Source organism: Carassius auratus, chromosome 27 (assembly GCF_003368295.1).
Source record: "Carassius auratus strain Wakin chromosome 27, ASM336829v1, whole genome shotgun sequence".
NCBI classification, from domain to species: domain Eukaryota; kingdom Metazoa; phylum Chordata; class Actinopteri; order Cypriniformes; family Cyprinidae; genus Carassius; species Carassius auratus.
Genome location: NC_039269.1, coordinates 30,143,717 through 30,273,275, shown reverse-complemented (window position 1 = coordinate 30,273,275; position 129,559 = coordinate 30,143,717). Strand labels below are relative to the sequence as shown.

At 40.8% G+C, this 129,559-nt stretch overlaps 7 protein-coding genes across 7 annotated transcripts; 4 read left to right on the top strand and 3 right to left on the bottom strand.

Moving 5' to 3' along the window:
• The first annotated feature begins 4,216 nt into the window (after window positions 1-4,216).
• Window positions 4,217-6,800, top strand: LOC113046186 (gastrula zinc finger protein XlCGF67.1-like). The gene is made up of 2 exons (XM_026207124.1): window positions 4,217-4,576; window positions 5,989-6,800. Exons 1-2 carry the CDS (start codon window positions 4,495-4,497, stop codon window positions 6,684-6,686), a joined length of 780 nt encoding a protein of 259 aa, XP_026062909.1. The 5' UTR covers window positions 4,217-4,494; the 3' UTR covers window positions 6,687-6,800.
• A 19,610-nt stretch (window positions 6,801-26,410) lies between these two features.
• Window positions 26,411-28,952, top strand: LOC113046185 (gastrula zinc finger protein XlCGF67.1-like). Its single transcript, XM_026207122.1, has 2 exons — window positions 26,411-26,641; window positions 28,049-28,952. Exons 1-2 carry the CDS (start codon window positions 26,560-26,562, stop codon window positions 28,744-28,746), a joined length of 780 nt encoding a protein of 259 aa, XP_026062907.1. The 5' UTR covers window positions 26,411-26,559; the 3' UTR covers window positions 28,747-28,952.
• A 30,964-nt stretch (window positions 28,953-59,916) lies between these two features.
• LOC113046485 (uncharacterized) lies at window positions 59,917-76,836 on the bottom strand. The gene is made up of 8 exons (XM_026207327.1): window positions 76,741-76,836; window positions 75,505-75,786; window positions 75,254-75,440; window positions 71,409-71,503; window positions 71,233-71,341; window positions 70,262-70,449; window positions 68,978-69,137; window positions 59,917-60,131 (listed from the first exon to the last, which is right to left on the bottom strand). Exons 1-8 carry the CDS (start codon window positions 76,834-76,836, stop codon window positions 59,917-59,919), a joined length of 1,332 nt encoding a protein of 443 aa, XP_026063112.1.
• A 2,221-nt stretch (window positions 76,837-79,057) lies between these two features.
• LOC113046164 (tripartite motif-containing protein 16-like) lies at window positions 79,058-82,236 on the top strand. Its single transcript, XM_026207083.1, has 6 exons — window positions 79,058-79,723; window positions 80,243-80,338; window positions 80,418-80,651; window positions 81,043-81,202; window positions 81,343-81,390; window positions 81,601-82,236. Exons 1-6 carry the CDS (start codon window positions 79,151-79,153, stop codon window positions 82,152-82,154), a joined length of 1,665 nt encoding a protein of 554 aa, XP_026062868.1. The 5' UTR covers window positions 79,058-79,150; the 3' UTR covers window positions 82,155-82,236.
• A 7,914-nt stretch (window positions 82,237-90,150) lies between these two features.
• Window positions 90,151-92,735, top strand: cldn1 (claudin 1). Its single transcript, XM_026207128.1, has 4 exons — window positions 90,151-90,462; window positions 91,522-91,686; window positions 92,271-92,355; window positions 92,442-92,735. The coding sequence occupies exons 1-4, from the start codon at window positions 90,240-90,242 to the stop codon at window positions 92,596-92,598; spliced, it is 630 nt and encodes a 209-aa protein (XP_026062913.1). The 5' UTR covers window positions 90,151-90,239; the 3' UTR covers window positions 92,599-92,735.
• Window positions 92,736-99,060: 6,325 nt separating this feature from the next.
• On the bottom strand, window positions 99,061-113,847 carry LOC113046193 (angiopoietin-related protein 1-like). Its single transcript, XM_026207133.1, has 5 exons — window positions 113,768-113,847; window positions 109,599-110,419; window positions 108,446-108,639; window positions 99,613-99,883; window positions 99,061-99,458 (listed from the first exon to the last, which is right to left on the bottom strand). Exons 2-5 carry the CDS (start codon window positions 110,386-110,388, stop codon window positions 99,271-99,273), a joined length of 1,443 nt encoding a protein of 480 aa, XP_026062918.1. The 5' UTR covers window positions 110,389-110,419; window positions 113,768-113,847; the 3' UTR covers window positions 99,061-99,270.
• A 6,046-nt stretch (window positions 113,848-119,893) lies between these two features.
• Window positions 119,894-122,842, bottom strand: LOC113046179 (insulin-like growth factor-binding protein 1). Its single transcript, XM_026207115.1, has 4 exons — window positions 121,654-122,842; window positions 121,142-121,284; window positions 120,286-120,414; window positions 119,894-120,214 (listed from the first exon to the last, which is right to left on the bottom strand). Exons 1-4 carry the CDS (start codon window positions 122,336-122,338, stop codon window positions 120,095-120,097), a joined length of 1,077 nt encoding a protein of 358 aa, XP_026062900.1. The 5' UTR covers window positions 122,339-122,842; the 3' UTR covers window positions 119,894-120,094.
• Window positions 122,843-129,559: the final 6,717 nt, after the last annotated feature.

Genomic DNA, 129,559 nt, shown 5'->3' with positions numbered 1-129,559 from the left:
GAACAAGTTACTGTTTTTGCTTGTTGTAATCAGTCAGATGTAGTGATGAAGAGGGGGAGGAGTCTGTGTGTATGGTGTCGGGGGGGTGGGGGGAACGGGGTCAGAGGGCAGAGTTCAGCAAGGAGACAGCTGTAGGGAAAAAGCTTTTGTCCAGAGGCTGGTGGTTCCCAGGAACTTGAAGCTGGAGACACGTTCAAAAACCATCCCGTTAATGTGGATGGGGTCATGCGTGCTTCCTTTCTTCTTCCTGAAGTCCACAATGAGCTCCTTGGTCTTACTGGTGTTAAGGAGCAGGTTATTGTCAGCGCACCATGTGGCCAGGTGCTGTATCTCTTCCCTGTAGGCAGTCTCATCGTTGTCTGTGATGAGGCCAATCACCGTGGTGTCATCTGCAAACTTAATGATGGAGTTGGATCCATGCACAGGCTTGCAGTCGTGGGTGTAAAGGGAGTAGAGGAATGGGCTCAGCACACAGCCCTGTGGTACGCCAGTGTTAAGTGTGATGGTGGTGGAGTGGGTGTGACCTGACTGAACATGCTGAGGCCTGTTGGTCAGAAAGTCCATAATCCAGTTGCAGAGGGAGGTGTTTAATGTCCAGGTCTCCAAGTTTTGTGGTCAGCTTGGAGGGAATGACGGTGTTAAATGCTGAACTGAAGTCAACAAACAACATCCTAACATACGTGTTGTTATGGTCCAGGTGTGTGAGTGCAGAGTGCATCCTCTGTGCTCCTATCTCTGCGGTAGGCAAATTGGTGTGGGTCCAGTGTGGGTGGGAGGCAGTCTTTGAGGTGTGCTAGGACCAGTCGCTCGAAACACTTCATATTGATGGGTGTGAGTGCTACGGGGCGATTGTCATTCAGGCACATTGGGGAGGAGTGTTTCGGTACAGGCACAAAGGATGTGGACTTAAAACATGTTGGTTTGGTGAGGGTCAGGTTGAAGATTTCTGTGAAGACCCCTGCAAGATGCTCTGCACATGCCCTAAGCACACATCCAGGAATGCCTGCTCTTTAACAACATTTGAATGCCTGTCTTGACTTGTTGTTTTTCACTACATTATGTCTATTGCATGCCTGCCAGAGTCTTTTTCTTTAAATGTATGGCAATGTGAAAAACACTTCCATTGACCAGGCCGTTTATAAAGCCATGCATGGTTTCACATTTGAATGTTTTAAAGCACATTGTTTTTGACCAGTTTCAATGTCCCCCACAGAAACAGAGTTGTGAAGCCCATCATCGAGAGCAGAGGATAAACATGTTCAGTGTGTTGTAGAAGAACAGGTGTCCAAACAGATGTCCAGTTGGGTGGGGTGTGGAATTTGTATAAGGGTCATGAGTCACATTATGACAGCTAGTACACACTAAACTCTCTGATGGCAGGTTTGAGCATGCATTAAAATGAACGATCGAGTCTAGGAAGGCTTAGCATATATTGTATTATTCTCAAACATAATTGTTTTCTAAATATATATATTAACAGTATTTTACAAAGACTTATGTTAGAGTACGTATCATAAATCAGAGACATTGGGTTTGATCTCTCAGGATTAGTCATTAGTTTTACATGCCATATCTTCAAACTCTTTCACTGAACCAGAAAACAACAAACCAGCTGATCAAATCAGTAATTTATCCATGTAAAATTATTTAGCTATGGTACTATACAGTATTTAGGCAACTTTTCAGAACACAGTTACTGTTATTACACATTACAGTAATGACTGCCAAAAGAGGGACAAGAGAGAAAACCCTCAGTCTTCAATAATACAGACAGTCGTGATATAAGAAAAACAAGATCAGCTGGCATAATCAGTCAATGCTGTCCAATACATTTGAACTAACTCAGTTTCACCTGGTTTCCGCTGCATGTGTTTCATTTCCTTCATCAGAACTGAATTAATTTCACAATTAACAGATTAATGTTGATTCTAATGTATGTGATTTTTGAAAATGTTAAATAAAATCCACTATGCATGTTGTTTTATGTATTATAGAGCATATGTTCTGTTGTGTGCTGAAGTGAAGTGAGTGTGAACAAACCTAACAACACAACGACTGCTTCATTCACTGCTTCTGGTTTTTTGACCCGATGAAAACCTTGGGCCAAAGTGGGCCAGCTGGGGCTAGAGGCGGATGAACAAAGGTGGAGTTTCTCCACGTCTGGAGAGCATCTGTGCCATGAATCATTACAGAAAGCTATATACAGCTTTAACACCAGTCTAAAGACTTTTTACAACTTTTGAAATAACTTGATCCGATGTGGATTATAATCACTAAACAAGGCAGAAATATTTTAAGCGATGTAAAAGATATGCAGGCTAAACATGTTACCATAGTAAACACGGTAAAATATGATCGCTTGAAGAAATCAGACGTCAGCTTCTTATTCTCTCAATCGTGTATTTATTTAGTAACTTATATTATCTGTCTCGTATAAGCCTCGTCTCGAGAGTTTATCTCACGTTCCCTATCATAAAAAAATATAATAATGTTTTTTGTTCGGGAGCTTTTATAAAAATAGAGATATTATCATTCATTCTAAATGTGACGGCTACTGTGGCTAATAAACAGAAACAGACTCGACTGAATAAGCAGGATATTTTCATAAGCGTTAAAAATAAATAAATAAGTATATTTATGTGTGAGTCATTTTGAGTCCTGATAAATTAAATCAATATGATCAATGTATCACTTATTCTATAGTTAAAACATCGATGCTTTTGAATTTGAATATTTAACAAAGCATGCAAACAAACAGCCGCTTTTATCATGTTCTTGTGTGATCGCGCATGTTACAGTGATTTATTTCTTATTAGTTTTCTGATAACTTCTCTTTGTTGCTGAAATGATGAGGTTGTGTGACGTTGTTCCTGAGAGGCATGTAAAGGGTGTGTTTTAGTGACGCGCAGAGCTTCAGGCCCTGACTGTGGAAACCCTTCGCCCCGCCCAACCCGTTTTAAGCCCTGACTCGCACTGACCCGACAGTGGAAATGCGGCTATTGACTCCCTCTGCCAATGCATTGATGAAATTAATAGTTGGATGTGCCAGAACTTTCTTCAGTTAAACAAGGAAAAAACTGAAGTCATTGCATTTGGAAACAAAGATGAAGTGTTCAAGGTGAATGCATACCTTGACTCTAGGGGTCAAACAACTGAACATCAAGTCAGGAATCTTGGTGTGATTCTGGAGACAGACCTTAGTTTCAGTAGTCATGTCAGTACCTAAATCAGCATACTATCATTTAAAAAACATTGCAAGAATTAGATGTTTTGTTTCCAGTCAAGACTTGGAGAAACTAGTACATGCCTTTATCACCAGCAGGGTGGACTATTGTAATGGGCTCCTCGCACCGTTCTTCCCAAAAAGACCATTAGACAGCTGCAGCTCATCCAGAACGCTGCTGCCAGGATTCTGACTAGAACCAGAAAATCTGAGCATATCACACCAGTCCTCAGGTCCTTACACTGGCTTCCAGTTACATTTAGGATTGATTTTAAAGTACTTTTACTCGTATATAAGTCACTAAATGACCTAGGACCGAAATATATTTCAGATATGTTCACTGAATATAAACCTAACAGAGCACTCAGATCATTAGGATCGAGTCAGTTAGAAATACCAAGGGTTCACACAAAACAAGGGGAGTCCGCCTTTAGTTACTATGCTGCCCGCAGTTGGAATCAGCTTCCAGAAGAGATCAGATGTGCTAAAACACTAGTCACATTTAAATCTAGACTTAAAACTCATCTGTTTAGCTGTGCATTTATTGAATGAGCACTGTGCAATGTCCAAACTGATTGCACTATATTTTCACTGTTTCTTTTCATGTAAAATCATTTTCTAACTGTTTTTAAATTCATTTTAATTAAGTACATTTTTAAATAATTTTAAAATCGTTTTATTTTTGTTATTATTTTACTTTCTTTTATGTAAAGCGATTTTAATTACCATTGTGTACGAAATGTGCTATATATATAAACTTGCCTTGCCTTTGTTAAAATGACTTTGTTTACATTTAATATTTGCACATATTGTTCCTCCCTTATTCTACATATCTGTCACAAATCTAATGTCCTCAGACAGAGCGTCTGCTTCACAGAAGAGAAGAACCGCAGGACGCCTGTGCTCCAGAACTCAGACGAGATGATTCCCTGTGGTCTGTCTGATCATACTGTGATGAGGATCTCTCTTCTGTAGTATAATGCAGGAGTTCATGTAGAAGTGCAATGTTTTGTGTTATAGTTTAGACTCAGTTTGTTAAATGGCTCCTTCTTGAGTGTAGTTTCACTCAGATTCACCACATTTTCTCTTGTTTAGATTGTTTAGCGTTGTTATTTCTTCAGAAGACGTTATCTCTTAATAAATGAATCACTAGGAGCTGCAGACGGAGATCTCCAGGAAGCCACTCCTCCAGCTGTAAATGCAGAAAGCCCTGAGTGTGATCCCTCAGTCGAGAGGAAGCAGAGCAGCTGAAGAGTCTCACTGTTGTGAGGATGGAGTCTGTTGAACAGGAGCGAGAAGACCCGGATCCAGAAACACGCGCACACACAGACGAAGAGAGCGGCGAACAGAAAGGTTTGAGTCAATGATTCTTCAGCAGTTCACCAGATCATCTGGGAGTTATTGATTGCTTTCATGGATCATAAGAGTCAGATCGCCGAAACACGCAGTACAACACAGCAGCGCATGAATACGCGATCTCTAAACATGTGCATAACTTTCTTTCGCGGTTATTATGTGACAGAATATGATGAAGGTCAGTGGCGAATGCAGTGACTGTGAGGAACACTGAATCTGTGTGTGTTTGTGAGAGAGGAAAGATCATCTGTCTGCTGTAGCGAGGCACAGTGTGTGTTTTCAGCTTTAGTTACTTTCTCAAACATTTACAACCAACAGCACCAGATACCAAATCTAAACCCAGTTGTATTAAGGATGTTTTATTTATAAAAAAATAAAATAAATAAATAAAAACTTTTATTGTATACATTCATTTAAAAAAAATGAACGGAATAAAGATGAGGTGCAGCGGGCTAAAGGCGTGATGTGATGTTCCTCTGAACCACTAGGCGGCGCGCACACGTGGAGCACTTCATCAACATCCGGTTTTAAGACGCTCGACTGCTGAGATGATTCTGCGCTTTTAAAATGATTGATGATTGATGAGATGATTATGCTTTTAAAAATGTTGTAGCAGATTGAAGTAGCAAATTTGAATCACTAAAATTAATGCATAATATTTTGAGACAAATGTCTTCTTAAAGATTTTCTGTTTTGTTTAAGATAATTAAAGCAACATTTTTTTTTTTAAAATAATGAAAGAATATGTAAGTATGATATTTGTGGTAAAAGCGCCCCTACTTTTGTGGCTAAAGAAACAGTAATTAGCATGATAATTAATAGATGGCGGACTTTTCCATTTGTTGACATGGCATGGTTAGGTTCAGAAGGTAAATATCATATATAATCCATATTAGAGATAATCACCATATTTAGCATGAAAACAGCATATTTAAAAACATGATATTATTCATATCATATAATAATAAAGGCATTTGTTGTTACTACTGTAAATATATATTCAATTATTATTGGATCTCCTTCAATGCTTTCAGAATCTTTACTTATTAAAATGAATGATGTTAATTAATGATTAATGTTTCTGTATTTTAAAATGTATTTTTATATTAACATAAATGACAGTATATTCACCGAACAAAAATAAATATATATTTTTCAGAATAAGCAGAAAAATATAAAAAAAACTTTGCTAAAGTGATTGTTTTTGAACAAGTATTAGCTTCGACAGCATCATTTACTCACGTCCTTCCAAATCTGAAAGACTTTCTTCTGAGTTACATGAACACGAGACATTATGACGAATTTTGATAACCAAATAGTTATTTCCCATTGACACAGTAAAAATGAGAATGTTAACATTTAAAGAGTCAAAACTGATATTTTTAACCACTTAATTTCTTTCTTTTCAGACCTGATGGAAGAGGAAAGTGAAGAAGAACTGAATAAAAACTCTTCTAGAAAGAAAGTGTCACAGAAAAGAGAGTCGTGCAGCTGTGGTCAGTGTGGAAAGAGTTTCACGTGTAAGAGAAGCCTGATGGAGCACATGAGAATCCACACCGGAGAGACGCCTTTCTCCTGCTCTCACTGCGGAAAACTGTTTAAATACAAAGGAAGCCTCACGGATCACGTCCGAATCCACACCGGAGAGAAGCCGTACACGTGCCCTCACTGTGGAAGGAGATTCACTCACAGAACAAGTCTGTCAGGACACATTAAGCTCCACACCGGAGAGAAACCTTTCACGTGCCAGCAGTGTGGGAAGGGGTTTCTAAAAAAAACACTGTACAATTATCACCTCCAAACCCACTCTGATGTGAAGCCCCACATCTGTCCTCAGTGTGGGAAGGGTTTTAATCTGGCAGCACACCTGAAATCACACGAGATGGTTCACATGGAAGTGAAGCCGTATTACTGCCCTCCATGCGGGAGGAGTTACTATAAAATGTCCGAACTTAGAAGACATCTAAAGTCCTTCAAACATAATAGATTCCTGCCCCTAGCGAGACTGATGCGCCAGAGCGGCTCCTCAGATCATGGCTTGCCCTCAGGACTGAACATGTCCTTCACTAAAACACCTGCAGTCAAGATCTTACCATTTCAGTTGTAGATCGATGTATGACATAATTCAAACATGTCTGTGACTGTAAAAGGATGCTTGTCTTTAACATTCAGGAGGAACTCGTTTAATTGAATAAAACTACTTGTGTATGGTACCATTGAAGAACAAGGTCAGGCTCTTATTTCTTCATATCCTTAACAATTCAATGAATCAGAAATGTTTGAAAGAAGTATTGAGAACTGAGAATTTCTTCCCTCCTAATAACAGTAAGAGTTTAAATGAGTGCTGTGGTGTTTCAGTCAGCTCTGTACAATGTTTTCTGATCAATCTCACTTGATGAAGATGATGAACTGAGAGGAACTTCACTCTTCATTAATGACTGATGTGGGTTTGGGGAAATCATGCTAGCTGTTAAATTATTTTTCAGGTTCTTGGGTAGGGAAGTAATGATACAAAATGATAAAAAAGAAGGGTTAGGTTTTTTTTTTTTAATACAGCAGTGGAAAAAGACAAAAATAAAATATACTAAAATATTACTCTACAACACTGAATCACAATCTCTTTAATAATATACATACAAGTCCAGTGGATAAATCCCTGCTACACACATGCATCCATACTGAACACTAATAGTGTAAATATGTGATTAATGAACTGAAAACACAGATTTTCCTTGTTTTTTTGTTGTTGTTGTTTTTTTTTTTACAAGAGAACTTTCGAAGTGATTTACCACTTATGCATAACAAAAAAACAAAAAACAAATGCATCTCTGTTTTGTCTGTGTAGTCTTTAAGATTAGGCCTATGTCGTGCATAACAGTTTTAATATATTCTATTCAATATCATTGTTAACTGTTTTTATTTATAACACCTGCTGCTCTGCTTCTGTGAACATTAATAGAGACATCAGCCTTAAACTGGTTTTTGTCATTTACATCAGTCATATTTGTATAAAATCTGCTATATATTTTTGTGTCAGTACAGTAATGGCACATTTGAGCAGCATTAGTAAGCTGTGTAAATAGTCTATAAAGAAATGCCAAATCACATGTTTTGTAAACCAGAGACCTTGTTCGTGTAATAATTAATTAATAATGTTTCATTAAGATTTGCAAGAACTTTGTGATACTAGGCTTTATATTAGTTGTTATTGCAAGTGATTTTAAAAGTAGGATGGCTCACTTTTTATAAGACGGCTAAAATTTTTACTTTAATGCGTAGTTTATTCTTACTTTTGGTAACCTAATTGTCAAATAGTTGAGTTTTGGTTCCTTGCTGCTCAATCACTTTAACTGATAACTACTTACAGATGTAAAATCAAATGGTGCTCCCAAGACAAGATGTAATGGAAAAATACTAAAAATAAGAATATTCTCCCTGTAAATGGCACAAAAAACCTTCCTTGTTCCTTATTTAACAACTCAATAAATCGCACCAATAATTGTTTGGGAAAATAAATAAACAGACTACATACATTAAAAAAACAAATCAAGATATTAGAGAGAATGTAGTGTGGCTTGTATCCAAAAATTTGATTGATGAGGGTCATAAAAGCCATCTGTTCTGGACACCTGTTTGGACCCCCCCCCCCCCCCCCCCTTCCTGTACAGCCCAGTGACCTCAATATGAACCTGAGAAGGAATTTCGGTGGGAGGGAAAATAGTTTTTTATGTCTGTGGGTACTATGTGCTTTTTAAACATTAAAATGTGAAAACATGAAAATGGTATAAGGGAATTATTTATTAAGGTTTTAAATACACAATGCCGATGGTATAAAATACTTATTGCAAATATTTCTTGTTGCTATGGGTAGCCTGTATCGTCTGCCTGAAGGAAGTTTTTCAAATTCATGTTGAAGAAGGTGTGTGGAGTCCTGAACTATTTGTGAGTTTTTTCTCCTCTGGTTTGTATACAGTTCCACCAGCTGCCTCTGGTTCTACTGACTGTATTAATACTCTTTGTGATCTTACTTTTGCTTGTAGCCCCCAGATTCTCTTACCAGCAGGTGATGTTATAGGAAATAACCCTTTCCAGCAAAATGGAGGAAACCATCCTCAGGAACTATTTAGTTTCCTCAAAAGATACAATCTTTGGCTTGCCTTCTTATAGATACAGTCTGTGTGCTCAATAAAATTTAACTACAATCTAGGACAATCCCTATATATTTAAAACTACTTACAATCTCAACTCGTTGGGCTTATGTTACGAAAGCTTATGTTAGCTGCAAGGTGAAAAAAGAAGCAATCCCAGACAGCAATATAGTGTTGGCCCAGATCCATGCACAACCTATGTGAATTATACATGGATAAATTTGTGCCAGAGTGGGGTGAGGGCTGTGATGAAGATTCTGAACGTACAATTTGTAATGTTGGTGATTTCCGTTCTGATGTCAAATGCCATTGCATTGTGTGTGCTACAAATAAATCACTTGAAAAGGAGCTCTGATTTCTCTGTTTTAATGACCTACACACAGATCTTTCATCCAACTGGTATTACATCAAACAAATTGCTTTAAATGTTGGCATCCTAACTACACAGTTGTGCTTCTAGTATAACTTTTTTATGTCTCTATTTAAGTACAGATGTGTGATAACGTTAGTAAGTTTTGTCTGTTAGTGTTTTTTCAAATAAACGTATACGTTGTCAGATATTTCTGATATTTGTATGGGAGCATATTTGCATTTGACCAAACCCAAAAAAGGTGCCCATCAGAGAGCCATTTAAGTAATGTGCCCATCTTAACAATATAATTGTCCACATCAATATCTGCCTGATAGTGTAAGTGATTCTATTTGAATAGCACCTTTTTTTTGTGAAGCAGGTAATTAACGGTTTGAAAATCTCAGACACAATGTTACCGACTCCCCTGCGTCCTCCTACCGCTCGGCCAGGCCTACGATTTCGCCATTCCAGCTTTGGGCCCACGGCAAAAGTATACACCTGGCCAAACTGGCCGCCAAACACAGCCCCGCCACCAGCTCCTTCCAGCTCTGGGCCCGCGGCTCAAGAAAGTGGCCTCAATCCCGCCCCGAGTCGCTTTCACCACTCTCCTACAAGCGAAATCCCCTTACTCCCTCTTCACGGCTACACCAATGCTCGCCCCATCAAACGCTGTCGCCTCTGAACCTCCCCAAGTGACTCACAACATCCGAGCGCAGATACTAGCAGGTGCGGATGTCGATCTTTCGTCTTCTTTCACTCCTGACCACTCCCAATTCAAACCGCCAAATAAACTGCGGGGATTTCTCAGTCACTTTAAAAAATCCAAATCCCCTTTCATCTCGACTACTTTCTTTTTCCGAATTCACCATCACATTTGACCGTTTCAACTGAGATAATCTGTTCAGCCTTCCCCCACAGGTGATGCGAACTTAATGACTATTTGTCAATTATAGCTGAGCTTGCGTTGTCCTATGGAGGGGGCCACTTTTATACTTACCACAAACTTTTTTCCGCTAAATGTGCAGTTTGAGTCGCTCAGTGGAACCAGTGCCCTTACTGGGGAGCACTTGACCCAGACCTGTATTCTTAGGCTGCAAGGGTATTTCCTGCGCAGTTTGCAGGTCAGTGGCCCACTCCACCATAACCTGTCCACAAATAAATTCCAACACACAACAATGCCCTGATACTTCCGCGGCGGAATCCACCAGCTACATCCGAAGATCCGCGACTTCAGCAAACATGGGCACAGCCTCACCAGAAGAAGGAAACAACCAGCCATGCATCTCTTTCAACAACGGGAAATGCCGCAGACAGTGCTGCCACTACCTGCACTCCTGCAGATTCTGTGGTGGAGCTCACACTCGCATCGTTTGCCCCGTGTACAAAGCTGTGAATAAAAAAATCTTAAAATGACATATCAACTCCTTTGAATATTTATCGCATTACCATTGAACTAGCTCACCATCCAGACAAAACATTTACTAATTATCTCCTGTCTGGCCTCAGATATGGTTTCAACCCCGGCGTCGAAATGCGCACTTTCTGAAAACACGATCTTCTATAATCTCCAATCTGCCCAAGCAGAGCCCGACGTAGTAGATAACCTAATCAAAAAAGAAGTAAAGTCAGGCTTCATGATCGGGCCTTTCAATAACCCCCCCTTCAAAACGTTCAGAGTCAGCTCAATCGGAGTGGCTACTATAAAATTTTCAGGTAAGAAACGACTAATCGTGGATATGTCATCTCCACATAATTCCACAGTCAGCTTGATCCTTCTCGAAAAATTTTCCCTCAAGTAACAAGACATCGATCAGGCTGTCGAACTGATAAAAAATTGCGGGCCAAGGAGCCTGGCTTGCAAAAATAGAAATCACTTTTGCATTTAAAGTGATGCCTATTCATCCAGATTTCTGGCACCTGTTTGTGTCGCCTGTACAATCGCTCGGGAAATACTATTTCGACTTCCGTTTAACTTTCGGATGTAAAAGCAGCCCCAAAATTTTCGACATGCTATCCCAAGCTGTTTGCTGGATCTTGTCCAATAATTATGCAATCCCACACATTATCCACCTCTTAGACGATTTCCTGGTCATTTCACCTCCCAAGGCAATCCCAGCCACCCATATCCTTACAGTCCAAAAAACCATGAGTCCCGCAACATCCACAGAGTTCCTTGGCATCAACATAGACTCGGATAAATTTCAGCTCTCCCTGCCTAAGGAGAAGATCGATAGAATAATCCTTGTCTCCTCCACCCTTCTCAGCAGCCCAAGCTGTTCGAAATGCGAACTACTTTCTCTGCTCGGGCACCTAAATTTAGCAATGTGCATCATTCCACAAGGACACCCTTTCATCATGCATCTCCTAGCACTCGCATCGTCCGTTCACGTGCTTGAGGACCTCATCCCCTTATCCCACGCATGTCGCGATGAACTTAAATTATGGATCATGTTCCTTAAACAATGGAACGTGCTGTCACTTTTCTTTAATAATCTAGTTTTGTCTCCCATCTATATACAACTATTTACAGACACAGCTCCATCAATTGGTTTTGGAGGTATCTATCAAGGACGCTGGTTCGCATCCGCATGGCAACCCCAGATTCAGAACTCAATCCAGTCCTCAGCTCTTTTCGAGCTTTACCCCCTCGTAGTAGCAGCTTTCCTATGGGAGAATGAATGGGCATCTAAAAGCATCTTAGTACACACTGTGACGATGAAGCAGTCGTCCAGTGCATTAACAAAGGCCGTTCTCACTTCCCCACCCTAATAATCGCAAAGCACGTTCCAGGTTCAGAAAACCAAATCGCTGACTCTTTGTCTCATTTTCTGTTTCAGAAATTCAGGATGCTGGCTCCAGAGGCAGACCAATTCCCCACCCTGGTTCCTCATTATTCAGAATTAATATTCCCATTCCCAAAACCACTTCATGAAGCATCACTCAACTCCATTCTCCAGGCAGTCTCTCCCGGTGTTAAGGGTCTCCAAGTCGGTTCCATCAAAGTCTACCTGAGCAGAGTCCAGTTTTTTCACAAACTGATGTTCGGTGCTCCCTCACCTGAAATAAACAATTCACAAACCTCCCTCTTGTTCAAAGGGATCCAGTGATCCCAGCCCACCCATCCCGACACTAGACAACCAATAATGCTAGATACCCTCACAAGTGTATCTACACTAGAGGATGACACGGGAATGGATTTTCACTCCTGTCCCGTCCCACTCCCATAGAAATAAATCTTGTCCCGTCCCACTCCCAGACCAAAGTTTAAAAAATAATCCCATCCCATCCCGCTCCTGGTAAATTGACTCCCACTCCCATCCCGCTCCTGTTTAAACTGACTCCCGCTCCTGTACCGCTCCCATATTTTTTTTTCTTCAACTAGTGTTTAGTTCATACATAGAATTTGATTTAATCTGCTCTCCATCCTGTTTTGGACCAGCTGCTGAGCCCGTTTCTAGATTTTCTCCAGAAAATGGAATACAGCAAATAAAATAAAAACAGTACATAGTTCACTCCATGTCTACAATAGTTTAATAAACCCAAACAGCACATAAATCTGCATTTTACTCATTTATTGTTGAGTAAACAAAACATTTATAGTTTACATTTTTATTTTTTTTTAATTACATGTTAACGATTTTCATTAATTATGCTCTTGCATAATGAGTCCATCTTAGTTATATGTTGCTGTGTAGGAACAAAAGTGCATCTACATTTTCTGGATTGAGGGTAGAACGCCTCTCCTCTATCAGTCTTCCCGCAACACTGAAGCTACGCTCAGAAGGAGTACTTGTTGCGGGGATAGCTAGCAGCCTCTTGGCAACTGGTACGAGCCCACCTGACATCTCCCGCCAGAAGTCAAGAAGACACTGGAAACGTGTCAACTTAGTGTCACTCATGTATTGCAGCACCAACTGGCGACCATGTGACTCCATATCACCACTGTCCTCCTTCCTCTCCTCCTCTTCTACACAACTTGCAAAGAAGTTATGCACCTCCGTAGCTCCTTGCTCTGGGGGTGGATCTTCAGGAAAAAAGACAGATTCTTATAGAACATTGTCATTTACAATCTAGTTCTTTGTAGTCTAACATACTCAATTGTCTAACACACCTATATTAAACATTACCTATAAGGTAATCCTCACACCTGTCCTGTATGTGTGTGTCACTCTAAATAAATGAAAATAAATTTTGTCATTTGCTCTGCAAATGCTGTTGATGCTAGTGTTATTCACCCTCTTTCTCCACAAGGCCTCTCACTCTCTCCTCTGTCCCTGCCGTTTCTGTGAGTGCTGTCAGGGTGCTGATGACCTCCTCATACTCTTGACCGTTGAGAGTTTTCCTTAAGAAACTCCTCAGGCTAGGAGAGAGAGCTGTGGCTACCTTATGGTACAGGTGGACTTTGAATTTCATCTCCACTGCCTGGGCTAACTTCCCTTTCAGCTAGGGGAGGAGGAGCATGACGATACATGCAACATCATTGCACTGTGCTTACGTTTGCTACTTGAATGACCACCAACTAAATGAAAATCAGAAATGTATTGCATTACCTCCTTTACAATCACACTGTCTCCATCCTGGATCGACAAACCCCTCAGTAGAGTAGCCTTGGTCGGGAGGACAAGGTGAAGGGTAGGTGTCTGATCAGTGGAGAGATGCCTGGTAGCCTCATCGAAAGGTTTCAGGAGTTGGATGATGTCTTCAAGAAGTTCGCAGTCTATGTTGTTGAGGTAACGGAGCTCGTTTCGGCGAAGCAAAATGTCATGCAGCCTCCCAGATCTCAGAGCATCATTAACAGATTGGAGCATTGCTAGTCTGGTATTCCACCTCGTTTCCACAGATTGCTTCAGTGACTGGTCCAGTGCTTTTTGCAACCTAAAATATAAAGAGATTGCACAAGAAAAATGGATGTTATGGTGACATAAATTTCAATTCATTGGCCTCTCTTTTGGGAAAACAACATTTATTTAAAAAAAAAAGAGATTTATTTAAAATTGAGTAAAAAAAACAAAGACCTGTGCAGGTATAAGTTACAGTAGCTTCTTTTTATTTATTTCACTTTAATTTCTTTCAAATTATATAAGCAGCTTTACCAGGAAGACATAACATTGTATGCTATTTTACCCTGCTCTTTTGAAGTGTGTGACAAGGGTCTTTGTGTCCTTAAACAGCTTGATGATGTTGCTGTGCACTGGGTTGTCCTCGTCCAAGTGGTCAAATACATGTTTTAAGATTAAGTTGATATTATGGCCAGCACAGGAGAGTCGGACATAATCCTTGAATGCTGCAACCACATTTGAGCCATTATCCGTTACAAAAGCGGTGTCGTTGCTCAGGATGCCAAATTCCTGTGTGAAGTAAAAAGTAACACAAAAGCTTTGCAAAAAGAAGCCCAGATATAAGAGCATCAAAACAGATTGACTAACGGTCCTGCAACTGAACAGAGAACATTTCAATAAATGTTTATAACTATATTAGGACAAAACATACAGTGTTTACACACATGCTTAATGCATATCAGCACAGGAGGACACTAAGATATGAAAATATGAAAACTATTTTTAAAAGTTCGAAAATTTTATGAAACGTTTTCCTTAATCTATCAAAAAAGTAAAACTGCCTCCGACACAGAGAGCAGCAAATGCAGCTGCCTGCAACAAACTGATGTGCAGTACAGTAAGGGACAGTGACACACACATGGCTACTGTTATATGTATTGATATATTTCTCTTATTGTATAATTTTTCTTGTAAATATGTTTTTTGTTGTTGTAACTGTTGCACTCTGTTCTCATACTTTTCCCAATTTTATCATTAATTAGCAATATTAATTACATATGCCTTGTGGATAAAGATGATCTGATCTGAGAGACAGACAGACCTGAAGGATTCTTTCCACAGTCCTTCTGATGTGATCACTGGATTTAACACCTTCCATCTCTCTTGTGGCCAGAATCCGGTTTACCATCTTCCAGTCAAGGATGTAATGCACTGTAACAGTGATGTAGTGTGTGTTGGTCCTTTCCTCTGTCCAAAGGTCTGTGGTTACAGCATGGTCTCTAGTCTGCATGAAAGGAAGAATTATATTTTTAATGAGCCACAAAATATCTTACATGTAAAAAAGATTACCAGTTTAGAATATGGAGATATTATGGCGTTTAAAAATTGTAAGGAAAATCTGGTGTGACGTTATAGGGTTTAGAATCTATAGATCACAGACTACTGCGTGAGAGGTACAATTTATGTATAAAAATAGTGCAGAGTGACATACCTGACGGAGCTCCTCCATGACCAGCAGTTTTATTTTCTCATACTCCCCTTCTACGTGACGGGAAACTGTGCGTGCACATGGCAGTATGTCTTCCACCTGCACGTTACTTCCATATTTGGCTCCAATGTCGAGCAGCTCCTGTGCTACGTTGGTAAAGCCTTTCCCCTCTACCACAGCAAAGGGTCGGAGATCTTGGCTGCACATGCGAGCAATTTTGTCGGTCAGACGAGACTTGACACCTGACGGCAATTTTCGCTTGATGAACGAAGCGATGCTTGGCTGATTCTTTCCCGAATTTGCCTTGCAAGTGTGCCTCTTCAGACCGCTCGTCCCTGAATCACTTGTGTACTTGACTAAGACTAAGCATGTCTTACAAGCAGCGTACATCGTGCTATCACCGACACATTCTACTCTCATAAACTTAATTAATATTTCAGACTTTCCGACCAGTTCTGTGAACTTAATAGACATGTCATTACTTCTGACTTTGCGCTGTAAATCATTTTTTGCCACATCGACTTCTCCGCCGCTGTTAGCTCCCTCCATCACTGCTCTTTGAATTCCGGCGGGAAGGCGTGACAAAAGGAACTGATGGCTTCTGGGACGGCTGGGTCGTGTAGTTATTTTTTAATTGCGTTACATTGTAGGCGTATTAAAAGGAAACTAGAAAATGGTGCATTTACTTTTTTCTTTTTTTGTCGTCTTTGCTATTGGTTGATTCCCGCTCCCGTCTGCTCCCGTTAACCATTTATCCTGTACCGTCCAAATCCCGTGATTAATAGCAAAGATGACTCCCATCCTGCAGGAATCCCACGGGAATCCCGTGACCCGTGGGATTCCCGAAAACATGTCAGCCTCTAATCTACACCCTCCGCACAAATTATCAACCCCTCAGCACAGCTCACACAATAGGCGCCATGTTTATCCTAGCTTTTTTTCGGGATTCTTAGGTGCACGTAGCTCACAATCTCTTCAAAATTCAATCCAAAAATCATATCAGATCTAACCATACTCGACGACGAAACAATCACTTTTTTTAATCAAACAAAGACAGACCAAGCCATGAAAGGCCATTTCATTTACATTTTCAATCTTGCGCTCCCTCTAACCAGTGACGCAACTCCTCCAGGGCCAACTTGATAGCTAGTAACTCCCTATTCCCAATGTCATAGTTCAGTTTCCCGTGGGGGTTAAACAATGAGAAAAGAAGGTGCAGGGATGTATTTTCTCATCCTAAGTTGATCTTTGAGACAAAACTGCCCCAACCCCCACCTTCGACGCATCCACCTCCACAATGAACTGACGAGATGGGTCAGGGGTCGTTAAAATGTGGACCGAAACAAAACGACTCTTAAGGTTCTCAAACGCAGCTTGGGCCTGCGACGACCAACAGAATTGTTTCCTTGTGGAGGTGAGATCAGTCAGAGGAAGGGCGATCTGGCTAAAGTTACGAATGAACCGCCTGTAAAAATTGGCAAACCCCAGAAAGCGTTGGACAACTCTGCAACTATCTGGGGTGGGCCAATCAGCAACTGCCTTTACCTTGGCGAGATCCATTCGGATACCTTCAGGCGAAAGAATAAAACCCAGGAACGGAACCGACTGTGCGTGAATCTCACACTTCTCCAACTTAACGAATAAACGATTCTCTAACAGCCGCTGGAGCACTCGCCTGACGTGCTGGACATGATCGCACTCATTCTGGGAAAAAATCTGGATATCGTCGATATAAACAAAAACAAACTGATCGACCATGTCTCGGAGCACGTTGTTGACGAGTTCCTGAAAGACCGCCGGGGAGTTGGAAAGCCCAAACGGCATCACTAAATAATCAAAGTGCCCTGTATGGGTGTTAAAGGCGGTCTTCCATTCGTCCCCCTCCCTAATCCGAACCAAGTGATAAGCACTGCGAAGGTCCAACTTCGTAAAGATGGTTGCCCCCTGAAGGAGCTCGAAAGCTGATGACATCAATGGCAAATGATAATGATTCTTTACCGCGATGTCATTCAACGAAACATCCTTCTTCTCCACGAAGAAGAACCCTGCCCCGGCTGGAGAGGATGAGGGACGGATAATGCCTGCTACCAGAGAATCATATATATACCTCTCCATGGCCTCCCACTCCGGACACGACAGAGAGTAAAGGTGGAGAAGTGCCAGGAAGCAGGTCAATCGTACAGTCATACGGGCGGTGTGGAGGCAGTGATGAAGCTCGGGACCTACTGAAAACCGCTCTTAAATCCCCAGACGAGTTGCCAATCTAGAATCCAAGAAGTCGCCCTCCGCTCCAGAGTCAATCAATGCCGAAACCTGGAAAACAGCTCCCACAAACTGTACTGAAGCTTGGAACTCTGAACGGCCACCAGGTGGAAGTCGAGTTGTAGTGACGCTCACCATGCGCTCTCCCTTGCATGAAAAGCGTCGCCCTGCCACAGGGCACGCCGCTACCACGTGACCCGCCTCACCGCAGTACAGACAGAGCTGATTATCCAAGCGACGGCGTTGCTCTCCTATTGTCAGCCGTGCTCTCCCAATCTGCATAGGCTCCTTCTCCGGGAGGATGCGGCGTTGAGACATCGTGTCACATGCTGCTCCATACGGGACCCCGGTGACGTGTTCATGGGGAATCCCCTCTCTACGGTCCAGAGAACGGAGAGTAATCTGGTCGTCGACCCGAATGGCGAGATTGATAAGCCCATCCAAGCCACACCTTGCGCAGATCCCTCGAGAATGCCTCAAACGACGCACAACAGTCATGCTTGCTGTCCCACATAGCCATTCCCCACTCTCTCGCTTGAACAACTAGGAGAGTGATGACGAACACCACCCTGGATTGCTCCGTGGGGAAACAGGAAGGCTGGAGAGTAAAAGTCAGCGAGCACTGGGACAGAAATGACCGACATGAGTTGGGCTCACCCGAGTATGGAGCGGGTGGATTGAGTCGCGGTTCCACGTGGCGAGGAGCAGGTGGGACAGATGGGGCAGCCGGGGCAGCCGAAGGGCTGGCCTGCAGCTGGTCAAGCCGTTCAGCTAGCTGGTTGAGTTGGAGAGCGATCTCCGAGTAGGCGTGATGAGAAGCTGCGATTTTCTCCTGCTGTCGACCCAGAAGAGAGCCCTGCTGCTGAAGAGCTCGGCGCAGCTCCGTTTCCTCTGCTGAATCCATTTATGGTGAGTAAATTCTGTCAGGGTGCGTACTAGACAGAGGACTCAGATGCAGAGTAGAGAAAAGGAGAATCTTTATTCTCGCCACCAAACACAAAATAACATAAACAATAATAAAATGCTCTGGCGCACACAGAGATCTCCGAGCTGGCCGGCACACTGCGGAGCACTCGCGCTGCCGGATCTCCGAACTACAGATCCTTTGACGGAAAAACAGAAGGTGAGACTGATACTTAGAACCATGCAAAACATGGGCAAAGACAAAACAACCTACTCACGACAACAGAAAGAAAAGCAGAGACATTTGAGGCAGCGGGGGAACAAGCGACAGGTGGGGAAGAATCAGCTCGTGATCTGCACAACCCTGCCACGAACAGCGCTGATTGCCCAAACCACGAGCTACCGAACAGACAGGACAAAACACATTGCAGGGGAAGCTGAGACGGCACCCTGCACCGTGACAGCATGTACTGCAAAAAATCCCTTGATGGCAAATTAGCAGCTTTACGTTTGCAACATTCTGAAAAACAGAAAAGGAAATAAAAGTACATGAACAATAAACTCCACATCTAGGATGGTTTGAGCGATTCAGCAGGTACATGACACTTTTGCATTTAAAGTGCAAAATAAAAAAATAAAAAAAGAATAGAGCAAGCTGTGTTCGAGGTCTTTACACACACACACACACACACAATTATCTGCTCTCGACATTTGACAGGGAAATAACGCCATACAGGGATGGTGACCCAGCAAACCGTCCTTAATGTCGAACTAGGGCTGGGTGATATATCTAACGATATGACCATGCACATTTAGTCAGTAAATCTGGTTCTGTGATTAGCGCTAAATCGGCATCACCTACTTTCAAATGAAATGGCACTTAATATACATAGCCGTAGATCACTGACAATCTACGCAATATCGCGTTCATTATCGAAGGTGATTCATCTGGGATTGTCACAATGATACTGACAGATCGGCGAGGAATATTCTTTGATGAAAGCCACACTTTTTGACCTGCGACGTAGACGGGAGGTTTCGACCGGTGGCGATCGGCCTGAACCTTGGTGCGCGCCCCCACCTGGAGCAGGGTCAATTTGGCCCTGGTCCAGGTGAGCCGGCACCTCTGGATATATGTGTGGGCAGAGGAGACCGTGACTTCGGATTCCAATTCTGGAAAAAGTGGTTGCTGGGATCGGCGATAGGCCCATTGCTGAAACTGGTAACGAGTTATGTGCGTACTCAACCCATGAGAGCTGCTCGCTCCAAGAGGAGGGGTTTTGAGAAACCAAACATTGAACACTCCTTCTAGATCTTGGTTGGCCCTCTCCGTCTGATCATTACTCTGAGGATGAAATCCAGAAGAAAGACTAACAGTCACCCCCAGTAATTTACAAAATTCTCTACGAAATTAGAAACAAACTGAGGCCCCCTGTCAGAGACCATGTCCATCAGGTGGCCATGTAAGCGATAAACGTGATCTATGATAGCAACTGCTGTTTCTCTGGCAGAAGGTAATTTAGGCAGAGGAATGAAATGAGTTGCCTTCGAGAACCGGTCCACCACGGTCAAACCCACTGTGTTTCCCTTTGAGGGAGGGAGGGAGGCCTGAAACGAAATCTAGCGAAATGTGGGACAAGGGTCTCGAAGGAACTAAAAACGGCTGAAGGAGTCCAGCAGGGGGTCGATTGGAAGACTTCGAAACAGCACAGACAGAGCAAGCCAAAATAAAAAGACGAATGTCAAGAGCCATAGCTGGCCACCAAAACCTGGACGATAAGAAATAGAAAAATCTAAACAACCAAAAAAAAAAGAGCCCACCGAGCCTGCCTAGAGTTTAATCTTTTAGCGGACTTGATTTATTCAAGATTTTTGTGATCGGTCCAAACAATAAAAAGAACCCCTCAAACCTTACAACCAATGACGCCACTCTTCCAAAGCGAGCTGGACTGTCAACAGCTCTCTGACTAATGTCATAATTGTGCTTGGCCGGGGTCAAACGGTAAGAAAAATACGCGCAAAGATGCACCTTACAGTCCGTGAGGGAACGCTGGGATAGAACCGCGCCAACCCCCACCTCTGTCGCGTCAACCTCCACCACAAACTCCCTGGAAGGATCAGGGGCAATGAGGATGGGAGCTGAAACGAAGCAGCTTTTCAGTTTGGTAAATGCAGCTTCCTCTGCTCTAGACCACCTGAAGGCAGTCTTGATGGAGGTTAAGGAAGTCAAAGGAGCGGCTAGCTGGCTGAAATTGTGAATAAACCGCCGGAAGAAATTGGCAAAGCTCAGAAACCTCTGCAGGGCCTTACGAGACTCTGGGATTGGCCAATTTATCACAGCCCGAATCTTGTCGGTATCCATGAGCACCCCCTCAGCCAAGACGATGTATCCCAAAAAAGGAACAGACAGTGCATGGAAAATGCATTTCTCTGCCTTGACAAAAAGCCCATTCTCTAACAGCCTCTGAAGCACTCGCCTGACGTATTGAAAATATCAGTATGTCATCCAGGTAGACATAAATGAACTGATCTACCATATCTCTCAACACATCGTTGATGAGTGCTTGGAATACCACAGGGGCGTAACAAAGGCCAAAAGGAAGAACAAGATATTGCCCCCTGGGGGTATTAAAAGTGGTCTTCCATTCATCCCCCTCTCTTATGTGAACCAAATGATAAGCGATACGGAGATCCAATTTCGTGAAAAAGGCGCCCCCTACAGACGCTTGAAAAACAACGACATCAACGGCAAAGTATAAGTATTCTTCACCGTGATGTCATTCAACCCTCGATAATCAATACAGGGACGAAGAGAGCCGTCTTTCTTTTTCACGAAGAAGAGGAAAAGGGGCGGATTATCTTGGCTGCAAGATAATCAGAAATATATTTCTCCATGACCTCACTCTCCGGATTGGAAAGCGAATACAATTTGCCTTTAGACGGAGACGTACCTGACAATAACTATAGCACAGTCAAAGGGACGATGCAGAGGTAGAGAAGCAGCCCAAGACTTACTGAACACTCTCTTCAGGCGAGATACTCACGACGTGACCAGAGGCTGCACAGTATAAGCACAAACCTCTCTCTCTGCGTCTCTGCTTCTCCTGCTGTGAAAGGCAAGACCTATCCATCTGTCTGGGTTCAGGATCTGGAAAAGAGAACTCACTCTCGCCAGTGACTGATGATAGGCTGCTCTGATGAGTGACGTCAGGCATTCTCCGTAATGTCTTCTGTTGGACACGCCTCCTTACTCTGGCATCCGTCCAAATAGAAAGCTCAGTGAGCTTATCCACCTCCGCGGGTAAATCAGAGGAATAAATTTCGTCCTTTATGGTGTCCGAATGTCCGTGAAGAAACAGGTCCAACTGCGCCTTAGAATTTCAGCTGCACTCTGTGGCTAAAGTGCGAAATTCTATAGAATAATCAGCTACGGTGCGATCCCCTTGTCGCAGCTCCGTGAGAAGTCTAGCTGCATCTCTGCCATAAGCAGCGCGATCAAATACCTTCTTCAGCTCCTGCGAAAACGCTTGGAATGAGGCGCAGCATGGAAGTCTCTGTTCCCACATGGTGGTTCCCAAGCAGAGTTATAATGAACGCTACCTTAGAGAAGCTCGCCGGCATAAAAGGCTGTTGGTGGTAGACGAGGCTCAGGAGATCAAATGCTTTGATCCACGCCGGCTGGTGGATTGGATGCAGGTGGTTGCTGAGAAGAAATGGTCTCTAGCTTGATGCACTGGAACTGAGTGGTAAGTTCCAACACCTGAGCGACCAGGGCTTGGACAGCACAACCCGTAGCCATCATCTGGTCCTCCTGGCACTCCATGCGAGAGTTCCTTCTGGTTAACAAGTCTTGTAATTCTGCTGACCTCGCTGGATCCATCTTGGTTGGTTCGTCCTGTTACAATGATCGAGTCACGAGATCCAAGTGCGAAATAAAAGTGGTTTATTGGTAGCTCTGACAGTCAGCAATGACAAATGTAGGAAGACGATGGCATAAACCCAGATGAATCACGTCCAGACCACTCAAGCAGCAGTAACTCAAACCCAGCGCAGGAATCCTAGGCGGGCGAGGAATAAGGTCCAGAGAATCCCAACTGGATGGACAGGAGCACAACTACACAAGAAAGACAGATGGAATCAACGAACCAACAACACGAACAGGATGCCAGCCAAACTTAAAGGCAGCGCAAATGAGATGCAGCTGGTGCTCATTACCGCAGCTGCTGCTGGTTAACAGACGCACACAATCAGACAGAGAAGCAAGATGAACGCACTGACCCATGAACCGTGAAAGGGATAATGAACAAGATATTGCGTGGCTTGTCAGTGATCTATGGCTCTGTCTATTAAGTGCCGCTTCATTTGAAAGCAGGTGATGGCGATTTAGCGGTAATCACGGAACCAGATTTACTGATTAGATGAGCATGATCATATCACCCAGCCCTATGTCAAACCATGGAAAGGACCTTCTCTGAGCACCACTTTGTCCATTGTGTGTTTTTATGTCTTTATACTGTGCCCGTAATTTCTTTAATTTCTCTCGAACTTGCATCGTAGTGCACTGGATGCTTAACTTTGCGAGTTCAGCAACAATGTATTTAATTATGTCTTAATTCCTGTAGATGCCGTCAAACTGGCGTTTTACATTGTCCACAGCCCAGATGCTAAGAAGAGCCCTGGTAACTTCCACAGACCATTACTGGCAATTCTCCATTTTAAGTTTAGTTGGAATTCTTTACTCTTACCTGACTACTCGCCTACTGGAGAAAACTCCGCCTTTCACTTTGACCACGCCTCTATCTCCAGTTGGCCTGCTTTCGCCCAAGGTATTCAGTGGGCCAAAAAACCCGGGCCATTGGCCTCAAGGAAGCCCAGACAAGGCATGATCAAGCTCCGGAAGTGACAGTGGAAACGCAACTGGCCCTGGCACACACTGGCACGCAAAAGCACGCCCGCTTTTAGCCGACAGTGGAAACGAGGCTAATTATAGTTGGCAGACATTAAGGTTGCTCTTCCATAGTACTGACAAGGTACCCTGTACAGAGACTCTTTGAGGACAGTCAGCTAAGAAGTCCTTGATCCATAACACAAGGTGCCCATTGGTATCCAGTTTTAATAGCCAATCTAATAAAATATCAATGCTGACAGTATTAAAAGCTGAACTAAAATCAGTAAATACAATTCTAGCAAAAGTGCCAGGATGCTGAATGTGCTCGCTAATCACATGCAGCTGAGTTAACGTAGCATCCTCAGTGCCTCTATGTGCCTCATATGCTTATATCTTTGCGTCCTCTGGTGTTAGAGATGTGTTAGGGCGGTTAGTGTCACGATCATTAGTTGGAGGACACTTCACTCAGGACCATTCCACCCATCAACCACCAGGTGTCACCATATCATCACTTGGACACTAGCACCTCTTACTAGGACTAGGACTTAACTAGATTTAAAATTGTTTTAACAACACTTAAATACATACCCTGACCATGTTTTACTATTTCTGGAAAAAAAAAAGAAAAAATTGTCATTGCATTGTTACATGTTTTTCTTGAAATGAGTTGTGTATTTAAAAACTTTAATAAAAACTTTCCTTATCCCATTTAATAATCATACTACGTTTCACATTTTAAAGTTTAAAGCACATAGTTTTTGGACAGTTTTCAGTGGCCCACACATTCCCAAATTTGTTCAGATCACTGGGGTGGATAAACAGATGGTCTCTTAGACGGGTGGGGGCTGTACAGGAACAGATGTCCAGCAGGGTGGAGGGAGGGTGGAAGTTTTATGACCGTCATCAATCAAAACAAGGTGCCCAGTACTCTCTATCTCACCTCCAAAACTCACTCAACAAAACACTTCATATATGTCTCAAAATAAGCTGATTTCACTATAATACTGCCAACAATTCTCATTCAGAAAACATTTATTTCATTTATTACACACTGATATATAAAAAAAAAAAATGACTATATACTTTGGAATTTGAATGAATTGTCATTAAGTTGTTCATTATAGGATAAGAATAACATCTCTTCATTTTACAGTATATTGAAGCACTAAGATTGAATGAGATACCAAAAATAAAAACCCTTTAACTAAAAAATTAACTAGCATATTTAGCATATTTACAGGAGTCTTTTGTGTGGAGTCTGATGACCATTTCCTCTGGGTTTATCCCACAGTCCAGAGGCATACAGGACAGGTGAACTGGAGACTGTAAGTGAGTTTGAACATGATTGAATGATCCGACAACCGATGCAACCGGATCTTGACTCGAGAATGATCGAGTCACTCGTTCGTTCATTATCTGGCTGGGCTCGGTGTTCATCTTCAGTTTCTCTTCACAGCAGTTCAGTCAATGTACTGTTTGAGTACATGCATTACTCAAGGATATTGGTTTGTTTGAACTCAGAGGGAGTGTCAGCCACATTAAAAAAGTTAACAGCTTAAGTCATTTGTGGATTAATGCGTATTAGAGATGCGAACCGTTTAAAACGATTCAGTTCGATTTTGGTGAACTGGTTCAAGAAGATCCAGTTACATTGAATGATTCGTTCGCGAACCGGATACCACAAACTGCTTTGATTTGAACTATCTCTCACAACAGACACGGAAGAGAAGACAATGCTGAATAAAGTCGTAGTTTTTGCTATTTTTGGACCAAAATGTATTTTCGATGCTTCAGAATATTCTAACTGACCCTCTGATGTCACATGGACTACTTTGATGATGTTTTTCTTACCTTTCTGGACATGGACAGTAGACCATACACACAGCTTCAATGGAGGGACTGAGAGCTCTCGGACTAAATCTAAAATATCTTAAACTGTGTTCTGAAGATGAACGGAGGTCTCACGGGTTTGGAAAGACATAAGGGTGACTTATCAATGACATAATTATGATTTTTCGATGAACTAACCCTTTAATGTTGATTCTAATGTATGTGATTTTTGAAAATGTTAAATAAAATCCACTATGCACGTTGTTTTATGTATTATAGAGCATATGTCCTGTTGTGTGCTGAAGTGAAGTGAGTGTGAACAGACTGGGAGTGAATCTGCTTCTGATATCTGATATCTGAGAGTCGTTAAACCTAACAACACAACGACTGCTTCATTCACTGCTTTACAACAAACCTCCAGCACTTCAACAAACTACACGTGTCAGAAACACACACCTGTCTGTTAAACACACACTCAGTCAAATATTTAGACAACAACTGAAGATTGATGTATTTTATGTAATTGGATATAATATTCCATGTGGAACTTTAAAGTGCTACATTTAATGTGATGTATAATTGTCTGTCATACATGAAACAGATTTCTGCCTGCAAAAAAATCATGGCAAACTTTATCATTAACTATCTGCAACTATTTGATGTAGATATTTTGATTATGAATAAAATGTATTTAAGCTATTCAAATTGAATAAAATAAGCATAAATCTGTTCATTGTGGAGTAAACAAACTGACTAAGAATGATGACATACATGCAGAGCAATAATACAGGCTACTTTATTTTAAACACATTTTGTTTTTGGTATAAACCTTTTGTTAAAATGACTTTACATTTAATATTTGCACATATTGTTCCTCCCTTATTCTACATATCTGTCACAAATCTAATGTCCTCAGACAGAGCGTCTGCTTCACAGAAGAGAAGAACCGCAGGACGCCTGTGCTCCAGAACTCAGACGAGATGATTCCCTGTGGTCTGTCTGATCATACTGTGATGAGGATCTCTCTTCTGTAGTATAATGCAGGAGTTCATGTAGAAGTGCAATGTTTTGTGTTATAGTTTAGACTCAGTTTGTTAAATGGCTCCTTCTTGAGTGTAGTTTCACTCAGATTCACCACATTTTCTCTTGTTTAGATTGTTTAGCGTTGTTATTTCTTCAGAAGACGTTATCTCTTAATAAATGAATCACTAGGAGCTGCAGACGGAGATCTCCAGGAAGCCACTCCTCCAGCTGTAAATGCAGAAAGCCCTGAGTGTGATCCCTCAGTCGAGAGGAAGCAGAGCAGCTGAAGAGTCTCACTGTTGTGAGGATGGAGTCTGTTGAACAGGAGCGAGAAGACCCGGATCCAGAAACACGCGCACACACAGACGAAGAGAGCGGCGAACAGAAAGGTTTGAGTCAATGATTCTTCAGCAGTTCACCAGATCATCTGGGAGTTATTGATTGCTTTCATGGATCATAAGAGTCAGATCGCCGAAACACGCAGTACAACACAGCAGCGCATGAATACGCGATCTCTAAACATGTGCATAACTTTCTTTCGCGGTTATTATGTGACAGAATATGATGAAGGTCAGTGGCGAATGCAGTGACTGTGAGGAACACTGAATCTGTGTGTGTTTGTGAGAGAGGAAAGATCATCTGTCTGCTGTAGCGAGGCACAGTGTGTGTTTTCAGCTTTAGTTACTTTCTCAAACATTTACAACAAACAGCACCAGATACCAAATCTAAACCCAGTTGTATTAAGGATGTTTTATTTATAAAAAAATAAAATAAATAAATAAAAACTTTTATTGTATACATTCATTTAAAAAAAAAAAAATGAACGGAATAAAGATGAGGTGCAGCGGGCTAAAGGCGTGATGTGATGTTCCTCTGAACCACTAGGCGGCGCGCACACGTGGAGCACTTCATCAACATCCGGTTTTAAGACGCTCGAGCGCTGAGATGATTCTGCGCTTTTAAAATGATTGATGATTGATGAGATGATTATGCTTTTAAAAATGTTGTAGCAGATTGAAGTAGAAAATTTGAATCACTAAAATTAATGCATAATATTTTGAGACAAATGTCTTCTTAAAGATTTTCTGTTTTGTTTAAGATAATTAAAGCAACATTTTTTTTTTTAAATAATGAAAGAATATGTAAGTATGATATTTGTGGTAAAAGCAACCCTACTTTTGTGCCTAAAGAAACAGTAATTAGCATGATAATTAATAGATGGCGGACTTTTCCATTTGTTGACATGGCATGGTTAGGTTCAGAAGGTAAATATCATATATAATCCATATTAGAGATAATCACCATATTTAGCATGAAAACAGCATATTTAAAAACATGATATTATTCATATCATATAATAATAAAGGCATTTGTTGTTACTACTGTAAATATATATTCAATTATTATTGGATCTCCTTCAATGCTTTCAGAATCTTTACTTATTAAAATGAATGATGTTAATTAATGATTAATGTTTCTGTATTTTAAAATGTATTTTTATATTAACATAAATGACAGTATATTCACCGAACAAAAATAAATATATATTTTTCAGAATAAGCAGAAAAATATGAAAAAAACGTGATTGTTTTTGAACAAGTATTAGCTTCGACAGCATCATTTACTCACGTCCTTCCAAATCTGAAAGACTTTCTTCTGAGTTACATGAACACGAGACATTATGACGAATTTTGATAACCAAATAGTTATTTCCCATTGACACAGTAAAAATGAGAATGTTAACATTTAAAGAGTCAAAACTGATATTTTTAACCACTTAATTTCTTTCTTTTCAGACCTGATGGAAGAGGAAAGTGAAGAAGAACTGAATAAAAACTCTTCTAGAAAGAAAGTGTCACAGAAAAGAGAGTCGTGCAGCTGCGGTCAGTGTGGAAAGAGTTTCACGTGTAAGAGAAGCCTGATGGAGCACATGAGAATCCACACCGGAGAGACGCCTTTCTCCTGCTCTCACTGCGGAAAACTGTTTAAATACAAAGGAAGCCTCACGGATCACGTCCGAATCCACACCGGAGAGAAGCCGTACACGTGCCCTCACTGTGGAAGGAGATTCACTCACAGAACAAGTCTGTCAGGACACATTAAGCTCCACACCGGAGAGAAACCTTTCACGTGCCAGCAGTGTGGGAAGGGGTTTCTAAAAAAAACACTGTACAATTATCACCTCCAAACCCACTCTGATGTGAAGCCCCACATCTGTCCTCAGTGTGGGAAGGGTTTTAATCTGGCAACACACCTGAAATCACACGAGATGGTTCACATGGAAGTGAAGCCGTATTACTGCCCTCCATGCGGGAGGAGTTACAATACAATGTCCGAACTTAGAAGACATCAAAAGTCCTTCATACATAATAGATTCCTGCCCCTAGAGAGACTGATGCGCCAGAGCGGCTCCTCAGATCATGGCTTGCCCTCAGGACTGAACATGTCCTTCACTAAAACACCTGCAGTCAAGATCTTACCCTTTCAGTTGTAGATCGATGTATGACAGAATTCAAACATGTCTGTGACTGTAAAAGGATGCTTGTCTTTAACATTCAGGAGTAACTCGTTTAAAGGTCCTGTGCTTTTTTGAAGCTTTGATTGTGTTTACAGTGTGCAATATAACATGTGTTCATGTTTCGTGTGTAAAAAACACAGTATTTTTCACACAATTCGCCTATCTGTATACCGCTGTTTTCACTGTCATAAAAATGGGCTGATGACTTCCTTATTCTATGAAGTCCCTCCTTCAGAAATACGTAACGAGTTCTGATTGGGCCAGTGGTTCCTGTGTTGTGATTCGACTGCAGCTGAGCGCACGCTGCCCTCCTGCAAACGTGATTGGGCTAGTTTTGGAGTAGTTTTGAGAAGCAAGTGGGCAGGATTTGTTTTGAAAACCTGGCAATCCTGATCTGAACACACGTGCTGGAGATGTACTTCTAATCACAGGAGCGTTTTTACTAACGAGATGCGCATGAAAATCACATTAGATTTTTTTGCACAGCCCTAACATCTAGTTAACAAAGCTAAACAGCGTTGCCCTTTGTGTAATAAGTTACAGAAACTGTTAAACGCACCAACTTAAATAATAAAATACACTTACCGGTTGTGGTCCATAAACAACGCCTTCTCCAGACAAAGAGGGAACTGCTCCATCTTTCAAGAATAATCTTTGTGCGAATCCGGCATTAAACTGATTGAGATTGAGGAAGCTGCCCTCAGCAAAATGTGCTGCACATAGTTTTACAAGTCGATTATAATTTTTGGGAACGGATTTAAACATAAATTGTAACCATTGATTTCTAAGTACAGCATCCCTGGGAAGGCCAAACAAAGGTGATCGGACTGCGAGATGGAAATAACAGCATTTCGACGACATGGCGACAAACGCACTCTACAAACTCAACTCTTCCTCCTTCTCTGTGCGAGCGCAACAAGACCACGCCCCCTGTTTGTGAATTCATGTGGGCGGAGGTTAGTCAAAAAACTGTTTTAGGGACCTCATTACTGCAGGAACTAGAGGGATGTAGTCCAAACGGGTCATTTTTTGTAGGCGAATTCTGTTAAATAAAATCTCTCGCTTGGCATTGAACTATGAGCTTTAGAATTTTACAGATATTATTTTATACTCTAACAAGTCAAGTCACCTTTATTTATATAGCGCTTTAAACTAAATACATTGCGTCAAAGCAACTGAACAACATTCATTAGGAAAATTCAATTCAATTCAAGTTTATCTGTATAGCGCTTTTTACAAAACAAATCGTTACAAAGCAACTTTACAGAAAATTATGTTTCTACAATATTTAGTTTTAGCTAGTAGTTTGTGCACATTTGACAGGATTTTAGAAAAAATAAAAATAATAATACAAGACGTAGTCAGCTAGACGATGAACTATCAATATTATTAATTAAGTTATTATATGATGCAGTCACACATTTAGCAATAATTGTTAGTTCTGTTTGTTGATTCAGGGTCAGCATCATCTGAGGTCCTCTGAGGGTCAGCATCATCTCTTCTCAGGTGTTCTGGATCCAGACTGGAGCTTGTGTAAATCCTAGTTACATCCCGTGGCGAAACATAGAAACAAAATAGAGACATCATTTGCATAGCTGCTGATCCAACAAAGTAAAATTAGTTTAACCCAAGCTAATGAATAAAAAATGCACCTTTGATCAGATGCAACTACACTCACAATTTAAAAGATACATTATTCGAATGCTTGGCGAAAGAGATGTGTTTTTAATCTAGATTTAAACAGAAAGAGTGTGTCTGAACCCCGAACATTATCAGGAAGGCTATTCCAGAGTTTGGGAGCCAAATGTGAGAAAGCTCTACCTCCTTTAGTGGACTTTGCTATCCTAGAAACTACCAAAAGTCCAGCGTTTTGTGACCTTAGGGTGCGTGATGGGTTGTAACGTGGTAGAAGGCTAGTTAGGTACACAGGAGCTAAACCATTTAGGGCCTTATAGGTAAGTAATGATAATTTGTAACTGATACGGAACTTAATAGGTAGCCAGTGCAGAGAGTGTAAAATTGGGGTAATATGATCATATTTTCTTGACCTGGTAAGGACTCTAGCTGCTGCATTTTGGACTACCTGTAGCTTGTTTATTGACGAGGCAGGACAACCACCTAGAAGTGCATTACAATAGTCCAGTCTAGAGGTCATGAATGCATGAACTAGCTTTTCTGCATCAGAAACAAATAACATGTTTCGTAGCTTGGCAATGTTTCTAAGATGGAAGAATGCAGTTTTTGTAACATTGGAAATATGATTTTCAAAAGACAAATTGCTGTCTAATATGACACCCAGATTTCTGACTGTAGAGGAAGTAACAGTACATCCGTCTAGTTGCAGATTGTAATCTACAAGATTCTGTATAGTGTTTTTTGGTCCAATAATTAGTATCTCTGTCTTATCTGAATTTAATTGGAGAAAATTATTTGTCATCCAATCTTTTACATTTTTAACACACTCTGTTAGCTTAGATAATTGGGAAGTTTCATCTGGTCTCGTTGAGATATATAGCTGAGTATCAAAATGGTAGCGATCGGACAGGTAGGATCTAAACCATCTTAGAGCCTGCCCTTGAATACCTGTATAGTTTTGTAATCGATCTATGAGTATGTCATGATCTATGGTGTCGAACGCAGCACTAAGATCAAGATCAAGAAAACAACAACATTACACACTAATTAAAGTTTAAAACATGGGATCAAGAAGAACGGGACCTTTAAATGAATAAAACTACTTGTGTATGGTACCATTGAAGAACAAGGTCTGGCTCTTATTTCTTCATATCCTTAACAATTCAATGAATCAGAAATGTTTGAAAGAAGTATTGAGAACTGAGAATTTCTTCCCTCCTAATAACAGTAAGAGTTTAAATGAGTGCTGTGGTGTTTCAGTCAGCTCTGTACAATGTTTTCTGATCAATCTCACTTGATGAAGATGATGAACTGAGAGGAACTTCACTCTTCATTAATGACTGATGTGGGTGTGGGGAAATCATGCTAGCTGTTAAATTATTTTTCAGGTTCTTGGGTAGGGAAGTAATGATACAAAATTACAAAAACACAAGAAGATAAAATAAACAAAAGGTGGTTCTTTATGTACCTTGGGTTTGAATTCATGGTTCAGTATTTCTTTTAAATACAGCAGTGGAAAAAGACAAAGACACAAAAATAAAATATACTAAAATATTACTCTACAACACTGAATCACAATCTCTTTAATACTAGACACACTATTGTTAATGATCACTAAGTCCAGTGGATAAATCCCAGCCAGCAATGACCTGTGGGGCCCAGATGAGGGTGATAAATCATGGGTGATAAATGTGGGCCCCATTATGGGCTTGCACCCGTGATCCACATTGGGGCAAGCCTTGGAAGCCCAGACATACTAAAAGTGGGACCTGTAAGGCTATTACATGGGTCTTAATTGGGCAATTCATTTCAGACCCATTTGGGCCCCACCTGCCCAAATGGGTCTAAAGTGGGTTTGCACCCAGAATCCAGCCGTGGATGCCCAGATGGGCTTTAAAATGGATCTATAAGGGTGTTTTGTGGGATCTTAACCGGGGCAATTCATGACAGATCCATTTGGGCCCCACCTGCTTAAAGGGCGTTTAAAATGGGCTTGCACCCGGGATCCACACGGGGGCCAGCCGTGGATGCCAAGATGGGTTTTAAGTGGGACCTGTAAGGGTCTTATGTGGGTCTGGGTAATTCATGTCAGACCCATTTGGGCCACACCTGCCTAAAGGCTTTTAAAGTGGGCTTGCACCAGGATTCAACTGTGAATGCCCCTATGGGCTTAAAGTGGGCTCTGTAAGGATCTTTATACCGATACTGATATTTACTGATATTGAATTTTAAAGCCAATATCTGCTGATAATATTGAGCATCCCTAGTTGTCTAAATATGTGTTTCTACCCCAAGGGACAGGCGTCTGGGACTGGGCTATTATTTGAAGTGCTACCTTTCTGAGAGTCCACTAATCAGCATAATTTTTGGGAAGTTACATTTTTCATTTTCTGTCTGACTAACAAAAATGACTGATGGATTGTTTTGGCAAAACATCTACATGTATGCAATGTTTGCTCTTTGGTGACTAGCATGACTTGAAATGTATTGAGTTACAATTACTCAATCTCAACATGCTTGATTAGCCTACATGTAGAGTTACTACAAGTTACTAAAAATTGTACAGTAAGTAATTACATAACTCAATAGGCCTACATAGTTACTTTGCACCTCTGCCATGCAGGACCCATGTGTTCCCAGTTCAAACCCAACTTAGCACATAAATATGCTATGCAGGACCCATATATGTGTTCCCAATTCAAACCCATGCCCACTTTGCCCATAAATATGCAAGGCAGGACCCATATTTGCATTCCCAGTTCAAACCCATGCCCACTTGGACCATAAATATGCCATTCAAGACCCATATATGTGTTCCCAGATCAAACCCATGACCACTTGGCCCATAAATATGCTATGCAGTACCCATATATGTGTTCTCAGTTCAAACCCATGCCCAATTGGCCCATGCCTGTCCCTTATGGGGCCCATGTAATCAGGTCATATGGACTTCCTATGTGGGACGCATACTACAAAACCTACACAAGACCCGCTGATTTCACCCAGCCGAAGCCCATGCCCACACTGTAACTATGGAACCTGTACTTAACCCATCTGGGCCCCACATGTCATTGCTGGCTGGGTAAGCTGTGTAAATAGTCTTTAAAGAAATGCCAAATCACATGTTTTGGCAAACCATGATCGTGTAATAATTTATTTTATTATGGTATGAAACGTCCAATTTTTCTTTCAATAATGTTTAATTAAGATTAGTTGTCATTGAAAGTGATTTTAAAAGTAGGATGGCTCATTTTTTATAAGACGGCTAAAAAATTTACATCAGAGGGTCAGTGAGAATTTTTTGAATCATCGAAAATACATTTTGGTCCAAAAATAGCAAAAACTACTCAAGAACGAGTCAGTCTATTGTTCGTTATCTGGCTCGGCTCGGTGTTCATCCTCAGTTCTCTCTTCACAGCAGTTCAGTCAGTGTACTGTTTGAGTAAATTAATTACTCCGGGATATTGGTTTGTTTTAACTCAGAGGGAGTGTCAGCCACATTAAAAAAAGTTAACAGCCTAAGTCATTTGTGGATTAATGCGTATTGGAGACGTGAACCGGTTTAAAACGATTCAGTTCGATTTGGTGAACTGGTTCAAAAAGATCCGGTTACATCGAATGATTTGTTCGCCAACCGGATATCACAAACTGATTTGTTTTGAACTCTCTCACAACAGACACGGAAGAGAAGACAATGACGAATAAAGTCGTAGTTTTAGCTATTTTTTTCCAGAAAGGTAAGAAAAACATCATCAAAGTACTCCATGTGACATCAGAGGGTCACACAGTTTCAATGGAGTGACTGAGAGCTCTCGGACTAAATCTAAAATATCTTAAACTGTGTTCCGAAGATAAACGGAGGTCTCACTGGTTTGTAACGACGTGAGGGTGAGTTATTAATTACATAATTTTGATTATTGGCTGAACTAACCCTTTAAGCTAACCTGTCTGAATTGTCTGACGTAACTGAGACAGTTCTGGACAGTCCCTGCATTCAGCTTTAAAGTCCACTAGCGACAACGCAGTCAGAAAGGGCTGATTTTCTGCGATTTCAGAAATTAAATCCTGTTCAATGGATACAGTGTGTGTCATCAGCTGTGTGTCATCAGCTGTCAATTAGTGATGACACGGATGCACAAATCCCATAAACATTTTGCTAGTGCTCTCAATAATGATAGAAAAAAAGATCGCTCTTACCATGTTCACAATGCATTCTTCTAACAAAACAGTCAGTGAAGATGAAGAAGAGGATGAAGTGTTCTCCCAGTGCCTATTTATTCTAAAGTCGCACCGGTCATGGGCTATCGCCGGCCAATGTGTTGTTTGTGTTTTTCAATGTATGCTTCAGACACGGGTGACAACCAGACTTTTCCCATAGCAACCCCTAGAGGATGCACTTTGAAGATCCCTTGAAAGGGAAGCCTGTTTATTCCGCTTTCAGATGATGTATATACCTCAATTTCCAAAAACTGACCCTTATGACTGTGTGATGTGATTGATCTGACTACAGGAGTGGTGGCTGGATGGTTTTCCAGTAACTTCAGACATGTCTCTACAGACCCACCTTGGGCCACACATGCCTAGGATCAACGCGTGTCATCCTGAGGAAAAGATCCAGCTCCTGCAGGCATGAGAAGCCAGAGAGAATCTGTGCTGAGATCCAGCCCTGTAAAGACAAGCCCTGGACCAGCTATCTGTAGCATTTAGATGCATTAGACAACAAAACCAAACAACATGTTCAGAGCAGACGTGTGTCCAAACCACTGAACTTTAGCCAACACATGTGAGAATTGGACAGTTATGAAGTTTTCTTACATTATTCAAATACATTTTAAAAGTATCACTAGTTTATCAGTGTTTTTCTTTTGAAAACTTTTACTTCTCTACATTCCAAAGCATTATGTCATACTTTTTACTGCACTATATTTTATGAATAAAAGTTGTTGGGTTTTATTTCTTTACTTTACCTTTAATCTTTAATCTACTTTACCTTTAATCTTAAGGGTCTTGTACAATCAGGCCAGGAACACACTGAACAAAGAGATCAGAGCGGCTAAAAAGACCTACGCAAAAAAGTTGGAAGACCAGTTTTCTTCCAACGACTCAACTTCAGTTTGGAGAGGACTGAGGGCCATCACAAACTACAAGACACCATCCCCTTGCACTGAGGCTAATCAACGGCTTGCTAACGACCTGAATGAGTTTTATTGTAGATTTGAAACCCCCAACACCCATTCTGACCATCTCCCTACACAACCATTAACACCTCCTGCAATCCCCCGTTCCACACCTCCTGCTCTTCAAATCTGTGAAGATGATGTGCGCCAGGTCTTCAAGAAGAACAAAAGAAGAAAAGCACCAGGCCCAGATGGCGTTACACCAGCCTGTCTGAAAATCTGTGCTGACCAGCTGGCCCCCACCTTTTCACAGATCTTCAACAGATCCCTGGAGTTGTGTGAAGTGCCTTCCTGCTTCAAACGCTCCACCATCATCCCCATCCCAAAGAAACCCAAGATAACAGGACTTAACGACTACAGGCCTGTGGCTCTAACATCTGTCGTCATGAAGTCGTTTGAAAAACTGGTTCTGGGTTATCTGAAGGACATCACTGGACCCTTACTGGACCCCCTGCAGTTTGCTTACCGAGCAAACAGGTCCGTGGATGATGCAATCAACATGGGATTGCACTTCATCCTGCAACATCTGGACAAAACAGGGACTTATGTGAGGATCCTGTTTGTGGACTTTAGTTCAGCTTTCAACACCATCATCCCAACAACCCTCCAGACCAAACTGACCCAGCTCTCTGTTCCTAGCTCTATCTGTCAGTGGATCACCAGCTTTCTGACAGATAGGCAACAGTTAGTGAGACTGGGGAAATTCATGTCAAACAGCTGCACCACCAACACTGGTGCCCCTCAGGGATGTGTTCTCTCCCCTCTGCTCTTCTCCCTGTACACCAATGACTGCACCTCTAAAGACCCCTCTGTCAAGCTCCTGAAGTTTGCAGATGACACTACAGTCATCGGCCTCATCCAGGACGGTGATGAGTCTGCTTACAGACAAGAGGTTGAGCAGCTGGCTGTCTGGTGCAGTCTTAACAACCTGGAGCTGAACACGCTCAAAACAGTGGAGATGATCGTGGACTTCAGGAGAAACCCACCTGCACTTTCCCCACTCACCATCATGAACAGCACTGTGACTGCAGTGGAGTCATTCAGATTCCTGGGAACCACCATTTCTCAGGACCTGAAGTGGGACAATCACATTGACTCCATTGTAAAAAAAGGCCCAACAAAGGTTGTACTTCCTTCGCCAGCTGAGGAAGTTTAACTTGCCACAGGAGCTGCTGAAACAGTTCTACTCAGCCGTCATTGAGTCTGTACTGTGTACTTCTATAACTGTCTGGTTTGGTTCAGCAACAAAATCAGACATCAGAAGACTACAGAGAACTGTTCGGACTGCTGAAAGGATTATTGGTGCTCCCCTACCCACCCTTCAAGAACTGTATACAGTATTGTTCAAAATAATAGCAGTACAATGTGACTAACCAGAATAATCAAGGTTTTTAGTATATTTTTTATTGCTACGTGGCAAACAAGTTACCAGTAGGTTCAGTAGATTGTCAGAAAACAAACAAGACCCAGCATTCATGATATGCACGCTCTTAAGGCTGTGCAATTGGGCAATTAGTTGAAAGGGGTGTGTTCAAAAAAATAGCAATGTCTACCTTTGACTGTACAAACTCAAAACTATTTTGTACAAACATTTTTTTTCTTCTGGGATTTAGCAATCCTGTGAATCACTAAACTAATATTTAGTTGTATGACCACAGTTTTTTAAAACTGCTTGACATCTGTGTGGCATGGAGTCAACCAACTTGTGGCACCTCTCAGCTGTTATTCCACTCCATGATTCTTTAACAACATTCCACAATTCATTCACATTTCTTGGTTTTGCTTCAGAAACAGCATTTTTGATATCACCCCACAAGTTCTCAATTGGATTAAGGTCTGGAGATTGGCCTGGCCACTCCATAACATTAATTTTGTTGGTTTGGAACCAAGACTTTGCCCGTTTACTAGTGTGTTTTGGGTCATTGTCTTGTTGAAACAACCATTTCAAGGCCATGTCCTCTTCAGCATAGGGCAACATGACCTCTTCAAGTATTTTAACATATGCAAACTGATCCATGATCCCTGGTATGCGATAAATAGGCCCAACACCATAGTAGGAGAAACATGCCCATATCATGATGCTTGCACCTCCATGCTTCACTGTCTTCACTGTGTACTGTGGCTTGAATTCAGAGTTTGGGGGTCGTCTCACAAACTGCCTGTGGCCCTTGGACCCAAAAAGAACAATTTTACTCTCATCAGTCCACAAAATGTTCCTCCATTTCTCTTTAGGCCAGTTGATGTGTTCTTTGGCAAATTGTAACCTCTTCTGCACATGCCTTTTTTTTAACAGAGGGACTTTGCGGGGGATTCTTGAAAATAGATTAGCTTCACACAGACGTCTTCTAACTGTCACAGTACTTACAGGTAACTCCAGACTGTCTTTGATCATCCTGGAGGTGATCATTGGCTGAGCCTTTGCCATTCTGGTTATTCTTCTATCCATTTTGATGGTTGTCTTCCGTTTTCTTCCACGTCTCTCTGGTTTTGCTCTCCATTTTAAGGCATTGGAGATCATTTTAGCTGAACAGCCTATCATTTTTTGCACCTCTTTATAGGTTTTCCCCTCTCTAATCAACTTTTTAATCAAAGTACGCTGTTCTTCTGAACAATGTCTTGAACGACCCATTTTCCTCAGCTTTCAAATGCATGTTCAACAAGTGTTGGCTTCATCCTTAAATAGGGGCCACCTGATTCACACCCGTTTCTTCACAAAATTGATGACCTCAGTGATTGAATGCCACACTGCTATTTTTTTGAACACACCCCTTTCAACTAATTCAACTAATTGCCCAATTGCACAGCCTTAAGAGCGTGCATATCATGAATGCTGGGTCTTGTTTGTTTTCTGACAATCTACTGAACCTACTGGTAACTTGTTTGCCACGTAGCAATAAAAAATATACTAAAAACCTTGATTATTCTGGTTAGTCACATTGTACTGCTATTATTTTGAACAATACTGTACATCCAGAGTGAGGAAAAGGGCTCATAAAATCACTCTGGATCCCTCACATCCAAGTCACCCCATTTTTGAACTTTTGCCATCTGGCCGGCGCCTCAGAGCCGCAAATACCAGAACTGTAAGGCACAAAAACAGTTTCTTCCCCCAGGCAATCTACCTCATGAACAGTTAAATGTTCCCCACTTATGCTTATGCAAACAAAAGTGCAATATCCTTATATTTATTTGTTACCCCTCCATCCTAGTACATCCCTGCATCTTATTCAATCCTATTCCATTATCATTTATAGCACAATTGTTTATACACTTATCTATTTGCCTACTTTTTATTTTGTGTGTGTGTGTTGATGTCTCTGTGTACTGGAAGCTTATGTCACTAAAACAAATTCCTTGTATGCGCAAACATACTTGGCAATAAAGCTCTTTCTGATTCTGATTCTGATTCTGAATACTTAAGAACATTAAAACTGTCCCACGTGAAAAAGTACACTTCCATAATATTCTTAAAGTGCTACATTTACACGCACCCATTTTGTTTTCCAATTTGTCACTTAATATACTAATCACATCTATTTAGTTTCCATTATTAGTAAACAGTTGAAACATCTTTATATACTGTGACGAGTCAGCTGCCTCCTCCCTGATTGTCACCGGCACCCCGTCCTAAATCGCCACCCTTCACCAGGCTCCCGACTGGAGTGGGTGTGAGAGGAGGGGCGCTGGACGAGTCAGGGCTGGCGGCGTGTGATGGGGCACACCTGAAGGAAATGGAGCCTCATCACCGCCGCTGTTTAAAAGCCCAACGCGCCTCTCCTCGGGAGACCGGTCTCTTCCCCGTGCATGCACACTGGTGTCCTCGTGGGTCCAGGAAGGGTGCGTTGAGGGACTCCCACGCCACAAGAGACGTGAGCTGCCGGACCCGCGATCCGGAAGAGAACCGCACCTGTTTACACGGCTGACGGGCCAGGATGCCGGGCCGTCCATCCCCTGCCAGCGCCGCGGCCAACGAGAGTGATGCGGCCGCTAGAGGAAGCCGCCGCCCCTCACGCCCCGGACCGAAGAGGGGAGCGCGTGCGGCCACCGGACTCCGCCCCTTACCTGGACCCTTCCTCGATTAACACTGCCCAACCCACACGAACCCTGCAGCACGACGAGGACACCAGATTTCCTGTTATTTTGGACACTTTCCCCCTTTGGCCACTTTTATCCCCTTGTTTTATTTGATTTTCTGTTAATAAAAGCCTCTCCGAGGCCTGACGCCACGCCCACTGTGTCTGTCTTGTGCTCCTCCCGTGACAATACACTAGTACATGCAAGTGTACTACAAGTGGTGACAAAATGCATTTTAAATACAGAGATAGTATGTTAAAAGCACATTTTAGTTTATATTCATAGTGTCCCAAAATAGCACAATAAGATGATCTTAAGTTTATCTTAAGAAGTACTAAAGAATCATTTTTGGTATATTACTGTAAGGACAAAATTATTGCGAGAAAATAGAGCACCTTAAGTACATTAAGGACTTAAGAGAAGCTAATGCTAAATTTGCAGATGTTTTTCCTGAAACTGGCCTCCTGCAGAGTTTCCCAAAAGAGTCATCAATGTCTCAAGATCTCAAAGCCTGCAATCACAAGTCACTGCTATCTTTATACAACTGTCTGTGTCTTGGGATTTTATGGCAATGCGCTTTGATACTCGATAAGATGTAACTAATAATCTCATCAAGCTTTGAAAGAGAAGCTATGAGCTGCCCCACAGCAGAAAAGTGAGAACTGCTCCTACAGAATGAAACATGCAGCTCATTCACACACAGTGCTGTCTAAATATATTAGTGCAATCACACACACAGATCTGAGGCACTAAATACAGCTGTCATCTGAATCCACAAAAGCACTGAATGCAGTATGAAGACTGATTCATGAACACACACAGACAGAGCTGAGCTTACCTTGTCTGGTGGAGAGTCGCAGCTCTCAACATAGTTTAGGTATAAATCTGCTGCGGACTGCAGGAAAGAAGCCGTCTGTGCTGAGGATTCAGATTTAGTCCAGGATCACTGCTGCTCGGAGCTCATTGCTTTCTCATTTGTCATTTCAGACTTTTCTAAACTCAACTCCAGATTTAGTGAAAAGAAAGTCGGCCGTAGCATTGGATCCTCCCCCTGCTCTCCTCTCCACCTCCACCTCCATTCTCTGGCTGTTCCCATGCAGCACAAACACACACACATACACTCAGTGTGGTATGGGAACAGCTCCAGTCAAGACTCCAAATCCCTGCAGAGAGTTCTGCACATAGCTGAACGCATCTCAGGGTCTGCTCTCCCCATATATGCTCCATATAATCGTGTATGTGATGATTAAAAATCTTGAATCGTGAAACCTGAGGGATGGGTGAAGGGACAGCAACAATACAAGCAGATGCCTACACACACACACTGACAGAACTGATCGACTGAATGAGATATTCAAGACAAACAATGCACTGAACCATCAATACAGAGATCAGAACACATTCAATTAGGAACAATGCCATAAAAACTGTCCTCACTTCAGCAATACATTAAAACTGACATAAAACAGGAAGACAAAAAAAGTAGGCTTCTAAAATAATTTAATATATAAACATTTAAAACTCTAATTAAAAGGAAACATAAAATACTAATAAAGTATTTTTTTTGGTTACAAGTAAAGCAGACTTGTAACCAGAAGTTTGCAGGTTCTAGTCTCTTGCTGGCAGGGATTGTAGTTGGGGTGAGTGAATGTACAGTGCTCTCTCCACCTTCAATACCATGACTGAGGTGACCTTGAGCAGGGCACCGAACCCACAACTGCTCCCCAGGCGCTGCCCACTGCTCCGGGTGTGTGTTCACAGTGTGTGTGTGTGCGTGTGAGAGAGAGAGAGAGAACACTTTGGATGCATCAAATACAGAGCACGAATTCTGAGTATGGGTCACACTCATTTCCCAACATCACAGCAGTAATGACTTTATGAACTACTTTACTTCTAAAATCGATACTATTAGAGATACAATTGTAACCATTCAGCCGCCAGCTACAGTATCGCATCAGACAGTGCACTATAGACCCCCTGAGGAACAGTTCCACTCATTCTCTACTATAGGAGAGGAAGAATTGTATAAACTTGTTAAATCATCTAAACCAACAACATGTATGTTAGACCCTATACCATCTAAGCTCCTAAAAGAGGTGCTTCCAGAAGTCATAAGCCGTGTTTCCACTATCGAGCTTAAGCCGGGCGTGCTAGTGCGTGCCAGGGCCAGTCGCGTTTCCACAGTCACTTCCGGGGCTTGATCGTGCCTCGCCGGGGCTTCCTTGGGGCCAACGGCCAGGGTTTTTTGGCCCGACGAAAACCTTGGGCCAAAGCGGGCCAGCTGGGGCTAGAGGAGGGGTTCTGAACAAAGGCGGAGTTTCTCAGCGTCTAGAGAGCGTCCGCGCGGATCATTTCAGAGAGATAATCAAAATATAATAATGATTTTTGTTCGGGAGCTTTTATAAAAATAGAGAGTCTGTGCTGCGGATCATTTCAGAAAGAGCTTTAACACCAGCATTAAACACTTTTTTAAATAAGTCAAGTTCAAAACTCACTTTAAGTCAGCAGCGAGTCTTTGAAATAACTTGATCTAATGTGGATTATAAATACCATACAAAGCAGAAATATTTATAAGCGATGTAAAAGATATGCACGCTTGGCATTAACATTAAACATGGTAAATATGACCGCTTGAAGAAATCATCATCTTCTTATTCTCTGTCACAATCGTGTAATTATTTAGTAACTTAGTTATATTAGCTATCTGTCACAAGCCTCGTCTCGAGAGTTTAGCTCCACGTAGCCTATCATAAAAATATAATAATGTTTTTGTTCGGGAGATTTAAATAAAAATAAAGATATTATCATTCATTCTTAATGTAACGGCTACTGTGACTACAAATAAAGAGAAACAGACGACTGAATAAGCAGGCTATTTTCATAAGCGTTAAAAATAAATAAATAAAATAGAAATAAGTGAATTTGTGTGATTAATTTTGAGTCTTGATAAATTAAATCAATATGATCAATGTAGGCTATCACTTATTCTATAGTTAAAACATCGATGGATTGAATTTGAATATATAACAAAGCATGCAAACAAGCGGCCGCTTTTATCATGCTCGTTTTGTGATCGCACATGTTCCAGTGACTTATTTCTTAGTTTTCTGATAACTTCTCTTTGTTGGTGAAATGATGAGGTTGCAGGACGTTGTTCTGAGAGGCGTGTAAAGGGCGTGTTTTAGTGACGCGCAGCGGAGCTTCAGGCCTTGACTGTGGAAACCCTGCGCTATTCTGGCCTCGGTGCTACTGGCCCGGGGCTATGAGCCCAGCCCGGCCCGCTTTAAGCCCTGGCTCGCACTGGCCCGACAGTGGAAATGCGGCTATAGATCCTCTTCTGACTATTATTTGGCCCAATCCCAATTCTATTTTATACCCCACAAGTTTGATGAACTTTGTTTTTTACAAGTTCATCAAACAACCGCAGTAAGAATATTTCATCACCTCTTGCCACATGTACAGTTTATCTATCTCTGTCGCAGATGAGGGATTCACATGTGATAAATGCAGGGAAATAGTTAGGCTGACAGAGAAGATTTCAGAATTAGAGACACGAATCCCTTTCCTTTGGATGCGTCTAGCTCAGGGATTCCTGTACATTGTCCGGTTCCGGCAGAGCCTCTGCAGCAGGGCAACTGGGTGTAAGGGAAACAGGTCAATTTAGCTCAAAGGGAATCATTTAAGATTTTAAAGGGAATTTGAACAGAATCACTGTTTCACGGCTGGTCACTTAGACGCCCTGCGGTTCAGTGAACGAGCCGTTTAACATAAAATCTGCGCTGGATACTAATATCCAAACTATAGTGAAACACTATCAATTAGCACAGTAACAAGATCGGCAGTTTAAGACATTAACTTGTAAGCACAAAACACAAGATACTTCTCTTTTCAATATGAATAAGGCTTTATTAGATAAATCTAAGACATATAAACTAATCTAACACATAAACGCACACACACACACATTCACACAAGTTGCAGGAAGATCGAAAGTTAGGGAAAGATGCGTTTAAGAGAATGGAAATATGGAATCCCAAGTTCACAGCAATACGTTAAATTGCATAGACATGAACAACCATCAATCACGTAATTAGCCCTCGCATTGAGTTCCTCAGTGAGGTTAAAATTATATTAGATACACCAGCAAAGGTCACAGTCTGGAGGTAATGTTACTTGCGTCTCCTGTGAAAGAGTCCCGGTGAAAGGTGTATCCCGAGGTCATTGATTGGCTGGAAGTTCAGTAGTGGCTGAAGTGACGTCTTGGGAAGCCCGTGGTTGTTGGGCGTTGGCTGAAGGTGCAGAGTTGTGTGGCTGGTTGGAGTTGAAACGCGCAGACGAGGTCAGGCGTCGGAGACTCGACGTTACAAAACTTAACTCAGAACACGAAACTCTCAAACGGAAAAGAAAATAAATCAAGTTTGACGAGACTAGGTTGTGTTCCTTCTCATCGTGGCTAAGTAGCAGGCGTGCAGGCTCAAGCACGCTGCAACCGCGCTTAGCAGACACTAAAAGCAGATTCTGAAAGCAGACTAAAAAGCAAGATTTCATGGTGTCCAAAGTATTTAAAGTGGCCTGTTGGCCACACCTCAAATGTTGTCTTGACCAATCAGATATTGTCTTGGCTCGGGGGTATCATAAATCATTTGTTTATCTTACCAATCATGTGGTCCGAATTTGCAGGGTCTAATTTTCGGACATGATTCCTATTACCAGATTATGATATATTTTACAAATAAATGATTGTCAGGACAATATCAAGCAAGAAAATTCCATCACACACATATCAAACACGACTATGTACCCTTCAGCTATACCATAGTTATTTAAAAAAACATACACAATAAGTGATTATAACATGATAGTCAAATGTGTGGGTTACACATAAATGAATATGGAGTGATGCGATGGACTGATTCATTTATGAGTCTTTTTGAGTTCATTCTGGTGCATCTATATGTACTAAAAGCAGTTTCTTTGCCATTCTCATGACAAAGACTTTTGTGGAGACAAAATCCCTTCCCCCTTAGGAATTTCAGTCTGGTTCTGGTAGGTGGGGGGGGGGGGGAAGTTAATGTAAGTGTTTAACTCATGGGTTTCCATGTGATGTCCAGCGTTGCATTTCAATTACGAACAACAAATTTGACACCAAATTTCTCTTCTTCGAATTGAAATTGTAAATAATTGTTCCAGTGGTGTTTATGTTGAAAGCTGTTGTGTGACCAAGTTGGTTGGTCATCTTGCTTGGCTATTGTGGCACTAGAACTGATTTATGACTTCCTGAGGAATTCAGCTCGTGTTTCAATGCACACAGCTTTTAGACTCTTTAATTTGTCTGGTTCGACTCATTTCTGTTACATGGGTGACAGTGAGGCAGCGTAGTCGTGGGTCAAAACACCGCTCTTCTGTTCCGATCAAAACATTAAACAGGTTCTCCCCACTCAGTGATGCACCCACTGAGAAACCTGATGAAAGTGCTTTAGTTATTGGTGATTCTATTGTACAGAACGTGAATATAGAGACACCAGCCACCATAGTCAAATGTTTACCGGGAGCCAGAGCGCCTGACATCTTGGCAAATTTAAAAGTGCTGGCTAATGCTAAACGTAAATACAATAAGATTGTTATTCATGCCGGCGCTAATGATGTTCGACTTCGCCAGTCGGAGATCACTAAAAATAACTTTAAAGAGGTGTGTGAACTTGCAAGCACGATGTCAGACACTGTAATATGCTCTGGTCCCCTCCCTGCTTACCGTGGTGATGAGATGCATAGCAGATTGTCATCACTCAATGGCTGGATGTCTAAGTGGTGCCCACAGAATAACATAGGTTTCATAGACAATTTGACAAGCTTTTGGGGCAGACCTGACCTGTTGAAAAGAGATGGTCTTCATCCCTCCTGGGGTGGCGCCACTCTTCTCTCTAGAAATATGGCAAATAGTCTTAGTGTTTATACTTGACTAACTGGGGCCCAGGTCAGGAAGCACAGACTGGCTAAACCGACCGTCTGCTAGCTGCCTCCCATCACAGAGGTCAGCTAATTCTCAGCACATAGAGACTTTTTCACCTAGATATCACACTATAAAGACTGTGTCTGTTCCCCGAACTAGAAAATACAAAAAACGACCAAACCAAGTTAGGATGAACAATTTAATTGGGGTTCAACAAATAAAAAACAGATGCAATATGGATAAACAAATGATAAAGCTTGGCTTATTGAATATCAGATCCCTTTCTACGAAAACACTTTTTGTAAATAATATGATCACTGATCATAATATAGATGTGCTCTGTTTGACAGAAACCTGGCTAAAACCTGATGATTACATTATTTTAAATGAGTCCACTCGTTAAAATTACTGAAATAAACATGAGCTGCGTCTAAAAGGCAAAGGGGGAGGTGTTGCTTCAATTTATAACAACGTTTTCAGGATTTCTCAGAGGGCAGGCTTCAAGTATAACTCGTTTGAAGTAATGGTGCTTCATATAACATTATCCAGAGAAACCAATGTTAATGATAAATCCCCTGTTATGTTTGTACTGGCTACTGTATACAGGCCACCAGGGCACCATACAGACTTTATTAAAGAGTTTGGTGATTTTACATCCGAGTTAGTTCTGGCTGCAGATAAAGTTTTTATAGTTGGTGATTTTAATATCCATATGGATAATGAAAAAGATGTATTGGGATCAGCATTTATAGACATTCTGAACTCTATTGGGATTAGACAACACGTTTCAGGACCTACTCATTGTCGAAATCATACTCTAGATTTAATACTGTCAAATGGAATTGATGTTGATAGTGTTGAAATTATTCAGCCAAGTGATGATATCTCAGATCATTATTTAGTTCTGTGCAAACTTCATATAGCCAAAATTGTAAATTCTACTTCTTGTTACAAGTATGGAGGAACCATCACTTCTACCACAAAAAGACTGCTTTTTAAGTTATCTTCCTGATGTATCCAAATTCCTTAGCATATCCAAAACCTCAGAACAACTTGATGATGTAACAGAAACTATGGACTCTCTCTTTTCAAGCACTTTAAATACAAATGCTCCTTTTTGCTTAAGGAAGGTTAAGGAAAACAGTTTGACACCATGGTATAATGAGCATACTCGCACCCTAAAGAGAGCAGCCTGAAAAATGGAGCGCAGCTGGAGGAAAACAAAACTAGAGGTATTTCGTATTGCTTGGCGGGAAAGTAACCTATCCTACAGAAAAGCATTAAAAACTGCTAGATCCGATTACTTTTCTTCTCTTTTAGAAGAAAACAAACATAGCCCCAGGTATTTATACAATACAGTGGCTAAATTAACGAAGAATAAAGCCTCAACAAGTGTTGACATTTCTCAACACCACAGCAGTAATGACTTTATGAACTACTTTACTTCTAAAATCGATACTAATTGTAACCATTCAGCCGTCAGCTACAGTATCGCATCAGACAGTGCACTATAGACCCCCTGAGGAACAGTTCCACTCATTCTCTACTATAGGAGAGGAAGAATTGTGTAAACTTGTTAAATCATCTAAACCAACAACATGTTAGACTCTATACTGTTGATCCAAAATCAGTCTTGTCCCCTTATAATTCAATCACAGGGCCGAATACCAGTTGCCTTGTCAAAAATCTTTATTGACATATGTATCAGGCATAGGAGAGAAACTTGTTGTCTGACTTAGGAGAGAAACTTGTTGTCTTTGCCAGCTGTATGTTCTTTCTCAGTTTCTCAGTTTCTCAGTTTCTCTAAAGCTTTAACAGTGACCATAGCTTATATACCACTGACCAAGTTCCTTACAAGGTACAGAAACATGTTGGTTTGTTTAAAATAGAATGTATACTTCATGCTAACATCAGTTGGTATATTTATACATACATACATTGGTGGAAAGAAGAAGCCACCCTATGCATCAGTGGAACATGTTACATACACATTTCTGGTATGGTCAAAATTAGCTCCTCTCCCTGTGTCTGGTCATATGATCCTACATGTTCATGCAGACTTTAACTCATGCAGTAAACTTCAACTCATGCACTAAAACTTCACAATAAATATAAATAATATTAAAATAAGAAATTTTTTTGGTCTTCATCTCCCCCATTCTGAAACTACGGCCGTCAGTTTCACACCATCATTGCCACCTAATGGAGTGATAGTAAGGAGAGAAAAAGCAAACCAAAGAACAAAAGACACACAAAGGACAGAAGAATAGAAACATAAGGAATCAGGAATAGAACAAAACAAACAAAATAACCCCAACCCATGATATGTTCCCGCATACTATGTGTGTAATTACGTCTATGTGTATGTATTTAAAATGAACCCCAGTTATCTAAAGGAAAGGAAAAATTAATAAATCTTCACCAGTGCCTGGACTCGTCCGGTACCTGAACTCCTCCAGTTCCTGGCCAAAATAACAAACTAACATAAATGTTGATGTTAAAGAATCCTATCCCTTGGGGTTGAAAATCAGTAAGCAGGTGTTGATTGTTTGTGAGGTTGTGTTCATAAGTGTGCAATGTATGAAATTTCTTATCTTACTCTATATTTCCCATTCTCTGCTTTATCCATATGGTTAGAAATAACTAGTTTGGTAGGTTTAATACCTCTCCTTCTAGTAACACATATGATGATGTGTATTATTAACATAAACACAAGAACTCCTACCATAGTAAGAACTATCCAGTCTGACCATGATAAATTCCCTGGAGTTTGTGTTAATTTCCTTTCAGACAATAATTTAGCTACTCCCTTTGCTACGACAATATGTCCCATTGCTTGAATTCCTTCCTCTTGAGCTGCTTTAACACTCTTTTTGACTATCTTAACCATTTCAAAGAGTTCATAATTCCTTTCCTCCACTAAATCATTATTCCACCACTGTGGTTCTACCTGCAGCAATTGCACGTGTGGAACATGTATTCCACCTAAATGAAGAGGATAGAGAATTTCAATGCAAAATGGATCAGGAGGAATTGGACACAACTTCCCCCCATATATCATATTTTTACTTATTCCATCATGTAATATACACCACTGTGCTTCTGACACCTGCCATGCACCTGTGGCTTGATCTAAAGGAACTACCTCCCAAACTGCAGATCTATTAAGAGATAGACTAAACATTGTAGAACATGAACAAATTACCCACTCATGTTCCTCAACACAACAGTCTATGGTAGAAATCATCGGTGGTTTCCCCTCAGCCCAGTATCCATTTTTCCCTAATCTAATTACTGAATTTCCTTGTCTAATTCCCATTGACTGGAATTTTCTAACTGTCATTATGTTGCGCTTTCCATATTGAGGCCATACCATAATTAAAGGTAGTACTCCAGAACCTGTTAAAGATTTCTCATCTATTGCAATTTTAACTAATGGAATATGTTTGGCAGAAGTTAAATTAAGTTGATTACCAAAAACCAATAACAAAGATTCAGCTATTCGTTCAGGAACTTGACCCATCCGAATAACTTGAACATCTTCCACCATTTGATCCTTTAAATTTTGAGCTAAAAATAAACACGCTGCACGGTGTGTCTCAAAATTAGATGATTTTGCTAATGCGTCTGCCAATTCCTTTGCAGCATTATTAAGATGTTGACCCGCTGCTATAATATGTATAGAACCCTGAAGAGCTTCAGTAAGTCCTTTCCCTGTCATTTTCCCACCCACTGAGTATATTTACTTAATTGACTCATTTGAGCAGTATTACTAATTGAATTGACAGAACCAAATACCCCCGTAATATCTCCCCATATACTTCGAGGTTTACGATTTTGACTACTAAGAGGATCTTTGGAGGTATAATATTTAACTTCTTTTTCCAACCAACTCCTTATTTTTGTAAAATTTCCACAATAGGACTGATCAAAAACAGTACGCAAAGACATCAAATTATAATTGATACGTTGTCGCACCATGTGGGCTTCATTTATCAAGGTTTTGGTTTCTTTTGCTAACAAGATACCATGAACTGGCACATTAGTTGTATTAGGGCATGTTTTAGCTTTGTTTGTCTTTTCTGCAGAGAGATAAAAACACCGTCCAATTTCCCCATTTTCTAGTTCAGTTTCACAATAATTGTTCTCATCTTCTGAATGCCATACTCTTAAATAATTTCCCTTGAATCTTGTCGTTCTGGAGGCAGTTTCTCTTAAGAACCCCTCACATGGCAACACTATGGGATAAACACACCCTCGATCCAACGAATCCCATATTGTAAGCATGTGAGTACGATTCAATATTTAATTCATTTCCACATTAGAAGAAGTTATGAGGTCTAACCCCACAATTTCACATTGTTCTTTTGAACAAATTTCTTGTCTTTGACCACTATTAGAATATTCCCCATTTTGAACTGGCCAAATTACTCTACTTTTGTAACATTCATGGTGATAGTTACATCCACCATAGATGCCCTCACGATATTTAGCAAGATCTTTATCATTACTTGGCACCCAATCCCATAATCCCCATTTGGAAATAAAGGGTAGAGTAAAATGTTGACCAGATTTCAGAGTTGCATTCCGAGTTATTCCTTGAACCCGTGGAGTCCATAAAGCTTGACTTCCTTGGTAAACACCAAATAAAATTGAAAACAAGCATACCATTGATGTTGTGTATCGAGAATAACTTGCAACCATCTCTAATCAATGTCAATGGAACTGATTCCTGAAAAGGAAGCAGAGAGGTCATTAAACATCACTTTTTGTTACCCAATCTTTAAAAGTAATGGATGAACATTGCTCAATTTCAGGCCATAAGCTATCGCTGTCATTTTGTTCATTCACTAAACAAGGCTTAACTTGCGACCAATGGTACCATCTATCTGTTCCTACACCCTTCCCTTTAAGGCACACACTTGTATCTGTTGTTAAAAGTATCTCATATGGTCCTTCCCACCTAGGCTCTAAACCTTTCCTAGCAATTCGTTTGACCATAACAAAACTACCTAACTCGGGAATGTGTGGAATGTCAGTAGTGGTGTGTTTTTCATCCCACTGCTGCTGAGCTTCTCGCACCTTCTGGATGTTTTCTTTGGTAGCTCTGTCCAGCATAGTGAGATATCGTCTTAACTTTTCTTGGAATAAAGTGGAATCTCCTCCAACTCCTTCAACTTCTATAGTTTCATGTGGTGTAGGTAAGTTCAAATCAGTTATGGAGAGGGAGGCTCCCGTATCAATTAGACAGTCACATGAATGGCCCCCTATCAAAGCAGGGATAAAAAGTCGATTGTCTTTTTTCTTACTCTTACAGGGGGCCGCTGTTTCCTATTGTGGACGCATAATTCCTTCAATGAGCTGACGAACTTGTGCTTCAGTCCACGTCTTTCCTTGAGATGTTTTATCATTATTTTTGGCATTTACCTTTTTAAATGATGGGCCTTTACCTTCTGCTCCACCACCTTTAGTCCAACAGTCTTTTATGATGTGGCCAGGTTTTCCACAATTGTGGCATACCTTCAACATCTTTTCTGCATCGCTGTTGGATTGAACGAATGCCACTCCTTTTCGATTCGGCCTGTTTCCTTCATCCTTGTTTGATCTAATAGCCATCTCTAGACGACCAGCCCATTGCATAATTTGGTCAAATGTTTCTCCTGGATTGACTCCAAGTAATAAGGCTTGTTGATATTTTGTGCTAAAACCATCCACTAGTGTGTCAGTGAACTGTACATCATCTCTGTCTGGTTCTTTCTTAGCACAGCGAGACCATCTTTCATAAGCATTCCATTTACGCAGAGCATATTCATCTGGAGATTCATCATCTTTTTGCTTAATCAATGTTACTGATGTGAAAGGAATCTTACCGCTGCCCAGGATATTTTGGATTTCTTTTCGGAACTCATCTAAGGCTCTCCAAAGGCCCAGGGGTCGTCCCTGGCCATCAACCCACAAGTCTATCCATTGGGCTGTCGTTATTGACGCTGGCAAGCGTTCCCATCTATCTCTTGGGATTTTAGCTTTCACAATAGTGTGTATGTCTTTTAGTGACATTTGATGTGCTTCAACCAAGGAATCTAATTCTCGCCAAAACTCTGTGTTTGGATCTTGTCTCTTCAAAGGAGGCAAAGCTGTAAGAATGGCTTGACGTTCTCCTGGTGTGAATGGTCTATCTTCAGTCATCATTTCAATTTGTAATTCTTCCTTTTTAACAGCAGGTGAAGAGAATTCAGGACCGACCTTGTCAACTGTGATCATGTCGTCTTCTCTTGTCTCATCACCCCAATCAGAAGCAGGTGCTGTTGCATATCGCGACACATCTCTGTTTGGCTGGGCTGTTTTGGATCTGGTTATTACTGGAGCAGCCTGTGCGGATGCAATAAATATTTTGTCAACTGGCCCTCCATTTGACTTACTAGAAACTTTACATTGTCCAGGCAAAGCTGGATAAATTGGGTTGTATGGAGGAGGCATTACAGTTTTTGCTGAGTTTACTGGTTCTTGCAAATATTTTCTTTCAGCCTCGGCTATTATATTTGTCCAATCTGGATCAAATGAATCATCAATGGTTGTGTTATCTTTTTCTGAACATGTAATAGACATTATTTTATTCAACTTGTTATATGCTTCAATCTGAGGCTTCATTGCTTCAAAAAGTGAAACTGGACTCCCATCTGAACTGCAACAAATACCACCTTGCTTGACAATCCAGTGAGCTGCCAGGATTGGAAAGGCTTTCAACTTGACTGAGTCTTTTTGGATCATGAACCATTTAAACTGTTCATCCAAAGAAGCATCAACATTCAGTCCTTTCTTCAAAAACTTTGCTTGCTTCTTGTTCTTCTTTTCCAAGTACCAAGCAGATATGGTTCTGCTGTTGCAGCCAGTCTCTGTCATTTTTGCAGAGGATCTGTGTCTCAGGCTCTCAGCAGCAGGGATATATTTAACTCTGTGTGTGCGTGTGAGTATCTATGTGTGTGTGTGTGTGTGTGTATTGCTGAAGGGATGGGTCCTGCCCTCCCCTCTCTTCCTCTCTCTCTAGCTGACAACTCAAAATAAAACAGAGAAAGATAAAGAGAACAAAGTTAAATCCTAAATATTCCTATAATTCCCTTTTTTTCCTTTGTTAGTTGAGCTGATCTGTCTCTTTCCCAAACATTGAACAGCTTTACTGTCAAAATCAGAAGGCCCACGATTCTAGCCACTATAATTCATAAAGGTACTGTACCTTTTACTTTTAGCGCGTTTAAACGTTTTAGGGTTCTCAAAACAGCACTACCTTTAGCGCAGACCCGTCACTTTAGCGCAGACACGTCGCTCCTATTCTTACAACTTATAACTTTCCCACACTTTCCTAAGTGCGGCTTTTTTAGTGGATAGAATTGTTTTAGGGTTTAACCTGCCCCTTATTGCAGACCCGCCACATCCCATCACCTTTAATCATCTGTTTTTGTAGACATGTTTTAGAGTTTTACCTGCCCCTTATTGCAGACTCGCCACATTCTACTACTTTTAATCACAGCTAATTGCTAAATCGCATTACGGCTTATTCTCCTGAAAATTTGACTAAATGGTCTTTTACTCTAAAAGATCCACTTTTACCCCAGCTTCATTCAAATATTTTGGAAGTCCACTGATCAGAACAACTCAATTAGTTACATCAAATTGAATTTCTTAAATTTAGCTATGTCTGACACATTTATTGGCAACACAACTGGTATTTTAAAATTACACAGTTCTTTTCAGCAGTTTCAGTCACAGTCTCAACATCACATATGTCATCAGGCAGACTTAGATTTATTTTTAGGAAAAAGAAAAATGTCTTACCTGATGAATCGTGATAATTGAGACAAATGTCTGAAATGGATATCCTGTTCGTGACGCCAAATGTTGATCCAAAATCAGTCTTGTCCCCTTATAATTCAATCAAAGGGCCGAATACCAGTTGCCTTGTCAAAAATCTTTATTGACATATGTATCAGGCATAGGAGAGAAACTTGTTGTCTGACTTAGGAGAGAAACTTGTTGTCTTTGCCAGCTGTATGTTCTTTCTCAGTTTCTCAGTTTCTCAGTTTCTCTAAAGCTTTAACAGTGACCATAGCTTATATACCACTGACCAAGTTCCTTACAAGGTACAGAAACATGTTGGTTTGTTTAAAATAGAATGTATACTTCATGCTAACATCAGTTGGTATATTTATACATACATACATTGGTGGAAAGAAGAAGCCACCCTATGCATCAGTGGAACATGTTACATACACATTTCTGGTATGGTCAAAATTAGCTCCTCTCCCTGTGTCTGGTCATATGATCCTACATGTTCATGCAGACTTTAACTCATGCAGTAAACTTCAACTCATGCACTAAAACTTCACAATAAATATAAATAATATTAAAATAAGAATTTTTTTTGGTCTTCAATACCATCTAAGCTCCTAAAAGAGGTGCTTCCAGAAGTCATAGATCCTCTTCTGACTATTATTAATTCCTCATTGTCATTAGGATATGTCCCCAAAACCTTCAAACTGGCTGTTATTAAGCCTCTCATCAAAAAAACACAACTTGACCCCAAAGAACTAGTTAATTATAGACCAATCTCGAATCTCCATTTTCTGTCCAAAATACTAGAAAAGGTGGTATCCTCACAATTATATTCCTTCTTAGAGAAAAATGGTATATGTGAGGATTTCCAGTCAGGATTTAGACCGTATCATAGTACTGAGTCTGCTCTCCTTAGAGTTACAAATGATCTGCTCTTATCATCTGATCGTGGGTGTATCTCTCTATTAGTTTTATTGGATCTTAGTGCTGCGTTTGACACAATTGACCACAACATTCTTTTGCATAGACTTGAACACTTTGTTGGCATTAATGGAAGTGCATTAGCATGGTTTAAATCGTACTTATATGACCGCCATCAGTTCGTAGCAGTGAATGAAGATGTATCATATCGATCACAAGTGCAGTATGGAGTACCTCAAGGCTCAGTACTAGGGCCGCTACTCTTCATGCTTTATATGTTACCCTTGGGAGATATCATCAGGAAACATGGTGATAGCTTTCACTGTTATGCTGATGATACTCAGCTCTATATGTCTTCGCGGCCTGGTGAAACACACCAATTTGAAAAGGTGTTAATTATAGGACCTAAAAACTCTGCTTGTAATAGCATAGAACACTGTCTAAGACTTGATGGTTGCTCTGTCAGTTCTTCGTCATCAGTTAGGAACCTAGGTGTGCTATTTGATCGCAATCTTTCCTTAGAAAGCCACGTTTCTAGCATTTGTAAAACTGCATTTTTCCATCTCAAAAATATCTCAATTACAGCCTATGCTCTCAATGTCAAATGCAGAAATGTTAATCCATGCATTTATGACCTCAAGGTTAGATTATTGTAATGCTTTATTGGGTGGTTGTTCTGCACGCTTAGTAAACACACTACAGCTAGTCCAAAATGCAGCAGCAAGAGTTCTTACTAGAACCAGGAAGTATGACCATATTAGCCTGGTCCTGTCCACACTGCACTGGCTCCCTATCAAACATCGTATAGATTTTAAAATATTGCTTATTACTTATAAAGCCATGAATGGTTTAGCACCTCAGTATTTGAATGAGCTCCTTTTAAATTATAATCCTCTACGTCCGCTACGTTCTCAAAACTCAGATAATTTGATAATACCTAGAATATCAAAATCAACTGCGGGCGGCAGATCCTTTTCCTATTTGGCGCCTAAACTCTGGAATAACCTACCTAACATTGTTCGGGAGGCAGACATACTCTTGCAGTTTAAATCTAGATTTAAGACCCATCTCTTTAACCTGGCATACACATAACATACTAATATGCTTTTAATATCCAAATCTGTTAAAGGATTTTTAGGCTGCATTATTTAGGTAAACCGGAACCGGGAACACTTCCCATAACACCCGATGTACTTGCTACATCATTAGAAGAATGGCATCTACGCTAATATTTGTCTGTTTCTCTCTTATTCCGAGGTCACCGTAGCCACCAGATCCAGTCTGTATCCAGATCAGAGGGTCACTGCAGTCACCCGGATCCAGTACGTATCCAGACCAGATGGTGGATCAGCACCTAGAAAGGACCTCTACTGCCCTGAAAGACAGCGGAGACCAGGACAACTAGAGCCTCAGATACAGATCCCCTGTAAAGACCTTGTCTCAGAGGACCACCAGGACAAGACCACAGGAAACTGATGATTCTTCTGCACAATCTGACTTTGCTGCAGTCTGGAATTGAACTACTGGTTTCGTCTGGTCAGAGGAGAACTGGCCCCAACTGAGCCTGGTTTCTCCCAAGGTTTTTTCTCCATTCTGTCACCGATGGAGTTTCGATTCCTTGCCGCTGTCGCCTCTGGCTTGCTTAGTTGGGGTCACTTCATCTACAGTGATATCGTTGACTTGATTGCAAATAAATGCACAGACACTATTTAACTGAACAGAGATGACATCACTGAATTCAATGATGAACTGCCTTTAACTATCATTTTGCATTATTGACACACTGTTTTCCTAATGAATGTTGTTCAGTTGCTCTAACGCAATGTATTTTGTTTAAAGCGCTATATAAATAAAGGTGATTTGACATGACTTGACTTGACTTGACTTGCTTGACTTGACCCCTTCCCCTTCCCCTTCCCCTCTGCCTAAGCCCTTCCCCTTGTCCCTTGAAACAGAGTGTCAAGGGGTAGGGGAGAAAATATTCCCCTAAGGATTGGGACACCACTACCATGACGCCACATGCCATCATTCGTCATCTAGCTCTTACAATGCACACATATACAGGTGTGCTGGTGTGCATTAGAGCCTTAAATGATCGTTCTGTAGTAATTAGCTGCTTACTGACACACACACATATCGGAAATCAGGCAGCTCACGCATCCAGGAGAAAATAAACTTGTCAACGCTGCCCCGCGACTTTTATTAAATACAGTTTAAATACTGAATCGCTATATTATATTTTCCAGTGACGAGAGGATACAATCGCTGTTTTTAAGTAATCTCACTCTAAAAAGATAAATGCACAAACGCGAATACACTTCCATTTCCATTCCATTTTTTTCTCTCTCTCTTCTCTCTCGAATAGGCAATATTTGAGAAAATGGTTTAGCGATTTCTAATTATTGAGGGGATTAGCCCCCATCAGTGTCTACGGCAGTTATGGCCCTGATCAGACATATGCTGTGGCACTACCATGCAGTCTGTAATGATATGACGTTAACAAATATTTGCAATTTTTTGCAAACATTAATATGAACTCACAATTGAATGTAACATAAAATAAATGATTATTTTTCATTAAATTTTTTATTTAAATTCATCTAAATTCTAAGGGGTAGAATTGGGATTGGGCCTTAATTCCTCACTGTCATTAGGATATGTCCCCAAAACCTTCAGATTGGCTGTTATTAAAGGGATAGTTCACCCAAAAAGGAAAATTGTGTCATTAATAACTCACCCTCATGTCGTTCCACACCTGTAAGACCTCCGTTCATCTTCGGGACACAGTTTAAGATATTTTAGATTTCAATATTTTGTTTGTTATCTGGCTCGGCTCGGTGTTCATCTTCAGTTCTCTCTTCACAGCAGTTCAGTCAGTGTACTGTTTGAGTAAATGAATTACTCCGGGATATTGGTTTGTTTGAACTCTAGGATCAGCAGCTAGAAAGGAGCTGAGAGGTACTGGCACAGACCAGGACAACAGTGAAACTAAATCAGGATGAATACAAGTTTCAAAATTTAAGAACAGTTCAAAGTTCTTGTCTGCATGTACACAAGCACATTATAGCATTAAATACAGTGACGTATCTACGAGTAGAAGAAAACCTGTTTGATGTCATCTAATGTACATTAGGTCTTGATGACTGAAAGAAAATGAAAGATTTTGCTAACACTTTATCTATATATAATGTATCTGTATCAACAGACACTTTTATCCTTAAGTGACTTACAGCAGGTTTTGTCCACATATGTGTTTCCTCAGACATCAAACCCCAGACTTTGACATTATTAGCAGCAGTGATTACATACTTAACCAGATGAACTACTGTTGTTAATTTCTACATAAACTAATACATTTCAACATAAAATTCAATATTCAAGTATAAATGCAATGAATTATCAATAGTATTCACATGAACTGACTTGAACCTAAATAAATAAGACTTGTAAAATAATGTTGTTCATTGCATATGATACCGATCTAATGTTAAGGAATTAAACCTGATTGTTAACATGAAAAATAAATAAATAAATAATATTTATAGATTTTCAATTTGAATTATCCATTTAGTTCAATATTAATAATTATGATGATAGTATAGTGATAACTACAGGATAGAGGAAGGTTTTACTGGAACTAATCCAGAAGACTTTGCCCCATAAAGACAGCTGAGCAACAGGATAGGTGTGTGCTTTTCTATTGAACACTGTGTTCAGAGTTATGAAATCCATCTGATATCAAACATGCACTGACATAACTACATCACGTTTCCACACCTGACTTCTGTTAGTTTATGAAAGTATAATAACAAAACAAAATCAAGTTGGCAAGCCTTTTATCATGTGTACAGTGCTTACCCTGCATTCACACTCGCATGCCTGATTGAAGTCCTTTCAACATTTCCCAATAGGTTCCACTTGTTAGCAATAGTTACTAGTCACAATGACATAATGTTCTTTCTCTTTTAACAACATTAATTAACCCTAAAACCGGCAATGTATCACGTGGGATACAAACATTTGAGAGGCTGTGGAAATACACAGGGAAAGTTTCATTTCTTGGTTTCATGTTGAAAGGGTGTTTGTTGTGAATATATTAGATTTATATTGAAATGTTATTAATTAAATGCTTACATTTTTGTAGTCTATCTCTAAATGTTTGTATCTCAGGGTATACTGTACAGTACGTCACCCTTTTAGGGGTATACATCAAGACAGTTTTGTAATAGAAGTGATATTGTGACAGAAAACCATAATTTGGTTAGATATGGCTTAGATTGTATTGCAGTTTGAAGTGCCACATATTTTATAAATTATTTATTTTATATACAATTTAAAAAATCCATTATTTTTACTACAAACTTAAACGTCTATAACTTTTTATACTTTCTTTTATTAAAAGGCTTTCACTTCAGCAATAATCTGCTATGTGTCCTCTTTAAAAAGAAACCAACTTTAGGTCTTTATTCCAAAGTGTTTAGGGTTTACAACCATGTTATAACAAGCATTGATAAACAAGTTTTCTGTTTTTGTTTAACTTATACCTCCAAACTGGCAACATTTCTTGATGTAAACATTAAAATCAATATTAAAAGTCATAATTTGAAAAAAAAATATCAAGTTGTATTATTTGTAATAATCCCAATTAGGTGGAAAATAGCAATATATAATTATCTGATGTCTCTTTACGGTCTTGCCATTTTTAGGGTTAACATGAACTAACAATAAATAAATAATGGTAACACTTTATTGTAAGGTGTCTGTTACACAGGTTACATGTACTTACTATTATAATAGCAATAAATTATGCATAAGCATACCTCTGCAAGCAACCCAAAGCCCTAACCCTAACCATACAGTAAGAACATGCAGATCATTTATATTACTAAGTACTTAAATGTATAATTACACTGTAACAAGGACACCTTAAAATAAAGTGTAATCAAAATTATTATAATTAATTTCTTTAATCTCAGTTATTGAGTCCTTAAACATTTATTAATACATTACTGAAATAAAAAAAAATGTATCTGTTAATATTAATGAATACGAAATTACATTTAAAAATGTTAGATGAACATTGAGCTACCATAAACGATGTAGCCTATAATGTTTTGTGCTAAAGTTTTGAGAACATTATTAAGCACCTTTGAATTAATTATTGCATTAATTTAAAAATTTTCATTAATTACTGAATTCATTTAGGACTTTACACATTTTGACTTTAACATTCTGTTAACATTAGTGGAAGAACGTTTGTTCTTAAAACATTCATTCTCTGTGAGAGAAAGTTAGCTGGGTTATTGTCCGTGGAGGAGCCAGGATGTTCTCATAAGGTTAGCCTGGAAGGTGCCAGCAACCAGAAATCTTTATTATTGCAATATCAAATGTGTTTGACTATTAATAAAGTACTGGGCTGTTTTAGTGCCAAAAAACAAACAAACAAAAACACCGAATACAAATAATTTGTACCTGTATATTAGATCTAGCAATACTGACTGAATATTCTGAAAATTCTTTTTTTTAATTTTTATTATTCCTCACCTCCAGGTATTTTAATTGTTACAGACCGGGTGGAGAGATGAGGAGAGGACTCAAAGATGTACCAAAAACAAAAAAAAGTACCCCGAGTGGGGAAACATGAAGGAAGAGGAGAGGTGATGGAACAGGGGAGGGATGGTGGGCCAGGTCTGTGGATGGAGAAGGGCCTGGAGACTGTGACAGAGCCAGCAGGACTGCAGCGGAGATCACAGAGATGGTAGGAATAGCCTTGATGGCTGTAAAAAGACAGACAGACAGTACATTAATGCTCTCCTTGACTGAAACAGGTCAGACAGACAGCTTCTCCTGGGGTGGACGTAATCATTGCAGTGTCCTCAGAGGCGGCCAAAAGCACTACAGCAACTGAAGAGTTGGCCATCTTGCCAAGATCACCTTGTTATCATAGGATCTCCTTCACCCAAGCTCCAGTGATCTGAAGTCTGATGGTCCCAAGTTCAGTGGTCGGATGTGTCCATAACGTAATCCTAATCAATGTAATCAGCATTGTTTTCATTCAGCATGCACGCACTGTCTACTGAATGCAAACAACGCTGATTATGTTGATTACGTTCTGGGGAACTCTCCAAAATGGCAGAAGACGGTAACTTTGGGGTGAAGAACTGCTGAATAAATTATGTTGTTACTGTTTTCTTTGCACACAAAAAAGTATTCTTCAGACAGTAGCTGATTGACAGGACTGTTTAAAAGCATCTCCTGACAGTTGTTCTGTCTCTGCTCTGGCTGCACGTCTCTGCTTTGCTCTGGGCTCCAGGCTGGTGGCAGCACCATCCTACACACATAGTTTACACTTTACTGATCTGCACTACACTTTTGATTAGCTTTCTCTTGCTTCTCATTTGCTGACTTAATACATTTATTGATTCAAATTATGATTTCATTGTTTAATTTAATGTTTTAATGAATGATTTTGGATTTAACTTAACAAGCTGTGTGGTCTTCCCTATGGCATTGCTACTGTGAGTCAGGTAGTCTTGACATATATGAAAATACCTTTCCATCTGTGTCTACAATACAGTAATGGCCAACTCTCTGTTTAGTCTGTTTTTAGGAAGACTTTGGTGTTCAATATATTGTGTTAGAAGGTTAGAAGGAAATTATTAAATTCATTTTTAAATTATTATTTATTTCAGATGGGTTTGAATCAGATTGGGTCAGATCGTCATTTTACCCCCAGATGGTTCATCTGACCCCCCGACTCGAGCCGGGTCAGCTTACCCCAAACCACACTGAGTCATGAGAACACTTTTATAAGAAGCCATATTTTTAGAGCCCTTTGTCATAGATACATTATGATCATTTAAAAGTCAAGTCAAGTCAAGTCACCTTTATTTATATAGCGCTTAGGGTTAGGGTTGTGTCAATAATGCAAAATGATAGTTAAAGGCTGTTCATCATTGAATTCAGTGATGTAATCTCTGTTCAGTTAAATAGTGTCTGTGCATTTATTTGCAATCAAGTCAAGGATATCACTGTAGATGAAGTGACCCCAACTAAGCAAGCCAGAGGCGACAGCGGCAAGGAACCGAAACTCCATCGGTGACAGAATGGAGAAAAAAACCTTGGGAGAAACCAGGCTCAGTTTGGGGTCAGTTCTCCTCTGTGTAAGTGTGCTTTTTGCGTTTATAATAGGGCTGCACGATTATGACAAAATCATAATTGTTGATTATTCATTTGAAATTGTAATTCTGATTATGATCAACACAATTTACATTGAATGATGTTTATACCATTGAAGCAACTTCATGTCATGTTTTAATGAAGGCTGAAAACAATTTAAACTGAAAAACTTTTCTATAGTACTAAGCCTTAAATGTCAACTATTCATTGGATTTAATTCTTCTTTAAATACAAATAATAAAAAATATAAAAATATGTATGGAAAAACCCTTAAGATAACCTATAGAAAGAAAAACACATCTTTAGAACTCTGAATAACATAAGTGGACTTTGAACGATTATTGCCTTTTTGAACGATTACGTAATTGTGGCATCCATAATTGTAATTGCTATTAGAAATTCGATTAATTGTGCAGCCCTAGTTTATAATAACATAGTGTAGTTAAATATGACATGAGTCTGACACCATGGTATAATGAGCACACTCACACCCTAAAGAGCAGCCCGGAAAATTGAGCGCAGCTGGAGGAAAACAAAACTGTCTCCGGTTACATATGTAACCATAGTTCCCTGAGTAGGGAACGAGACACTGCGTCCTCTAGGGGGCGCTTTGGAGAACACATCGTCGTGACCCGTGTCTGAAGCATACATTGAAAAAAAGGAAAGATTCCTTTAAAGGGATACGGCTAAGAACCTAGCATTTGTACCAAGTCTTGCCTGTCACACAGGGGCTACCGCTAGCTTACGCATTAGCTTGCTGAAAGAGCTGTCTCGCCAGTTCTCTAGTAGCAACACCCTGTTTAGACAGGTATCCGAGGATACATAGGTGGAGTGGCGCCCAAGATGAACGGGGCTTTTACCAACTCAAGAAAGGGCACGAAGCAACCGCGTGAAGCCATCACCATATAGGATTTTAGAAAGAACGCAGAATACTAGCGTGTGAACTTACCACAGTGTGAATTTCAGAAAGTGTGCAAAGACTTCACGTGCACACTTACCATAGCATGGATTTTCAAATACTGTTCTAAGGAGGGGCTCTCATGGCACTCTGATAGAGCAGCTCATAGATGGAATAGTGTATCTCAAAACAGTATGATTGAGAGTCATCAACTCGATCTGTGGAAACAATACTGAAGCGCTCTGGGGAAAAAAACTGAGAACTCCGTCTCATACGAGAGGAGAACTCCGAGCTCAGAGTAGCGTGCTCACAGGCGACCCTTTTTTCTTTTAAAAAAGGGGAGCGCTGCTAAATTCCCACGACAATCACCCAAATATCCCCTCATGTTGAGGGAAGCAATGCTTGAGGTGTATAAACAAATACACACTGGCTGAATGGAGCCCAAGGAACCAAGGTCTAATCATCTCAAGAAAGGGAACGAAGCAGAGCGCGTAATCCTTACCGTACAAGATTTCAGAAAGTTTGCAGAGTCTTGCGTGCAAACTTACCACTTGTGGATTTTTAGAAAGTGCGCAAAGTGTTCACGTGCACACTGACCACCATGTGGTTTTGAGAAAGTACACAAAGCTTAGCGTGTGTACTTAAAGGTTCCTAAGCATCGCAGAGGTGCTGAATCTCACGGGAGAGGCAAGCTCAATTTTACAAACCTCGGGTGAGGGGAACATCACCTGAGGCAGCATATACAAGAAGACTTCTGTAACTGCCACCTCCACTTCCCTCTGGATTCGACAGCACCCCTAAGTGGCCAGGAGACCCCTCGGGGTGACCTGGCCAGACATCCATGAAATTCCCTGCAGTGCTCTGCCAGGCCTGATGATCAAGTAGGCTCCCTTAGAAACCTGTGATCTCAGCCGCCTAATACATGAAGCCGGATGGCTGGTGCTGGCAAAAGTTTAGTAAACACTGTAACTGAGCACTGCAAAAGGAAACTCACAGAGTTTATTAGTAGACACGTAACCACCAGCAATTAAATACACATACGTTTATACAGAGAGGGTTACATTTACTCACCCACCCTCCTGCGCTGGAGCCCCGCTCAAGGGGCGCCTCCTTTTAGTCTGGACCATCAGTCAGGTGGTTGCCATGGACATAGAACCATAAAAACATTATAGGTCCAGCAAAGGAGACTGTTATGCGAGAGGTTTCCACCTAACCTCGATCAGGTGGAGAGCTGGTGGTTACAGGGGAATTAGGAAGGGGAGGATAAAAGCAGAAGTTAAAAATCCCCAAAGGGAATGAGTAGATACCTCGGTATCACTCCGATTTGGACGAGAACGCTGCCTTGTCTAGATCATACCCCTTAGGTTCCGCTTACCTCCTCGTGACCCACGATTCCTCTAACCCCTGCCCGCAGGTGGGGGAGGAGCGTGAGTTGCGAAACTAGCCTTCTGTTCCCATCTTTGATCCTCAGATAGAGACAGGCCAGGACCCCTATGTTGTTTGGGCTCAGACCTGGACCTTCATGGAACGAAGGATCTGAAAGCAGCAGAGTGCGCCTTCATCTCCCTGAACTACTCAAATCGCCGTCTCAACGGACATACCGAAAAGTTCAGAAGGCGAAACCTGAGCATCGAGCAGAAAGCATTTTCTTTCCTCCCGATGCCTGCTATGTTCATCCACAGATCTCTCTCCGCTGCCACCATGGCCGCCATAGTCCTGCCCATGGCGGAGGCGGCCTGCTTGGTATCACGGAGAGAGATCCGTGGTGCGGCGGAGCTCAGCTACCTGATCAGAATAAGGCCCCTGCCTCTATCCAGGTCTCTTAGTAGATCAGTCTGATATGCTTGAAGCACCAGCATTGTGTGTAATAAAGACACAGCCTGACCTGCTACTGTGTATGCCCTGCCATTTAAGCGAGATGATTTTCTGAAGGGGCTTAGATGGCAAGGAGGGAGATTAAGAAAGGATGTTTCCCCTGCAGAAAGAAAAAATTTTCACAGATAAAAATGTATAAATTATTTATACGCTTTCGCGCATCACCTCGATGTCGGCAGAATACTTTCATGCCGAAACCGATTGATTTCATTTCTTTTTAATCTCTGTATGGAGATCATGCACAAATGAAAGGCTCACCTGAGCTGGAGGGCTATGGTCAAAAGGTAATTTTCACTCAATAACCTCTAACAGATATAACCTCATCCTCCCAAGGCTCGCTCTCGTCCGCCGGCCTTTTATTTATTTTTTATTCTTTTTACGAGCGTGAAAGGGAAAGTCCCTCTTTAAACCATTCAAACAGATCCATCTGTATTCTCACGAGCTCATTTTCTTCTACGCCTCAGCGTGGACAGATCCTGAACCGCGGGAAGCAGATGGCTGCCTTTTTTTTTTTTCTCAGAAGAGAGACCAACGAGAGCGGAGCTTTTTCCATTGAAAAAACTCACAATGCACGCAGATTGCCTCCTCAAAGACATCACGTGCGTGCTCTTCACCCAAACAAATGACGCAAAGATCGCGTGTGTCATCGGGTGTCAAATAACGCAGACACGAATGCACACATTGTCTAAACGCTTGCTAGTTGTCTCCATGATAAACAGAGAAAGATCGCCCTTACAGGTTCTTTCAGATGCACGCTTCAAACAAAACAATCAGTGAAGATGAAGATAATGACGTGCTCTCCCGGTGCTGATTTATGGACGCGCCGGTAGTGACTTCGGAGGCTGTCGCCGGCCAACAAGTTGGTGTTTTTTTAATGTATGCTTCAGACACGGGTCACGGCGAGGTGTTCCCCAAAGTGCCCCTTAGAGGACGCAGTTCGAAGTTCACTTGAAAGGGAACTAGAGGTATTTCGTATTGCTTGGCGGGAAAGTAACCCATCCTACACAAAAGCATAAAAAACTGCTAGATCAGATTACTTTTCTTCCCTTTTAGAAGAAAACAAACATAACCCCAGGTATTTATTCAATACAGTGGCTTAATTAACGAAAAATAAAGCCTCAACAAGTGTTGACATTTCCCAACATCACAGCAGTAATAACTTTATGAACTACTTTACTTACAAAATCAATACTATTAGAGATAAAAATGTAACCATTCAGCCGTCAGCTACAGTATCACATCAGACAGTGCACTATAGACCTCCTGAGGAACAGTTTCACTCATTCTCTACTATAGGAGAGGAAGAATTGTATAAACTTGTTAAATCATCTAAACCAACAACATGTTAGACTCTATACCATCTAAGCTCCTAAAAGAGGTGCTTCCAGAAGTCATAGATCCTCTTCTGACTATTATTAATTCCTCATTGTCACAATGATATGTCCCCAAAACCTTCAAACTGGCTGTTATTAAGCCTCTCATCAAAAAACCACAACTTGACCCCAAAGAACTAGTTAATTATAGAAAAATCTTGAATCTCCCTTTTCTGTCCAAGATACTAGAAGAGGTGGTATCCTCACAATTATATTCCTTCTTAGAAAAAGTCAGGATTTAGACCGTATCAAAGTACTGAGACTGCTCTCCTTAGAGTTACAAATGATCTGCTCTTATCATCTGATCGCGGGTGTATCTCTCTATTAGTTTTATTGGATCTTAGTGCTGCGTTTGACACAATTGACTACAACATTCTTTTGCATAGACTTGACTTTGTTGGCATTAATGGAAGTGCATTAGCATGGTTTAAATCTTATTTAATACTTATATGACCGCCATCATTCGTAGCAGTGAATGAAGAGAGATCATATCGATCACAAGTGCAGTATGGAGTACCTCAAGGCTCAGTACTAGGGCCGCTACTCTTCATGCTTTACATGTTACCCTTAGGAGATATTATCAGGAAACATGGTGTTAGCTTTCACTGTTATGCTGATGATACTCAGCTCTATAATTTCTTCATGGCCCGGCGAAACACACCAATTTGAAAAACTAATGAAATGCATAGTCGATATAAAAAACTGGATGACGAGTAATTTCTCACTGCTAAATTCTGAAAAAAACAGAGGTGTTAATTATAGGACCTAATGTATTAACCTATAACACTGTCTAAGACTTGATGGCTGCTCTGTCAATTCTTCGTCATCAGTTAGGAACCAAGGTGTGCTATTTGATCACGTTTCTAGCATTTGTAAAACTGCATTTTTCCATCTCAAAAATATATCTAAATTATGGCCTATGCTCTCAATGTTAAATGCAGAAATGTTAATCCATGCATTTATGACCTCAAAGTTAGATTATTGTAATGCTTTATTGGGTGGTTGTTCTGCACACTTAGTAAACAAACTACAGCTAGTCCAAAATGCAGCAACAAGAGTTCTTACTAGAACCAGGAAGTATGACCATATTAGCCCGGTGTTCTGTCGATTTGTCCTACGCTGTCAGATTTTCCTACCTCCCACTAAAACAGTGGGTAGTACAATTCCACAACGAAAAATGCTACTGTAAAGTTATGGTTTATTAACGTCTATACCTACCACAACCCTAATCATACCCTTACAGTACTGCAAATACAGTAATTATGTGTTATATTCGCGGTTGTAGCTAGAAGGGATACAGCTACAGGAAACCAACAATAAATATTTTCTACCAATTAGATTGCATTTTTATTAAAGTCTACACCTACCCCAACCCTAAACCTACCCTTACAGTAATGCAGATACATTAAATATCATTGTTTAGCATGAGACAAAGGACGCGATATTGATGTGCGCGTGCGCAGTAAACCCGGGTAGGAAAATCTGACAGGGTAGGATAATATGTCAGGACACCGGTCCTGTCAACACTGCACTGGCTCCCTATCAAACATTGTATAGATTTTAAAATATTGCTTATTACTTATAAAGCCCTGAATGGTTTAGCACCTCAGTATTTGAATGAGCTCCTGTTACATTATAATCCTCTACGTCCGCTACGTTCTCAAAACTCAGGCAATTTGATAATACCTAGAATATCAAAATCAACTGCGGGCGGCAGATCCTTTTCCTATTTGGCGCCTAAACTCTGGAATAACCTACCTAACATTGTTCGGGAGGCAGACACACTCTTGCAGTTTAAATCTAGATTAAAGACCCATCTCTTTAACCTGGCTTACACATAACATACTAATATGCTTTTAATATCCAAATCCGTTAAAGGATTTTTAGGCTGCATTAATTAGGTAAACCTGAACCGGGAACACTTCCCATAACACCCGATGTACTTGCTACATCATTAGAAGAATGGCATCTACGCTAATATTAGTCTGTTTCTCTCTTGTTCCGAGGTCACCGTAGCCACCAGATCCAGTCTGTGTCCAGATCAGAGGATCACTGCAGTCACCCGGATCCAGTACGTATCCAGACCAGATGGTGGATCAGCACCTAGAAAGGACCTCTACATCCCTGAAAGACAGCGGAGACCAGGACAACTAGAGCCCCAGATACAGATCCCCTGTAAAGACCTTGTCTCAGAGGAGCACCAGGACAAGACCACAGGAAACAGATGATTCTTCTGCACAATCTGACTTTGCTGCAGTCTGGAATTGAACTACTGGTTTCGTCTGGTCAGAGGAGAACTGACCCCCAACTGAGCCTGGTTTCTCCCAAGGTTTTTTTCTCCATTCTGTCACCGATGGAGTTTCAATGATGAACTGCCTTTAACTGTCATTTTGCAAGTTTTTCGAATGAATGTTGTTCAGTTGTTTTGACGCAATCTGTTTTGTTTAAAGCGTGACATGAGTGTTAATTTTCAGAATATTTTTCAAATATAAATTGCACATGATTTTATACACCATTTCAATCAACAATAAGTTAATTATATTAATTGACCATTTTTAGTGTTCCATTTCAACAAAAAAAAAAATGCAGAACAGTTGCATTTGGCAGCAACAAATAATGAATATTTGATATTATATAATATTTCATTTTTATAGTCACAAAATTATGTTTAAAAAGATTAATCTTATAACATTATTGGCTGCGTGAATGCAAATATCAAATTATGTTGATACGGATTTAATTTGATTGGTGACCATGTTAATTAGTGCAAGCAATTAAAAGATGTTTGACATTATGTAACCTCAGTGAATATAATTTTTTTCTCTGTTCATCGCTAACCCTCTACATTGCAAGTAAATCACTTGCATATGCGACAATCTTCTCTCTGGGTGACTAAATGATGTCTAAAACTAGCCAATGGCTAATGAATTCTCAGATTTTACTCGCCAGTGTGTTAGTAGGAGGCTAAGATGATCGGTGATATTTCTCCGTTCATCACAGCAAGTTATGTCTGTATGGAATACTTTTTCTTCACATTTATGGTTCTTGTGTAGCTTCAATCAGTGGACCCCATTGACTACACCTGACAAAAAAAAGCTACTACAAAGATATTCTTTTGTGTTACAGAAGAAATATTCCTATGAGTTTGGGCATGAGTGAGTCATTGACACGGGCCGTTGTGTTCACATGTATTTATCTCTGTCATGACACAGAGTTGCAGCATCAGTCCAGAACGAGGCGTTTTGTAATATAAAAGTTAAATAGTAGACTGCTGATCATTAAAGCCACTGATTCTGACCTTCACAGAGAGCCGATCGAGGGAAATACGTCGTCTGGTTGATGTATCCTCCATCTCGATCACATGACGTCACTGTTCCAATCAGAGGCCGGAGTTTGTCAGACTCCAGCGTGAGCGTCTCTGACCCTGCGCTGTCCCAGGCGTCCTTGTGCCGCTCCACCTCAAAACAACAGGAAAACATGGACACTGTTTACTTTTAAGGAAAGTGCTCCAGTAATAAGAGATGCATACAATATTAGTGCTTTTGAGATTAAATTAATGAGCCGTTTCACCTTGGCATGTCATTTGAAAATTGTTTTGGAAGTCAAGTAATTTGCTACACATTTATTTTTAAACTCTGCCTGTTGCTATTGATAATTAATTCACAAGGTTTAAGGTGACTCAAATATTATATACCTGCACAAACATGCACATTTTCAATACATTTAGTAACTCTTTAGCAAACAATATTCGATCACCCCGTCATATTTACACATTAACAGGATTGTGCAATCCCTAGTTGCTTAGAGAGCAGTGTTTTCAGATATAATTACCTACTTTTATTAGTTTTTGTATTTGCATATATTTAGACCTTATCAAAGACAACATCCGTCAAAGATTTATTTTTTCTTTGTTTAAAATGTTAAACAGAGTCTTCTTCTGGCTCAACGGTCAATCTTTTTTTCACAGATATGTTATCAAAGGCCTTCAGTTTAGTTTAAAAATAGTAACTGGTAATGTTGAGTTAGATGTTAGATGAAACTGTGAAAACTGTTTGCCGTTTTAAACACTAACAGCCAATTAAATGTATAGTTCACCTAAAAACGAAAATTCTGTCATTAATTACTTACCCTCATGTCGTTCCAAACCCTTAAGACCTTTCTTTATCTTCGGAACACAAATTAGGATATTTTTGATTATATTGTTGTTCTATTTGCACACACACACAGTTTTTACAGTTGAAACCCTGATGCACTTTAACCAAAGTCCTAACTACTTTTGTAGACCTGTGAACGTTTCAGTCGCTCTGCTGTCTACTGAGGGTCAGAGAGCTCTCAGATTTCACCAAAAATATCTTAATCTGTGTTCTGAAGGTTTGGAACAACATGAGGCTGAGTAATTAATGACGGAATTTCCATTTTGGGGTGAACTGTCCCTTTAAGAGCAAGAAGAGTTAATACATTCCCCTCTCTTCTGAAATGATGTACTCAGTTAGAAAGTGTCCACGGTGTATATAATGTGTTCTTGAGCTCAACAGCAGGTGGTCTGTGGCTATTATTGATGATTGTTGTGTCCTGGTCTCACCCTGAGTGCAATCCAGTGTCCGTGGGCTCCGTCCCGCACGGCCAGCGCCTGCACCGAGTCTCCCACACACAGCACGACTCCTCCTAGCACCTCTCCTGATGTGAAATACACGCTGTGATCGATCAGGCCGTAATCCACACACAGATGAGTCACCACACCTGTCTGCACCTGCCGGATCTGAGCCTCACCTGCACACACAGGTGTCTTCACATCATCAGACAGGTCATGTTTACCAGTTACACACACATGAACACCAACACAAACTGGTTATAACCAGCGGGAAACTAACTCTTCTTTAAACTCACTTTCTTTTAAAATGTGTGTGTATTATATACTTAATAAACATACACAGTACATACACTTACACAGTGTAAACAAAAACTTTAATTTTGGATGCGATTTATTTGACGGCACTAAAAAAAAATTGATAATATGAATTATATTAATGTAAATATAGACATGTAAATATTTTAAAGAATATATACTTTGTGTGTATTTATATGGACATAATATACACAGAACACACACATATTATACAAACAAAAACTTATTTTGTATGCGATTAATCACAATTAATAGTTTGGCAGCACTAATTATTGTAAAATCAAAAATAGTTGAATTTTATGTAGAAAAGTTAAATCTGTATCTTGTTCTGACCAGAGTGACTCGAACGCACCTGACTTCATGATTGCGACCTGACTATTCGTAAGTACGGATGTCCCTGGATATATATTAAAGAAGCAAAACCGTACATCCTTAAAAACAAAGAGTGCACATTGAGATCAAGAACACTAGAGAAACCAATGGACTGCACTTCAGTTTCAGCTTGTGTCTGATTTAAACTTTTAGCTGGTAAAATCTGTGCAGCGATTTGAATGAGATTGGTCCGACCTTGTTAGTTCATCTATATTTTAAAGGCAAAGCCCGTCTTTTTTCTGCTGCAGTGTCTCAGACACGTGTGACGCACTGACCGTCGAAGCGTGGATCCTCTCGCCGCTCATCGAGCTCCTGCGCCCGGCGCCACAGCGGAGACAGCAGCCGTGACATCCAGCCCTGCACGACGCTCACCATCACTGCTGTCTGCGACACACACCGCTCGATCACACACAGACACAGACTAGCTTTCAGAGCCAGGTGAACCACTTACCTGTCCACACAGCCAGATAACGTCAGCACGCGTGACGTAGAGACGCTTGATAACCAACGCGATCAGCACGTGACGATCAAAACACACTGCTGCCGCTACGGAACAATAACACATTTCAAATAAACATCAAAGGCTATGTTTTAGCTAGATTACATTTTATATTACATTATATTGTAGGCTATATTATATTACAAATGTATATATAAACTGATCAAATAAATGCAGGCTCCATGAGCAAAAGAAACTCAATTAGCATTAAACATCTCACTGTTGAAAAACTTTTGACTGGTAGTGCAGGATACATTTTTCTGGACCAATTTCTTTATAATATTCATTGGAATAAAGTATGGTTACTCCCTGAAAAACTCTGCATTTATAATAAAATAAGAGAGATACATTGCATAATGTCATAAAGTTTTTTTTTTTTTTATCTCTAGAACTTATGTGTGTATTCTGCAGAGAATACTTTACTTCATTTATCCTATCATTGCAATCAGGTTAAATCTCTTTGGGAGAACTAAGTTTTTCATTTATCTTCTTTTATGATTTTATTTTATTTTTTGCTGAGATATTGATTTCTATATTTTTCTGGCAGCGACCATGCTATTGATTTTGCTGTTCATTTCTTTGTGATGCATTACAAAAATAATAATATCTCAAGATGTTAAACCAATCTTTGGTGCTTTTTGCAGTGTGGGCAGGTGACAAATCCTGCTGGAAAATTAAATCAGCGTCTTCAAAAAGCTGGTCAGCAGAAGGAAGCATGAAGTGCTCCAAGAATTCTTGGTAAATGGGTGCAGTGACTTTGGTTTTAAAAAAAAACACAATGGAGCAACACCAGCAGATTACATTGCACCCCAAATCATCACAGACTGTGGAGCAACTTGGGCTATGAGCTTCTCCACCCTTCCTCCAGACTCTAGGACCTTGGTTTCCAAATGAAATACAAAACAGTCCAGTTCTTCTTCTCCTTAGTCCAAGTAAGACGCCTCTGAAGTTGTCTGTGGTTCAGGAGTGGCTTAACAAGTGGAATACGACAACTGTATCCAAATTCTTGACACGTCTGTGTGTGGTGGCTCTTGATGCCTTGACCCCAGCATCAGTCCATTCCTTGTGAAGTTCACTCAGATTCTTGAATCGATTTTGCTTGACAATCCTCATAAGGCTGCAGTTCTCTCTGTTGGTTGTGCATCTTTTTCTTCTACACTTTTTCCTTCCACTCAACTTTCTGTTAACATGCTTGGATACAGCACTCTGTGAACAGCCAGCTTCTTTGGCTTTGTTAAGGGTGTCAATGATTGTCTTCTGGACAACTGTCAGATCAGCAGTCTTCCCCATGATTGTGTAGCCTAGTGAACCAAACTGAGAGACCATTTTGAAGGCTCAGGAAGTCTTTGCAAGTGTTTTAAGTTGATCAGTGAAGAATATTTGTATTGGTCAATATGTGAACTAATCAAGTATAATCAATGTGAATCTAGCCATTTATTTTTCAAGTTATACTACTGTTATAATCATGCATGTGCCTGTGTGTAGAGGCCTGCGTGAGAATGTAATGTGCAGAGAGTAAAGGGGTATAGTATATGGTGCAGCTGCATGCTCTATTTGGACACAAGACAAAATATATGATGAGACCTCCTTGGTGCAGAGATGACCAAAATACAGCATATGGTAAAGTTGCTTGTCCTGTTTTGACATAAGACAAAATATATGATTAGGCCTCCTCGTTTTACTTAAAATAAATTCTACAACCTAAAAGCAAGTTGGAGACACAGACTCGATAGACTGTTCTGCAGAGCTTTCTCGGTTTTATTTTCTCTTGAGAATAAAATCTAAATTCTGGCATCAAAACCCCAAGACTTCGAGAGTGATTCTTCTAGACATGGAAGAAGCCACCACATTAGCTGATTGGCATGTCACCATATTCTAATACTTCAAGTCTGTGTGCATTGAATTTATTTAATACACAAGTTTCACAATTTGAGTTGGATTACTAAAATAAATGTCATTTTCCACAACATTCTAATTTATTGAGATGAACATGTATATCCACAAGCAGTATCAATATCACAATCTCAAACAATATTTTTTTCATCACTACTACATTTGCACAATCATCAGAGATGATGCTTTAACATCAAAGAAAGGTGTACAGATGTTACTGAGTTCTCGTGAGTGTTTCCATTCCTCCTCAAGCGCATGTGAGCTCAGCTTTACAGAAACTCACTGATCAGATCAGTCTGGTTCATCTTATACCGTCCTACAGACAAAAACTTAAGTCTGCTAAATCTGTAGTAAAGACTGTAAAGAGATGGACCAACGAAACAGAGTGGGCTTTAAAAGCCTGTTTCGACCTCACTGTGTTTTTGAAGCTGTTACCACTGATCTGGACAAACTCACAGAGACTGTAAATTCTTATATTACTTTCTGTGAAGATATGTGCATACCTACCAGGACTTATTTAACATTCAACAATGATAAGCCATGGTATACAGTAAAACTCAGACATCTTCGTCAGGCCAAAGAGGATGCCTACGGGGACAGAGTCTTGTACAAGCAGGCCAGGAACAAACTGAATAAAGAGATTAGAGCGGCTAAAAATACCTATGCTAAAAATTTGGAAGATCAATTCACTTCCAATGACTCAACTTAAGTGTGGAAAGGACTGAGATCCATCACAAACTACTAGACACCATCTCCATTAGGCTAAACAACAACTTGCTAATGACCTTTATGAGTTTTATTGTAGATGTTTTATATTGGGGTGGTGTTAGCACAGTTGATAAGACACATGCATTTGGTGTGAGAGACCCAGGTTTGAATCCACTGTGAGGCACCAATGTGTCCCTGAGCAAGACACTTAACCCCTAGTTGCTCCAGAGGCGTGCGACCTCTGACATATTTAGCAATTGTAAGTTTGGATAAAAGCGTCAGCTAAATGAATAAGTGTAAATGTAGATGTGAAACTTCCTACACCCGTTCTCTCTACACAACAGTTAACACCCCCTGCAATCCCCCTCTCCCCCCTGCACTTCAAATCAGTGAACAAACAAAGGTTGTTCTTCCTTCACCAGCTGAGGAAGTTTAACCTGTCACAGGAGCTGCTGAAACAGTTCTACTCAGCCGTCATTGAGTCTGTACTGTGCACTTCAATAACTGTCTGGTTTGGTTCAGCTACATAATCAGACATCAGAAGACTACAGAGAACGGTTTGGACTGCTGAAAGGATTATTGGTACTCCCCTGTGCCACGATTCACACACACAAACAGGTATATTCAAATGCAGTTTATTCAACATCCTGAAAAGCAGTCCAAAAACATGCAACACAACAAACACCAGGGAACACGAAAAAGCTGGGTGACATAAAGGACTCCATGACAATGACAGAAACAAACAGTGTATATATGGACAGGTGCAAACAATGTGAGTGGGAACATCTGTGTGCAATGAAGTCATTATTCCAGATAAGGGCTTGAGTGAAATGCAGTATTGAAGTGTGGTGACGATAAGGGGAAGTGAGACCTCTAGTGGACACCCAGGGATACACAGACCAGACTGTGACATTACCCCTCCCTCCTCTAAAAAGCAGCTTCCAGATGCTCCTCAGAAAACACAACAAACAAACCAAAGAGACCAGGAGGGAAGTGGACTGGTGGAGGATAAGGGGGAGGGACGGAGGGCCAGGTCCATAGAGGGGAACAAGGACAGGAAGTGAAAAAAAAAAGTAAAACAATACAAAGAGACCAGGAGGGAAGTGGACTGGTGTAGGATCAGGGGGAGGGACAGAGGGCCAGGTCGATAGAGGGGAACAGGGACAGGAAGTGAAAAAAAAACAACAAAACAAAACAAAGAGACCAGGGCAGATCGGAAAGTTCAGGGGCCCAGGGCAGTGCAGACAGAGCAGGAATCCAGGGTGGAGCAGGTGGAACTGGAGCTCTCCGGGGCAGCGCAGACAGAACGGGAGCCCAAGGGCGGAGCAGAGGACCACCACAGTGGAGTCGATGGCACAGGAGTGGAAGTCTGGTCATGTAAGACTGAAACAGAGAACATGAACAGGTTAAGGGCGGCCTCCGTGGCCATGATGAGATGGTAGATTGCCTCCGTGGCCATGACAGGGCAGGCGGTGATTTCATAGGTGGCCTCCATAGCCGAGACGAGAGGGTAGATGGCATCCGAAGGTTCTGCAGCAGTTGCCACCACCTCTGGAGGTTCCACAGCCGTAACAGTCTCCTTGACAGCAATAAAACAGGCTGAGAGAGCATTGCTGGGTACAACAGAAAGGATGTGATGAGGCTCTGGAAGTTCAGCTGAGATGTGACCAGGCTCTGGTAGATTGGTAGTGATTTGACTGGGCTCATAAAGACCAACCGTGACTTGACCCTGTTCAAGGAGATCAACGGTGACTTGACTTGACTCATGAGGTTTAACTGTGGTTTAACTTGACACATGGGTGTTAATGGTGACTTGACCTGACTCTGGACGGTCAATGGCGACTTGACCTGACTCTGGACGGTCAATGGTGATCTGACTAGATTCTGTAAAATCAACTGGGACCTGATCAATGGTGATCTGCCTAGACTCTGGGAAGTCAACAGCGACCTGATCAGTGAGGACCTGACTCAACTCTGGAGCGTCCACGGGGATCTGACTTGACTCTGGAGCGTCCACGGGGACCTGACCCGACTCTGGAGAGTCCACGGGGATCTGACTCCACTCTGGAGCGTCCACGGGGATCTGACCCGACTCTGGAGTGTTCAAGGGGACCTGACTCGACTCTGGAGCGTCCACGGGGACCTGACCCGACTCTGGTGCGTCCACGGGGATCTGACTCGACTCTGGAGAGTCCACGGGGATCTGACCCGACTCTGGAGCGTCCACGGGGATCTGACTCGACTCTGGAGCGTCCACGGGGATCTGACCCGACTCTGGAGCGTCCACGGGGATCTGACTCGACTCTGGAGCGTCCACGGGGACCTGACTCGACTCTGGAGCGTCCACGGGGACCTGACCCGACTCTGGAGCGTCCACGGGGACCTGACTCGACTCTGGAGCGTCCACGGGGACCTGACTCGACTCTGGAGCGTCCACGGGGACCTGACTCGACTCTGGAGCGTCCACGGGGACCTGACTCGACTCAGGAGCGTCCACGGGGATCTGACTCGACTCTGGAGCGTCCACGTGGACCTGACTCGACTCTGGAGCGTCCACGTGGACCTGACTCGACTCTGGAGCGTCCACGTGGACCTGACTCGACTCTGGAGTGTCCACGGGGACCTGACTCGACTCTGGAGCATCCACTGGGACCTGACTCGACTCTGGAGCGTCCACGGGGACCTGACTCGACTCAGGAGCGTCCACTGGGACCTGACTCGACCCAACGGAGACCTGACTCGACTCTGGGGGGGTCCACAGGGACGCCTGTGCTGACATTGCAACTGAATTAAATGTAAATGTTTGGGCGGGCAAAGCAGAGAAAGGGAGGTAACCTTTCCCCGTATGACGTCATAAGGGGAAGACGCCTATCGAAATCACTAGCCACTGGGGGACCATAGACAGGCTAGGGAAACTCATATTAATGTTAAAAAACCTCATAAAGTGAAATGTTCATGTCATGGGACCTTTAACACTGCACCAGTTGTAGATTCACTCTTCAAGTGATGACTGAGCATTAGTGATGACACCTACAGTTAACAAGCGGAAACACTGAGAATAAGATGAACGACAAGAACAGAAAAAAGTGAAGAGATGAGCAGAAACACATAAAAAACTACTTAAACTAAAATACTATAAACTACTTACAGCAACATCGTTAGATGCAATCAGTATCTCACCAGAGGATGATTAAACAACTGCAAAAACAAAATTCCCATTTTCTCTTATTGCAAGCTAGTTTGGATTTATTTCTTTCATTTGGTAAATGTACTAAGGTTGCTAAAGTATGTTATCATTATGGTGATTAGTGTTCATGTTAGTTGGGCACTTGGCCATTGACTTTGGTTGAATTAACTTTTGTCTCAGCATTGTGTTAAAAGTGCATGCTATCACTATTTTCAATATTATTTCATGGACCTCACTACACTGACACGTGTTTTACGATGTGCACTTTTTTAAATCAGTGACTGACAGCTGGATTTGAACATATGTGTCTTTCCAGATAAGTCTTTAAAAACAGCTACTTTTGGTTTTGAAATTTCAACTTCCACAGTTGAGGTTTAACTTTAATCATCGAGTTGTTATTAACTGTCCCATTGAAAGAGTTCTTCTCATAACCCTTGTTATTGAACAAACTGCTTATGATTACACTTCCATTAGGCTTTTTTGGTTTTCTGTGTACAGATCTCATGAAACTTGAGACAATTCATTTGATGCTTTGAAATGTTTTACCAGTTTATCAGTGTCACTGATTAATAATGTAATCATAACAAAAGCAATTACAATTTTCACTTAAACTTTTAGCAAAGGGAGCAAAAGAAATTATATAGTTATCATACAGTAAATCATGTTTTAATCTTATATGTTTTTCCTTTGCATCATTAATGTGTTAGATAGAGACATTTGAAATGAAAAACTTTTGTCCCTAAAACACTACTTGTATACAACTAGCTGGCTTGAGTGTTTATCTGTGCGTTTGTTTTTCAGGCATGTGAAAACTAATCTCAGGAATGAGAGACCTGTTTTACAGACTCACACAGCAAAAAAATCTGAGTGAAATTAACTCTGCTGGGAGTACATGTGAGACCACACTCAAGAGTGTGAAAGTGTTAAAATAGGAGTGTTAAATTAACTTCTTTCAAAAGGAGTCTTTTAGTTAGACAAGCAAACATCAAGAATCAACCTGTGAATCTCAACAATGGTGAAAATCCAAAAAGCATGTTGCAGTGCATTCTGGGTGCCACCTATCAAAATTCATCCATGACTCCCATGATGCATTGCGGCATGAATAAATTATTAGCTGAATTGTTTCAGTAATTTCCTTTATTCTTACTAATCTATTTTTGTTTTTTATGTTACTTTTAGTAGTTTGTCTTCTAATGTTTAGAGTTGTTCTGTTTTTCTGAATATGCTGTTTGTCACCGTTGTTGAGATTCCTACACTAATCTTTGATGTATGTGTGTGCCTAAAACAAGCTTTTTTTTTTTTTTATCAGAACAACTTTCAAGAAATCCTTTTAATTAGCGGGTACTGTACAATCACAGGGTTGTTATAATCAATGAGGTCAATCAAATCTGTTTAGGCTTTAATTGAGTTTTGTGATTCAGGTCAAACGCCCATGTTTTGATTTTTTTCTTGTCTGTTTGTTACAATTCAGTTGTAACAGCCAAACCAAATCTCACTTCAACATTTTAAGGGTCAAGAGCCCAACTAAACCAAACACTGACCACTATAATGGTGACATAAACATAGTGATTTTCATCTTTGTTTATTCTGCATGTTAACATCAGGTCTCATCAATAATGGTCAATCATCACTCAATTAATCACTTAATTATCTCATTAACTTTAACTCAGCTTCAGTGTTAATTTAACACTCCTATTTTAACACTTTCACACTCTTGAGTGTGGTCTCACATGTACTCCCAGCAGAGTTAATTTCACTCTGGATTTTTTGCTGTGCAGACACACCTGTTTTACACACGTCACTCAAACACAGAACCAGGAAACAGGAATCACATGAGTTCAGGGAAAGAGAAACTGAAGTGTAGCTGAGCTGCTGTGTGTTAGTGATTCTGTATTTCTGCAGTAAAATGGCAGAAGCCAGATTTTCTCAGGATGAGTTCTTGTGTCCGGTGTGTCTGGATCTCCTGAAGGATCCAGTGACCATCCAGTGTGGACACAGTTACTGTATGAGCTGTATTACAGACAGATGGGATAAAGAGGATGAGAAGAGAGTCTACAGCTGTCCTCAGTGCAGACAGACCTTCAGCCCAAGACCTGCTTTATTTAAGAACGTGGTGTTTGCTGAAATGATGGAGAAACTGAAGAAGACTAAACTTCAAAGTGTGGTTCCTACTGGAGCTGGAGATGTGCAGTGTGACGTCTGTACTGGAAGAAAATACAGAGCCGTCAAGTCCTGTCTGCTGTGTCTGAACTCTTACTGTCAGAATCACCTCGAACAACATGAGAGTTGGTTTAAAGGAAAGAAACACAGTTTGATTGAAGCTACTGGACGACTGCAGGAGATGATCTGCCAGAAACACGAGAAGCTTCTTGAGGTTTTCTGTCGCACTGATCAGAAGTGTATATGTGTGCTGTGTACGGTTATTGAACATAAAAACCACGACACTGTATCAGCCGCAGATCAGAGGACAGAGAAACAGGTATTTAACACTAGACACTGATGAAATATTGCTGACACTCGTTTCATATGTGTTTATATCAGCACCATATTAACAGCTTACAGCATTCACACTGTTCACCACAGCAGAAATGAACAACAGCTGCACAAAAACACTTTCTGTTCAGTAAAACCGACTGAATCCAGATCATTTTAGCCATTTATAGCTTCACTTCAGTCGTTTATTTTCTGTCTAGAGCTGCAGCTTAATTACACAGAACACAGAAGTCAGTGTGAAGCTCTACATCTGTCAGATTCACTTTCATAATATACACTTATAGTGTGAAACAGGTATTAATTACACATGATAGATAATTCATGAAAGATGGTAGTAAATTATCAATCATCCCTTCTGGAGTTTGAACCTACAGCCAATGATTATCAGTTCAGATATTTAACCTTTAAAATGCCTCACCCTACTTTTCCTGGATTGATCTGATCACATGATGATTTAGTGTCAGTAGTTTTCTGTGAGATTGACGATCATCTGTTTGTCCTGCAGAAGCAGCTGAAGGAGACACAGAAGACGCTCCAGCAGAGAATCCAGCAGAGAGAGAAAGATCTCCAGCAGCTGAGAGAGACTGTGGAGTCTCATAAGGTGAGTCTGGAGAAGAAGAGAAGTTTGTCTCCGTCTCAGTTCAGACTCACTGAAGCTGAATCACTGTGTGTCCTAACAGCGCTCTGCACAGACAGCAGTGGAGGACAGTGAGAGGATCTTTACTGAGCTCATCCGCTCCATTGAGAGAAGCCGCTCTGAGCTGATACGACTGATCAGAGATCAGGAAAAGACTACAGTGAGTCGAGCTGAAGAACGACTGGAGCGACTGGAGCAGGAGATCAATGATCTGAGGAGGAGAGACGCTGAGCTGGAGCAGCTTTCACACACACAGGATCACATCCAGTTCCTGCAGGTAACACAGATCTAGAAGAACAGGATCATAGTGGACCTGAGTGAAAGATATCAATAATGGTCGATCTAATCATACCTTTGAGCTGTTTCTCCTGATCAAATCTACTCAACTCTACAATGAGACTCCATTGATGTGCTTGAGTTGTTAGATGGACATTTATGTAGCAGATGTTTTATCGTTCAACCTGTTTCCTAGAAAGTTCACAAACAGTGTATGTGGTGAATACTAGGATCTGTAACTCTAATGTGATATAATGAATATGAGGAGAATGAAGCTGATGATGTGAAAGTGCTGGATTGAGTTACTAAAGATCAGTGAAGACAAATCTGATGTTCCTGAAGGTTACTGAGTGAAGTGTGGAGCTGAGGAGTTTGATTTCTGTTTTCTGTAGAGTTTCCAGTCTCTCTCAGCACCTCCTGAATCTACAGACGTAAATGATGATCTCTTCAGTTCTCTCTTCTCTTCTGATGATCTGAGAGAATCTGTCCATCAGCTGAGAGACAAACTGGAGGATTTCTGCAAAGAGCAGCTCAAGAAGATCTCAGACAGAGGTAAAGTCCTGGAGATTCATCTGCTCTCAGAAACCAGTCCATCATCATCTCATATCATGGAGAACATCATATTAGAAATGTGTTAGGAATAGATACAGGATCATGAGAATCACACTGTTCATGTCTGTTGATTTCCACAGTCACATTCTCCAACATTGATCACTGGACCAGGAAGGACTTCCTACAATGTAAGTCAGTAAGAAATCCAGCAGAAAAACTCTCTGAGTGTGTTCATGTTCTTCCTGTAGAAGGAGAAAGAAGAGTTTAATAACTGATGATGTAGATGATGATGTTCACAGATATCTGTTCATCTGTACTGAGACACTGATGATACGCTGAACATGAAAAGATCAAACAGATTCATAATTCCTGATTCTGATGTGTTTTATCTCCATCAGATTCCCGTCAGCTCACTCTGGATCTGAACACAGTGAATAAACTCCTCCGTCTGTCTGAGAACAACAGAGTGATTACATTCACTAACACACTCCAGCCGTATCCTGATCATCCAGACAGATTTGATTATTATCATCAGGTGTTGTGTAGAGAGAGTGTGTGTGGACGCTGTTACTGGGAGATTGAGTGGAGTGGACGTGTGTTTATATCAGTGTCATATAAGAGCATCAGCAGGAAGGGACGGGGTGATGAGTGTGTGTTTGGATATAATGATCAGTCCTGGAGTTTGTACTGCTCTTCCTCCAGATACTCATTCAGACACAATAACATAAAGACTGTTCTCTCTGTGAAGCCCATCAGCAGTAGAATAGGAGTGTATAGTGATGATGATGATGATGTCAGGAGAATAGGAGTGTTTGTGGATCACAGAGCAGGAACTCTGTCCTTCTACAGCGTCTCTGACACAATGAGCCTCATCCACACAGTCCAGACCACATTCACTCAGACGCTCTATCCTGGGTTTGGGGTTTATAATGGATCAGTGAAACTGTGTTGATGAATCAGAATAGACTGACGAGAGATTCTGCCCATAATGCTTTTAGCTGAATGCTAAATCTTTATAATAACCTATATCAACAGTCAAGCAACCAAGAAAACTAAAATATAAATGATTTTTTTTTATTAATTGTATTAGTAGTAAACTACATTTTCAAGGTTTAATTAATATTAATAAACTAATCTGAAAATGAGTAATGGTCAGATGTTAGATCAAATATAATATATCTTTCATAGGAAAGCCAGGCAAAACTTTACTGTACTCTGATAAACGTGTGCACCCAACAGTAATAGATGTATCTGTCTGTATCTCTAAGATCTTAACAGTTCATTTTTAGAACTAGTGGACTGTTACAGTAATAATATCTGTTTCAAGATGTGGGATTACAAATATATAAAATGTTAAATCTAGATTACATTTTGAAGTAATAAAGCTGACATATCCAAGAAGATCAAATCAGGAAAATCAGGTGTCTGAGATAATGACCTTTTGTCTTTGTGCTATTCCTTGTCATTTGGCTTTTTAAGCTCAAGGTACAACTGTGCCTTTGTTTCTATGATAATGTGAAGGTATGGGTGATACTGTCAAGCACTTCTGTATTTAAATGACACTGTTATACTGATAAGATCAAAGATGGGAAAATGACCAGCATCAGGCCGATCCCTGTATTCAGTTTGCATGCTTTGTTTAAATTGCCTCCACCTCTACTGTAGATATCCCTCCTCCTTCAAATGTATATAAACTACAATGTTTTAATGACTAGTGAGACTTTTGATGACTTTTCAATAAAGAATTCTGCTGAAGATTACCAAAGAGTCTCCTGGTCAAGTCAAGTCAAGTCACCTTAATTTAGCGCTTTAAACAAAATACATTGCGTCAAAGCAACTGAACAACATTCATTAGGAAAACAGTGTGTCAATAATGAAGAATGATAGTTAAAGGCAGTTCATCATTGAATTCAGTGATGTCATCTCTGTTCAGTTTAAATAGTGTCTGTGCATTTATTTGCAATCAAGTCAATGATATCGCTGTAGATGAAGTGTCCCCAACTAAGCAAGCCAGAGGCGACAGCGGCAAGGAACCGAAACTCCATCGGTGACAGAATGGAGAAAAAAACCTTGGGAGAAACCAGGCTCAGTTGGGGGTCAGTTCTCCTCTGACCAGACGAAACCAGTAGTTCAATTCCAGACTGCAGCAAAGTCAGATTGTGCAGAAGAATCATCTGTTTCCTGTGGTCTTGTCCTGGTGCTCCTCTGAGACAAGGTCTTTACAGGGGATCTGTATCTGGGGCTCTAGTTGTCCTGGTCTTCGCTGTATTTCAGGGATGTAGAGGTCCTTTCTAGGTGCTGATCCACCATCTGGTCTGGATACGTACTGACACAGACTGGACCTGTTGGCTACGGTGACCTCGGAATAAGAGAGAAACAGACTAATATTTGCGTAGATGCCATTCTTCTAATGATGCAGCAAGTACATCGGGTGTTATGCGAAGTGTTCCCAGTTCCGGTTTACCTAATTAATGCAGCCTAAAAATCCTTTAACGGATTTGGATATTAGAAGCATATTAGTATGTTATGTGTAAGCCAGGTTAAAGAGATGGGTCTTTAATCTAGATTTAAACTGCAAGAGTGTGTCTGCCTCCCGAACAATGTTAGGTAGGTTATTCCAGAGTTTAGGCGCCAAATAGGAAAAGGATCTGCCGCCTGCAGTTGATTTTGATATTCTAGGTATTATCAAATTGCCTGAGTTTTGAGAACGTAGCGGACGTAGAGGAGTATAATGTAAAAGGAGCTCATTCAAATACTGAGGTGCTAAACCATTCAGGGCTTTATAAGTAATAAGCAATATTTTAAAATCTATACGATGTTTGATAGGGAGCCAGTGCAGTGTGGACAGGACCGGGCTAATATGGTCATACTTCCTGGTTCTAGTAAGAACTCTTGTTGCTGCATTTTGGACTAGCTGTAGTTTGTTTACTAAGTGTGCAGAACAACCACCCAATAAAGCATTACAATAATCTAACCTTGAGGTCATAAATGCATGGATTAACATTTCTGCATTTGACATTGAGAGCATAGGCCGTAATTGAGATATTTTTGAGATGGAAAAGTTTTACAAATACTAGAAATGTGGCTTTCTAAGGAAAGATTGTGATCAAATAGCACACCTAGGTTCCTAACTGATGGCGAAGAATTGACAGAGGATAGGACAGACACTTTCACTGTACTTCTGCATCATTTCCCTTATCTTGAGGAGCACATTAAAACATGACTCATCTTACCCCACTCTCCTCTATAAGTATTAGACATTTAATTAATATTTTACAGCATAAATCTATATTATATACTAATTAACAACTCATTTAGAACATTTATACTACAGTTGTGTGTTTGGATGTTCAATTCAATTGGACATTGAGATTATTGTTGGCGTCTGTACTGCGTTTGAGCTCCGTCACTATATTCTTTTCATCGACTATTTTTAACTTAAAAATCAATTTTATACACCATCGTTTCCGTTTATATAACGTGTGAATATATCCTCTATTGTATTCTACAACAAAAACAATCAGAGCGCCTCGCTATCACTAGTTTTATTTTGATCTCCCGGGTCCGCTATTAGCTTTTAGCCAGTTAGCATCAGCAAGCGTGGTTGCTGCTAACTGCGCTTATATTGCTAATACTCTATTCACACACATTACCACTGCTGTACTCACTGTTACTTGCTTTAATGGCGGATGAATGTTTACCTTTGATTGCAGGTGGGGGCACGCTCGAGCTGCACTTTGTGCACTCTCGAGCACGGACCCTGGGTGCATCCACAGCGGAGGACGCGAGCCGGGCCCCGGGCAACGACTTCTCCCCCTCCTGCCTTCGATCATCGTTTCAGGACCACTGCCCACGTATCGACGAGGACACGAAAGGTTCAGTAGACTTTTTGCTTTAAATGAATGGTTGTTGTCATGGTGTAAAGAACAGAAACTGCTATTTGTTAATAACTGGAATCTTTTCTGGGAGCGTCCTAGGCTGTTTCGCGCTGATGGATTACACCCCAGCAAAATCGGAGCGGAGCTGCTCTCTGACAACATCTCCAGGACACTTCGCTCCATGTGACTAGTAAGACAATTCTCAAATAACCATTATGATGAGTTTTGTTCCACCCGCTTAAATGATAAAAGTACTTGCGCTGTAAAAACTATTAAGACTGTGTCTGTTCCCCGAATAGTGAGGTCAAAATATAAATATAATGTAGGATCTAGAAAAAATCTTATCGTAATTAAACCAGAAAAATGTAAAGTAAATGAACAAAGACAATTTTTAAAGTTTGGGCTCATAAATATTAGATCACTCACACCCAAAGCAGTTATTGTAAATGAAATGATCACAGATAATAGTTTTGATTTACTCTGCTTGACTGAAACCTGGCTAAAACCAAATGATTATTTTGGTCTAAATGAGTCTACTCCACCAAACTACTGTTATAAGCATGAGCCCCGTCAGACTGGTCAACAATATATAGTGATATTCTCAATGTAACTCTTTTGAAATACTTCTGCTAAATGTTACACTGTCAGACATGCAAAAGAAATCTAATGTATCTCTTGCTCTGGCTACTGTGTATAGACCACCAGGGCCGTATACAGAATTCCTAAAAGAATTTGCAGATTTCCTCTCATACCTTCTAGTTACAGTTGATAAGGCGCTAATCATGGGAGATTTTAATATTCACGTTGATAATGCAAATGATGCATTAGGACTTGTGTTTACTGACCTAATAAACTCTTTTGGAGTCAAGCAAAATGTCACCGGGCCCACTCATCGTTTTAATCATACACTAGATTTAATTATATCTCATGGAATCGATCTTACTGCTATAGATATTGTATCTCAAAGTGATGATATTACAGACCATTTCCTTGTATCGTGCATGCTGCGTATCACTGATATTAACTATATGTCTCAGCGATACCGTCTGGGCAGAACTATTGTTCTAGCCACCAAAGAAAGATTCGCAAATAACCTGCCTGATCTATCTCAACTGCTATCTGTACCCAAAAATACACATGAATTAGACGAAATGACTGACAACATGGGCACTATTTTCTCTAATACATTAGAAGCTGTTACCCCCATCAAATTGAAAAAGGTTAGAGAAAAACGTACTGTGCCATGGTATAACAGTAATACTCACTCTCTCAAGAAAGAAACTCGTAGTCTTGAACGCAAATGGAGAAAAACTAACTTGGAAGTTTTTAGAATTGCATGGAAAAACAGTATGTCCAGCTATAGACAGGCTCTAAAAACTGCTAGGGCAGAGCATATACACAAACTCATTGAAAATAACCAAAACAATCCAAGGGTTTTAGCACAGTGGCTAAATTAACAAATTACCAGACGCCACCTGATTCAAATATTCCACCAACGTTAAATAGTAATGACTTTATGAATTTCTTCACTGATAAAATAGATAACATTAGAAATACAATAGCGAATGTAGATTCTACAGCGTCTAACACTTCAGTTTCATCCATCGCACCCAAAGATAAACTGCAGTGCTTTACAACCATAGGACAGGAAGAGCTAAATAAACTTATCACTGTATCTAAACCAACAACATGTTTATTAGATCCTGTACCCACTAAATTACTGAAAGAGTTGTTACCTGTAGCCGAAGAACCGCTTCTCAATATCATTAACTCGTCGTTATCTTTAGGTCACGTCCCAAAACCATTCAAGCTGGCGGTTATCAAGCCTCTTATTAAGAAACCAAAACTAGATCCTAGTGTACTGGCAAATTATAGGCCTATTTCAAATCTTCCATTTATGTCAAAAATTTTAGAAAAAGTTGTGTCTGCTCAATTGAGCACCTTCCTGCATAAAAATGATCTGTATGAAGAATTTCAGTCAGGTTTCAGGCCCCACCATAGCACAGAAACTGCACTTGTTAAAATTACAAATGACCTGCTCCTTGCGTCAGATCAAGGCTGCATCTCATTTCTAGTCTTACTTGATCTTGGTGCTGCGTTCGACACCATAGATCATGAAATACTTATAGATAGATTACAAAGCTATACAGGTATTCAAGGGCAGGCTCTAAGATGGTTTAGATCCTACCTGTCCGATCGCTACCATTTTGTTTACTTAAATGGGGAGTCATCTCATTTATCATCAGTAAAATATGGAGTGCCACAAGGATCCGTCCTAGGTCCCTAGGTAGATTACAATCTGCAACTAGACGGATGTACTGTTACTTCCTCTACAGGCAGAAATCTGGGTGTTATATTAGACAACAACTTGTCTTTTGCCAAGCTACGAAACATGTTATCTGTTTCTGATGCAGAAAAGCTAGTTCATGCATTCATCACCTCTAGACTGGACTATTGTAATGCACTTCTAGGTGGTTGTCCTGCTTCTTCAATAAACAAGCTACAGGTAGTCCAAAACACAGCAGCTAGAGTCCTTACCAGGTCAAGAAAATATGATCATATTAACCCAATTTTACAGTCTCTGCACTGGCTACCTATTAAGTTCCGTATCAGTTACAAATGATCATTACTTACCTATAAGGCCCTAAATGGTTTAGCTCCTGCATACCTAACTAGCCTTCTACCACGCTACAATCCATCACGCTCCCTAAGGTCACAAAACGCTGGACTTTTGGTAGTTCCTAGGATAGCAAAGTCCACTAAAGGAGGTAGAGCTTTTTCACATTTGGCTCCTTAACCCTGGAATAGCCTTCCTGATAATGTTCGGGGTTCAGACGCACTCTCTCTGTTTAAATCTAGATTAAAAACACATCTCTTTCGCCAAGCATTCGAATAATGTATCTCTTAAATTGTGAGTGTAGTTGCATCTGATCAAATGTGCATTTTTATTCTTTAGCTTGGGTTAAACTAATTTTACTTTGCTGGATCAGCAGCTATGCTAATGATGTCTCTATGTGTTTCTCTGTTTCTGCTGGGATCTTCATCCCGTGGTAACTAGGATTTACACAAGCTCCAGTCTGGATCCAGAACACCTGAGAAGAGATGATGCTGACCCTCAGAGGACCTCAGATGATGCTAACCTTGAATCAACAAACAGAACTAACAAATATTGCCAAGTGTGACTGCATCATATAACAATTATTAATTAATAATATTAGTAATGTTCATCGTCTAGCTGACTACGTCTTGTAGAAACATAATTTTCTGTAAAGTTGCTTTGTAATGATTCGTATTGTAAAAAGCGCTATACAAATAAACTTGAATTGAATTGAATTGAATAGTTGTAATTTTTGTTTGTTTGTTTTTTGTATTTGGGTCTGCTATTAATACGGTTTTAATAAAATATTATGTGTAATAGATTACCAATGGTGTAATGTAACAAAGTAAAAATACATTGTTACAGTACTAAAGTATTTTTGGGGCAATATCTGTACATGAGTTTTTATATTTTAGCCAACTTTTACTTTTACTCCACTACATTTCCAAATTAAAATGTATACTTTTACTAGTATATCCGTTACTTACTACAAAATAGTCAGAAGAACACAGACTACAGGAAAGCAGGTTTGACGAATCAGTGGTCTGTCACACACAGAGTGCACACACATTGATTTATTAGTTTATTAAAACTCAAAACTCCAGACATTCTAAATTGTAGACAGCAAAAAGTCTTTGTTATGCTTTTATATTTATTTAATTTAATGTAGGCTATTTAATTACACAAACAGTACCATTTTTTGCAGAAGGAGGAACACATTCAATATGTATGTTATAAAAGTTCAGTAAAGTGTGACTTACATTTTAGACATAATATTGCTTATTTTTGCTCAGTTTTGCGAACTAAAATAGTTTCAAATGAAGATCACAGCACTGTTTGCATCTCTGAGCGATGGACAGTGTTTACTTCTTGAATGAATCATATTTTTGAACGAATTGGTTGAATAAATGATTCAGTGATTCACTCATTGACACGGTCAAATGCTTTGTTTCTGAATGAATCAGTCGACTGTCAGTGACTCACTCATTAACATTCACTTGCTGTCACCGGCTGGATGATTTAAAGGGGTCATATGATGCTTTTTCATCATTATTTATTAAGATCATTATTGTGTGTATTTGGTGTAACAGAATATTTTGACATGCTTTAATTTTCAAAAAACATATTATTTTTCAAATACTGTACATTATTGTAGGTCCTCTATGCCCCTCCTCTCTCAAACGGCTCGTTTTCTACAAAGTCAGCTGATCTTTAGCTGAAGTAATGGGGGGGGGGCAAAGGGGGCGTGGCTCTAGTCTCCGGACCACCCCCCTGAGCACGGCCCTGATGGGAAGCATAATAATAAAGTGGTTTGCCTTCATTTTTCATCATACCTTCTCATGATCGTGTTAAAATAATCTTAGCAGTTGGTAATTTTCTCATATAGCATATGACATTATAGAGCATTTCATTTTATTTGATTATTATATAATGATTAATTAATATGCGTGTATTATTATTATTATTTTTTTTTTTTCACGGTCTAAAGAAGAATAAGTTAGTTATATTACTGCTACAAGCTTAAAACTCTGAGTGTATGTTGTGTGAAAGTGTTTGGAGGAGGAGCGTGAGGATCTTCAGGAGGAGCTTCAGCTCTGGTGAGGAGGAGGAGGAGCTTCATCGCTGGTGAGGAGGAGGAGGAGGAGCTTCAGCTCTGGTGAGGAGGAGGAGGAGCTTCATCGCTGGTGAGGAGGAGGAGGAGGAGCTTCAGCTCTGGTGAGGAGGAGGAGGAGCTTCATCGCTGGTGAGGAGGAGGAGGAGGAGCTTCAGCTCTGGTGAGGAGGAGGAGGAGCTTCATTGCTGGTGAGGAGGAGGAGGAGGAGCTTCAGCGCTGGTGAGGAGGAGGAGGAGCTTCAGCGCTGGTGAGGAGGAGGAGGAGGATGAGGAGGAGGAGCTTCAGCTCTGGTGAGGAGGAGGAGGATCTTCAGCGCTGGTGAGGAGGAGGAGGAGGAGGAGGAGGAGGAGGAGCTTCAGCTCTGGTGAGGAGGAGGAGGATGCTGGAGGAGCTTCGTAGCGGCTCTCACTCACTCCAGCAGCTGTTACTCCACACATCACTCCAGCAATGGCCAACGCAGGGCTGCAGCTCCTCGGATACTCTTTGGCTTTTCTGGGTCTCCTGGGTCTCATCGCATCCACGGCCATGTCTGAGTGGAAGATGTCCTCATATGCCGGAGACAACATCATCACTGCGCAGGCCATGTATGAGGGACTCTGGCGCTCCTGTGTGTATCAGAGCACCGGACAGATGCAGTGCAAAGTCTACGACTCCTTACTGCAGCTGCCAGGTATGTGTGTGTGTGTGTGTGACCCACTTCTTGTCCAGACAAGTCAAGCGAATAGCACAAATTCTTTAGCAGCTATTTAATTTGATTACTGAAAAACCTCAAGATGTAAAAGTTAAAAGTTAAGATGGAGCTGTATTTGTGTAACAAAATGTGAATACAAAAAAAATATTTTTCCATCCCTCAGAAACTGAAAAAGAAAATATTTACACACTTCTCAGAGTCAAATGATATGGTTACTGGCATCATGGACATGTCTTAAAATATATCAGGTTATATCAGTTATTAGAGTTATCCAGATCTAAACCCATTAAAAAAATCTGATTTTCATTACTGAAATAAAATATGCAAACTTAAACTAATTTTATTTTAGCTAATTGTCAATTTAATGTTTGTCATTTAGTTTTAACTTGATGCACTCAAATTACTGGGAAAAAACAAACTATATAGACATTTAAAAACAAAAACAAACAAACAAAAAAAAAGAATAAAAACAGAACTAAATAACTACAACAACAAAAAAAAAATAAAAAAATAAAACAAACTATATATAAAAATCGTAAGAATTTTAATAGTATTATAGTAATACTTTACTATATATCATAGATTATTTATTTTACATTAAAGCATAGTATATCATTTGATAGACATCATTTTAGAGAAACCTTGAACATCTTTATGAATGTATCAAATATACACTTGTAAAATCGCTTTAAAATGATCATCTTTCTCCTATTTAATACAAAATAAAGGCACATTTCATATTACTGAATGAATCGAATATCAAAATCACATGATTAGTGACAATCTTACTTTTGATTAAGCAGCGCATTTACATTTTAAACCCAGAGTGTTCAGGAGGAAGCTGATGTGATGTTATATTGCTATGTTATGGTATGTTATGTCTTTTGTTGTGACATGAGGCCAAGTATGGTACTCAGAAATTACACACACACACACACACACACACACACCTGATGCCTCGCCCAAGGATAGCCCTGGCATGGTTATTGAGGGTGCAAGAGAGCACTGTTATGTTATGTTGTGTTGTGTGTGTCTCAGGAGAGGTTCAGGGGGCTCGTGGTTTCATGATCACCTCCATCTTGCTGTGTGGCATCGGTCTGCTGGTCGCTGCCGTCGGCCTGAAGTGCACCACCTGTCTGTCTGATGAAAAGGAACAGAAGAACAAAGTGGCTGTGGCTGGAGGAGCTCTCTTCATCATCGCAGATATGTTGCTATTCATCTCTGTAGCATCTACGCAATAAAACTGAGGCAACCATTACCACTCGGTTTGTGAGGGTGGATTTCATCAGATGTGTGGAGTAAAGATAAAATATGACACACTAAATGAAATTATGCAGGTCTTCCGAACATCAATGCATTACACAACTAATTATTTACTTAGAATTACTTATAAAAAGTGAGTAATGTGAAATCTTTTTGGTTATTATTTGTTTAAAATGGCAGAATGAACAGGAAATGAACAGGAAAGAAGTTACATAGCAGCACAGCTAATGCTGAATTAAACCCAGATTCACATATCTGATCACAGCCCATCCACACACTCCAGTCTTCAGCACAGTATAGAATTAAAGATAATATAAACTCTTTTATACGTCAGAACAGCAATTGAATACCAACACTCCTCAAAATGTCTACTTTTGTGTTTGACAGAAGTTTTGAACTTGAGTAAATGATGACAGAATTGTATTTTTTTTGGTGAATAATCACCTTAACAAAGTAATGAAAATATTAAAATAGGTTTGTTCCTGTGCAGCATGTTTATGTCAGATCTCTTCTTATTTCTACAAGGGTTTGCGCTCTTGTTGCCACCAGCTGGTATGGAGAGAATATAAGGCGTAGGTTCTTTGATCCATTTACTCCTACAAACTCAAGGTGAGTGTGAGGAGTTAAACTGTTATTGATGTAGTGATGTCTCATGTGGTGTGGATGTAGTGAGCTGATGTTGGTGGTGTTCACAGATTTGAGTTCGGGAAGGCTCTGTACGTGGGCTGGGGTGCGTCGGCTCTGACCGTCATCGGCGGGATCATGCTCTGCTGTAACTGTGCGAGTAAACCCACGGGGAAATCCTACCCGCCTCCTCGCGCCGCAGGAAAACCTGGAACCGACCGCGTGTGAATCCAGTCACTCTTTCTGCTAGTGATGTGCCAAGCAGCTTTGATGAACTGTTTAATTACCAAAACTTCTAATATGGTATTAAAAGACTAGCTCTATCAATGTTTTCAATATTCAATAAAAATGTCTTGAAAAAAGCATTTTCTGAACTGATGTTATTGTAAAAAACATTATTGTGTAATAACTCTTGGCTTAAGCTGAAGTGTCACTGGCTTCCTGTTTGCCATTGGTCAGTCACACTGATAGCTCCACCCCCAACTCAAATCATTGGTCATTTAGTCATTAGCTATGATTCAATTCAAATTAAACTTGTGTCAAAAATAGTTAAAATAATTTCCATTCCTTGTGTTTAAGAGAACAAAATCATTACTTACTGGTAAATGGAGCAAATTATCACTGATAATAAAAAGTCACTACACCCGGTAAAGACTGACCTCTCCTCCCACATAATAAATGAAGAAAGGAAAATAAAGAAACAACCGCTCTAGTGTTTTCTTCTGTTTAGATGCTTGATGCTCGAACACAATCATGTGTAATTACACCAAATCATTTTAATGACAGACTCTAGCTCAGGCATGTCAGAATTATTATTTAATTACAACATTTGAGATGGTGTGTGATGAGATGTATTTGCTGTTCGTCTAGTAATCCAATCAGATCATTTGTTGAGACAAAGTCTCTTGAGTCTCTTGTTAAGCATCCAGCAATTTATCTGGTACATGTTTCCGTAGTTTGTTTATTGTTGTTAAATACAAGAATAATACAATGATGCTGTATTATTTTTTAAATAAAAAAAACCATAACCCTCCGTTGAGTGCATGAGTTGTGATATTCATCTAGGTGTTTACAGCATTCTTTAAGCATGCATCATAATTGACATAAAAATATGTGGATGGAAACAGAGTTAGTGTGACAGTGTTGGGCTGATCGTAATACAGAATTACAAACTACAAATGACTCTGAACATCAAACCAAGACAGAGGAAATGATCTGTACATCCAGAACTATGTGGTCCTCTTCATGTTTTCACTCACTATCAGCAGATGTTTGGTTGATAAAGGTTCTCATGGAGTAGTGTGTGTTATTTGTTCTCTGACATGTGTGTGTTTGTTTGAACATGCTCTGGACTGAACCTGCATAGACCTGCACCACATTCCTCACACAGTATCCATCAGAACTGAAGAACAACACAGTTATGATGCAAATGTGTTCTCCAGCATCTCTTCATGGACGCGAGACTGGAGGAACAGAACTGTGTTTCTGGAGAAACAGACGTGACTCAGGACTATCCACACCAGAAACCACAGCATCAGCACAAACAGACAGAAAGCGGTGTGTTTAATGTGTTTGATGGCATTAGATCACTCTCCTCTGACGGCTCTGGGACTCTTACCTGTCCATTACACTGACTAGACTCTGATTTCATCAGAACTAAATCTCAATGAGCCATGTGTGACATCTGATCACAGGAGTGTCTGTATTTTATCTTTGCTTTTGACAGTGTTTTCATTATGGATTAAATCAGGTTTCACAAACCCCTGGTGGCTGGCGACGGTACTGTAGGGCCTTGTGAGTTTATAAAAAGCTTATTATTAATTAAATGGGAAATTGGTGTCAAAATGGACAAATGATTACAAAAGCAAATCTTACTGTTAGAATGAAAAAAAAAATGTTTTGTATACTCAGTAATCCCGTTATTATATTATCAGCTCACATCTGCACAGCTTTCATGTTTCTGATAACAGATATAACTGCTTCTGTTGCACACACACACACACACACACACACACACACACGCACACACACACACACACACACACACACACAAATTATACATATACAAACTCTTAAAAGCGTTGGGTTGTTTTTTCAACCCAAATGCCGTGTTGAGACCGCTGGTAGGATGTTGGGTTGTTTTAACCCAAGTTTGGGTTGAAAATTGGTCTTGATTATAGAGTTGGGAATGCAGACGTGAAAGAGAGCACGCGTGTCACGTTAAAATTGTACGTCTACAGTGCGAGAAGCCAACGTTTTCTCAGTGTGAAAGAAGCGAGAAGCGAGTGAAAGACATTATGGTAAGTAGAGATTCAAAAGTTATCATTCATTGATGATGTCCGGGAGTTTTTTGAGTTTCATGAAAGGTGGAAATAAAAGAGCTTACATTGGAAAATACACAACATGGTTTTCGCCTCAAAAACGGAGGTCTTAACGACCTTATCTGCACTTTTTGAGGTGTTATCTTATTTTTTTGCGGTTAAACTGAATGTATGTTAGTTTCCTAAAGGAAACGGCGTTAATTATTTTGATGCTATTGAAGTGGTAATTGTTAAAAGTAATGTTTTACATGTAATATTTCAGACTTGTTGAGTTTGTGTCTTCATTGAGCCCATGCCGGGAGTTAACTATCGTTACACACAATGATGAAATTGTAAGAAGTGTTGCTTATAAGAGAGCATACCGTATCCTACACCTGAAACTGCTGAGCCTGGGAAGGACTTGGACTATATTACTGACCAGATACATTGTTCTCATCATACTGCCATTCTTAAAAACAAAACAAATCATTTGCCTGTGTGTGTGTGAAATATGAACATTGATTGTTTTTCAGATCAGCTGCTCTAGAAGACAAACTGAAATCTGAGTGCAGAGACAAGCAAAGGAATATTAAGTATATTTTAATATCGTATCGTATCCATCAGCTCTGTCTCTATATTCAGTCCTCACCTCGACTCCGTGTGTTGTCAGCATGATGCTCTGGGTGTGTGTCATGAGCCAAACATCCTCCTCCTCCTCCCATCATCATCATCATCACCATCCCTTCACCAGATCATGCCTTCATCTCCACACTTCTGCCTCTCACCATCTCCTCATCCTCCTCCATCCCTCTCTATTCTCTTGCTTGAACTTTATCATCTTCAGTCTTTCACTTTCTCAGTAAAGTTTTATTTTTTTATTCAGAAAATTGCATTGTAATTTTTATTGATTGATTTGATGTAAAACTCTGTACTTTTTAGCAATACAGGTTTAACAGAAATGTTCTACAAATGGATAAGATATCTCTGCCATTTCAGTCATTTTTTCATTTATTATAATATATATATATATATATATATATATTTTTTTTTTTTTGTATGATGTATTAAAATGTACTTGATAATGTTTGTATTAATACAAATACTATAAATGTAAACAGGAACCGCATCACTAGATGACGGGGCGTGATGAGATGTACAATATAATTGAGATTTTTACCATCAAATCGTCTTCTGTCTGATTCACAGCGTGAGCACGGAGCAGTGTAAACACACAGAGAGCCCAGGGAGATGCTAAACTTCATCAGATCACGTAAATCAGTGGATAATAAATATAAATTATGATTCTGTCTGAAGAAATATGAAGTAAACATCAGTAAATATATCCATATATCTCCGCAGATATGCATCTTTGGTCTATAAACCTTATTGACGCTGTTCAGTGAGTCTATGTGAACACAAATAAACCGCTGCTGACGTGACTGAATATGAATGAGTGGTGAATTTCTGTTCTAAAAATGACTCTTACATATTTATGAGACGTACTCATATATATTAATGAGATTTATGACATAAATGACTAAATAACTGTCACTGCGACACTGTTTTATCAAAACATTGGTCAAATATCGAAGCTAAGGTCTTTAAACTCTCAATTGATGCACAGTTTGTCCAGATGAAGTAAGAGAGAGATGTGTAATGTGCTGTGAAAGTGAAACAGTAATAATCTGGGGCCGTTGATGATCTTTGACCGAAAAGGGGTTTTAACAACTACCGTACTAACTATTAATAAGCAGCTAATTTGGAGTTTATGGAGGGAGAAGTCATAGTTAATAGAGAATAAATGTCCCCTATTCTGAAGTGTTTCCCAAACACAAGAGGGCAGCAGAACATTTGCTTTCCGTGCTCAGCACATTTGATTGAAACGCACTTTTAAACATGAATAACAATAGCAAAACTTACAAATAAAAATTAAGAAAATATGTCTGCATGTAGCATAGATTATGATCAGTTAAAAGTGTTTTTGAGAGATTATATTGACGGCAGGCCTAGGTCTATCCATTATTACTACTTCCAAAATGGGAGAAAGGCATTTCTTTCACATGCTTCTACTGCACTAACATCAGATCATCTTTGTAAATGAATCATAACTAAAGGAATCCTCCTGCTATCATTCTCACTATATGAAAGCATTAAAAGGAATAGTTCACCCCAAAAATTAAAATGACCCATTTACTCACCCTCAAGCTATCCATATTTGACTTTCTTCTTTCATTATATTACATTAAACATGGCCTGGCTCTTCCAAGCTTTATTGAATGGCTGTTGAGATTCATTTGTGTGTGTCCATCATAAAAAGTGTTTTCTGAAATGACCTTCTTCTTCAGCTGATGCTGCACAGTTATATTAACCAATAATCAGGCATTGCATCGTCTTACTATGTGTAACACAAGTGAAACGTTCATATATGTAATTTCTATGGTAACTGATGAGTGCAGGAAAGGAAGGACACCAGACTGTGTTTCTTATTCTTCTGCCATCAGATATCAGAAGCTTTATGACCAAAGTTCAAGAGTGAGCTAAACTGATAAGCGTCTCTGCGTACACATGCAGAATTAACAAATGTCTGGTTGGACTTTCCAGCTTCCGCAGGTTCCAAAGAGACCAGGGGGAAGGTTTTTCACAGCATCTTTCCCATTGAGTTCTTTTCCACTCTGAGCTCACAGAAAGACTTCCTTCAGATGTCCAGGACAGGCGTGTGGTCTCTGCATGTGGGCCAAAGATGTCACCTTCACCCACAAGCACCTGGTGAGAGAGCAGTCCCAGCACATGAACCGCTCTACAGGTCCTGGTCAAACGGTGCGACCGCCAGTCAGACTTCAGGCCGGCTCACGCTATGCCAGCGCTGAAAGAAGTCTTTTCCTTCAGGCCGAGAAACCAGAGCAGTTTCTGGAAACGCTGGATCACACTGGCTCCCTGTGCACCCAACACGTTTATGTTAATTTGAGGTTTGTATTTATGGATCTGGACGCTCTATATGGCTGTGAGAGTGACTTAGAGTATGTGCTGCATACAGACAGGAGGAACATTACTGTGCTACAAAATACAGTTTACTGCTGTGAATAAGTCAAAATGTATATGAACTGTGGATTTAACCTGATGCTTTAACCAAGTGCATCGTTTGTTCTCCAGCCATGAGCCCTACTTCTGCTACTGCACTATGTGACCAGACGGACCGTTTTCATCTGTTGAACCAGAAAACAGACCAGAAGACCAGGAGTTACTCTTTTAATGCCAGACTGGAGGGAAACACCTAGACACCACCCAGAATGACCAAAAACACACATGTGCCACACAACGAGATGAACAAACACTGCGATGAAAAAAGGCTAATTAAAGAGCAGAATCTATAAACATTGGCTGATTTTTTTCTTCATTTATATGGCAATAAACACTCCATAAAGAGCTATTAAAGTTGTTATGGTGGTGTGCTATTGGTCTCCTGGCTGTTTCTTTGTCTATTTGATCATCATTTTGAGAAGAAGCTGTTAAAAGTTTTATTGTGTGGCTGAACTGAAAGTATTTGTAGTTTTCCACTTGTTGTTTGTTTTTAGGAAGAAGTCTTTAAAACTAGGTTTGATGGATGCTCCGTCCATTCAGACACTGGGATAGATGTGGAGAATGATAGATGGATGGCCTTTAAATCTGTGAGCCTTCCAGAAGACAAACAGCTGTTATTCTTCTCCTTTCTGTTAGCTCCATTTTTTAGACAACAAACTGAGGTAAAAATATATATAAATGCCTTTTGTGTCATGATTATAGCAGCAATGAAGCCAGCTAATTAACTGCAAAAGCAATAGATGCACAGTTTCATGCACTGATGAAGCAGAAGCTAATCTCAGCTAAAGTCAGTTAAACGTCTGCACAGAGAACATTAGCCAGTAGCTGGAGAAGGAAAAACACACAACAACCACAGACATTTGGCCTGTTTCCATTGGTCGCTCTCGCCCGCTCTCTCCCCATCCAGCGCTGTCTGGAGCCCAGCAATATGTTTCTCATTGTGCTTCTGTGCTCTGTTCTTCTGCCCCGTAACGTCTAAAAAGCCACCAAAATAAACGTGAGGTGGGAGAAACTGTGGTGTATGGAGGGCTGTGTTTCACCTAAATGTGTTTTAAATCCATGTTTGAACGAGTCTCTGTGTTTGATCCGATTGAGAGAATGATAGAAAGCAGCAAAACCTTTAAACGAAGCTTCTGATGTTAAATCAAAATCTTATTAAATTACGTTCCCACTGGAAAGCTCATGATGCATTGCAAAAAAAAAAAAAAAAAAAAAAAAATACATTACTGAATTAACCTAAATACATTCATTTATACCAACAAACTTATTTTTTATGGGTTAAATTATGTAGAAATAGCTCCTTAACATAGCACTTAAATGTAACACTTGTTGCCGTGTAGTCATCACAGATGTCTTTTTAGGATTTATTTCTAATCATAAAAAAAAAAAAAACCTTATCAAACATTGTTTTGGACAATGTAAAATGTGCTCAAAGCATGACACTGAGAAGACTGAAATAAAGTTTCAGCGATGATACACTTTCATTTGTTTCTCTATCACATCATTTGTAAATCAGTCAGCTTCAGTCGATGGGTCTGATCATCATCCGGACAGACTTCATGGAGTAAAAGCCCCCTCCATAGTCGGCCCAGAAGATGCCGTCCTGGAAGCGGCTGCGATACACTCCTCCGGAGTACCACACACCGTTCAGATTGGCCTGACCGCAGGCGCTGTACCACCAGCCAGCCTTGTGGAAGTGAGCACAGTTACCTGAGAGACAATCGAGAATCAATATCACTCAATTCATGTTTCTTTATTTATGAATGTTTAGATATTTGCACTGGAAAACAGTTTGAATGAGCCACAGTGACCCTGGGTTTATAATGACATGTGATGGACGATCTCACGTGTGGTGAAGGATCACCTGAGAATGCGTCGTTGTCGTGGTCCAGCGTGGTGAACTGTTTGCCGTTGTGGCTGCTCAGTGAATCTCCAGCGTTGCCCTGGTAGGTTCCCAGACGCAGACGGTACGACTGGCTCTCCGGCTCCAGGTAGAAGCTGCTGTAGGCCGCGTAAACCTTCTTCCCCATCCAGTCCTCCAGCTCCACCAGCAGCTTGTAGTCTTCTTGTTTACCCAGGTTATAGATGGTTTCCAGACCCAGCCAGTGTTCCCCATCCACATCACCAAAGCCTTTCTGGAGGACAAGAAAAAGAGAGCTGAACGTAGCTTTTTACTGCTTTTACCACTGCATTTTACCTTTAAAATACCAGAAATACAAAAATAACCTCAGGCTTCATTGAACAATGGGGCTTTGGGCTGATGAGGGAGGTTAAAGACATCCCTTCTGATTTCAGCACATACTGCAGATGATTGTTATTATTTCACTAAAGCTTGCGTGAGTTTAGTTACTGCACAAACACACCTGCAGCTGGAAAGTGTATGATGTTTAGGAGGCTTTGCTGTGTGTGTGTGTGTGTGTGTGTGTGTGTGTGGTTGTGTGAGTGTGTGGGGGCTCAGAATGAAAGAACCATTGGCACACGGATATGAATGCAATCAAAACAAATGGACGTGACTTGCAGATCCTGAGAACCAGATCCAGCTGTTTAGGGGCTCCAAAGTCTTCACCCTCATTACTAGTGTTTCTCTGAGACACGTTCACCAACAACGTCAGTCTGATTCTCTGAGAGCTACTCACAGAGGTCTGCTTGCTGAAGAAAATCATAGAGGTCTAACTCATATAATCGTTCAACTGTCTGTATAGAGGGCTGCGGGTATGAGATGTTTTTGTATGCCAAAACTTGGAAACCACTTGCAGTTTAGCACCTCCAGTTCCATCATCATGAAGTCAGTTTTTTCTTTTTCCTTTTTTTTTCTTTTAAATGATGGATTTTGGGGTAAATGCCTGAAATGAGGTCTGTGTTGAACACAAGATCAAGATATTTCCATGTTTTATTCTATGGCATAAAATACATCATGATTTTTTTTAAAGATTTTACTTGTCTTAAGTGTCTGAATGCCATACAGATGAACTTATCTACTCTCTAGTCACTGTGTTTCAAATCAAAATATTCTTACACAAACTTTCAGAAATATTTGTCAAAGTTTAATGCTGGTGATGTTGAAGTCATGTGACTGTGGTGTAGTTTGTTTGATTGTTGTTTAGCCAATTGCCTTTAGGCTTAAAAAGTTTTGTTCATTTGTGAATATTAGAAGGTTGAACAAGCAACCCAGGCTCACTGAAAACATGTGCTTGTGGTAAAGTTTCTGCAGCATTGATATAATGTGTCTTATAGCATGTTTTGTGGAAGTTTTAGAGTAAAATACATTTTAAAATGAAATATCTCGCAACTGGTGCTAAAACACGCACTCAATATGTGACTGTGGCCATGTTTTGAGCTGTTTTGTTGAACCATAGTTTCACATCATACCTACTACGTTAGAAAACCCATATATGAGAAGCTGGATAGGCAATGCTTATGTTCAAAACTGCATGTTAACAAATTTCGCAGCATGCTAAAATCATAATATAGGTCATAATATAATATTGTGCATGGGACTGGGTAAAATGAAGCTTTCTTAAAAAAAATCTGGACCTTAGGGGTTAGGGTTAGGTTAGGGTTAACTGTAACCTTGTTCCCTGAGAAAGCAGAATGAGATGCTGCGCTGCTCAGCGCATTGGGAAATGTCTTATTTGTGACCAGCTGTGAATAATGTGTGTAACACGTCGATAGAATTGACCCGGTTGTAATATAGCCTCGGTTGATGACGTCATCGGGGTGCGTGCCCGCAACACGGGGCTATAAATAGATAAGCCACAGGTGCATCAACAGGAATTTTTGTCTGAAGAGCAGTCCTGGGACATATTCAGTACGGCAATGCAACGCAGCATCTCATTCCGCTTTCTCAGGGAACAAGGTTACAGTTAAGTAACCGGGAACGTTCCTTTCGAAAGCTTCAGTTGATGCTGCACTGCTCAGCGCATTGGGAATGAGAATACCCATGCCGCCGTGCTTGAAAAATGCCTGGACCCCTAAGGTTTTGAAGGTGTGCTATCAAACCACAAGAAGGCCTCAGATATTAGTTTGTGATGTTGACTCAAGGACATGAGAGCCCAGAGTAGCATGGACATCCAAACTATAAAATCTTAGGAATGTGTGCGGAGAGGACTAACCTGCCCCATCACAAACCTGTTGTAAGGGGCGCCCCCTATTGCCATGAGAAAAAAACATTTTAGAATCAGAAGTCTTATCAGATGCTGATTCTAAAGTTTCATAGGGGTTTCAACCAGACCCTCGAGAACTATAGCTAAGTCCCAAGAAGGCATCTTGGTTTTCACTGTAGGCATCAGTCGTCTGGCCCGACGAAGGAAGCGAGAGAGCAGAGGGTGTCTCCCGAGTGTCATCCCTTCAATCAAGGCGTGGCAAGCCGAAAGAGCAGCCACATAAACCTTAAGAGTAGCAGGTAGCAGGGCATGGAGAGCAAGAAGACTGGAGGAAACGCATAAAGGCGCATTTTGGGCCATGTGTGCACCATCACATCCAGACCCGGGGGGGGGGGGGGTGGGGGGTCTGGTTGACTCAGAGAGAAGTAGGGGACATTGCGCTGTCTAATGGGAGGCGAAGAGGTCCACCTCTGCTTCGTAATTTTTTTTCCAAATCTGTTTCACTACGCCTGGATGGAGTTTCCATTCCCCCATCGCTAGTGTCTGTTCATATGCCCTGGAATGTAACCTGGTGTTGTCCACCCGTACTAGGACATGACAGCCAGTCAAATGTCGAATTTGCGACACAACAGTCTTGACGGTTAACATATTTCACTTAAACGCACTGACTGTACGGTTTAAGCCTAAAAGACCCAAGATTGGGCGCACTCCCCCACCCTTTTTGGGAACCAGGAAGTATCTGCTGTAATAGCCCAACTCTCTCCTTGGATGGGGAACATGTTCTATGGCCTCTTTGCCCAGAGAGTCTGTAGCTCTCAAGACAGTACCTGCATCAGCTCCGGTTTCACGGACGTGGAGACCACGCTGTTGAAACGTGGAGGCTGACGAATATATTGGATCCTGTATCCTATCCGTACTGTGCTCAATACCCATGCAGAAATGCCTGCCAGAAGTTCTACTCTGCCAGACTCTCTGAGAGTGGTACCAATTTTAACATTTCCTTTTAAGAGGATGTTAGATGTTCCATGTCTTTTTTTCCAGGTTTTGTGAGTGTAACGGGGAGGGGTGAACACTCCCTTGTGCGCCTAGAGACACTAGCTCAGTGCCCTGAATCGGTGGACTGGCAGGGGAAGACCGTACTAGCTGCTCTAGAGACCTCTGTAGAGGTAGTGAGCCTCTTAGCACCACTAGTTTCCAGGAGGTAACTGAGAGATACGCTCACTGGAGATTGCTGCGCCTGAAACACCGGCAGGGTTGGCCGAATGGTCTCCTGAAGGCACTGTGGAGAGACGTGCACCGTTCAATACAGTGCCAATGGCCCCTCCCCATGAGACAAATTCATGTCTTGACGAAGCTCAGCAACCACTTCCTCATGTGCCAAGAGCCACTAGCTTAGTGCCCTGAAGGCGGCGGACTGGCAGGGGACGACTGTGCTAGCTGCTCTAGAGACCTCTGTAGAGGTAGCGAGCCCCTTAGCACCACTAGTTTCCAGGCAGTAACTGAGAAAATAGCTCATTGGAGATTGCTGCGCCCTGAAATTCCGATTTTGATGTTTTTATCTAATACCTCGTTGGAAATCACCTCCCCCCGAATCACACAAAGTGGCGGGGATGGAGGAGTTTTGTGAGGGTAACAGGGTGGGGCGAAATGATCTCAAGCATGCAACATTCCCGTGAGGGACTACTCCACCAGCAAGGGCGCCAGAGCATCAGGACTTCCTCTTCTTATCAAGGACAGTCCTGATGTCTGGCCTGGGAGGTTGCTGAGCATGGCGAACCTATCCCCAATCTCTATGAGGGGGGGCACGGTTTGCTATGCTCTGCTTCTTAACCTCCCTGGTTTTTGAAGGACTGGGGCCAGGCTGGGTGGATGACGGCCCCTCCCTTTGCGTGCGGCGAGGAAGGATCTGAACGAACGCTTCTTCATGTTTCTTCACCTCCCTAAACCTGTTGACAACCGTATTAACCAAATCGCCAAACAGGCCCGATGGAGAAATAGGAGAGTCTAAAAGAAACAAACGTTTGCCAATTCACTAGCTAGGACGACGCCACAAACCAGCTATGCAACTGGGGAAGAGTAGAAAGAGGATGAAGCGGTCGAGGGAATGGGATGATGGTCAGGTTGATCAGGGAATCTTGAATTGATGGCTCAGGGAGACTCAGGGTGGGGGTACCGTCTCTAGCGTATATTTAGGCCAGACAATGAGGACCCCCTGATACAACCTGATAGAAATATAATGTGGGATAAGGTTGGTTGAATGGATGAGAAAGGGGGGGAAGGGTGGGTTCTCGAGAACGAGACTAGCAGAGTGGTGTGAGGTGGCCCGGTATATATGGAGGTTTGGAAGTCAGGTGATTGTTTGAGGCGTGGCCCTGCTCCCAAACTTTAGTTAACCTCATTTCACTAGCTAGGACCACGCCACAAACCAGCTATGCAACTGGGGAAGAGTAGAAAGAGGATGAAGGGGTCGAGGGAATGGGATGATGGTCAGGTTGATCAGGGAATCTTGAATTGATGGCTCAGGGAGACTCAGGGTGGGGGTACCATCTCTAGCGTATATTTAGGCCAGACAATGAGGACCCCCAAAGTTGGGAAGAGTTGAGATATGTGAGCTCAGTAAGCCTGTTCGTACGGAGAGGATGCAGAGGCTGATTAGTTCAGGAGTTAGATGGTTAACATGGGTTTCTGTTTTTCGAAAGCCTTTAAATATGAATGTGTTGGAAAGAGAGAAGCTGGGCAATCGCAAAGAGGAATGAGACTGAGATGTTAAGTTGAAGATATACAGTGGGTCGGTTGATGGGAAGGAAGCTTTGAGACAGTTCTGGCCGGAGAGGTAGATTAAGTTGGCCTATGCATGAATTGCATAACTGCCAAACATAATCGTCCCTTGTTTATGTTTCCAATTTCTACTGCATCGTCTGAGCAGATGAGTAGAATCGGACTATTCAAACCCCTAAGAATGTTATATTATGACTATGGGACACATTTCATAATGCTGTGGAGACTGCTCTTGACTGTGAATTGTAGAAACTGAATTCCGGAGGCTGTTCAGAATCAACCGGGCAACCACCATATTAACTGCTGAAGTCTACTTAGGGTATTGCATCCGTATACAGCTCTTCTAGCTAGTGGCCTGTCGACTATGTCAGGTTCTTGATAGGAGTGCGGAGGTGCTTTGCAAGTCAGTCTGCTGGTATCGTAGGGTTATGAGAGCAGGAGTTTCTCACGTGGCTCCATCACGGAATGCACAGGTGTGGAGGCGCCTGTAGAAGAGAGGCTGCCCTGACAGTGGCTGAAGAAAGGATGATGGGATGAAAGGATGTCTTGAGTGGGGGAGGGGTTGAGGATGAGAGGGTATGGGAGGGGGTGGGGGTAGGGAAGGTAGGGAAAGAGGAAGGGGGAAGAAGGGATGTTGGGATGAGAGGATAGGAGGGGGGAGGAGGTAGGGAAGGTAGGGAGAGAGGAAGGGTGGAAGAAGGGATGTTGGGATGAGAGGATAGGAGGGGGGAGGAGGTAGGGAAGGTAGGGAGAGAAGAAGGGGTGGAAGAAGGGATGTTGGGATGAAAGGATGTTTGTGAGTGGGGTGTGTTGCAAGATGCAGCGAGGGGTTGAAATGGAAAGAGGTTTGGAAATGGAATTGGAGGTTGAAGGAGACCGGCTGGTCTGTGTGAGCAACAGTATAGAACATGCAATGCTCAATAGGTCGCTTAATCCCAGGAAGCCCCACCTTCTGAATGAAAGAGCCAAAAAACGCACGTCTCTGGAGTTGCTATTAGGAGCTTCCTGGTTGCTATAGAAACAGTCAGCAGTCTTACACATGCACTTAGGACTGTGCGCTCTCACTGACTAATCTTAGCCTGAATAAGGTAACAATGCTGTTGTTAGGAGCATGTTCGTCCACTTGAGGCGCTGCTGAGGTGGTGCAGATGGCTGCGGGCCCTTCCGCTGAGGTCTAGGTGGAGGTCTGTTGTAGCTGTATGATCTTTTGCCTGAGGCGCTGCTGGTGGTGCTGTTGTAGCTGTATGATCGTTCCACCTGAGGCGCTGATGGCGGTGCTGTTGTAGCTGTATGATCGTTCCACCTGAGGCGCTGATGGCGGTGCTATTGTAGCTGTATGATCGTTCCATCTGAGGCACTGCTGGCGGTGCTCTTGTAGCTGTATGATCGTTCCACCTAAGGCGTTGATGGCGGTGCTGATGTAGCTGTATGATCGTTTCACCTGAGGCGCTGGTGGCGGTGCTGTTGTAGCTGTATGATCGTTCCACCTGAGGCGCTGATGGCGGTGCTGTTGTAGCTGTATGATCGTTTCGCCTGAGGCGCTGGTGGTGGTGCTGTTGTAGCTGAATGATCGATTTGCCTGAGGCGCTGGTGGCGGTGTTCTTGTAGCTGTATGATCGTTTCACCTGAGGCGCTGATGGCGGTGCTGATGTAGCTGTATGATCGTTTCGCCTGAGGCGCTGGTGGCGGTGCTGTTGTAGCTGTATGATCGTTCCACCTGAGGCGCTGATGGCGGTGCTGTTGTAGCTGTATGATCGTTTCGCCTGAGGCGCTGGTGGCGGTGCTGTTGTAGCTGAATGATCATTCCACCTGAGGCGCTGATGGCGGTGCTGTTGTAGCTGTATGATCGTTTCACCTGAGGCGCTGCTGGTGGTGTTGTTGAAGCTGTATGATCATTTCACCTGAGGCGCTGATGGCGGTGCTGTTGTAGCTAAATGATCACTTCACCTGAGGCGCTTCTGGTGGTGCTGTAGTTAACTGCAGGCTCGACCGCTGGGCACTGTAGAGGTGGTGCTGTTGTTAGTTGTGAGGTCATCCACCTGAGGTACCGCTGTGGGGGTGGCGGTGGTGATAGCTGCAGATTTAACAATGCTATTTGGGCAGAAGTAACAACATTATGACACGGTGCTTGTCATATTAGTTAGATAATTAGAAACACAGGGCCATATTCCTGTAAACAGCTGAAGTTAGGGTGGAAAAAGTATGTTGGGATGAAAGGATGTTTGTGAGTGGGGCATGTTGCAAGATGCGGGGAGGGAGGGAGGTTGGGAGGTAGTGAATGAAAAGAAGATTTAAATAGAAGTGGAGGTTGAAGGGAGACCGGCTGGTCTGCATGAGTGAAGACTAAAGAATACAGAAGACCTGTCACTCCTTTAGTTTTGGGTGGCGTGAGACAGTGAATGGGCATCTGGAATTTAGAAGTAGCTGTAGAAAATTATTAGAAAACATGGAGCCATATTTCTGATAGTTTCTATTTACTTATTAAGCCATACCAGCATATGAGGCTATATGTCATGGCAAAATCAGTTAATACATAAAATCAATCCGTGCACAAGTCTTTAATACATACGAGTCAAGGGGGGAACAATTTAGACTGTTCAATTTGACCAGCCTGCATGTCTTTGGGCTGTGAGCCGTATTGCTTTAATCAGCTGAAAGGAAGGGTATAGGAATAGATGTTGGGATGAAAGGATGTTTGTGAGAGGAGTTATGAATGAAATGTGAGCGTAGAGAAGAGAGATCGGTTGAATGAGAGTAGGTGGAATTACGTCTTGCCTGCCACTAGGGGGCACTGTGGTTTGATGCTGTGGAGGAGAATTCCTGTGACGTCACGTGTGACGGAGAGTAGAGTTGCCGGAAGTGCTGGGGGGCTCAAAGTTTGTTATGACAGAAGTTTAATTGAACTCAATATAGTTGAAATAACTGTTTGTTATCTGCACAATTAAACTGTATACCTTGGATTTAAGAGCGTGTTGAAGGCGACCCGTGGTTCAGTTGTCCTCGGCTCTGGATTCTAGAAGACGTGCAATGAGAGCGCTGAGGAAGCGTGAGCGAGCGGCTGCGACGGGAGCGGGAATTCAGTTTCGGCGTTCACCGCGCTAATGAAGATGGCGAATTCTGCCCGCGGATCTCACTGACGGAGAGCAAGGAGGTTGGGCTCAGGATCCGCCAGAGATGAGTGTGTGAGTGGGCGCTCGAGGCCCAGAATGTGGACGATCGAACGCGAACGCTCTGAAAGAGACTGTGATCAGAATGATGAGAGGTGATCGTCGAGTGTCGTCAGTGACGATGAATCAAACAGCACGCCGTTCAGACCAGGCAAGTACACCTGTCCTTCTCGAGAACGAGACTAGCAGCGTGGTGTGAGGTGGCCCGGTATATATGGAGGTTTGGAAGTCAGGTGATTGTTTGAGGCGTGGCCCTGCTCCCGAACTTTAGTTAACCTCACTTAACCCCATATTAAACCACAGATGCCTCTCCGTGCTGACTAAAGCTGACATTGATCGGCCAATGGCATGAGTCATCTGCTTGGTCGCAGACTCCTTGAGCAGTTCCTCAACCGATTTCCTCTCACGAGAGGAACGCTCAGAGGCGGGCTGCCCATGGCCGAAGACCCAAGAGATATATCATTCTCCTCATGAAGCGAAGAAGCACCGGAGTGCGCTTCGAGATCAAGAGAGGATGCGCAGATCCGGTGACATTTTCATTGTAATATTGACAATTATGTCTCTGTTTTTAATGACAATGTAATGTTGACCGAATCATTCAAAACAACTGGTCCAAAAGAGTGATTCATTGTGAATCAGACATCGCTACCTTATAGCTGTCCCAGTTCCTGAAGAAGTTTACAGATCCATCTTTCCTCCTCTGGATAAGCGTCCAGCCACCTCTGTCCACGTCATGCTCACACCAGGCATGTACAGCTGTTTCCGTCCCGTCCGGCTTCAGAAGATACGTCCCACTGGTGGAGTGTCCAGCCTGCATCACCTGAAGACAGTCCCGAAAGGGACCTCGAGACACCAGCACACACAAGTGAGTGAACACAAGCCACTGATCAGCATCAGTAGAGCTCTAAAATACTGACATATATCTTCAGTTATGGTCTTCTGCCTTTCAGATTTAGATTACCAGATATCTGTTAATGTGTTTAAGGTTAGCGGCTAACTAGAGAGAACTAGCTCAGTTTTCTTGACTGAGTAATATTCTTCACAGGCCTATGGTTTAAATGTTTTATTGTCCCACTGGGCTTTTGTATGTTACATATTGCACATTTCTGATATGCTCTTGATTTACATTTATTCAATTGGCAATTTTTTTATCCAATTCATTCTAAGTAAACATTTTATTAGTTTTCCCTGGGAATTGAACTGATGAACTTGACATTGCAAGCAACTTGACATTTCTCTACTCTTTGAGGTACATAAGTTTGAAATTTATATTGTCTGATTATTTTGCATGTCCCAGAACAATAAACTTGTGGAACAGCAAACATCTTAACAGAGTTTTGCAGAGCTAAAATAACTGGAAGCTACAAACACCAAAAGCCTTGCACATCAAAGTAACAAATGGCTGTGCTTCTCTAACATAAAGAACAACAACTACAAAAAACAGAAATGAGATGAGAAGACTATTTAAAATATAAAACTAATGGGTCTAGTCTTTGCACCTGTTTGTTTCAGGTTAGAAACAGGACTGATGGAGTAGAATTGACTTGGTGGCACTGTTACAAATAAACAAGGGTCCTAGAAATACAGTCCTGATACAGCAGCCTCTGGTATTTCAGGACGATTCTACTGCTTAAACTAATTCTTTAAATGTAATGTGTTTGGTGTGCATATGAGTGTTAATGTTACATTTTCATACATTTTCATTTTCATTCATACAATACATTTTCAAATAGTGGAAATGATGAGAGTTTCGGTTGGCAAACACAGATGCTGTGTGTTTTGCTGTGTAATAGCTTCATTACCCTCCAAGCTGACGTTCCCCTGGGGAGAACCTCCTGTGGGTGCCGGAGCCGTTCTGGGACTCCTGTCCTCTGGAATGGGCCAGCTTTGACTCTTCTGGATCTCATTGGAGAAGCGAGGAACATACACAGGGATGTTCTCAGGTACGACCTGCACAAGAGGTGGAGGCAGCGGCTCTCGTCTGTGATTTCCATACACCTGCAGACATCGCTCCTCCAAAGTTGCGATCAGAAGTGACTGGCTATTGACCAGCGCGGCCAGCGAGGAGAAGCGCACCTCCAGCTCCCTGTAGAGAGCGGACAGCCTCAGTGCCTCGGCCGTGCTGTTGAGGATCCGTGCCTCCAGCTGCGCCAGCTCCAGTGAATTATCACGCTTGCGAATGATTTCGTGCAGCAGCTGCATGTACAGCTGGGTGACGCGGGAGTTCATGTTGCGTGACTCTTTGCGTAAAAGTTTCATTTCATTGACCATGTTTCCATCCACGTCCACAATCATCCGGAGCGTGTCCGTTTCACGTCTCTGCTTGCTCAGGAGCTCCCGGACGTCAGCTATATCCAACTTTGTCACGCGCTCTTTATCTGGCACAGAAGGGCTCTGGCTGGCACAGATCGGCCCCGTGATCCTCTGCTCTGGGACCAAGAATGTATAAGAGCACTTCCTCTGGGCCCCATCGGCTGCATCCTCTACCAGTCTCCGCTTTCGGCTCAGGAAAGGCCCTTTATATGCACTCTTGCTCCGTTCAAAAGTGAGGAAACAGAGAAGGGCACAAAAGATCCAGGTATGAGGACTCATAGCAGCAGAGAGGAGATCTGACCCATGAACCCTGAGACAAAACAACAGCACAGAGTCATATACAGTAGACTGTGATTTGACAGGGTTGGATGGTAACACAATAATTACAATCATTATCGTAAATTATAATTCATCATTATACATTTAATTCCAAAAATTAGGGTCTGTAAACAATATTCATGCTATGTTTTCATGCAATGGCAACATTTTTGTCAAGCTCCAAAATTGGTGACTTGTGCTAACAGCCAATTGATTCTTGGGGATTTTAACACCAGTCCAACTGTGGTCATACACTAGACCTTGTATGTTAGGGTTTTTTTGTTTTTGTTTTTTGTTTTTTGAGAAGATTTTAGAAGGTTATTGAGCCATATATGTTTGACCACTATCCAGTTGTGTTTGAATCTGACTGCTCTCACCCTTTCTCTCCCTTAATCCAACAGTTCCTAACTTTGTGCTATTCTAAATTAGATTTTTAACCTGTCCAGTTAGCTAATGCTGTCTAAGTGTTCTGGCTCCAAGATTGATATTGTTATTGTTGGATATTAAACATGTTTATTCTATTATTAGTCATATGGTGACAGCTGTAGTAAAGATATATCTCTAGTCAAAGTTTTTTGTGCCAGCTAGATTTAAACATGCAGTTGTGTACTTGATTCTGCAGCAGAAAGAAATGTGTTTGAAAATATTTTTGTCTTTTAAAAATCTTTTAACTTTTTGGTTGTTTCAATCTGGTTTTAGATTCCTACTGTATATAACCACAAATGATATTGTGATTGCTCTGGATTCAAACTCATGCGCTGCTTTAGTTTTGTTGGATCTGAGCATGGCATTTGATACCACTGACCTTTATATTCTTCACTAATGTCATATGTTAGGTATCTAGGGCATTGCACAGGGCTTGCTTTTTACCTTGTGAACAGGACCTTTTTTGTACATTTTCCTCATCATCTGCTGTATTACTGTGTGGCTTACCCCAGGGATCAATTTTGGGACCTTTATTATTCCCCATTTATATACTTCCTTTTTGGCTACATTCTTCAGGAAAATTATTTTGATTATCTCTGTTATGCTGACGATTCCCAATTGTACCTTCCAGTAAGGCCTGGCACTACATTTTCATTTAACTTCTTGTTCAAATGCATTAATTATAGTGAGAGTTGGATGGTGAACATTTTTTGGCAGCTTAATGAAGATAAAACAACTCTATGATTTTAGGTTGTCCCATCTCTTCTTTCCCCTTTCTTTCTTTAGAGTTAGTTCCACTCTAAATGTACCAAAACTGGAGTGATCTTTGAATTCTTTGACAGGACTCTATTGCAAAACTAAAGCATATTCTGCCAAGCAAAGATTTGGAATTAGTCATTCTTTACTGTAATCCAATCTACATCATCTCGCTGGCAAGTTATTCAAAATCCAGACACAAGGCGTCTGTCACATTCTAAAAACAGGGACCATACATTCCTTTTATTAATGTTCCTCTACTGGCTTAAATTCAGGGTTGAGTAGGCCAGATTTTCTTATTATTTACATCTATCTGTTCCACTTTGAATCAGTTTTTTTAAGGTGTTGTATAAATAGTGCTGTTCAACACTGTTATCAGTCAACAGTGTTTAGCGTCATTAACACTAGTGTAAGTCTGAATATGCTCAGGCACAAATGAGATCTGACAGCTGCGGTGGATGGTGTTATTTTTAGTTTAACAAACAGAGACATTTTTGCACAACATCATCTTTTGTGTTTCACAGAAATACAAAGCTCAAATGATGACAGAATGTTTATTTGAACTATTTGTGTGTGAGGGTAGATTTGGTGCCAGACAGTTCTGCAGACTTGATTCTGTGGTTTGTTTCCCGGTCACGCCACACTCTACCTCACAGCTCAGGGTCAGGTGAATTTGCTTTCCATCTCATTAGTGGCCCAGTTTTTCCCTTCTAAGCCCCTCAACCATGAATAGTTGGGTTTCTATATAATAAACTGAGTGACATCTTCAGCGTACATATGGATTTGAGTCTTTCAAAAATAGAGATTTGTCTTCAAAATGATTCCTAGTTCATATTCTGTATGTAATATGCAATATTTAACTGCTGAATGCTGCTTCACTTATAAGAACTGGGTTTTAAACGTCAGTAATGATTTAGCATCTATAATGCAGATTTACTTAGAGATGAATTTAAAAAGTACAGGCTCACTGAGCCTTTGAGAGAAATGAGAAAAGGAGAAGGTGATGTAGTTGCAAGCAGAAATGCAGCCTTAAATAGAGCAGGACTATCATGACTGATGATTCAGTCCCAATGTTACAAACACTGAGCAGCATTATTCCTGTGGTTTGGTGAAAATGTTCAGGACTGGCTGCTTTAGCATTTTCCATTATATAAACTGTTTTGGCAGCAGTGTGTGTTCTTACACAAATTCAAGAAAACAGGAGGAGTGAGGAAAGTGTTCTGTTACCATCTTGGGTCAAAGAAAATAAGTTAGGTCAGATTTTCTATAACGTATTTCTCTGTCCTGGGGCAGTAAATCAAAAGCTTCTTAGCTTATAGGAATACATGAACTATTTTAACATTATTATTATTATTACATAACAGTTTGAGTCTCAGAAGCTTTAGTAACACGATCAGTTTTGGAGCCTAACTGCTGCTGAATTAGGACAATCACATGAAAAAGGCCATATTTGCAGCAAAAAAAGAAGGGTTGTGATTGTCAGCAGTACAGCACGTATGGGGTGGATATTATAAGACTACTATGAGAATATGAACCAAATTCAACATGAACACTGACTTTTCAGACTTTGTTTCACTAGTTGAATTTGACAGAACTCTGATGGAAAAAAAACTGTGATTCTACCAAACAGCCTTTCAGAAGTTTTGTAATGGCACATTTTTATTATTATTCAACAATACCAGAATGCAAACAGACTTCCAAACCAAGACAAAACATTGGAAAAAGTTACTCAGGGTAACAGAAGTTGAGAATTAGATGAAGAATCTGCGGTCTCAGTGGAAAATACCCAATCGCATAATATTACATCCTTCTGAAGCTACTTTCTTCTGATTTCTGAGGATCATGCGATACAACAGTTTGTTTAGTAACACTTCAGCCTAGATTGAGGCTTATACATAATACACTTACAGATGTTTTAATAGTGCATAATAGTTATAATGCTTTATCAGATTTTCTTTCTATGTATTAAAGTCATGAAGCATGAACCAAATAACTACTAATAAATAGAATTAAGCTTTTAATGAGTAAATGTTTTAGCTCTTACTTTATAAAGCATTGTAGATATACAATCTTTAATTTCTTTGTCTATTACAAAAGCAAAAGAAGTATGAATAGACCAGTTGTGTAAAATCAGCAGAATAAAGTTCCAGTCACTGACCTCTGCGTTCTTTCTGACAGACTGACAATCCTACGACTGTTGGAGTCTCTCCTTCTGCAGATGAGTGGCAGACGCCTGCCTCTTATACTGCTCTGTGTGTGTGTGTGTGTGTGTGCGTGTGTGTGTGTGTGAGAGAGAGAGAGAGAGAGAGAGAGAGAGAGACCTTTCAACATACTCCATAACCACTCTACTTTTTACCAGAGCTCTAAACATGTTCAAAGGATCAGTATCACTGTTGAGCAGCATTTTTCTCATTCTTCTCAGCCAAACTGCCATTTTTGCCTTACCAAATAAAAAAAAAAAGAATCAAAACAAATGTTCTTTTGTTTGAGGCACTATATTTTGGTCTAAAAATGAATAAACTATTGGTAAAAAATAAAACCAAAATTATTGCTCAAGTCTCTCAACACATAAAGAATTCCTAATAGCCTTGAACATCCAATGAATATATGAAATACTGTCCTCTGAGGGGTTGGCATCATCACTTCTCAGGGGTTCTGGATCCAGACTGGAGCTTGTGGCAAAACAGAGAAATAGATAGAGATATAATTAGCATAGCTGCTGTTCCAACAAAGTAAAATTAATAAGTTTAACCCAAGCTAAAGAATAAGAACGTGCATTTGATCAGATACAACTGCAGTCACAAATTATGAAATGTATTTTTCGAATGCTTGGCGGAAGAGATGTGTTTTTAATCTAGATTTAAACAGAGAGAGTGTGTCTGAACCCCGAACATTATCAGGAAGGCTATTCCAGAGTTTGGGAGCCAAATGTGAGAAAGCTCTACCTCCTTTAGTGGACTTTGCTATACTTGTAACTACCAAAAGTCCAGCGTTTTGTGACCTTGGGGAGCGTGATGGGTTGTAGCGTGGTAGAAGGCTAGTTAGGTACGCAGGAGCTAAACCATTTAGGGCCTTATAGGTAAGTAATTATATTTTGTAACTGATAGTGAACTTAATAGGTAGCCAGTGCAGAGACTGTAAAATTGGGGTAATATGATCATATTTTCTTGACCTGGTAAGGACTCTAGCTGTTGCATTTTGGACTACCTGTAGCTTGTTTATTGACGAAGCAGGACAACCACCTAGAAGTGCATTACAATAGTCCAGTCTAGAGGTCATTAATGCATGAACTAGCTTTTCTGCATCAGAAACAGATAACATGTTTCGTAGCTTGGCAATGTTTCTAAGATGGAAGAATGCAGTTTTTGTAACACGTGAAATATTATTTTCAAAAGACAAATTGCTGTCTAATATAACACCCAGATTTCTGACTGTAGAGGAAGTAACAGTACATCCGTATAGTTGCAGATTGTAATCTACAAGATTCTGTGTAGTCTTTTTTGGTCTAATAAGTAATATCTCTGTCTCCATCCAAATTTAATAGGTGAAAATTATTGGTCATTCAATCTTTTACATTTTTAACGCATTGTTAACTTATAGATAATTTAAAGTTTCATTTGGTCTCGTTGAGATATATAGTTGAGCATCATCAGCATAACAGGGCAAACTAATCCCGTATATTACCAAGGGGCAACATGTATATTCGAAAATAGAAGAGGACCTAGGACAGATACTTGTGGCACTCCATATGTTATTGGTGATAAATGACATGACTCCCCATTTAAATAAACAAAATGGTAGCGATCGGACAGGTAGGATCTAAACCATCTTAGAGCCTGCCCTTGAATACCTGTATAGTTTTGTAATCGATTTATGAGTATGTCATGATCTATGGTGTCGAACGCAGCACTAAGATCAAGTAAGACTAGAAATGAGATGCAGCCTTGATCTGACGCAAGAAGCAGGTCATTTGTAATTTTAACAAGTGCAGTTTCTGTGCTATGGTGGGGCCTAAAACCTGACTGAAATTCTTCATACAGGTTTTTTTTTAATTTTTTGCAGGAAGGAGCTCATTTGAGCAGACTCAACTTTTTCAAAACATTTTGACATAAATGGAAGATTTGAAATGGGCCTATAACTGGCCAGTTCACTAGGATCTAGTTGTGGTTTTTTAATAAGAGACTTAATTTTTTGGGGGTTATTTTCAATGAGTTTGTGGATATGCTCATCCCTGGCAGTTTTTAGGGCCTGTCTATAGCTGGACATACTGTTTTTCCATGCAATTCTAAAAACGTAAAAAAAAATTAGTTTATTTTACTTTATTTGGTTTAATCACGATAAGATTTTTTCTAGATCCTACATTCAATTTATATTTTGACCTCACTAGTCGGGGAACAGACACAGTCTGATAGATTGGACAGTGCAAGTACTTCTATAATTTAAGTGGGTAGAACAAAAGTCATCATAATAGTTATTTGAGAATTGACTTACTAGTCACCTGGAGCGAAGTGTCCTGGAGATGTTGTCAGAGAGCAGCTCCGCTCCAACTCTGCTGGGGGTGCAAGCTCTGGGTCTCTCGTCCGCCTTCAGGATCGCGGGTATCTGCTCAGGAACATCGAGAACACGAGCACCAGGGAAACAATGAGTGTGCACTTTACCTTCGGCTAACGTAGCACGGACGTGTCGGACGATGGAGTCTCCGATGACCACAGCGTTGTGTCCCGTCTCGCGGAGGGGAGCGAAGCAGTTTCCGGGTGGAGATCTCAAAGACTGGAGGGGGAGAAGTCATCGCCCGGGGCCTGGCTCACATCCTCCGCTGTGGATGCACCCAGGGTCCGTGGTGTCCCAGCGCCGGAATGAAGGACATCTGGGAAGATCACATTCTGGATGCACCGGGCCTGTGCAGAGAAACACATGGAGTAGACGTGGTGGGACTGTTAGCAGCATGCTGTATACTTACCCCGGACTTGTGATCATCAGCCCGAGAGGTTTCCAGTGTGGCTCTCCGCTCTCTCAGCTAGGCCTGCCTCACCTTCACGTCACGCACGAGTCCTCACCTGCAATCAAAGGTAGACATACATCTGTCATTAAAGCAAGTAACAGTAAGTAAAGCAATGGTAATGTGTGGGGATAGTGTATTAGCAATGCAAGCAGGATTTGCGGCAACCACGCTGGCAATGCTAATGCTCTATAAGCTAAATAGTGGACCCTGGAAATCAAAATAAAACTAGTGATAACAAGGCACTCTGATTTTTTTTTGTTGTAGAATATGATAGAGGATATATTATTTTTGCTTTGATCGGTTTGCTCATCATCATTTCTAGCACTGTCTTCATTTTCTGATTGCTTCTTATGCAGACATGTGAACTTCTTGTGCCCCAAATCAACAAATTCAAAACAATGTAAACTATCTGTCGTTGCAAAATTTAAATTTAATCATTTAGCAGATGCTTTTATCCAAAGCGACTTACAAATGAGAACAATAGAAGCAATCAAACCAACAAGAGAACAACAACAGTATACAAGTGTCCTGACAAGTCTCAGTTAGTCTAGCACAGAACCCATAGCTAGGTTTTTTTTTTTTTTTTTTTCAAGAATAGGATAGACAAGAAAATGTCCTGGAAGGAGTTATGGTTGAAGGACCCAGCTGTATAGAGAAGTTGAAATTATGGGTAAGCTGGAACCACCAGCAGTTCTGTCTTAGTAAGGTTGAGCTGAAGGTGATGGTCATTCGTCCAGCTAGAAATGTCACTCAGACAGGTTGAAATGCGAGCAGCTTCCATCTGATTATCTGGTTGGAATGAGAAGTAGAGTTGAGTGCCATCAGCATAGCAGTGATGAGAAAAGCCATGCTTCTGAATGACAGATCCTAACAGCATCATGTAGATGGAGAAGAGAAGTGGTCCAGGTACTGAGCCTTAAGGAACCCCAGTAGCAAGTTGTTGTGACTTAGAAACATCACCCCTCCAAGACACGCTGAAGGACTTCAACCACAGGAGTGCGGTTCCAGAGATGCTCATCTTTCTGAGGGTGGACAGTAGAATCTGGTATTTAACTGTGTCCGAAACAACAGACAGATCCAGCAAGATGAATACCAATGATTTGGAAGCTGCTTTTGCCAGTCGTAGGGCTTAAATTGTACATCTTTTGTGGTAGTATGATGTTTTAGCAGTGAAGACATTTGCAGAGAAGGAAGAGAGGAGAGATTGATACACACTGAGGTCGGTAGAGTTTCTTGATTTATGCCATTTCCTCTCTGCAGCCCTGAGTTTAGAGCGATGTTCACGGAGAACCTCGGACAGCCAGGGGGCAGATGGGGTGGTGCGTGCTGGTCTAGATGACAGTGGGCAAAAATCATATAGGAACCGTCACTGTGTTGAATAAGAAATTAGATATCCAAAGACCCAGACTGCGCATTTAAAAACATGAAAACTTGCCTTCGAAAAGACATGTTTTAAAATGGCATTTTTACATCTGAGAAGAACCATCTTAATGGATTCAGCAACCTTTCCAAAACGAATCAGTTCTTTTTGAATTAGCTCATTAGAAATGAATGTAGGCGCGTTTGAAATGGTGACCTTAGTAGCAGGTGCACACAAATGCATTACTTGCAGCAGTGTATCGTAAACAACAATTCCTTTTTCAGCAAGGCTGTTTACGAGTTTCTCATCTTTTAAAAAAACACCAACACAGTCTTGTTCATTCTAGAGACCGACACCATATTTGCATGCCCGACCAACTGGTATTAGCATGTCTTCTACTGTAACTGCTTGATCCGAAAAAACTTTAAATCCATTCCTGATAGAGAACCGCAGCATTCCCTCACCTGAACGAGATGCCATGGCTTCCCTTATAAAGAAAGGAAAACATACTAGTGTTTTTCATAAACTAAATAATAAACCAAAAACGTGATAAATTAACCCCCCCCCCCCCAAAAAAAAAAAACAAAAAAACAAAAAAAACAAATAGAAAACAAAAGATATTAACCCTGAAAGCCAATTCAAGCATGCCACTCTCACACCCCACTCCCCATTTCTTCTCCCAGCATGCAATCCACACACAAGAGAGAGAGAGAGAGAGAGAGAGAGAGAGGGAGAAATCAGAAGAGAGAGAGAGAGATCAGAAGAAGCTCGGCAAAGATCTACCTTTATTGCTATTAATTTCTCAGCAAAACTAATGAGAATTAAACTGACATATTATGCCTCTTCATCTTATTTCAGAGAGTAATAATAATGGTAACGAGTGACTATGAGGAACAGATTGGAGAGACTGAGGGTTAGCAGATCTTCTAATCAACTTCCAGAGAAACAGGACATTAGTAAACATCCTGAGCCCCCTCATCATCATAAATTTTTATGCTACAGCAAATTAACTTCAGGATTAGCTAACAGAAGCCTTGGTAATACATACTTCAGTAGATCAAAACATCCATAAACCTGAGGTCAGGTTATCACAATGCCCAAAATTTCCCCGTCACCTTTAGTTTTATTAACTCACTCCATGCACATGACTATGTTTAGCTTGAAATGTTATAAGCAGCAGCTATGCAAATTATTTTCCATTTGCTTTTCTGTTTCTATCTCAGGACGTCTAGATAACTAGAGATCAGAAAGGTAATATCATTTCATCCAGTGATCTTTGTGTTTTCTGTCTTATGAGGTGTACTGCACAATGACTTATGTTCAGAAACTGTGAGACCACTGCGACTGCTGAACTCACAGCAGGTGAAATGAAAGGAATGATTTCATCAATATTTTCATTTATATCTGATGGTACTGACAATTTTAAAATAATTGCAGTGATACAATAGTTTATGCTTGTGTTGTGCATATCTTCTTAGACCATCTAATATGTATTTCAGAATGAATGTGTAATATACCAAAAAAGATTAAAACTCCTGTGCAATCTGTACAATCTCACACTTTATTGAAATAAACTCATGGGGTTATATGTACACATTATATTTATATCCAATAAATTAATAGTTTGAGAATAAATAGAGCAACACTCTTAAATATGTGAAATGCATACAGGGAGTCCATAAAGACATCATGTCTAAAGTGAGGTAGACAACTTATTTTAAACACATAGTCAAATAAAATAGCAATTAAAACTGAGTTTACAGAAAACAAACAGATGAAACTGTTTACAGACTATCCATGTCCAAATAGGTTCACTCTGGACATATGCTGTGCAAAAATGGTTATACGGAACTAAAGTGGTCAGGAAAAACCACAGCGAACAAAGAGTAAAATATCATACTGTTGAATGTCACGTGATCGTGGAGCATACAGATTTAATCGGAGTTCGTCAAGTCCCAGATCTGGATCTCGCTGAGGTGGAGTTTGAGAAACATCATGTTTTCTAGTGTTTGTTTCATTCATTCTGGTAGAATTCGGTCAAAAACTAGTTCAGAAATATTAATTAGGTAAGAGCCATATACATAATAAATATGGTACATGAGTGAAGTGGGCTGCAGTTTGGTTCAGTGCGTGAGCTCCTGAGGACACTGGGACTCAGACGCCAGATCCTCATGGATTCTCTTCCCGTTCCAGGACGACACACACCAGCAGCGGGGGGGCTGGCCCACCAGAGACGTCTCACACTGACAGACAGACAGAGGAGAGTTAGTGTGCTGTTTCAGCTCAGGTCGGGTCAGTCGGGACACACACACACCTGTTTGGTCTTGTAGAATCCGTGCTGGTCACAGTTGGGCAGGTAGAAGCTGGTGAACTTCTCTCCTAACGTCTGCTGGGATTCAGTGATCAGATTCAGAGACGCTCGCAGCTCAGTGTGACACGGACCCTAAATCACAAACACAGCACGAGTCAACCAATCACAGATGGCCAGTACACTTAAATATATCAGGCCAACACTCAAGATCTGTGTATCTGAATTAGATATCCAACAGTCTGGAGTAACAGAGACTTATTTCTTCAGCACTGAGTTCGGTAATAGTACTAATGAACTGAATAGTTTTAAATACACAATAACCAGGTTTATATATTTATCATCAATAAATCAAATTTGTTTCCATCTCATACATTGTAGCTAACTGACCTCACAATGAACATTTGTTGATTCTTAACAAATGAATAAATGAATTTCGAAAATATGATTTAAAAACTTTATATATTTTAAAGATTAATAATAAACTATGCCATATTTTTGTATGACTGATTAAACAGTGCTATGTTAATATATAACTATAGATATTCAATATTTGAATTAAATGTAACAAACAAATACATTTTAAAGTAATTTAGTTTTTGTCATTTTTATTATGTTTTGTTGTTTTAAAATGTCTATAGTTATTTTTTTTATTTCGGTTTCAGTTTTTTATTGTAGTTTATATTAGATATTAGTGGTAGTTAACTGTAGTAACCCTGTGACAAAAGGTAACATTTAAGTTTATTAGTGTATTTTAAAACGGTGTAATTCAAATGGACGAACATTTTATATATGACTCAGAAACTGAACAGTGCATGTGAGGCTGTTCCTGGAGCATTACTGGATCTGCTGGTTTCAGTACCTGTGGGATCAGTTTCTTCTGGATGGCGTTGACTTTGGTCTTGATGCTCTCCTGAGCCTCCGCTGCGTCCTGCGCGTCCAGAGACCGGTGGAGCCCCAGCAGCTGAAGCAGGGAGCCCTGGTCAGACGTGATGTCCAGCTCATCTAGAGACAACACATGAGTCCTCTATCACCATCGTAAATACTCAATTTTGATATATATGAGGGAGTTGCTGAATCCAACTGTCAAACGGTTGACCCCTGCCACGTGTGTATGCTGTCGCAAAATACAGTGAAAAGTCCTACACGACAGTACTCGTGTGATTAAGGTGTGATCAAGTCTATACTGCACTTCAATAATGCGACGGAAATATTAATCCTCCACATATTGTGTTTACTCGGAGTATGACTTTAGCCGGATTGAGGTAATAAAAATCTGTTGACATGGTAGCTTCTTAATCAGAGTAGTGTCTTGATGGTGATAAAATCTGAATATATGTGTCCATGTAAATGTACTGACTGATGAGAACGCACCTTCTGTCGGGTCGTCCTCGGTGCAGACGGCGTGTCCGCGGGTCAGAGCGTGCAGCGGCCGCGGGTCACCGGGTCTCGGGACACAGCGCAGGCCAGCGCCGCAGGGAGCCGTATAAACACCGCAGGACTCTCCTTTCTTCAGCGCACAGGACATGCAGCATCCACAGCCCGGCTCTCGCAGCACCTCTGGACAGTCTGAGGACACGGCGGGGCAGGAGTCCAGCTGCTCCCGAGAGCATGGAGCGCAGCGGATGGGTTCAGACCCGATGACCGGAGAAAGATCCGCCGGACAGACGAGGACGCTCACCAACACAAACACACACAGCCTTCTCATAGCAGAAGCAGAGGTGTGCTGCTGTGTGTCAGATCTGCTCTCGCTGCGTGTGTGCTGGGCTTTATACCCTGACACCATGACCTCAGAGGAGACCAGGTTTGCTCTGGTTGCGCAGACATCAATATTTACTCTAGATGACTCAACATCTGTGACCGGTTTCACCAGAAACAGGTTCATGATGCTGCTGTTTATCATCTGCAATCTCAGAGAAGGTAAAACAAGTGCTAAAATGTAACTACAGTAATACGCACCTTTAGGGCTTAGTAATGTACCAAGGTGTATCTTTTGAAAATGTTTCATCCCAGTGACAGCTCTTGTAGTCTGATTTCTGAGCATATATAACAATAACATAGCGTGTAAACACACATTTGCTGGTCACACAGCAGGAGTTATGCGAGCATATCTCAACCATGTGTTTGACCACACTTTGAGTTGGGTCACAAAAACAAGGTCATGTGGTCATTGCATAAGAGGACGGGTTAATCTGAGGTCTTCAGCCATCATAACATGTTTATCTTCAGGTGCCTGTGCAGTTATTAAGAGTTCCTGGTGTAGTATTAGTTCAACTTTGGACACTTTGGAGGTCAACCAATAGTTCAAGTCAGTTTTTCAGACACTACAGGATTGTGATTCCAGAAGCATTAATAATTAAATCAAGCTTTAATGGTAAGCACATCTTATGAAATCAAGCTTTGTTTGCCTTCTCGAACAAACACGGCGGATGTTCTTCAGGATTGCTGTAGGTCCATCGCTGCCTATACGCACACGCCACGAGCAAATCATTTACATCCACCCACACTAGTCCAGCAATAGATTGTGCAAGAACAACAAAAACAGACCCTCAGAGATGGAGACTTCAACTTCAGAAGAAAAAAATGCATAAAAAAAAAAAAAAACTACAAACACCAATGATGACCTCAGGTGTCGAGAGCGGTGAAGATGTGCAGAAGCTCACTGTCTGAGGGATGTTCACTCAACGGTCAGCTCGTGTGTCGTGGCCTCCTCGATGTCTCGCATCAGATTCACCAGCCACAGAGACAGATTCATCTGTGAGACAGAGTCAACCATCAAACCAGGACCAGGCCATGATAGCACAAGACCAGAGGAAATACATACATTCTACTATAAACTTATACTATAAACTTTTACAAATATTATTCCTCACAGCATTTGGCTAAGCTTTTTAACCCCTAGATATTGCTGTACAGTCTGTACATTAACAGAGGTGAAGCTGTTACCGTTGGGTTAAGTGTGTTTCTATGTGAATAGCGCAGCTGGTTGTAAACTCTTCACCTTATGAGACGGTGACTTGCTTGCTCGTTTAGTTGTCTGTCTATCATGGTGTCTGGTAGGCACTCGAAGCTCTTCGAGGGTTAAACTCCAGTCTGTGCTGGTCTGATGGATGCTCTGAGCTCCAGACACCAGCTCCAGAGACTCGTCAGGCTCCACCAGCTCTGAGATGGTGTGTAAGGAGCTCATGAAGAACACAGGGAGTCTGTTCTTCAACAAGAACCTCCTTCAGCCACTGAACAGATGCCTTGAGCTAAGAGAACAGATGGATAAAGTCAAAAAAAAAAACTTCAGGGTAAAATGACTATCCTGAAATGATCGAATTAAAAGTTAAATTCCTGAGAATGATAGAATTCATTATTGGCATAATCATTTATTTTTAATTCTTGAAAAAATAGAATGAAAAAATAATAATAATGTTGCAGACTCAAAGTCATGTGCTGCAACTACTTGAACGATGCCTAAAACACAGCATGCACAAAAAGTGATTTGAAGGAAAAGAGCTATTATGATTTGGCAAATTAAGCTCAGTTAAGAAGGTTGTGCAACATTTTCTTTAAAATGTTATAAAAGCATTTCAAAACCACAGTGAAAACAAAAAGTGCATTTCTGAGAACTTGGCACATAAAAAGGTTCCAGTTATAGCATGGAGGCTTTTATAAGTCACTGACCGGATTGCTCTCTGTTTAATCTTGCTTCTGTCTAGAAGAAACAGTTGAGATAATCCAGAGATACTTTTCCACCAGGCCACACAGATCTTGGATGTGCTGTAGATTACTCTGTTACCTGCTACTAACACACATCACCTGACATCACCTGATGACCGTGGTCACCTGGGGACATCATCAGAAGCAGACAGAAGAAGAAACACTGCGTCCACTGGCCTGGAGGAAGGAAAACACACAGGTGAGTCAGGATTATGTACATGTTTTTGATGACTGAAACAAGATACATTTACAAATAGCATTTTCTTCTGTATTCATTTCAAATTTAATAATGTATGCAGAATCTAATTAAATGTGACCCTGGAGCACAAAACCAGTCTTAAGTGTCAGTTTTTTTAAATTGAGATTTATAAATCATCTGAAAGCTGAATAAATGATCTCTCCACTGATGTGTGGTTTGTTCGGAGGACAATATTTGTCTGAGATACAACTATCTGAAAATCTGGAATCTGAGGGAGCAAAACAATCTAAATATTGAGAAAATCATCTTTAAAGTTGTTCAAATGAAGTTCTTAGCAATGTATATTACTAATCAGTTTTTATATATTTATGGTAGGAAATTGACAAACTATCTTCATGGAACATGATCTTTACTTAATATCCTAATGATTTTTGGCATAAAATAAAAAAATGATAATTTTGATTAAGAAGAGGTTGTTATTTTTATTTATTTATTAATTTTTTGACTATTGCTACAAATATACACCTGTGCTACTTATGAGAGCTTCTGTGCTATAGGACACAAATATCTGCAACATCACAGCATGATCATTACTGATTTAGTGCAGTGGTTCTTAACTCTGTTCCTGCATGTCTCTCTTATAAGACACACCTGATTTAGATCATCAGCTCGTTAGGAGAGTCTCCATCTCAAGTACATCTCTCTGCAGGAAAGTAATGGGAGTTACCAGATCAGGGTGTTCTTACACATGATACCTGATTGGCTGAAGTCATAGTGATGTTAGGTTTAGGGGTGGGGTTGGGTAAGGGGGATCATTTTGATTGCATGATTTAGAAACACCCAGCAGTTTGAAAACACCCACAAGGTGATAAACGCCCACTTCGTCAAGGATACTTCCTTGGCAGGACTGATCCTTCCAACTCACTTCCTTCAGAGAGACTAAGTCTTGTCTCCATGAACTGATCTGAGTGTGTCAATGCAGACCGGAGCCTTGTCCAAATACTCACACTTGCAGTCTCTGCACTAGACTACTTCTGTGATGTGTTTCCTGTATTTGACCAAGTGTTCAAGTGAGCAGGAAGACCACAAATGTGTGTAGAACTGTTCATCACCTGATGGGATGCACTTATAGTAATGTAAAAATGCAAGTGTTTGCATAGCTTTACTTTAATTTTAATTTGAAATGTATGTTCAGTAGTCCCTATGACATGACCATTTTAATTTGTGGTGCTTTGAATTAAATGATTAAAAGCAGTTCCAAATGTTGTAAATAAATAAATAAATAAAGCAATAAAACGTGTAGCACTTTGTTTTACTACAAAATTATATGTAATACCTCATTATTATTAATATTTAACAAACAATGGAAAGGTTTCGTGACCTCTCGCAATCTTGGCAAAAAGTCTCATGATTTATTTCCACAGCATGATGCATGATGGGATACACTACGCCTTGAATACCGCTCCGGAGATAGTGTGGATGTAGTGTGTGTTAAGGGCAATGCGCTTTGGAGTTTTTAAGATCTGGACAGTCTTGCACGCTAACTTCCTGTCGCACGCAAACACACTCTCAAATGGCCAAGAGCGCAAGTGTGGGTATTTGGACAAGGCACAGGATTAAAAACCACTGATCATGTTCTCATTAGGAATGTGGAAGGATGTTATCTAATGACTAGCAGAAGAATCCCTGACATTAATGCAGAGCAGATGACCAAATGGAGCTGGAGGAGAAGATCAAAACAGATCCTGAAGGACCAGGACAGAACAAGTGACTAGGGGAACTCCAGAGAGACCTTGAGATTTAGCATTGCTGGACTGGACTGGGACCTCAAACAACCCCCCCCCCCCCCCCTTTTTTTTTGAGCATCAGCACATAAAAAATACAAATACAATGGTCAAAAGTTGAGAACAGTTGTACTTCAATACTTTATTTATTACAAACTTGTTTTGCTCAGGTTTACACTGTACAAAGGACAGTATATCATACATCGCTGTATTTACAAATACACTTCTGTATATCAAAGAGCTAAAAGGCAAATGACTTTAAGCACCACAAGCGTGTCAAATAAGGCAAGAATACTGTTTCGACAGTACAGAGAGCGACTGAAAGATCGATTACCCTGAAGAAGAAAAGCATCATGATTCAAAACATCAGAATCAAAATAAACATCTGCCATAGAAATATAAAAAGAGTCATTGTTTCTCCTCACAAACTCAGAAATGTACAGAATCAGAGAATGAGTTTGTGCTTGTAAACACACACCAGTCTACAGAGATCTATACACTGTGTGTGAGTGTTTTCCTCGTGGACGGGTTGTTGACCTCCGTGTCAGTAGATGGTCACTGTACTCTTGTGCCCACATAGACTACACATTACTGACCTCTTTAACATCAAACCATCCGCCTGGCTCAGGTAGAAGCCCCAGAAACACACCACACATTCATGAGTGAAGTCCTCTTGTGCACATAGAGTATTTGATCGTGTCAGTCATGTGAATGTCACACTGTTATTATTACGGTGAATGCTGATGACAAAATCAGATCCAATCAATACACCTACATTTACATTTAGTCATTTAGCAGATGCTTTTATCCAAAGCGACTTACAAATGAGGACAATGGAAGCAATCAAAAACAAGAGAGCAATGATACAAATGCTATAACATGTCTCCGTTACCTTAAACGCAGTACACGTAGCAAGGGCTTTTAAATAATAAACAAAAAAACAGATAGAATAGAAAAAGAATAGAGCAAGCTAGTGATGGAGGTCTTTTTATAATTGTATAATAAATGAAAATAAAATAGAATACAAAAAGATTAGAAAGGTAGTTTAAATTTTACTTATTTATTTATTTATTTATTTATTTATTATTATTTTTTTAGGAATAGAATTAGAATACTGAGTGCTAAAGTTAGAGGGTCAAATAAAGATGGAACAGTAGGTTTTAAGCCGATTCTTGAAGATGGCTAAGGACTCAGCTGCTCGGATTGAGTTGGGGAGGTCATTCCACCAGGAGGAACATTTAATTTAAAAGTCCATAAAAGTGACTTTGTGCTTCTTTGGGATGAACAATCAAGCGATGTTCACTTGCAGAACGCAAGCTTCTAGAATCTGAAGTAACAAATTTAGGTAAATGGGTGCAGAGCCAGTGGTAGTTTTGTAGGCAAACATCAATGCCTTGAATTTTATGCGAGCAGCTATTGGTAGCCAGTGCAAATTGATAAACAGAGGTGTGACGTGTATTCTTTTTGGCTCATTAAAAATTAATCTTGCTGCCGTGTTCTGGATTAATTGTAAAGGTTTGATAGAAGTGGCTGGAAGACCTGCCAAGAGGGCATTGCAATAGTCCAGCCTGGACAGAACAAGAGCTTGAACAAGGAGTTGTGCAGCATGTTCCCAAAGAAAGGGCTTGATCTTCTTGATGTTGAATAAAGCAAATCTGCAGGATCGGACAGTTTTAGCAATGTGGTCTGAGAAAGTCAGCTGATCACCAATCATAACTCCAAGGTTTCTAGTTGTTTTTGAACAAGTTATGGTTGATGTGCCTAACTTGATGAAACAACGGGTTTGCTGGAACCAGAAGCAGTTCTGTCTTGGCAAGGTTGAGTTGAAGGTGATGGTCCTTCATCCAGCAAGTATGAAGATGCGAGTAGTTACCATCGGATCATCAGGATGGAATGAGAGGTAGAGTTGAGTGTCATCAGCATAGCAGTGGTATGAAAAGCCATGTTTCTGAATGAAAGAACCTAATTATGCCATGTAGACAGAGAAGAGAATTGGTCCAAGAACTGAGCCCTGAGGCACCCCAGTAGTTAGATGTTGTGACTTGGACACCTCACCTCTCCAAGATACTTTGAAGGACCTATCTGATAGGTAAGACTCAAACCATTGAAGTGTTGTTCCTGAGATGCCTTTTGTCAGTAGGGTTGATAGGAGGATCTGGTCGTTAACTGTGTCAAAAGCAGCGGACAGATCAAGCAGGATAAGTACTGAAGATTTGGTTTCCGCTCTTGCCAGTCTTAGGGCTTCAATAACTGAGAGCAAGGCTTCACACTTCAGACTGAGATTTAATTTCATTGGCACATATTCAGCATGTGGAGGTTTGTCCCTGTTAATCACACACTTTATCACAGCACACACACACACACAGTGGGGTCCACATGCCTGACACCACACTGACAGTCTAAGACACAAAATATAGTTTAAATCTGCAAAGAAACATTGTTTAAAATAAGTAAGGACATTTAATAAATCAGCAGCTGACAAAAGCTAACTACATCTCTGTGACGAGTGGGGCGGGGCCGAGAGCTGTGGGAATGGTGCGAGGCCGGTGGAGTGATTGGAAATGAGCGACACCTGCTCGACCCACCACCGGTCTCGAGTCCCATGGAGGAGATGGAAGGATATAAAACAGGAGCGACGACAGTGAAGGACGAGAGAGGACCAGACCTGGATTTTAGTTTAGTTTTGATTTTGTTTGTGCGTGGCAGTCGTCCGTGAGGGGCTGCCGCGCTGCTTTGTCTATTTTTTTATTATTTAAATGTTTTTCTTTTTTTGTCCACCAGTTCCCGCCTCCTTCTTCCCATGAAAGAACATTGTTACATTGGTGCCGAAGCCCGGGAGGAAGGTGGGACGTGCTGCCGAAGATCCCTCGCCGCTGAAGTGAACCCGTGGTGCCATCGAGCGGGCGTAGCAGCGTATTCAGTCATGAGAATGTGAAACTGAAGCTTTTTCAGTGCAGTGTCATATGATTTGGACTCCACTTTATGAATTAATATAAATATCAGGTTGTTATTTATAGTGTCATTACAGTCTATCAGTGTGACTACAGCTGAGGATGATGATGAGGATAAAGCTGTTATCAAACTCCCTGATTTCTCTAGTTCTATATACACAAATAGTGTATTGATATATAATATCAGTATATGATATAACTGCAATTTTGGAACACCATGAATATGAATTAGAATGTGCTTTTAACATACCATCTCTGTATTTAAAAACAAACTGTATTTAGTCACACTTGAGTGTACTAGTGTATGAAAGATGGTTCACTTGTACTACAAGTGGTAAATTATTATATATTTTTTATAAAACAAAAAGATACTGGACCTTTCATACACCCGGCGCAATGTGATGCAAGGTGCAGTGCAAGTGTGTTAGCTAGTTTCAGTTTCATTTTCCCGTCCAGAGCCACGTCGTTTAATTAGCAAATGCATTAAACAATGCAATGCTTTAAAAGAGGTGTGTTCAGGCGCTTTGCTATTTTAAGGAGCTGAAAACAGACTGTGCCGTAGACCAACTCAAACCAACTCAAAGCTATAAAGTCTAAAGTCAATGGCACAATATTTTTTTGTTATTTAAAGAGCGTGTTGG

Coding starts and splice junctions, on each gene's coding strand:
- LOC113046186 (XM_026207124.1), top strand. CDS start 4,495: ATGGAGTCTGTTGAACAGGAGCGAGAAGACCCGGATCCAGAAACACGC. Junction 4,577..5,988: donor AGAGAGCGGCGAACAGAAAG/GTTTGAGTCAAT, acceptor CTTTCTTTTCAG/ACCTGATGGAAGAGGAAAGT.
- LOC113046185 (XM_026207122.1), top strand. CDS start 26,560: ATGGAGTCTGTTGAACAGGAGCGAGAAGACCCGGATCCAGAAACACGC. Junction 26,642..28,048: donor AGAGAGCGGCGAACAGAAAG/GTTTGAGTCAAT, acceptor CTTTCTTTTCAG/ACCTGATGGAAGAGGAAAGT.
- LOC113046485 (XM_026207327.1), bottom strand. CDS start 76,836: ATGTCAGCACAGGCGTCCCTGTGGACCCCCCCAGAGTCGAGTCAGGTC. Junction 75,787..76,740: donor ACGCTCCTGAGTCGAGTCAG/GTCCCCGTGGAC, acceptor CTCCTTGAACAG/GGTCAAGTCACGGTTGGTCT. Junction 71,504..75,253: donor CGATCTGCCCTGGTCTCTTT/GTTTTGTTTTGT, acceptor ATTGTTCCGTAG/CGGCAGCAGTGTGTTTTGAT.
- LOC113046164 (XM_026207083.1), top strand. CDS start 79,151: ATGGCAGAAGCCAGATTTTCTCAGGATGAGTTCTTGTGTCCGGTGTGT. Junction 79,724..80,242: donor ATCAGAGGACAGAGAAACAG/GTATTTAACACT, acceptor TTTGTCCTGCAG/AAGCAGCTGAAGGAGACACA. Junction 80,339..80,417: donor AGACTGTGGAGTCTCATAAG/GTGAGTCTGGAG, acceptor GTGTCCTAACAG/CGCTCTGCACAGACAGCAGT.
- cldn1 (XM_026207128.1), top strand. CDS start 90,240: ATGGCCAACGCAGGGCTGCAGCTCCTCGGATACTCTTTGGCTTTTCTG. Junction 91,687..92,270: donor AGCTCTCTTCATCATCGCAG/ATATGTTGCTAT, acceptor TTATTTCTACAA/GGGTTTGCGCTCTTGTTGCC. Junction 92,356..92,441: donor TTTACTCCTACAAACTCAAG/GTGAGTGTGAGG, acceptor TGGTGTTCACAG/ATTTGAGTTCGGGAAGGCTC.
- LOC113046193 (XM_026207133.1), bottom strand. CDS start 110,388: ATGAGTCCTCATACCTGGATCTTTTGTGCCCTTCTCTGTTTCCTCACT. Junction 108,640..109,598: donor GGGGAACGTCAGCTTGGAGG/GTAATGAAGCTA, acceptor TGGTGTCTCGAG/GTCCCTTTCGGGACTGTCTT. Junction 99,459..99,612: donor CGACAACGACGCATTCTCAG/GTGATCCTTCAC, acceptor ATTGTCTCTCAG/GTAACTGTGCTCACTTCCAC.
- LOC113046179 (XM_026207115.1), bottom strand. CDS start 122,338: ATGTTATTGTTATATATGCTCAGAAATCAGACTACAAGAGCTGTCACT. Junction 121,285..121,653: donor CGAGGACGACCCGACAGAAG/GTGCGTTCTCAT, acceptor TGTTGTCTCTAG/ATGAGCTGGACATCACGTCT. Junction 120,215..120,285: donor GATTCTACAAGACCAAACAG/GTGTGTGTGTGT, acceptor TCTGTCTGTCAG/TGTGAGACGTCTCTGGTGGG.